The sequence below is a fragment of the Hemitrygon akajei genome, chromosome 26 (assembly GCF_048418815.1).
Source record: "Hemitrygon akajei chromosome 26, sHemAka1.3, whole genome shotgun sequence".
In the NCBI taxonomy this organism is placed as follows: Eukaryota; Metazoa; Chordata; class Chondrichthyes; order Myliobatiformes; family Dasyatidae; genus Hemitrygon; species Hemitrygon akajei.
The window spans coordinates 59410821-59554999 of record NC_133149.1 but is presented as its reverse complement, the minus strand read 5'-3'; the positions used below and the strand labels follow the sequence as shown (position 1 = coordinate 59554999).

Here is a 144179-nt window from a genome sequence, read left to right as displayed (position 1 = left end):
CAGGGGTCAGTGAAATAATTATCCTTGGTATCACAGAGCCACGGTACATTGTCGATGATCACTCTGGGTTCCTGTACAAGTATCGGGGAACGTTTCTCAGACACGACAGTACGCCGGTTGTTGTTAGAACCACAGCCGCAGTTTTCCCGGTGCAAAATTTTGTTTTCAGTTTCTGGCAGCAAATGGCGACAAACCGGTCAAAGGTGAAAGTGACGGTGAACCAGACAGAACAGTGTGTGGCTGAGTACATCAGTACAGCAATAACACTGCACACAGGGGTGATGCCCAGAAAACTCCACGGGAAGTAATATACTCTGATTCGATTCAAAATGACGCTGATGATAATGGCCAGCAGATCCGCCGCTGCCATGGCCACCAGGTAGCGAGTGGTGCAGGTAGAGAGGCCGCACTTTCCCCGGGACAGGATCACGATCGCCAGTAAATTTACTGGAGAGAGAGAGAACAGACAGTGGGCATTACTGAAAACATTTTCCAGGAATTAACATGGTATCGGGCTTTGGCGAAATACTCGGGAGTGCTAGAGTCTGTAAACGGCTGCTAATCTAACACCAGAAATGGGTCGCACTGTCTCTGACCTGTCTTCTTCAGTGTGGAGATAAGACGATGTGTGGGGAATCCTCGACGATAAAAGCGATCTGAATGAACAACACCGATCGGTGCTGATCCCCATTCCAGTCGCTGATGGGGCCGGTTTCACTGAATTAACTGTGACTGACCAGGACTCTGGAAAGTCAGCATCTGATGAGGCCGAGAAGGGATACAGAGAGGAGCAACACACACAAAACTGGAGGAACTCAACAGGTCAGGCAGCATCCATGGTATTGAATCATATTTCGTTTCCAGTCGAAGCCCTCCTTAGGACGAAGCGCTGCCCCGATTTATGACGGGTTTCAGAGGGAAAGAAGGAACCACTTAGTGACCTGTGGCTGAGTTGCTCCGTTAACGGATTAATTCTGCAGCGCAGTTTAATTCGATAACACACGGCAGCAGATCTGTGAACACTGGTTCAGGTGATTAGACCCGATAACTGACCAAAAGACAGTGGGTCCGACTGTGACAGACTCCACAGGGAGACGTGAAGCACAGGACTAGGGTTTCCCTCTGATCAATAACTTAGGAAAAGTGTACTTCAGAATGCAAACATCTCCCAGTCACAACTTCCCGGAGAGATCCCTGGCCCCAGCACTGGGACATCTCTGGACAAGGTGTCATTCAAGGCAAGAACAGCGTTCTATTCGATCCCGTGAGTGAGAGGAGAAACATAGACTTAGTTCCACTTGTTAATAAATATGAAAATTCAGAAAGTGAAATTGACAGGATCGATATCTCTGATGGATACTTGTGCAGTGATGATCAGGTTGTAAGCTTGTAACATTATCTTAAACGGGTTCACACCGGTTAACACACAGAAATACCGAACATGAAATGCTCTGCTCACTCACCAGGAACTCCAATGACGGCAATGAACATGTACAATATTTTCTCTACACTGATATCCCTATCGAACATTGCAGACATTTTCTCTGCCCAGTGATTTGTCTCTTTGTGCGACAGGCGATCTCTCGGAATGAAATGCTAAGGCAGCACAAGCCTGGGGTTTTTAAAGCCATTTAGCAATTCCACAGGGACAGATTTCAACAGATTGAAAAACAAAGGTTTTTAAATCGTTTACAAACCAATTACGTCAGACAGCTACAATCCCTGCGTTGACAGATTATGATTAAAATAATGAATAATATGTAGATCTTTTGCGGGGTTAGTTTGTTACAACAAAGGTGACTGAACCATCCGAGGTGACTTACCAATTAAATGTGCTTCCACTGTAAATATGTACTTCAAAGAAAGACGTTCTCTGACACAGAACATTGAAATATTGAAGTATCGGGGAACGTTTCTCAGATAAGATTGTACGCCGGTTGTTGTTAGAACCACAGCCGCAGTTTTCCCGGTGCAATATTTTGTTTTCAGTTTCTGCCAGCAAATGGCGACAAACCGGTCAAAGGTGAAAGTGACGGTGAACCAGACAGAACAGTCTGTGGCTGTGAACCTTAGTATATCGATAACACTGCACACAGGGGTGATGTCCAGAAAACTCCACGGGAAGTGATACGATCTATTTCGAATCAAAATGACCTCGGTGACAATGGTCAGTAGATCCGCCGCTGCCATGGCCACCAGGTAGCGAGTGGTGCAGGTAGAGAGGCCGCACTTTCCCCGGGACAGGATCACAGTTGCCACTAAATTCACTGGAGAAAGACAGAGGGAGAGAGAGAAAGGCAGAACAGATACTGGGCATTACTGAACCCATTCCTCAAAGGGATTGGGTTTCAGCTGAAGATCTGGAGCAGCACAGTCTAGGAACGGCTGCTAATCTAACATCAGACATGGGTCACAGTGTCTCTGACCTGCCTTAATCAGTGTGGAGATAAGACGATAAAATCGTTGGCGATAAAAGCGATCTGCATGAATAACAACGATCGGTGCTGATCCCGATTCCAGTCGCTGACGTGGCCGGTTTCACTGATTTAACCGTGACTGACCAGGCCCCTGGAAACTCAGCATCTGATGGGGCCGAGAAGGGATACAGAGGGGAACGACACACACAAAACTGAAGGGACTTCGCAGGTCCGGCAGCATCCGTGGTATAGAACAAACTTCGGTTTTCGGCCGAGACTTTTCCACAGGTCGAAGCAGTGCCCCAATTTACGACACGTCTCAGAGGCAAAGGAGGAACAACTAAGTAACCTGAGGCTGAGCGGCTCCGTTAATGGATTAATTCCACAGCGCAGTTCAATTAGATAACTCTCGTCAGGAGATCCGCGGACACTGGTTCAGGTGATCAGACCCAATTACTGACCGACAGGCGGTGAGATCCGACTGTGACAGACTCCACAGGGAGGCATGAAACACAGGACCAGGGTTTCTCTCTGGTCAATAACTCAGAAAACAGTGAACTTTACAATGTAAACCCCTCCCAGTCACAGCGTGCGGGAGAGCTGCCTGTCCCCACAGTGGGACAACTCCGGACAAGGTGTCATTGAAGGCAAGAACAAGGTTCGAGTCGATCCCGTGAGTTAGATGAGAGACAGGAGTTTAGCTCCGCTTGTCATTAAATATGAAAAGTCAGAGTGTTGAACTGACAGGATCAATATCTCTGACGGATATTTGTACAATGATCATCAAGTTAGAAGCTTGTCAAATGATCATGAACAGATTCACATGGTTAACGCACAGAAATACCAAACATGATTTGCTCTGCTCACTCACCGGGAACTCCAATGACGGCAATGAACACGTACAATATTTTCTCCACACTGATATACCTATCGAACAATGCAGGCATTTTCTCTGTCCAGTGACCTGTCCCCACTGTGCTACAGGCGATGTCTCGGAATGAAATCCGGAGGCAGCACATGCCTGCGGTATTTAATACCATTTAGCGACTCCACAGGGACACATTTCGACAGATTTAAAAATAACAGTTTTAAAATTATTTACAAAACAATTATGTCAGGCAGGTGCAATCCCCGTGGTGACAGATTGCGATTAAATAATTAACTAGTGCAATGTTTGGACTGTTCGTGTGAATTAGTTTGTCCCAACAAAGGTGACTCAACCTTCAGTGGTTTCTTATCATTTCAATGTACTTCCACTGTAAATATGTACTTCAATGGAGCCATCTGAGACACACAGAATATTGAAGTGAATTATGTCATTGTAGCTTGTCAAATTGTATTGAATCACCTACTGCTACCATTCTCCTCGAGAGTATAAACACTTGGATTAGTTTGTGTTTGGAGGACTCTAACGGGGGGGGGGGGGGGGTCGCCAAGGAAAGATCTGCTGGTGATGGTGAATAAACACTTTCATATCCAGAAAACCCGCCAACATCTTCACTGACTTAGTCACAGTCAGAACATTTCGGTGCTCGTCCAGGACCCACACTTAACCCTAATACATGGCCATAAAGTCTAGTAGGGGGATGAGTATGTTTCAATCATATCACCACGTATGTGTTAAAAAAACACAGCGGAGCGCTGGAGAGGCGGATAAGAAAGTGTGTAGCGTATTTCTGTGTCTCTGTGGATCGACCCATTGTCTCTGCCTGACCCTGCCTGGCTATACACGTATCCACAGACCTCAAGTTCAATTTATCCCCTCGATTCAGTCCCGTATCCTCTCTTTCCCAAAGTGTTGCATTGAACGTGGCCATGTTTAGGGTGGTTCAAGAGTCTCCGGCATTCCAAATAAAGTTTATGGGGCGGATTCCTACTTTAGTTTCTACAAGCGGTCCAGCAGCACCATCCAACCACGTGGTGAACACACATTCAACTTGGACTCCCCATAGGTAACTCTGGATACAAGTCGTGGCTTTTCATCATCACCATGGGCAATGCATTGTACGTAACACAGTTGTCCTTCCAGGAGCAATGGGCCATTGTTACATCCTGACAAATCCCAACCCACCAGGATTGTGGGCAATCAACGGCAAAATAAACTTTGTGTCCAGAATTGCATCATTTCTTTGGGGATCCAGTACTCATGACAGTGGGAACGTCAGTGTTTCAACCACGTGTTTGCTAACCCAGCCATTAGGCGGCGCTGTTGAGCTCGGTGGCAGCTCATCCTGATCAGCACCCCGTCTCCCTTCATTCTGCCACTGCAAACCTTGTTCTGTGATAGGGTTGTTTTAGAACCCTGTTTCCCCTTACCCTCCTCTGTACCTTTCTCCCTCAATCCCTTTTCCCTCGTTCACATCATCCCTCTGAGAGCGCATGCTTCAGCATGTGTGGGATTTGAATGGATCAATATTTTCACACACCCTTCTGCTCTCCTCAGTACTGTGCGACACCAAGTTCCTCGGCCAGTTCCTACTCTGTCACGGAGTCAATTTCTGCGTATCCAAAGTAGGACCCAAAACACTCGAGAAAACCGGCTACAACCTCGTCACAGATATAGAAGGTTCCTTCCTTTCCACTGTCTGCAGTTATGCAAAACCTCCACTGTCACCTCAATTAGTCCAGCAGCTTCTAATCGTGCCTTCTGTAAATCACCCCGTGTCCCCTGAGCGGGTGCCTGTTCCTCCGGCAGGGCTGAAGGGAAAGCTGAAGTTAGACAGAGAAGGGTTAACTTCCTTCCTCTGTTTCATATAAACCGTGAGTTATCCTGTCTGCTGAATGCACTGGGAAAGTTTCCGAGAATCATATCTCATTCACAGCTCCAGAACTCAATTGGGCCACGTCAAAGGGACAGAATACCGTGTCACACACGCCCCACACCCCCGGCTCTGGTGTGTCCTGCAGTCCCTCCATTACTACAGGCGCCATTGGGGCACTGAGTGTTGAAGGTTCCACCCACTCTCGGAAAACTCTACTGGGAGGGGGGCCACTTCCCCAGTAATCCTGGCTTTTATACTGTTAGTCCCGGAGTGCAGGGACAAAGGATGGCGGACGTGGCTGTTCCTCATGGAGATCGACTGTAGTGGGTTCCCGGCACGGCCAGCATAGAGGTTGCTGTCTGTGCTGGGCCTTGATGAAAAGAGCAAGAAGCACGCAGCTGGCAGGATGGGGGAGGAAGCAGAAAGTGCCCCTGACTGGGTATGGAGCTGGAGAGGGGTTGAGCTGGAGGTCAGGAACAGTTGGGCAGTGACTTGGCTCTCACTTCTGATCCACCAGCTGGACAGTGTAGTGGTTACGGTTGAAACACTCTGTGAAGGTTGGGCATTAACTGACCATATCTGCCCCTGGCCAAAGGCTACGATTACCTCATCAGGTGACTGAAGTGAGCGACCCGGTGTGTGATACAAGCGTCGCTTCATCACTCCAATCTACATCACCATCATCGTCAGTCCTCGCACATATCACTCCTCTCCGAGCTGAGACTTCACTTTGCAGATTTTCCATCTGTTTTAAACACTTGCGATCAGCGCAGCCTTTCCTCTCAGCTGCCGATTTCTTCATGACATTCACAACAGACGTAAATCAGTGGATCCCATTTTGTCAAAATTATCGATCGTTTCTTCTCTCAGTCCCTTTCATGGGGGTTCTTCCTTGTGAGGGTTAGTCTCAGGAGTTATCACACCTTTGAATTTGAAACACTTAACTTGTTAAACACCTCTTATCAGTTTAGAGGATGCATGTAATTCTTGTTGGCTGAAGTCCATCGGGCTGATGACTAACAGATTTCTATTGGATGTAGTCCAAAGGCTACACAACGTCTTGCCAAAGGTGACTTCTTTTGATCTCTTCAGCTCTGGTTCAGACACTCGGCAGAAATAACGAGATTCCTTCTGCAAACCTGCCACTGTACATAATACACACCTTATCTCAGAGTGACTTCAGGTTCAGAGATAACGAGATTACTTCTGCAAACCTGACAGTGTACATAATACACACCTTATCTCAGAGTGACTTCAGGTTCAGAGATAACGAGATTCCTTCTGCAAACCTGCCACTGTACATAATACACACCTTATCTCAGAGTGACTTCAGGTTCAGAGATAACGAGATTCCTTCTGCAAACCTGACACTGTACATAATACACACCTTATCTCAGAGTGACTTCAGGTTCAGAGATAACGAGATTACTTCTGCAGCCCTGCCACTGTACACAATAAACACCTTATCTCAGAGTGACTTCAGGTTCAGAGATAACGAGATTCCTTCTGCAGCCCTGCCACTGTACATAATACACACCTTATCTCAGAGTGACTTCAGGTTCAGAGATAACGAGATTCCTTCTGCAGCCCTGCCACTGTACACAATAAACACCTTATCTCAGAGTGGCTTCAGGTTCAGAGATAACGAGATTCCTTCTGCAGCCCTGCCACTGTACATAATACACACCTTATCTCAGAGTGACTTCAGGTTCAGAGATAACGAGATTCCTTCTGCAGACCTGCCACTGTACATAATACACACCTTATCTCAGAGTGGCTTCAGGTTCAGAGATAACGAGATTCCTTCTGCAGACCTGACAGTGTACATAATACACACCTTATCTCAGAGTGACTTCAGGTTCAGAGATAACGAGATTACTTCTGCAGACCTGACAGTGTACATAATACTCACCTTATCTCAGAGTGACTTCAGGTTCAGAGATAACGAGATTCCTTCTGCAGCCCTGCCACTGTACATAATACACACCTTATCTCAGAGTGACTTCAGGCTCAGAGATAACGAGATTACTTCTGCAAACCTGACAGTGTACATAACATGGGTCATGTGAGAGTGATATCAGGCTTAGAATGGGAATACCAGAAACTTCTTGTGTTCAGTTGATCTGATTAGATTATCCCATAGCAATCAGTTCATCAATCAGTTCAGAAAATGGGGGTTACAGAGCAGCTTCACAAAATAGCAGCCTCTATTCCTTCGACCTCATGGCAAAAACAGACAATTGATCTCTCTACTTCCACTGTCATTGACCCATTCACGTTTGATTTTTTTTTGCATATGTTAATTCGTTCCTGACCCACAGTGGTGTGTTTTAGTGCAGAGCGACAAGATTTTTTCCCCACAAGTTTTCTAAATTCAAAAGGCATATTGAAGGGCTGAGCGAAGATGGGAACGTTGCAGGAAAGTGACGCTGAGGTCAAAGATCAGCCATGTTCGGAGTGAGGAGCAGAACAGCGCAACGGGCCGAATGGCAGCGCCCGCTCCTGTTTCCTATTTTCCAAAGCACGAACTTACCTTTGCGCCTTGTTCTCCCTTGGCCTTCAGCCTGTCCGATTGCACCGGAGATCCATCAGCAGCGGCTGCGGGTCAGATCCGGGCTCCCAGCATCAGGAGACAGGTCTGGGAGGTAACTCCCGACAACAGGCCCCGATCCACGGGCGGGGAAAAGACCAGGCACCCTCCGTGCTGCTGAAACATCTCAGGGAATCTCTGTCATGGGAAGGATTCACCCGGCAGGTGTTGCAGCCTTTACCCGAAGTGTAGCTCCCAATCCCCGGCCTCTCCCCGGGTCCACTCGCTCTCAGCTCCAAACCTCGGACCGCTCCGAACATTCAGCATCCCGCACACTGGCACTCCTCAACCAATAGGAGAAAGATTCTCCCAGCGGTACCGCTGATTGGCTGTGAGTGTGTCTGAGGACGGGCTGCTAACGGGAGTTGGAGATGTCAGTCACAGTTTGTTCTCGGAATCGAAGAAATTTCCCGAAACTCAAACTTCAAAATAAATTTTATTATCAGAGTACAGGTAACTCACCACACACAACCCCGAGAAGCATTTTGCTGCGGACACAGAAAAGATCTACAGAACAGTAACTATAACTGGATCAGTGAAAGACCAGCCAGAGTGCGGACGACAGCAAACTGTGCAAATGCAAACATAAATAAATAGCAATAAACAACAGGAACATGAAATAACCGCAGCGGCTGCCAACGGATCTCCGGAGCTCTCACCGCTCAGACCAGGGCAGAACAAGGCACAAAGGTAAACTCGTGGTTTAGAAAATATGAAACAGGCTATTCGGCCCCTTGCGCCTGTTCTGCCCTTCACTCGGAACATAACACTATAAGACCATAAGTCATAGGCCCATCGAGTCTGCTCCGCCGTTCAATCATGGCTGATCCTTTTTTTTCCTCACTCGCAGTTCCTGGCCTTCTCCCCGTAACCTTTGATGTCATGTCCAGTCAATAACCTATCAATCTCTGCCTTAAATACACCCAACGAGGTAGCCTCCACAGCTGCATCTGGCAACGAATTCCACAAATTCACCACGCTTTATCTAAAGACATTTCTCCGATTCTCAGTTTTGAAAGGGCGCCCCCTTATCCTGAGGCTGTGCCCTCTTGTCCTAGACTCTCGCACCATGGGAGACATCCTTACCACATCTACTCTGTCTACCTGTTAATATTCAAAAGTTTTCTATCAGATTCCCCTCACCCTCTTGAATACAACCGCGTACAGACCCAGAGCCATCAAACGTCCCTTTCATACCTGGAATCATCCTTGTGAAATTCATCCGAGCCCTCTCCATGTCTGACCTTTGACCTCAACACCACTTTCCTGCAATGTCCCCATCAGCGCTGAGCCCCAGAATATGTCTATTGAATTTAGAAACCCGATGGAGGAAATTCCAAAGATTCGCTGCACTGGTGAGGAAATTTCTCCTCATCTCAGTCCATAAGAGAAGACATAAGGCAAAGAAGCTGAAGTCGGCCATTCGGCCCATCGAGTCTGCTCCGCCATTTTATCATGAACTGATCCAATCTCCCCTTTGGTCCCATTCCCCAGCCATCTCACCATAACCTTTGATGTCCTGGCTACTCAGATGCCCATCAATCTCTGCATTAAATACACCCAATGACTTGGCCTCCACTGCTGCCCGTGGCAACAAATTCCACAGATTCACCAACCTCTGGCTGCAAAGAAAAATTCCTTGCATCTCTGTTCTGAATGGGTGCCCTTCAATCCTCATGTCCTCTCGTACTAGACTCCCCCACCATGGGAAACAACTTTGCCACATCCACTCTGTCCATGCCTTTTAACATTCGAAATGATTCCGTGAGGTCCCCCCTCATTCTTCTAAGCTCCACGGAGTACAGTCCAAGAGCAGTCAAATGTTCCTCATATGTTAACCCTCTCATTCCCGGAATCATTCTAGTGAATCTTCTCTGAACCCTCTCCAATGTCAGAACATCCTCTCTTAAATAAGGAGCCCAAAACAACACAGTACTCCGAGTGAGGTCTTACCAGTGCCTTATAGAGCCTCAACATCACATCCCTGCTCATATACTCTGTTCCTCTAGAAATGAATGCCAACATTGCATTCGCCTTCTTCACCACCGACTCAACCTGGAGGTTAACCTTAAGAGTATCCTGCACGAGCACTCCCAAGTCCCATTGCATCTCAGAACTTTGAATTCTCTCTCCATTTAAATAATAGTCTGCCCGTTTATTTCTTCAACCAAAGTGCATGACTATATACTTTCTAACCATTGTAATTCATTTGCAACTTCTTTGACCATTCTCCCAATCTATCCAAGTCTCTCTGCAAACTCTCTGTTTCCTCAGTACTACCGTCCCCTCCACTTATCTTTGTATCATCAGCAAATTTAGCCACAAAGCCATCTATTCCATAATCCAAATCGTTGATATACAACGTAAAAAGAAGCAGCTCCAACACGGACCACTGTGGAACACCACAGCCAACCAGAATTGGATCCCTTTATTTCCACTCTCTGTTTCCTGCCAATCAGCCATTGCTCTATCCACATATGTAACTTTCCCGTAATTCCATGGGCTGGGCTCTTATCTTGTTAAGCAGCCTCATGTGTGGTACCTTGTCAAAGGCCTTCTGAAAATCCAAATACACAACATCCTCTTCATCTCCCTTGTCTAGCCTACTTGTAAATTCCTCAAAAGATTGCACTAGGTTTGTCAGGCAGGATTTTCCTTTAAGGAAACCATGCTGAGTTTGGCCTATCTTGTCATATGCCTCCAGGTACTCCGTAATCTCATCCTTGATAATCGACTCCCAACAACTTCCCAAACACTGATGTCAACCTAACAAGTCTATGATTTTCTTTTTGCTTCCTTGCCCCCTTTTAAAATACCAGAGTGGCATTTGCAATCTTCCACTCCTCCGGAACCATGCCAGAATCTATCGACTTTTGAACGATCATTGCTAATGCCTCTGCGATCTGCACAGCTACTTCCTTCAAAACACAAGGGTGCATTCCATCTGGTCTTGGAGATTTATCTACCTTTAGACTATTCAGCTTCCTGAGTACTTTCTCTGTCGTAATTGTGACTGTGCACACTTCTCTTCCCTGACACCCTTGAGTGTCCGGTATACTGCTGTTATCTTCCTCAGTGAGGACTGATGCAAATACTCGTTCAGTTCCACAGCCATCTCCTTATCTCCCATTACAATTTCTCCAGCATCATCTTCTATCAGTCCTGTATCTGCTCTCACCTGTCTTTTTATATACTTGAACAAGTCCTGCTGTTCCTGCCCCAATCCTGTCAATATCCTGTGAGATTGAGCTTGTCCCTTTTACTTCTCTAATTCTGAGACAGGCCCAATGCGATCAGTCTCAGTCAAACCACCTCCGATTTCACTCGTTTTCATACGATGATAAGTTGTGGGAGCATCTCAATGGACGTGATGTTGTTCCCGAGCCTGATGGTTGACGGGTAGTAACTGTTCCTGAACCTTGTGCGAGTCCTGAGGCTCTTGTACCTTCTACCTGATTGCAGCAGCGAGAAAAGAGCCTGGCCTGGGTGGTGAGCATCTCTGATGATGGACGCTGCTCTGCTCTGACAGCGTTTCATGTCGATGTGCTCAGTGGTTGGGAGGATCCACCCGGGATGTACCGGGCCGAAACCAATACCTTGTGTCTGTTCATCTACTGATCATCATGCCAAACCTTACCTGGGGAGAGGGAAATTGCTAATGCCTCCGCAATCTCCACAGCTACTTCCTTCAGAACACGAGGGTGCATTCCATCTGGTCCTGGAGATTTATCTACCCTTAGACTGAGGGAAATGGCAATCGAGATTTCGAGTTCAGACAGTCCAGCTGAAGGATCTCGACCTGAAAGTCGATTTTACATTTCTCTCCACAGATGTTGTCTGATCCGCTCAGTCCCTCGAGTTTCTTACTCGAGATTCCAGCATCTGCAGTCTCTTGTGCCTCTCTGTTCAGAACTTGTCCCTTTCAGTCCTGCCTCAGACTGAACCAGGCTCTTCTCTCCGGCTTCATTTCTGTTCTGCTTCTTCTTTAGCCTGTTACGTATCCCGTAACTGGATCACTGACCAGCAAAGATAGAGAGGTCCGTTGCAGTCTGATGGCACTATTTTGTAGAAGTTTTTATTTATAAAAGGGCACAAAAATAAGGTTAATACAAACATTCAGATAACATACGTCGTCAATACTCAATCTGAAGCACAGGTATAGTAATAATCAATGAGAAATAAGCTCTATCGTTGTCTAGGGGTAATGTATATATTGTCCGATGTAAATATAAAAGTCTCTCGAGGTCACTGCAGTTCCACCAGCTGCCGTCTTTTGGGTGTCGCGGTGGTGCACTTTGTTGGAGATAGAGAGATAGGTACAGAATGAAACAGTTACCCGGCGGGTTTTTCCAACCTTTATGAGTTCGATCCGTCGGAGTCTCGTTGGGGGGTGACCGTTCACTTGTGGCCTCTCCTGTAGCTAAAGCCGTTCTTTCGTGGTGAGGTCGCCAATCCCAGGCAAGGAAAAGACGCACACGAACCCCCCCACCGGCTGTCGCTATTAAACGCTGTCACAGGATTTCTAGTGTGTCTTCTGGTGCGTCTGGGGGGGCCGTCTTTACAACCCCTCTTTTATCTGAACTCACGGGGTCTCAGATGTCAATCAGGTTGGGATGATGCAATCTCTCTCCGTCTCTCCACCCACGTTGCCCTGAGGGTATACACGTAGTACAGTTCCCAATTCACAAAGGTGTCTCCACGAGACAATGACCACAGTCGCCAGCTTTTGCCTCGCCGTGAAACGAGGGACACCGCACGTATCTCTCTCTTCTCTTGCGATTCTCACAAAGGAGGGGGCTGGGATCATAACAAGCCCATCACGCCTACCGGGACACAGGCCGTCAACAGCAGCTCGTCAGAGTCCCCTGTCCAGGGCGAAGGTTACCGGCCCTGTGGCTTCTCCTTTCACCGCAGGACTTCAATCGTCTTCCAGGGGAAGGACCTTCCGATCTCAGGGATGAGGCCTTTGGAGGTTCATTTGACATTTCTGTGCACTGCCACTTTTCGGGATGAGGTTGCAAACCCCAGGCCCAACGCCGCTACTTTCGGAGCCGGGCTTAGGCAGTCCACGGCCGAGTTTTCATTTCTGTTCTGATCTGTTTAATGTGTTGCTGATCTCACCCTGCGATGGAAATTACCACTATTACTTCCCATTGAACACATCCAGCAGCAGAATGTTCATTCCCCGAGACTGTTCCGACATGCTTAATCTGTTTCTGATCCCTCCCTGATATAGATACAATCCCTTCCCTCAGACAGCAACATAATGTTCACTCTCTGAGACTGCAGCGCGCGTAGTGGACAATCGCGGTACTGCAGGGGATCAGCAGCTCCCCGAAAGTGAAAGCATTCTGAATCAGGAAGTGCTGGGAGTTAACATGGCTTCGAAAGGACAGGCCGATAGTTTTTGCGAGGAGGTGATCTGTCCCGTCTGCCTGTATTTCTTCATTGATCCGGTTATACTGGAGTGTGGACACAACTTCTGTCGCTCTTGTATCACACGGTGTTGGGAAAGGGAGCAGAGAAACTCCTGCCCGGAATGTAGAGCGGTGTTTGCTGACCGCACCCTCAGGGTGAATCGGGCCTTAGCAAATCTGACACAAAAAGTTCGGAATCTATGCCTGAACCCGAAAGGGAAGGAAAGTAAACTTCACTGCGAGGAACATGAGGAAGAACTGAAGCTGTTTTGTGAAACGGACAAGACACTGATCTGTCTGGTCTGTGCAGTGGCGGAGGAACACAAAGAGCACCGCTTCAAGCCGATTAAAGAAGCTGTTAAAATCTACAAGGTAAAACTAACCCGAATTTGATCTTCACTCTATGCTCCATTCTTCTGCCTGGGACCACAGGAGCCTTCACATCGAACACATCATTCCCCGCAACTTCCGCCATCTCCAACGGGATTCTAAAACCAAACACATTTCTCCCTCCGACAGCCCTGACCCACCCCTCCCCACAACTCTCCACGCTCTGTAAGGATCGTCCATTAGGTACTATAACTCCATTATCCACTCGCTCCTCCCCACTGATCTCCCTCCTGGCACTGACAACTGCAAGCGGGACAAGTGCTACACCTGACTCCTAACCTCCTCCCTCGTCACCATTCAGGGCCGCAAACAGCCCAGTTCCTCCCGTTTCTTCCATGGTCGATTGTCCTCTCGAATTAGATTCCTTCTTCTCCAGCCCTTTACCTCTTCCACCTGTCCCCTCTCAGCTTCTCACTTCATCACCCTCCCCCACGTTCCCCCTCACGTTGTCTCACCCGTCACCTGTCAGCTGGTTCTCGTCCCCAACCTTTTAATTCTGGCTTCTGTCCCATTCCTTCCCAGTCCTAATGAAGGGTCTCATCCCGAAACACCGACTGTTTATTTCCCCTGAATAAATGCTGCCTGACTCACTGAGTCCTCCGGTATTTTGTGTAATAATCGGGTTTGATCACCTGTTTCTTTTGATGCATCTTTGTTTCGATTTCCTTGACTCTCTGACTTCCAGGATCAGCTAAAATCTTCCTTAGACTCGCTCACAAAAAAGAAATCAGTCTTCCAGAAAAAGGAGCAGCAACAGAAAGAGAAGATTTCCGGAGTTCTGGTGAGGCTTCCTGAGCGGAATTTCTGATATTACTGTCGAGTTTTCCTCCCTTTAATGCAGAATAGCAGAGCATCGCAGCTCCAACGACCTGGGTTAGATCCTGACCTCTGCTGCTCTCTGTGTGGAGTTTGCATGCTTCCCCTGTGACCACGAGAGATTCCGACACATCTCAAGGACATGCCGGATGAATGGCTAATTACCATTAACCCTGTAAAGGTGGGGAGGGTGTGTGTGAATCAGATGGGAGTTTATGGGTCAATAAGTGAGAATAGGTTTCAGGAAAACGTGAGGGAATGCTGTTGACGGGAATGCTCTCAGAAGTAGAATGGACTCCAATAGACCGAACTGAACGACAAAAAGGAAACAGGGCAGAGCAATGCAGTATATTAATCTTCACCTTTCATTCAACAGGAACAGTCACACAGCCTTCAGTCCCACATCACATCCCAGTTTGCTGAACTGCGCCAGATTATCACTGAGAAAGAGCAGAGCTTACTCAGGGATCTCAGGGAAGAAGAGAAGAGGATTCTCAACCCAATGGAGAAAAATATTCTAGTTCTTCAAGAGAATATAAGGAGTATTCAGGAGGAAATCACTAAGTTAAAGGAACAGATGGATCAAAAAGATAGTGTGATATTTCTCAAGGTGAGGGATTATATTTCAATTTGTTTCTGTCAAAGGGCACTACATGAACAGTGGTATATTTGAAATAAACACAGCACAGCGGCCAATTCTAACAAATCAATTGTCGCTGCTGGTGACCTCACACAAGTTGTTATTCCTGCATGATTCGCCCTCCCATCACTCCAATAATGACATTTCAAAATGTCCAAGATACGCTTTCAGTCCTTCATTAGCAAAATACAATCTTGAAGCGATGAAATTTCAGGGTAATTCACTGTAAAGTAAGCTGCAACACAGCGGTCAACAACAGAATGACATCCGCCCATCCCCAGCTCAAAACAGCCCAGAACAAAGTATGAATACGTAACTTATTCCCTTCGCTTTTACCACGTCCCCACTCACCAGACTGGTTATCGTAATAAACAGGTAACACAGAATACAATGCAGACAGAAAACAGATGCATTGCTCCTACACACAGCATTTGCAAATGGCAGTAAACAGTTTCTCACCAGACAATTGATGCATCTATTCAGGGTTGTTGTTGTCCCAAAACTGGACTTGCACAACTTCTGTACATCCCAGGACAGAATGCAAATTTCTCTGAAATTATTTACTCTGATCATAACACAGAGCTGCTGACTGTGTCCTTAATTCTGCATTAAATATCCCCTAAAACTCTCATTAACACCCATTTCCAGTCACAGGCTGTGAGTGTGTCTGGTGCGGTGGGTGTGAGGCTCTCTTTGTCAATCAGTGAGAACAAAGAATTTGACCCACACATCAGACTTATCTTCTGTATCCGGTTTCTATCAGATTAGGGAAACTATTACTGTCTCTTTACTTTTACAGATAACATTCAAATGAACGTTCAATCGTTCAAAACATAACCAGGCCATTCGGCCCATTTTCTCCTCTCAATTTCCCCTCTGCACGATCCTCCTGCCACCTACTCACCACAACCAGCAACAGTGCCCCGAAATCTCTGGTCCCTCACGTGTTTATCCAGCCTCCCCATTACAGTCAGTCTCTGCTGTTCCATTTCAGGCACTCCTGTGGCAGCAAGTTCCACATCCTCTTCACTAAATTTCTTGTGGAATTTGTTAAAATCCATCTGGAATTACATCTCCCCACGAGTCTCCCCATAAATAGAGGTACTTCCTCCACCCGCACACAATCACATACATCACTGATCTTAAATTCCTCCATCCTATCACACTGACGTCATATCCAGATGATAATGCACAGCCTGTCCTGTCTTCCCTGTAAGTTTCATCCTCTCAGTAATGGTCTGACATTCAGAAACTTTCCCTGTCATTTACCCCGTGGTTCTGTATTGTCCGTGTGTGTGTGTGACTGCGGGAGTGGGAATTATCAACACCTGGTAATGATTTGGATGAAATTCAGGATGTGGATAGTAAGTCTAAGTCTAATCGGATTTGTGTTTTATTTATTTCAGGAGGAAGCTCGTCGGAACAGAAGGTAGGACAGGCTCTTTACTGAAACCCTGAATGGATTTGTAAAATAGTTCAGAATATCAATTTATAACCAGCAGTTTAATATTTACAGAATCAGTGACGATGTCCTGGAATTGTCAATGACAGATGAAACCCTACCGGTTGAAAAATTTGATCACCCCTATTTGTTGAACACAGTGCTGAGAGAAACGCTTGATGCTATTAATCGAGGTAAAACTTACAAAGATTCATTTCCCCTTGTTTATGAAGCTCAATTTAGTTCCAATTTGAAGCAAAGAGTGTCTGTAATACTGGGCTGAAGGGGAACTGAAGCTTATTCCACATCAACCGCACCGACTGGGAAGCATCACTGTCACATGGTTAGCTGGAGAGGTCAGACCCCTGGACACACCAGCACAGAGTCACAATACAACCAATACACGGGACTGGCAGATGAACCACTGTGTGTCAATCACAGGCAAATGCACTAACACACCAGGACATGAGGTTGGATCTACCAGAGGAACTGGGAATTTAATACTGATGATAATATTGTAGGGAATAAAAGCAGGTATCAGTGTGGTGACAGGGATTGTCAGGAAAATACACAAGTCCTTCATGTGCCCTGTGAGTGCAGACTCTGACTGACACAGGTCTTCCCCCTTCCGGATCAGCATCTCTCACTGTTGTTAGAGGCAGAAGAGGGGAGTGTTCGTGATCGGGGACTGAATCATCAGGGGAACAGACATGAGAATCTATTGATGTGAACGGGACACCCGAATGGTATGTTGCCTCCTGGGTGCCAGGGTCAGGGATGCCTCGAATCGTGTCCGCAGCATTTTAGAGAGGGAGGGAAAAGAGCCAGATATCTTGGTAAATTTGTGACAATGACATTGGAAGTAAAAGCAAAGAGGTCCTGAAAATAGAATTTGGAGAGCTTGGTAGAAAGTTCAGAAGCAGCACCCCCAGGGTTGTAATTTCTGGATTGCTGCCTGTGCCACGTGCTGGTGAGGGTAGAAACAGGATAATTTGACAGATAAACATGGCTGAGAAGATGGTGCTGGGGACAGGGATTCAGGTTCTTGGATCATTGGGATCTCATCTGGTGGAGGAACGACCTGCTCAAAAGGGATGGGTCGCACCTCGACCCGAGGGAGAACAATATTCTCACAGAGAGATTTGATAGAGCTGTTGGGGAGGGTCTGAACTAATTTGGTGGGGTGAGGGGTTGGAAGTGGAGTGAAGCGATAGAACTGATGGTAAAATGCAAAGATAGCGTGCAGTCAGACTGTCAGATAGGGCGGACAGATGAGAGGAGAAAATGGCAGCCAGCAGGGTGAGTATCAGTGCATTAGGGATGCAGAATTAAAAAGGGTAGCAGATACAGTACACAAAGTGTTATATCTCAATGCATGGAGTATGAGAAATAAGGTGGATGATCTTGTTGCACTATTACCGATTGTCAGGTATGATGTTGTGGCCATCACGGAAACGTGGCTGAAGGATGGTTGTAGTTGGGAGCTGAATGTTCACGGTTACACAATGTATCGGAGGAAGGAAGGAAGGCTGATGGGATGGTGTGGCTCTGCTGGTAAATCAGCAGCAAGATGTGACATAGGATTAGAAGATGTTGAATCCTTGTGGGTTGAGGTAAGGAACTGCAAAAGTAAAAATGACACAGACAACAGTCATATACAGGCCTCCCAACAGTGAACAGTGGATCTGAGGCCCACAGATTACAACTGGAAATAGAAAACGCTGATGAAAAGGACAATGTTATGATAATCATGGGAGATTTCAACATACAGGTCAATTGGGAAAATCAGGTTGGTAAAGGATCTCAAGAGAGTGAGTTTGTTGAATGCAATGTGATGGCTTTCTAGAGCAGTTTGTCGTTGAGCCTACTCGGGGAACAGCTCTACTGGATTGGGTGTTATGTATTGAACCAGAGGTGAGTAGTTAAATGAAACCTTAGGAAGCAGTGCTTACAACATGCTGAGTTCAACTTGAAATTTGATAAGGAGAAAGTAAAGTCTGACGTTGTAGTATTTCAGAGTAAAAGAAATTACAGCAGTCTGAGAGAAGAGTTGGCCAAAGCAAATTGGAAGGAGATGCTGGCAGGGATGAGAGCAGAGGAGAAATGGTGTCAGTTTCTGGGAAAATGAGGAAGGTGAGGATAGATTTATTCCAAAAATAAATAAATACTCAAATGGCAAAGTAGTAAAACCGTGGCTGACAAGGGAAGACAAGTTAATGTAAAGGCAAAAGAGAGGGCATACAACTAAGCAAAAATTAGTAGGAAGACAGAGGATTGGAAAGCTATTAAATATCTACAGAGAGGAACTAAAAGGATGATTGGGAGGGGAAAAATAAACAAGAAATTGATTTGAATTGAATTGACTTTATTACTTACATCCTTCATATACATGAGGAGTAAAAATCTTTATGTTATGTCTCCACCTAAATGTGCAATGCACAATTTATAGTAATTTATAATGAATAATATGTACAACAGGCTGGTTCATATAACATAGAAATATTGTTGTTTCCACATGAGTTAATCAGTCTGCTGGCCTGGTTGAAGAAGCTGTTCCGGAGCCTGTTGCTCCTGGCTTTTATGCTGCGGTACCATATCCCGGATGGTAGCAACTGGGACAGGTTGTGTTTGGGGTGACTCTGGTCTCCAATGATCCTTCAGGCCCTTTTTACACACCTGTCTTTGTAAAACAAGTTAGCAAACAATATCAAATTGTTTTTCAAGTATTGTAAAAAAAAAAACAGAGATGAGAGTGGGTATAGGACCGCTAGAAAATGAGGCCGGATATATAATAATGCGGGATAAAGAGATGGCAGATAAACCAAATATTTTGCACCAGTCTTCACTGTGGAAGACACTAGCACTGTGCCCGGTGTTGAAGAGTGCGAGGGAAGAGAAGTGAGTGCAGTTACTGATACAAGGGAGAAGGTGCTCAAAAAGCTGAAAGCCCTAAAGGTACATAAGTCACGTGGACCAGATGAACTGCACCCTAGTGTTCTGAAAGAGGTTTGATCTTTCAAAAATCATTGGACCCTGGCAGAGGACTGGAAAATGGCAAATGTCACTTAACTCTTTAAGTAAGGAGGAAGACAGCAGAAAGGAAATTATAGATAGTTAGCCTCACCTCTGTGGTTGGGAAGAAATTGGAGACAATTGTTAAGTATGAGGTTATGGAATACTTGGTGACCCTGGACAAGATAGGACAAGTCAGCCTGGCTTCGTTAAGGGAATATCCTGCCTGACAAACCTGTTGGGATTCTTTGAGGAGATTACAAGCAGGATAGATAAAGGGGATGCAGTGGATGTTGTATATTTGGAATTTAAGAGGCCTTTGACAAGGTGCCACACATGAAGGTGGTAACCAGGTTAAGAGGCCATGGTATTACAGAAAAGTTACTGGTATGGTTAGAACATTGGCTGATTGGTGGGAAACAGCGGATGAGAGTAAAGGGATCCTTTTCTGGTTGGCTGCCAGTGACTTGAGTTCCGCAGCGGTCAGTGTTAGGACACCATCATTTTATGCTGTATATCAAGATTCAGCTGATGGAATAGACAATAAGATACAGGAGCAGAAGTAGGCCATTCGGCCCATCGAGTCTGCTCCACCATTCAGTCATAGGCAGATCCAATTCTTCCAGTCATCCCCACTCCCCTGCTTTCACCCTATACCCTTTGATGCCCTGGCTAATCAAGAACCTATCTATCTCTGCCTTAAATATGACTTTGCCTTAACAGCCACTTGTGGCAACAAATTCCACAGATTTTCCACACACTGACTAAAGTAATTTCTCCACATCTCAGTTCTAAAAGGACGTCCTTTAATCCTGAATTCATACCCTCTTGTCCTAGAGTAGATGGCATTTTTCCAAGTTTGCATATGATACAGAATTGGTGGAGGGGCCGGTAGTGTTGAGGAAACAGTTAGGCTGCACAAGGAATTGGATGAGGAGAATGGGAAGGGAGGTGACAAATGATATACAATGTTGGACAATGCATGGCCATGCACTGTGGTCGTAGAAATAATATGCAGATTTTTTTTTCAGATGGGGAGAAAACCCAAAAAGCTGAGATGAAAATGGACTTAGCAGTCATTCTGCAGAACACCCTAAAGGTGAACTTGCAGGTAGAGTCAGTGGTGAGGAAGGCAAATCCAATGTTAGCATTCATTTCAAGGGGTTTAGAAAAGTATTCAATTCAAGAGCAAGGATGTGATGCTGAGGCTTGTGAAGCCCCACCTTGTGTATTGAACTTGGGCTCCTCGTCTAAGAAAAGGTGTGCTGGCATTGCAGAAGGTTCATTTCATAAGGATGATTCCAGGGATGAAAGGGTTATCATACGAAGAACGTTTGATAGCTCTGTGTCTGTACTCGCTGGTATTTAGAAAGATGAGGGGGGATCTCATTGAAACCTTTCAAATGTTGAAAGTCCTAGACAGAGTAGATTTGGAAAGGATGTTTCCCCTGGTGGTGGGGTTTAGGACAAGAGGGCACAGCCTCAAGATAGAGGGGCATCTATTTAAAACAGATGCGAAGAAATTTGACACACACACACACACACACACACACACACACACACACACACACACACACACACACACACACACACACACACACACACACACACACACACACACACACACGAGATACACTATCAGAGTGTGACACACGTCCACAGAAATAGGCACAAATTCCCATTTAGGATTGAAATCTGCTGTCCATACCCAGTCTATCTGTTCTGTGTCACTGAGCTGCCCTCTGACGTGACGTCACATCAACACTTCACAGACAGACTCCGGGGTGAGATTCCTCAGGATGATGATCTGGGAGGGTTTGATGGATGTTGAACCCACGGCCCACTTCATCAATCTGCAAGACTAAGATGTCTTCTTGAGCATGGCCCATTTGTGTGTGTTTGCCCCCCCCCATCCCTCTAACCATTTCCCATCTGTGTACCTGCCCAAATTTATTTTAAAATGTTTTATTTTTACCTTTTTCTACAGTGTTTGAGGGCAAATTCCATTTACCAACCTCCCTTTGTATGAGAATGTTACCCGATAGACCACTCAGAAAAATTTCCCGTCTCACTTTCAATCTGAGGCCTTTGGTTCTGTACTCACATTTCTTGGAAAAAGAAACTTTATTTAAGCTCCTTATGAATTATTTCCCTCGATAAGGGGTCATACCTGAACATCCTACACTACAGCTGAATAGCCCAAGCTTATCCACTCTCTGCTTTTAACCCAAGCCCCCAGTCCTGGTAACATCCTCCTGAAGCCTCCTGTCCAGCGTAATGACATCCTCCCCATATTCGGGAACCGGAAATGCAGACAATGCTCCAAGTGTGGTCTATCATCGACATCAAAGGCCTTGCTGAATTTCATGTGGACAGTGTGGAATAGGTTGATGAATACAGGACTGAAAGTGTTTTTTTAGATTGGGACAAGAAGGGTGGCGTGGGAGCTAAATTCTGAAGGAAGGCAGTTTTTTAAAAAACTTTGCGTACAAGAACGGCGAGACTGCGCAGGACAGCGTGGAGAGTTTAAAAAGATGACCACCCTATACAGCGGGCAGCGGAGTGTGTGGCAGCAGAGTGTAGGGCTTTGGCTCAATGGGCTTAGGCGGTAACGGGAAGAGGCGAGAGCGAGGCACCGACTCTTTTTCTCCCCTTAGCAAATCGGGCCGGACGGACGGGGGAACGGCAGGGCACATTAGCTAACGGTTTAAAAAGTTCGTGTGTTTGGTGAAGTAAGTGGGTGAGTAGACCTACCTTTCCTTGTTTCATTCCTGTAGAATTAGGTAGCATGTCTGCAGGGTTAGTGCTTTGTTCAGGGTGTCAGATGTGGGAATCCTGGGAGACCTCCAGCCTCCCTGATAGCCACATCTGCACCAGGTGAACCGAGATTCAGCTCCTCGGAGACCGTGTTAGAGATCTGGAGCTGCAGCTTGATGACCTACTGCTTATTAGAGAAAATGAAGAGGTGATAGACAGGAGCTACAGGGAGGTAGTCATCCCTAGGCTACAGGGGTCAGAAAACTGGGTGACTGTCAGGAGAGGGAAGGGAAATGCCCGGATAGTGGAGAGCACCCCTGTGGCTGCCCCCCTCAGCAACAAGTATATCGTTTCGGCTGCTGTGGAGGGGGATGACCTGACAGGGGACGGCCACGGTGACCGGGTCTCTGGCACTGAGCCTGGCGCTGTTGTGCAGGAGGGAAGGAGGGAGAAGAGGAATGCGGTAGTCATAGGGGATTCCATAGTCAGGGGAACAGACAGGAGATTCTGTGAGCCTGGTAGAGATACCCGCATGGTGTGCTGCCTCCCGGGTGCCAGGGTACGGGATGTCTCGAATCGGGTCCAGAATATCCTGAAGGGAGAGGGCGAGCAGCCAGCTGTCTTGGTACATGTTGGTACGAATGACATAGAGAGGAAAACGGAGGAGGTCCTGAAGAGAGATTTCCAGGAGTTAGGAATGAAGCTGAGAAGCAGGACCTCCAGGGTAGAAATCTCAGGATTGCTACCTGTGCCACGTGCTAGCGAGGGCAAGAATAGTAGGATCAGGCTGATGAATGCGTGGCTGAGAGAGTGGTGCAGGGGGCAGGGCTTCAGATTCTTGGATCATTGGGATCTCTTCAGGGGGAAGTATTACCTGTTCAAAAAGGACGGGTTACACCTGAACCATAGCGGGAATGTTTAATAGAGCTGTTAGGGAGGGTTTAAACTAATTTGGCAGGGGGATGATAAACTGGAATGATAGAGCGGAGGAGGAGGAAAACAGAAATAAATCTAAGATAGTGAGCAGTAAAGATGTCAGGAAGGACAGGCAGGTGATAGGGCAAATTTGCAGCCACTGGGATGAGTTGCAGTGCAATCAATGCAAAAAGTACCAAATACTGGACTTAAGGTGTTATACTTAAATACACACAGCATAAGGAACAAGGTGGATGATCTTGTCATACAGCTACAGATTGGCAGGTATAATTTTGTGGCCATCACTGAGACGTGGCTAAAGGATGCATGTCTCTGAGAGCTGAACGTCCAAGGATACACGGTGTATCGGAAGGATAGGCAGGTAGGCAGAGGGGGTGGCATGGAAATGATATTAAATCATTAGAAAGAGGTGACATAGGATCGGAAGTTGCAGAATCTTTCTGGGTTGAGCTAAGAAATTGCAGGGGTAAAAGGACCCTGATGGCAGATATCTACAGGCCTCCTAACAGCTGCAGTGAGGTGGACTACAAATTACAACAGGAAATAGAAAAGGTTTGCTAGAAGGGCAGTGTTATGATAATTGTGGGGGATTTTAACATGCGAGTGGATTGGGAAAATCAGGTCGCCACTGGATCTCAAGAGAGAGAATTTGTAGAATGTCTACGAGATGGCTTTTCAGAACAGCTTGTTGTTGAGCCCACTAGGGGATCAGAGGTACTGGATTGGATATTGTGTAATGACCCAGAGGTGACTAGAGAGATTGAGGTGAAGGAACCGTTAGGAGGCAGTGATCGTAACATGATTGAGTTCACTGTGAAATTTGAGAAAGAGAAGTCGAAATCCGATGTGTCGGTATTGCAGTGGAGTAAAGGAAATTACAGTGGCACGAGAGAGGAACTGGCCAAATTTGTCTGGAAAGGGACACTAGCGGGAGGACGGCAGAGCAGCAGTGGCTGGAGTTTATGCAAGAAGTGAGGAAGGTGCAAGACTGATATATTCCAAAAAAGACAAAATTTTCAAATGGAAAAACGATGCGACCGTGGCTAACAAGAGAAGTGAAAGCCAAAGTAAAAGCAAAGGAGAGGGCATTCAAGGAAACAAAAATTAGTGGGAAGACAGAGGATTGGGAATTTTTTAAAGCTTACAAAAGGAAACTAAGAAGGCCATTAAGAGGGAAAAGATGAACTATGAAAGGAAGCTAGCAAATAATATCAAAGAAGTTACTAAAAGCTTTTTCAAGTACATTAGGAGTGAAAAATGGGTGAGGTTGGATATAGGACAGATAGAAAATGATGCTGGAGAAATTGTAATGGGAGATAAGGAGATGGCTGAGGAACTGAATGAGTATTTGCATCTGTCCTCACCGAGGAAGATATCAGCAGTACACCGGACACTCAAGGGTGTCAGGGAAGAGAAGTGTGCGCAGTCACAATTACGACAGAGAAAGTACTCAGGAAGCTAAATAGTCTAAGGGTAGATAAATCTCCAGGACCAGATGGAATGCACCCTTGTGTTTTGAAGGAAGTAGCTGTGGAGACTGTGGAGGCATTAGCAATGATCTTTCAAAAGTCAATAGATTCTGGCATGGTTCCGGAGGAGTGGAAGATTGTAAATGCCACTCTGGTATTTAAGAAAGGGGCAAGGAAGCAAAAAGTAAATTATAGACCTGTTAGCTTGACATCGGTGGTTGGGAAGTTGTTGGAGTCAATTGTCAAGGATGAGGTTATGGAGTACCTGGAGCCATATGACGATAGGCCAAACTCAGCATGGTTCCCTTAAAGGAAAATCCTGCCTGACAAACCCATTGAAATTTTTTGAGGAAATTACAAGTAGGCTAGACAAGGGAGATGCAGTGGATGTTGTGTATTTGGATTTTCAGAAGGCCTTTGACAAGGTGCCGCACATGAGGCTGCTAAACAAGATAAGAGCCCATGGAATTACGGGAAAGTTACATATGTGGATAGAGGGTTGGCTGATTGGCAGGAAACAGAGAGTGGGAATAAAGGATCCTATTCTGGTTGGCTGCCGGTTACCAGTGGTGCTCCACAGGGGTCCGTGTTGGGGCCGCTTCTTTTTACGTTGTATATCAACGATTTGGATTATGGAATAGATGGCTTTGTGGCTAAGTTTGCTGATGATACAAAGATAAGTGGAGGGGATGGTAGTGCTGAGGAAACAGAGAGTTTGCAGAGAGACTTGGATAGATTAGGAGAATGGTCAAAGAAGTGGCAAATGAAATGCAATGTTGAAAAGTGTATGGTCATGCACGTTGGTAGAAGAAATAAACGGGCAGACTATTATTAAATGGAGAGAGAATTCAAAGTTCTGAGATGCAATGGGACTTGGGAGTGCTCGTGCAGGATACCCTTAAGGTTAACCACCAGGTTGAGTCGGTGGTGAAGAAGGCGAATGCAATGTTGGCATTCATTTCTAGAGGAATAGAGTATAGGAGCAGGGATGTGACGTTGAGGCTCTATAAGGCAAAGGTAAGACATGACTTGGAATACTGTGTGCAGTTTTGGGCTCCTTATTTAAGAAAGGATGTTCTGACATTGGAGAGGGTGCAGAGCAAATTCACTAGAATGATTCCCGGAATGAGAGGGTTAACATATGAGGAACATTTGACCGCTCTTGGATTGTACTCCTTGGAGTTTAGAAGAATGAGGGGGGACCTCAGAGAAACATTTCGAATGTTAAAAGGCATGGACAGAGTGGATGTGGCAAAGTTGTTTCCCATGATGGTGGAGTCTAGTACGAGAGAGCATGACTTAAGGATTGAAGGGCGCCCATTCAGAACGGAGATGAAAAAAAAAATTTTTAGCCAGAGGGTGGTGAATTTGTGAATTTCTTGCGGCAGTGGAAGCCAAGTCACTGGGTGTATTTAAGACAGAGATTGATAGGTATCTGAGTAGCCAGGGCATCAAAGGTCATGGTGAGAAGGTTGGGGAGTGGGAATAAATGGGAGAATGGATCAGCTCATGATTAAATGGCGGAGCAGATTCGAAGGGTCGAATGGCCGGCTTCTGCTGCTTTCACTTATGGTCTTATTTGAATGCACCAGTATACGTAATAAGGATCTTGTAGCACAGGTAAAGTTTGGCAGGTACAAACTTAGGCAGGTACGACTTTGGTCAAAGGAATAAAAGCATAGACAATTCTGTAAACAGGGCGAAATTCAAAAATCAGAGGTGCAAAGGGTTATGGGTGTCCTTGTGCAGGATTCCCTGAAGGTTAACTTGCAGTTTGTGTCAGTGGTAGGATTGGCAAACTCAATGTTTGCTTTCATTCCGAGAGGATTAGAATACAAGAGCAAGGATGTAGTGCTGAGGTTTTATAAGGCATTGGTCAGACCACACTTGGAGTATTGTGAGCAGTTTTGGGTCCCTTCTATTGGAAAACATGTACTGGCATTGGAGGGGGTCCAGAAGATTCACAAGAATAATTCTGGGAATGAAAGAGTTAACATATGAGGAGTGTTTGTTGGAGTTAACATATGAGGAGTCCTGTACTCACTGGAGTTTAGAAGAATGGCTGATTTATTATCCCCCTCAACCCTATTCTCCCGCCTCCTCCCCATAACTTTTGAGACTCTGACTAATCAAGAAGTTTACTTATTAACTTCTGCTTTAAAAATCAAACAGGAGAAAATCTGCAGATGCTGGTAATCCAAGCTACACAGGTCCTGATGAAGGGTCTCGCCAGATCTCTCTGACACCTGTCTGGAGAGAGTTGATGTGGGGAGGATGTGGGTGGGTCGAGAACGGTAAGCACAGCCTCCGACTATAGGGATGTCCATTTAGGACAGACATGAGGAGGAATTCCTTTATCCACAGGCAGCTGTGGAGGCCAAATAATTGAGTATATTTAAAGCAGAGTAACACACACAAATTGTTGGGGGAACAGCAGGCCGGGAAGTTTCTATGGAAAAGAGTAAACAGTCGACTGTTCAGACTGAAACACTTCATCAGGACCTGTGTTGCTTAAGGGTTCCTGCAAATTCATCCCCTGTCCTAATGAAGGGCTGCGGGGGATGGGGTTGTGGGAAAGGGGACAAAGTCATCCTCATCTGCCATCTTTGCCCCCTCTAGCTTCTCATTACGTCTACACACACAGTTCGCCCACAGGCTTTCCACCCCTCCCCCTCCTGGTTTAATCTGCCATTCATCTGTCCCCTACTGGTTCCCATTATCACCTCCTTTACTGTCTCAAACCATCACACTGCCCCACTTCACACTCACAAATGAATGTGAACATTGTATGACGGGCCTGTTCCTGTGCTGTGCTGCTCTATGTTCTCTGTTCCCGAGTCCGTCCCCCCCCCCCCCCCCGATCCCTGGGGCCCCGCTGCCCGAGTCTCTCCCCCGATCCCCGGGGCCGCGCTGCCCGAGTCTCCCCACCCGATCCCCGGGGCCGCGCTGCCCGAGTCTCCCCCCCCATCCCCGGGGCCCCGCTGCCCGAGTCTCCCCACTCGATCCCCGGGTCCCCGCTGCCCGAGTCTCCCCACCCGATCCCCGGGACCGCGCTGCCTGAGACTCCCCCCCCCCCCACACCCCGATCCCCGGAGCCCCGCTGCCCGAGTCTCCCCCCGATCCCGGGGCCGCGCTGTCCGAGTCTTCCCCCGATCCCCGGGACCGCGCTGCCTGAGACTCCCCCCCCACACCCCGATCCCCGGAGCCCCGCTGACCGAGTCTCCCCCCGATCCCGGGGCCGCGCTGTCCGAGTCTTCCCCCGATCCCCGGGACCGCGCTGCCTGAGACTCCCCCCCCCCACACCCCGATCCCCGGAGCCCCGCTGACCGAGTCTCCCCCCGATCTCCGGGGCTGCGCTGCCCGAGTCTCCCCCCGATCCCGGGGCCGCGCTGCCCGAGTCTCCCCCCTTTCCCCGGGTCCGCGCTGCCCGAGTCTCCCCCCGATCCCCGGGGACTCTCTAATTCTCTGCTTCTCTCCCCGATCCCCGGGGCCGCGCTGCCCGAGTTTCCCCCCGATTCCCGGGGACTCTCTAATTCTCTGCTTCTCTCCCCGATCCCCGGGGACTCTCTAATTCTCTGCTTCATCCCGCAGTCTCTGTCACCCTGGATGTGGAAACGGCGCATCCGGAGCTCGAGGTGTCTGAGGATCGGAAGAGTGTGAGACGGACCCGGACCGGGAGGAATCTCCCTGACAGCGGGAAGAGATTCACAGACTGGGAATGTGTGCTGGGATCGGAGGGATTCACTTCGGGGAGACATTACTGGGAGGTGGAGGTGACGGGAAAACGGGGCTGGTGTCTGGGAGTCGCCGCAGAGTCTGTGGAGAGGAAGGGACCGGTCGGTCTGAGTCCGGAGACCGGATTCTGGATCATCAGGCGGGTTGATGACGTGTTACATCGGGATTATGACGTTTTCGGTGATCTCCCCTTCCCCGGGGCCCGTCTCGCTGCCGGTCCCATCCCCGGGAGGGTGGGAGTTTATCTCAGTTACGAGTCCGGGACAGTTTCATTTTACAACGCGGAGACAAAGATCCATCTCCACACCTTCACTGGGAATAAATTCACGGGGAAACTTTATCCTTTCTTCGCGACCTGGGATGTAAACCAATGGCTGAGAATCTGCTCCGGTTCCGCTCCGGGTCTGTAAACGGGTCGGGTCCCGGGGACCGGCGTCAGGAGTAAAGTTCCTTGTTACGTACCCGTGACACGTGATAGTGGTACCCTTGTCACGTGACTGGAGTTGAAGTTATACTGGACTTGAGGTAATGGTCTTGTGATGGTGGAGTGACGTCATTTTCCCGCGAGTAGAGGTCATGTGACAGGTTTTTTTTACAGGATATAAAAGGAAGACCCGCCCTGTGGGGTGGGGCAGTTCGTGGCTGGATTTGCCAAGTTGACTTCATGCCACTGCGTGATTTAATGTGATGACGCAGTTTAGTTGAAAAATGAAGTTTTATCTATTGCCTGAAGTTTGAAATGTCATAGCCAGCAGTTTCTTTACTGTGGAGAGTGAAGATGAAAGTTCTGAAGTTAAAGATCGAGGAGAATCGATTTTCGACGGTGGATTGGTTTTGACCTTGTGTGATCCTCATTCGGAAGGATTTCATTGACTGTTCTCGGGTTAATCTCTGCTGGGATAGCAGGAGATTGAGGACAGAGTGTGGAAGAGGAGGTCAGTGCTTTTAAACAGTTACGTTTCATAAAATTCTACGTGGGAAGAGTTCGACGCCGGGGATCGAAGGACAACGACGTGGAAGAGAATTTTAAATCGCCTTAAAAAGTCTCTCCTTTTAAATGGACTGTGAGGATTTTGAACTTTCGGCATACCGCTTTAAAGAACTGTTTTTTTCAACATCGCTTTAAGAACTGTCTTTGCTGCATCGCTTTAAGAACTAGCTAGATTCTGACTGTATGCTGCACTTTAATGTAATGTAGTTATTGTAGTTTTACCTTTGCAAGTATTCACAATGTAAATGTGATATTTAGAACGGAACAAACACTGTACCAATCTTGTATTGTTTTTCAACAGTTTTCACCATGCGTTAATGTGAAGAGTGAACAGTAAATGGTTAATCTTACTGCGGTCTTATTTGCATTGATTCTGGTTTATCTCGACATTTACCTCGGCTTTACGCCACACCCGAGCGAGAACGTTACATACACACTTTCTGCAATATCTTCAGGTTAGACATTTTTTACAAAAATAATTATCTAAGTTCCCATATATGCAAGAATCTGATTTGTTGGATACTAATTTTGAATATGAATCCTTTAGTAAGAGGTTCCATTGGTAGAATTTATAATTTATTTTTAATACATTAATACAAAAAGATAACCTCCCACCTAAGGTTTATACATGATAGAAATATTCGTTGTTTCAGACGTGATAGAGGGGGAGGGATGAAAGGGGGAGGAGTGGCATTACTAGTCCGGGAAAATATCACAGCTGTGCATAGACAGGACAGAACAGAGGGCTTGTCTACAGAGGCCATATGGGTGGAGCTGAGGAACGGGAAAGGTGTGATCACACTAATAGGGGTGTATTATAGACCGCCCAAAAGTCAGAGAGAATTGGAGGAGCAAATCTGTATAAAGATAGTAGACCGCTGTAAGAAACAGAAAGTTGCAATAGTAGGGGATTTTAACTTTCCACATATTGACTGGGACTCCCAAACTGTAATAGGGCTAGATGGCTTGGAATTACTGAAATGTTTTCAGGAAAGTTTTCTAAATCAATATATAGAGGTACCTACGAGAGAGGATGCAATACTCGATCTCCTATTAGGAAACCAGACAGGTCAGGTGACAGAAGTATGTGTAGGCGAACATTTTGGGTCCAGTGACCATAATGTCATCAGTTTCAAGTTAATTATGGATAAGGATAGGTCTGGTCCTCGAGTTGAGGTTCTAAATAGCAGAAGGGCTAATTTTGTGGAAATGAAAAAAGATCTAGGAAGAGTGGACAGGGATAAGTTTTTTTTTTCCTGACAAGGATGTGTTCAGGAAGTGGAAGGCCTCCAAATGTGAAATTTTGAGGGTGCAGAGTTTGCATTTTCCTGCCAGGATTAAAGATAAAGTTAACAGGCACAGGGAACCTTGGTTTTCAAGGGATATTGGCGATCTGGTTAAGAAAAAGAGAGAAGTGTATAGCAGGTATAGGCAACAAAGAACAAATGAGTTACTTAAAGAGTATCGAAAACGTAAGAAAATACTAAAGAAGGAAATCAGGAAGGAAAAAAAGACATGAGGTGGCTTTGGCAGATAATGTGAAAGAAAACCCGAAGGGTTTCTAAAAGTATATTAAGAGTAAATGGATAGTAAGGGACAAAATTGGTCCCCGAGAAGATCAGAGTGGTCGTCTATGTGTGGAGCCTCACGAGATGGGGGAGATCTTAAACAGTTTTTTTGCATCATTATTTACTCAGGAAACTGGCATTGTGTATATGGAAGGAAGGGAAACAAGCAGTAGTGTCATGGAACATTTGTAGACTAAAGAGGAGGAGGTGCTTGCTGCCTTACAGCGCATAAAGGTAGATAAATCCCCCGGGCCTGACTTGATATTTCCTCGGACCTTGAGAGAGACTAGAGTAGAAATTGCAGGGGCCCTGACAGAAATATTTAAAATGTCCTCAGCCACGGGTGCAGTGCCGGAGGATTGGAGAGTAGCTCTTGTTTTTCCATTCTTTAAAAAAGGCTCCAATAGTAAACAAGGTAATTAAAGCCCAGTGAGCCTGACATCAGTAGTATGTAAATTATTGTAAGATGTTCAGAGAGATCAGGTTTACAAGTATTTGGACAGCCAAGGGCTGATTAAGGATAGTCAGTACGGCTTTGTGCATGGTAGATTGTGTTTAATGAAACTTGAAGAATTTTTCAAGGAGTTTACCAACAAAGTAGGTGAAGGAAAGGCTGTGGATTTTGTCTACATGAACTTTAGTAAGGCCTTTGACAAGGTCCCACATGGGAGGTTAGTTCATAAAGTTCAGACATGAGGTATCCATGGAGAGGTTAGAGAGATTGAAAGAGTGCAGAGATTTACTAGGATGTTGCCAGGTCTTCAGGAGTTGAGTTACAGGGAAAGATTGAACAGGTTAGGACTTTATTCCTTGGAGCATAGAAGAATGAGGGGGGATTTGATAGAGGTTTACAAAATTATGAGGGGTATAGACAGTGAATGCGAGTAGGTTTGTTCCACTTAGATTAGGAAAGATAAATCCGAGAGGACATGGCTTTAGGGTGAAAGGGGAAAGGTTTAGGGGGAACATAAGGAGGAATTTCTTCACTCAGTGAGTGGTGAGAGTGCGGAATGAGCTGCCATCTGACGTGGTAAATGCGGGCTCATTCTTAAGTTTTAAGAATAAATTGGACAGATACATGGATAGGAGAGGTCTGGAGGGTTACGGAATGGGTGCAGATCAATGGGACGAGCGGAATAAAGTTTCCGCACAGACTAAAAGCGCCAAATGGCCTGTTTTCTGTGCTGTAGTGTTCTATGGTTCTATGGAGGGAAATAAACACGACATGAGAATTGTCGATCGATTAATTTTAACTCGTTCACCGCATCCGTCAACCGAACAGAAACACCGAGGATTCAGCAGCAGCCGCGGGCGGCGGGTCCTGAGCTCCCCCGGGTCCTAAAGTCCATCCGTAATGAGACAGGTTAAATGGGACAAGTGCGGGCGGTGCTGACCGGAAAAGACCGTGAAGATTGTTCATTAAGTTCATCTGCCATTTCTTTGTCCCCCATTACTACTTCACCAGCATCATTTTTCAGTGGTCTAGTATCAACTCTCATCTCCATTTCACTCTTCATGTAACTGAAAACTAAACCTTTTGTATCCTGATTTATATTATTGGCCAGTTTGACCTCATATTTCGTCTTCACCATTCTTATGGCTTTTTTCGTTGCCTTTTTTTGGATTTTAAGAGCATCCCAATAATCCAACATCCCACTCACCTTTGCTACCCTATATGTCATTTCCTTAGGTTTAACACAATTATTACATGCCTTTTCCAGCTCAAACTGTGAATTGATTTAAAGTCAGTCCCATAATTTCATAGTTTTTATCTGAAAACTATCTACCCTCGCTAAGATTGTACTGAAGACTGCATTTGATTTTTCTTCAGCCTTGTACGCTTCACATTGAAATAGTATGTGTTTCGACAGTTTTATAATGAGAAAATGTACACGACACAGAATGAAGTTTTCCAATTAGTTACAAGGCATTATTAAGCATAGTGTGGGCATTTCTAAGTTGAGTCAATATCATTCCTTCCCTTGTTTTACGCCCTTCTTCTATAAACCCAACAGGTTTATGTATTCTGTAAAGGTGTCTGTCCTTATGTCCATTATCCTACGTCTTGCCATAAGCCCCTAATTCTTAACACTACCAACCCTTTAGCTTCTAATTTGCTAAGTGGAAGGTCTATATCCACAGCTTAACATTTAACAGCTTTTGGTGCTAAACAGTCAACATCATCATTTCCCTCAACAGCGTGATGTTCAGGGCCCATAATGTGCAGATATATAAATCAAACTTTATATATGAAATACCGTTTGACAAGTTTCCAACAGTCAATCTGACCCACTGCCAGAATGACCTGTTTAAGACTCATCAAAACCGAAATGTATTCTGAGCAAATTATATGGACCAATTTCCTACACCCACTGTAAGCCTATACTGTTGGGAAGGAATTCTGCTTCCTATGCTGATAAATGGCTATAAGCCATTTCTTTATCATTACCTGCAATTCAGGCACACAAAAACAGCCACACCAACATCCCAGTTAACTTATCTTTTGATTCATCTGTAAAAATGGTTACTGTATGATAATAAATTTCATTAATATACCGATGAACCAACAGACTCTCAGGTAGAACCGAATCCAATCGTGTAACCTAAAATCAACTGAAGTCATTGGAAAAAACAAGGTGGGGTTACGGAGAAAGCTACAGTTGGACATATTGTATCATCAAATACACCCATATTCCCAGCGTGATAAGAACCCAGCCACCCAAAACAAAAAACACACTTCTTGTAATGTCCCCAACCGTCCTCTATCACACCTTTAACAGGATGATCTTTCCTTGCCCCGCAAATTAATCCAGTATGTTGACATCAACTTGAACCTCTGTTACTTTGAGGGCAATTGTCCCATTGCAATCAGTAAAGCCAAAACAGGAGACAACATTACTGCACTAGAAAACAATCTTAAAGTCTGTAATTGTATCACATACATTTTTAATTTGAAGATGAAGCTGATCCATAAGCCACACAGACATAATCAAGAACAGATCCAATTAAACAAATATAATTGGTCAACAAAGATTTTCAAGTTGCACCCAAGAATACCCACATAGATATCTGAGGAGATTTAAAGCTCCTTTACATTTATCAATTATGTTACTGATAGGTGCTTCCACGTCAGCTTATTATCCATCCACAGACTGAGAAATCTTACCACTGACACTTCCTCAAGATATTAATCATATAATTTAAAATCAAGTGCAAGCCTATTAATGTTGTTTGTAAACCACGTAATGTGTTTTAACGACTGAAAGCTTAATATCCTCATCAATCTGTCTACTGTTTGACCTATTAATTGTAAATTGCAATAAATACCTCTAATCTATAAAGGTACGTCATCTGTATATTGTGATGTACCCAGGGTATCCCACTTTCCCATCTCAGAGAAAATATCATTAATCATAATATTAAATAATGAAGGGCTACAAATACTGCCCTGTGGGATCCCATTCTCTATCTCATGGAAACGCAAACATAACATGCCGACCGATACTTGGACAGTCCATCCAAAAAAAACTGTGAAAAATTATACAATGTCCCCCTCACTCCTAATTTAATCAAAAGTCCTTTCTTCCACAACATTTCCCTTTTCAGTATCAAGAAATACTGCTATTACAACATCTTTATTTAATTGTGCTTTCCGAATATCATCTTCCAAAACTAAAACTGAATCTAATGACATTTCACCCTTCCAAAATCCACTCTAATAAAACACTTTATCGTCACTCTTTCCAAAATATAACTCAAGCGCTTGATTACCATACATTCCATAAGTTTACATAAATGAGACATTCACGATATAGGCCCTTAAATAGAAGGATCAAATGGGGATCTGCCAGGTTTCAGAATAGGCACTACTATTTCCATTTTCCATGAGGAAAGTAGATGCATAATTCAAACATTTAATATTTTCACAAAAGAGAATTATATAGAATTACAATTTCAAATATCACTCTTTCCTGGGGACACCAGACCTGCATTATTAATAAGACTTCTTAAATTCATACAAAGAAATCTCTCCATCAGTGATACTATCATTGCTACAGCTGAATTCCAGCACATCAGGGTATTCACTGAAAAAACATATCCTTACATTGTTTAACTTCTTCACTTTATTTATCCTGATTCTGAATCTCAGCAAATGACCCAGCCAGTAACACAACTTTCCCTGTTTCAGTAACATTCATTTTGCCCTCATTAATCATCACTGGAATATTATGATCCCCACAAATCCCCCCATTTTCTAAATCATATCCCAAACAATTCCAAGTTTGATATCCCTTCCAATATTATCTCCAAATAAACTCCAGTAAATAACTTCCTTCCTCACAACGGACTTTGCCCTTTTATTGTTAATTATGTAACTCGGAGACTGATGCACCATCACATAAAAACTCACATTTCTCCCAATTTGCTTCCTGTCCCGTTATAAATCCAAATCCAAACTCATAAAGACAGGAAGGCTGACTGACGTTCACATAAACTAATCACCCTCTGAGTTTTCATTTGAGCGACAGGTACTGCAGCCAATGACAGCAGGGGTCAGTGTTAAGTCTGCGCTACGATAGGCTGGAGGCAATCGGCCCATGATCAGCCCCTCCTCTTCCGCTCCATCGCCATGGCGGAGATCAGCGATTCGCTTCTGTCGGTGTCGCCGGCCTCGGCGCCCACAAGGACGGGTGTGATTCCCCTTCGCGCCTCGGTGGGTCTGTTTCGGTGACGTCTGTGGTGGCTGACGAAACATGCTTTCACAGGGAGCAAGCGAGGAATATGACTACAACTCCCAGAAGGCCCCACTGATGACGTTGTGGTGTTGTTTAGGGGTAAGGTATAAAAGCAAAATGGAGGAAAATGTAATGCATTACGTTTTCTGTACTGTGTCGTGCCTTCAATAAAAAATTAAATTATAAGAGAGATTCCAGCGAGAAATAGATAGAACATAGAACAATACAGCACAGTACAGGCCCTTCGGCCCACAATGTTGTGCCGACCCTTAAACTCTGCCTCCCTAAGCTTAAATTCCTCCATATACCTCTCTAACAGTCTCTTAAACTTCACTAGTGTATCTGCCTCCACCACTGACTCGGGCAGTGCATTCCACGCACCAACCACTCTCTTGAGTATAAAATCTTCCTCTAATATCCCCCTTGAACTTCCCTCCCCTTACCTTAAAACCATGTCCTCTTGTTTTGAGCAGTGGTGCCCTGGGGAAGAGGCGCTGGCTGTCCACTCTATCTATTCCCCTTAATATCAACTATACCGCTATAATTTCTCCTCTCATCCTCCTTCTCTCCAGAGAGTAAAGCCCCAGCTCCCTTAATCTCTGATCATAATCCATACTCTCTAAACCAGGCAGCATTCTGGTAAATCTCCTCTGTACCCGTTCCAATGCTTCCACATCCTTCCTATAGTGAGGTGACCAGAACTGGACAGAGTACTCCTTGTGTGGCCCAACCAGAGTTTTATAAAGCTGCATCATTACATCGCGACTCTTAAACTCTATCCCTCGACTTATGAAAGCTAACACCCCATAAGCTTTCTTAACTACTCTGCCTACCTGTGAGGTAACTTTCAGGTATCTGTGGACATGTAGCTCCAGATCCCTCTGCTCCTCCACGCTTCTAAGTATCCTGCCATTTACTTTGTACTCTGCCTTGGAGTTTGTCCTTCCAAAGTATACCACCTCACACTTCTCCAGGTTGAACTCTATCTGCCACTTCTCAGCCCACTCCTGCATCCTTTCAATGTCTCTCTGCAATCTTTGACAATCCTCTACACTATCCACCAACCTTTGTGTCTTCTGCAAACTTGCCAACCCATCCTTATAACCCCACATCCAGGTCGTTAATAAAAATCACGAAAAGTAGGTGTCCCAGAATTAATCCTTGTGGAACACCACTAGTCACAACCCTCCAATCCTAATGTAATCCCTCCACCACAACTCTGCTTTCAGCTGCAAGCCAATTCTGAATCCACCTGGTCAAACATCCCCGGATCCCATGCCTTCTGACTTTCTGAATAAGCCTACCGTGTGGAACCTTATCAAATGCATTACTAAAGTACATGTAGATCACATCCACTGCACAACCCTCATCTGTATACCTGATCACCTCTTAAAAGAACTCCATTAGGCTTGTTAGACACGATCTGCCCTTCAGAAAGCCATGCTGACTGTCCCTGATCAGACCATGATTCTCTAAATGCCAATAGATCCTATCTTTGTGAATCTTTTCCAACAGCTTTCCCACCACAGATGTAAGGTTCAATGGTCTATAATTATCCAGACTATCCCTACTAACCTTTTTGAACAAGGGGACAACATTCGCCTCTCTCCAATCCTCCGCCACCATTCTCGCGGACAATGAGGGCATAATGATCCTAGCCAGAGGCTCAGCAATCTATTTCCTCGCCTCGGATGCAGAACTGGGAAGTGGCAGATGGAGTTCAATACAGATGAAGAGGTTAATTTCTGCAGGTCAAATTTGAACACAGAATATAATATTAATGGTAAGACTCTTGGCAGTGTGGAGGGTCAGAGAGATCTTGTGGTCCATGTCCATACGACATTCAAAGCTGCTGTGGAGGTTGGCAGTGTTGTTAGGAAGGCGTCTGGTGTGATGGCCTTCATCAACCGTGGGATTGAGTTCAAGAGCTGTGAGGTGATGTTGAAGCTATATTTCTCCTAACCTGTACATAAGTAATTGTACCCCAACACGCAGGGCTGTGGGCTTAGTTGGACCCCACTTGGGAGTCCTGTGTTCAGTTCTGGTGCCTTCACTACAGGAAGGATATGGATACTATAGAGAGTGTAGAGTAGATTTACAAGGATGTTGCTCTTGGATTGGAAAGCATGCCTTATGAGAATAGATTGAGTGAACTTGGCCTTTCCTTCTTGGACCGACAGAGGATGAGAGGTGACCTGACAGAGGTGTATAAGATGAAGAGAGGCTTTGACCATGTGGATAGCCAGAGGCATTTTCCCAGGCTTGAAGTGACTAACACGAGGGGACGTAGTTTTAAGCTGCTTGGAAGTCGGTACCGAGGGAATGTCAGGGGTAAGTTTCTTACACAGAGAGTCGTGGGGGCATGGAATGCACTGCCTGCAGCGATGGTGGAGGTGGATACAATAGGATATTTTAAGAGACTCTTAGATAGGTTCATGGAGCTTAGAAACATAGAGGGATATACCATCAGGAAATCCTAGGCAGTCTCTAGAGTAGGTTACATGGTCGGTAAAATATTGTGGGCTGAAGGGCCTGTAATGTGCTGTAGATTTCTGTGTTCTGTGTCAAAGACAGGCAGAGGGATTAGTTTAAATGGACAGGAGGACAGCATGGAAAGGTTGGGCCGAAGGGCCTGTGTTAGTGCTGTAAGGGAGGGGTTCTGTCCCACCCATCGATTCTATTCCCCTCAACAGATGCTGCCTAACTTGACAACATTCTTGAAAAGTTACATTCAGTTCCGCTTAGCATTCTGTACAAAGGATGTTTTGTGCTGGAAGAGTGCAGAGGAGATTCATCATGATTGACAGGGCTTGTGTTCATAAGTCCATAAGGCATAGGAACAGAATTAGGCCATTCAGCCCATTGAGTCAGCCACCTTTCCATCATGGCTGATCCCAGATCGCACTCAATTCCAGATATCTGACCTCCCGCCAAATCCTTTGATGCCCTGACCGATCAGGAAACGATCAACTTCCGCCATTGAATATACCCACACACTCGGCCTCCACCGCAGTCTGTGGCAGAGCATTCCACAGATTCAATACACCTTGGCTAATAAAAAAAGTAAGCTGCTTACCTCTGTTTGAAAAGGTGGTCCCTCAACTTTGTGGCTGTGCCCCACCACAGGAAATACCTTCTCCACATCCACCTTATCCAGTCCTTTCAACATTCGGTAGGTTTCAATGAGATGCCCCGCATTTTTCTGAGTTCCAGTGAGCACAGGGTCCAAGCTGCCAAGTGATCCTCATATTTTAATGCCTTCATTCCCGAAATCATCTTTCTGAACCTCCTCTGGACTCTCTCCAATGACAACACATCCTGTTGGAGATATGGGGCCTAACGCTGTTGACAATACTCCAAGTGCGGCCTGACTAGTGTCTTATAAAGCCTCAGCATTATCTCGTTGCTGTTGTATTCATGGGGCGAGATTGGACTGTGTTGATCTACAGGGGGATCTTGGAATCCGAGTTCATAACTCCCAGATAGTGGTTCCATTGACAGGCAGTTATGCTGCAGTTGTATAAATCTCTAGTTTAACCACATCTGGAGAATTGCATTCGAATACAGGAATAATGCGGTTTTGGATGGTGAGTGGAAGAGGCTTAACAGGATGCTGCCTGGATAAAGTGAGACCGGACAATCTCGGGGAATTTTCTCCGGAGTGGCAGAGGCTGAGGGAGGTCTGACAGACGTTTACAGGAATGTGAGAGACACAGACAGAGTGGACAGCCGGGATTTTTTCTCTAAGGAGGAAATGTCCAATGCCAGTGAGCATGTACTTCAGGAGAAAGGGGGAACACATCCTCATTGGACCGTTTTGCACTATTGAAGTATTTTGTAATTTAGTGTAATTTCCTATCTTTTCTCTGCATAGCTGCTGTTGGAAAAAAACAATTAGAAAAGACAATGATGTTAGAAACTTGACTCAGAATGTTTAAAGAAAATTTCCGTTTCAAGTTTTGTTTTTCATTCCCATAGTGGTGGGTGTCTGGAGTGAATATCGGGTGGTGGTGGAGGCAGATGTGATAGAGGCTATTAGATACCACGTGAATGTGAGGAGAATTGAGGGATGTGTCTCTTGTGTAGGAAGATGGGATTGGTTTAGTAAGGCATGAAGTGACCAGTTCAATTGGTTCAGAACAACACAGTGAGCAGAAGGGCCTGTTCAAGGACAAGTACAGCAAGCAGAGCAGGTAAACTGGATAAAGTGATCCCACTCAGAGAACAGACTGTGACGTCAGTGGATATATGCCGGCATCACAGTTCTCTCACCAAAGATACTTCACTGCTGGATAAAATGAAGTTTGTGATGTTTATAACCGATGTGGTGAATTGTACTGCTCAGACATCTCATCCTACTGAGGAAATTAAAATTATTGTGAAAGCTGCAGAAAGGTATCTTGGTGTAACTGGTGTTATGTGGGAAGCTTTAAATGAAGTTTTGTTGGGTGGGGTATCCGTACCCAGTCTACTTGTGAACATACATAATAGTATTAAAATATATCAATGAAATGCAAGAAATCTGATTTATAATGGTCAAGATTTTAAGAAGTTTATTTCTGATTTGTCAGACTCTTCCGATGTTATATCTGTTCAGGAAACCTGCACATTTTAAGTTTTTATTCCTGTGCAGGAATATATTGTCGTTTGGCTTGACAGGTTAGTTGGTAGGGGGGTGATGTTGCCAGTTCTATAAGGAAAGGGGCAGGGTATAGAGTTGAAAATGGGAATAAAATGTATGACACACTTGTAGAAATTCATGATTCAACAGGTATGTATGTAGCTTCTTGTGTGAAAATATTAACTTTTTGAATCGTATTTGGAGGTTTGGCCATCCACTTTCCTCATGGAAAATGGTTGTTGTAATAGTGTCCATTCTAAAACCTTCAGTTCCCCGTCTGATCCTCCTTGTTATAGGCCAATATCATGAACGTCTCATTTATGAAAACTTGTGGAATGTGTGGTAATCGAGAGGTTGCATTATATTTTTGATAAAAGGAGTTGATTTCACGTTTTATCAGATGGGAATTCGGGAAACTTTTGAATCAGTTTTGGGCTTGGAAGATCATATTAGGAAACACAGTTAAATAAAGATCAACACGTACAAACAAGCTGGAGGAACTCAGCAGGTCAGGCAGCGTCCGTGGAAACGAGCAGTCAACGTTTCGGGCCGAGGCCCTTCATCAGGACTAAAGAAAGAGGGGGCAGGGGCCCTACAAAGAAGGTGGGTCAGGGTGGGAAGGAGAAGGCTGGTAGGTGCCAGGTGAAAAACCAATTAGAGGAAAGATCCAGGGGTGGGGGAGGCGAAGCACGGAGGGGATAGGCAGGAGAGGTGAAGAAGGAATGTAAGGGAAAAGCACTATGGGTAGCAGAAGAAGGCAGAATCATGAGAGAGGTGATAGGCAGCTGGAAGAGGAGGCAGAGAGAAAGTGGGATGGGGGAAGGGAGAGGGAGGTAATTACCGGAAGTTGGAGAATTCGGTTCATGCCAAGGCGCTGGAGGCTACCCGTACGGTAGATGAGGTGTTGCTCCTCCAACCTGGGTTTAGCCTCATCATGGAGGTAGAGGAGGCCATGTATGGACATATCCGAATGGGATTGTGAAGCAGAGTTGAAGTGGGTGGCAACCGGGAGATCCTGTCTGTTGTGGCGGACGGAGTGTAGGTGCTCGACGAAGCGGTCCCCCAATCTGCGTCGGGTCTCGCCGATGTAGAGGAGGCCGCACCGGGAGCACCGGATGCAATAGATGCCCCAACAGACTCACAAGTGAAGTGTTGCCTCACCTGGAAGGACTGTCTGGGGCCCTGAATGGTGGTAAGAGAGGAGGTGTAGGGACAGGTGTAGCACTTACACTTGCAGGGATAAGTACCCGGTGGGAGATCTGTGGGGAGGGACGTGTGGACCAGGCAGTCGCGAAGGGAACGATCCCTGCGAAAAGCAGAGAGAGGTAGAGAGGGAAAGATGTGCTTAGTGGTGGGGTCCTGTGAAGGTTGCGGAGGATAATATGCTGGATCCGGAGGCTGGTGGGGTGGTAGGTGAGGACGAGGGGAACACGGTCCCTGTTGTGGTGACGGGAGGATGGGGTGAGGGCCGGAATGCATCCGGTGCTCCCGGTGTGGCCATCCACACCGCAATGCCATTAGCCCAGGAGTCAGTGTAGATGTGGATTGGTCCGGTGGTGTTTTGGAGGGGGAGGGCTACTGCTGCCAGCTCGGCAAGTTGACTGGAACCCCCCCCCCCTCCCTCTCTGTGGTAATTTTTGCCCGTGACGGGATGAAGTGCTGCCGCTGTCCACAATGGTTTCCCCCTTTCCAGCGGCTGGAGCCGTCTGTGAACCAGGCGTGCAGTTTGTCGTCGGGATGGAGGGAATCGAAGGGTTGACCCCAACACGCTGAGGAGGGTTGTACCTTGGGGATGTCCGGGACAGGGTTCTGGGACTGGGGGAAAGCCATGACTTGTTCATGGGGGCGGCTGACCCCTTCAGGACCGGGTTCAGCCCGCTCCGCAATGTAGCTTCCACTGGACAATGGAGGACGGCCCTCTTTGTGGGAGGAATCAGGGGACTTGACGCATCGCATTATGGGGAGGTGGGGGCGGAGGACGACAGGGTCGGTGCCTGTTTGGTGTTCTGTGTCGATGAACGCCAGGTAACAGGCTAGTAGCTGGCGCTCGAAGGGGCTGTAGCGCGCTATGCGGCGGGATTGCCTGGGAGGATGGTGTGCTGGGCACCTGTATCGACAAGTGCCATCCACCTCTGCGTGTTTCCCTTTCCCCAGTGTACTACGACAGGTATATGTGGCCTCAGGTCCCCCGGGCGGGAGAGGGCGAGAGAGCAAATGCGCCGGGGGCCCTGGCCTTCATCCTATGGGGGGGGGGGGGGGAGAAGGTCTGCCACCCCTGTGGTGAGGCGCCTTGGTGGCTGAGGTGGGGCATTTCCTGTCTCAGGAAATCTCCGAGTTCTGTACTCAGGCAATTTCAGGTAAGGGGGGTCCCCTGTAATGCAGAGAACGAAGTGAGATTGGGGAGAAGAAAGATGGGGGAGAGGGGAGAGGGAAGAAGGGGGAGTGGGGCCTGGGAGACAGATTAGGGAGATAGGGGAATAGAAGAGAGAAGGGAGTGTGGGGTCCGGGAGAGAAACGGAGAGAGGGTATGTGAGGCAGAGAAGGGAGAGTGTGGTGTGAGACAGAAGAGATGGGGTAGTAAAAGAGAGAAGGGAGTGTTGGGGGAAGAGAGAGAGCGAGAGAGAGAGCGAGAGAGAAGAGAGAGAGAGAGAGAGAGAGAGAGAGAGAGAGAGAGAGAGAGAGAGAGAGAGAGAGAGAGAGAGAGAGAGAGAGAGAGAGAGAGAGAGAGAAGGGAGAGTGGGGATTGAAAGAGGGAGAAGACAGAGTGGGGAGATGAAGAGAGATAAAGAAGAATAGGGAATAGGTGAAGAGTAAGGACCAGTGTGGTGTGGAAGAGGGATTCCGGAGAAAGGGGAGTACAACAGTGTCACTCCACTCTTCAGGAAGCAAGAGAGGCAGAGGGAAGGAAACTGAAGGCCAGCTGGTCTGACCTCAGTGTTTGGGAAGATGTTGGATTCGATTATTAAGGATGATGTCTCAGGGTTCTTTGGGCAAATGATAAAAAGGGCCGGAGTCAGCATAGTTTCCTGAGAAATCTGTTGAAATTCATTGAAGAAATAACAAGCGGGATAGACAAAGGACAATCGGTTGATGTTGTGTACTTTGAATTTCAGGCCTTTGAAAAGGTGGCAGACATGAGGCTGTTTAACAAGCTACGAGCCCATGATATTACAGAAAGAGTCCAGCACAGATAAAGCAGTGACTGATTGACAGGAGGCAGAACGTGTGAATAAATGGAGCGTTTTCTGTCTGGCTGCAGATGTCCAATGGAATTCCACAGGGGTCTGTGATGGGACTGATTATTCTCTAGATAGATAGATAGATAGATAGATAGATACTTTATTCATCCCCATGAGGAAATTCAACTTTTTTTCCAATGTCCCATACACTTGTTGTAACAAAACTAATTACATACAATACTTAACTCAGTAAAAAATATGATATGCATCTAAATCACTATCTCAAAAAGCATTAATAATAGCTTATAAAAAGTTCTTAAGTCCTGGCGGTAGAATTGTAAAGCCTAATGGCATTGGGGACTATTGACCTCTTCATCCTGTCTGAGGAGCATTGCATCGATAGTAACCTGTCGCTGAAACTGCTTCTCTGTCTCTGGATGGTGCTATGTAGAGGATGTTCAGAGTTATCCATAATTGACCGTAGCCTACTCAGCGCCCTTCGCTCAGCTACCGATGTTAAACTCTCGAGTACTTTGCCCACGACAGAGCCCGCCTTCCTTACCAGCTTATTAAGACGTGAGGCGTCCCTCTTCTTAATGCTTCCTCCCCAACACGCCACCACAAAGAAGAGGGCGCTCTCCACAACTGACCTATAGAACATCTTCAGCATCTCACTACAGACATTGAATGACGCCAACCTTCTTAGGAAGTACAGTCGACTCTGTGCCTTCCTGCACAAGGCATCTGTGTTGGCAGTCCAGTCTAGCTTCTCGTCTAACTGTACTCCCAGATACTTGTAGGTCTTAACCTGCTCCACACATTCTCCATTAATGATCACTGGCTCCATATGAGGCCTAGATCTCCTAAAGTCCACCACCATCTCCTTGGTCTTGGTGATATTGAGACGCAGGTAGTTTGAGTTGCACCATATCACAAAGTCCTGTATCAGTTTCCTATACTCCTCCTCCTGTCCATTCCTGACACACCCCACTATGGCCGTGTCATCAGCGAACTTCTGCACATGGCAGGACTCCGAGTTATATTGGAAGTCTGATGTGTACAGGGTGAACAGGACCGGAGAGAGTACGGTTCCCTGCGGCGCCCCTGTGCTGCTGACCACCATGTCAGACCTACAGTCTCCCAACCGCACATACTGAGGTCTATCTGTCAAGTAGTCCACTATCCAATCCACCATGTGAGAGTCTACTCTGCTATATGGCGATGACTTGGATGATGTATTTGATGGCTTTGCTGCAAAATCTGCAGAGGACATGAACAGAGATGGAGGGAAAGGTAGTTCTGAGGACGTAGAGAGGCCACAGAAGGAGCTGGACAGATTAGGATTGGAAACGGCAGATGGAATACAGAGCATTCATTTCATGAGGACTAAAAGGTAAAAGCAAGGACGAAATGCTGGAACATTAAAAAGCTCTGGTGGGGCCTCACTTGTAGTATTTTGAGCAGGTTTGAGCTCCTTGTCTTAGAAAGGATGTGCTGAATCTCCAGGGGGTTCAGAGGAGGTGCACGGAAATGGTTCCAGTATTGAATAGGTTGTCATATCACCATTGATGTCTCTGGGCCAGAATTCAGAAAAATAAGGGGTGAACTCGTTGAAGGAGGAGCCTTGATAGAGTGGATGTGGGCAGGATTTTTCCTGTGTTTGGTGGGTCTAAGACCGGATGAGCCATAACAGAGGGCATCCTGTTAGAACGGAAATGAGGAGGAATTTCTTTAGCCAGAGTGGAGAATCTATGGGATTCTTTGCCACAGGCAACGGTGGAGGCCGAGTCTCTCTGTACATTTACTACAGAAGGTCATATATTACTGATTGTTCAGGGTGTGAAAGGACACGGGGAGAAGACAGGAGATTGGGTCTGGGATGAAACTGGATCAACCAGGATGATATGGTGATATGTTAAAGCAGAGTCAATGGGCCGAATGTCCTAATCTGCTCCTGCACCTCATGGTCTAATGGACTATTTGCCTTTTGAACACTTCTGTCTCTTTGGGATGTGTATATCCTGCGCTTTCTGAATTGCTTCCCGAAATTCCACCCAGTCTTGGTTATCACCAACCGGGTTTTCCCAATCTATTTGTGAACTGAAATCCCACATGACTATTGTAACGTTGACCTGCTGACTTGCATTTTCTATCTCCCGTTGTAGTTTGTAGACTACATCCTTACTACTGTTTGGGGGTCTGCACATACCTTCCACCAGGGTTTTCTTTGCACTTGCAGTTCCTTAGCTCTACCCACAACGACTCAGCACCTTCCGACCCTATGCCAGCTCTTTCTGGTGGTTTGATTTTATTATGTTTACCAACAGGGCCACGCTTTCAGTGATGCCCACAACCTCATGTATGCCAGTCTGTAGCTTTTCCTCCACGTCAGTCTGTACAATGCGCACATTCAAATGTAATACCTTCAGTCCTGTGTTCAGCCTTTTAGATTCTGTGCGTCTTTTCCATTGCAACTCATCCTGTCGACTGCCAGGTTGCCCTATCAGCAGCCTCTCATTGTCAGCAGTCTCACAACATACTGTCTCTGTCTACAAACCATCTACCTCATCCTCGGCGGTAGCACATCGGTTCCCAAACCCCTTACCTAACTCCTAAAATTTCTTTTCAGGGCCTGCTGACATTTTCTACCTGTCATTAGTGCCAATATTTACCAACAAGTCTGGTTGCTTGCCCTCCCCCTTTAGAATGCCAGGGACCTGATCGGAGTCATCCCTGTCCCTGGCACCTGGACACATCTCACCATCCGGGTGACTCTATCGCCACCACAGAACCGCTGGTCGTTGGTTGACAACAGGAGGAACTCTAACCCTGTTACGGCGGAGGGAGGATCGGGTGAGAGTTAATGTTCTGGAAATGGAGGGGTTGCCTCATGGATCAGAGGGAATGAAAGGTTGGAGAGGCTTCAGTTGTTTCCTCTTTAGCGATGGGGGCTGAGGGGAGACCAGAGGTAGACTGAGGCTGAGTAGAGATCTGAGAGAAGAGAACCGACATCGTTTGTTCACCAGGTGAATATCTCAATTACCAGAGGACGTGATTTCAAGGTGAGTGTGGAACAGTTCAAAGATGATGTTTACCTTTGCCCCGGTACTCTACTCTGCTCCACAGTCCTCTCTGTCTCCCTTTCTCCCTCTCTCTCTCTCCCCCTTAACTCTCTTATCTCTCCGTCTCTCTCTCTCTCACTCTCTCTCTATACATATACAATTCCTCAATTTCCCTATCTCATCTTTTCCTCATCCGTGCTCTTTTGCACCCTCCCACTTCCTCCAAACATTCTTCCCTACACAGTCACTAACCTACATCTTTCCCTTATTGTCTCTTACTCCGTTTATGCCTAACCTTTCGCTTGCCTCTCGTTTTCTCCCCAATACCCCCTTTCCTGCAGCTTGCTGTCTCCACCACCCACCCGTCCAGACCAGCACCTCTCCCCCACCCCGCACTGTGATGACGGTTTTACACACTCAGTGGATTACAGATGTTGTATAATTTCTCGTCAGTTGGAAAGATTCAATGTTCTCTCAGAAGATAAAGGCTTGTGGTTTCTGGGAGAGGCCTGTTTGTTTCCGTTTAGTGTGCTGCAGAATAGGCGGCGGAGGAGTCTGGAGAAGAGGGGAGAGGGAGGGTAAGTGAGGACGTAAGAGGGGGAAGAAGAGGGGTAGAGAGAAGGGGAAGAGAGAGAGGGAGAGAGAGACAGAGAGAAAGAGAGAGAGAGTGACAGGCGGGGGGGGGGAAGAGAAGAGGAGAGGAGAGGAGAGGTGAGCGTAAATTGGGACATTTGCTTTCAATGAATCAAGGTACAGTGATAACTTTTGATTCGCATCCCGTCTATAAAGATCAATTCATCACCTCAGGACTGGGAGGTGTGAAATGTGAGGAGACAATTAATTAACTTAACGAATCATACAGACCAATTAATCACAACACTGCATTAGGGAGATTGTGAAGTTAGTGGTCCATCTCTCAGGAAGTCAGAATGTTCGACGTGTGTGGGGTCTTTGATAATGTGGACTGTTTTATTGAGGCAGAGAGATGTGTAAACAGTGTCCACAGTTTCCATGATGTACTGAACTTGTTCACAGCTCCCTGCAGTGTTTCCGGTGGTGGCCAGTGCTGTTGCCGTGACAACAGACAATCCTGACAATCCTGTGTTTCCGCACAGGATGTGTTCTGTAAAAATAGATGATGGTCGCCCAGGAGGCGCCGATTTTCTTCAGCCTCTGGAAGAAGCAGAGAGGCCGCTGAGCTTTCTTGGCGATAGTGTCCTTGTGGCTGGACAAGGACAGGCTGTTAGTGGTGTTCACTCTCAGAAGATTGGAGCTCTCAACCCCCTTATCCTCTGCCGTTGATGTAAACAGGAATGTCTGCATCGCCCCGGCTGACTTCCTGTTGTCAGTAACCAGCTCTATTGTGTTGGTGAAATGGAGGGGGTGGGGAGGAGGGAGACTAAGGGATGATGAGATGTGGGGAGAAGTAATTGTGTAGAAGGAGGAGAGATAGAACGGGTAAAGAGCTCGGGGGAAGTTGAGAAGCAGGAGATACTGGGAAGATGGAGAAACAAGACTAAATGGAACCAGACAGGAGAGGAATTTCACTCTCACCCTCTCCCTCTCCCTCCCCCTCTCTCACTCCACCCCCTCTCTCCCTCACTCTCCCTTGCTCTGTCTCCCTCTCACACTCTCTCCATCACTCTCTCTGCCTCTCTCTCACTCTCTCTCTTTCTCTCTCTCTGTCTGTCTGTCTCTCACTCTCTCACACACTCTCTCTCTCCCCCTCTCTCTCACTCTCTCTTTCTCTGTCTGTCTCTCCCTGTCTCTCTCTGCCCCTCTCTCGCTCACTCTCTCTCCCCCCACCCTCTCTCTGTCTCTCTCCCTCTCTTTATCTCTGTCTCTGTCTCCCTCTCTCTCTCTGCCTGTCTCTGTCTCTTTCCCTCTCTCCATCTCTCCCTCTGTCTGTCTCTCTCACTCTCCGTTTCTCTCTCTCCATCTCTCCCTCTCTCCCTATCTCTCTCTCTCTCACACACACACACACACTCTATTCCTCTCTCTCCCTCTCTCTCTATTTCTGTTTCTCTCCCACTGTTCCTCTCTCACTCTCTCCCCACCCTCTCTCTCTCTCTCTCTGTCTCTCTCTTGCTGTCTCTCTCCTTCCCTCTCCCTCGCTCCCCACCCTCTCTCTCTCTCTGTCCCTCTCTCTCTCCCTCTCTCCTCTCTCTCTCTTCCACTCTCACTCTCTCTCTCCTCCACTGTTCCTATCTCTCTGCCTCTCCCCTCCTCTCCCATTCTGTCTCTCACTCTCTCCCCATGCTCTCTTTCTCTGTCTCTGTCCCTCTCTGTCTCTATCCCTCTCTCTGTCTCCCTCTCTTTCTCCCTGTCCCTGTCTCTCTCTCTCACTCTGTTCCTCTCATTCCCTCTCTCTCTGAATCTCTCTTTCTGTCTCTTTCCCTCTCTCTCTTTCTCTCACTCTCTCTCTTCTTCTCTGTCCCTCTCTCTCAATTCTCTCTGTCTCCCTCTCCCTCTCTCTCAATCTCTCACTCCCTCTCCCTCTGTCTTCCTGTCTCTCCCTTTCTCTCACTCTCTCCCCACCCTCTCTCTCTGTCTCCCTCTCTTTCTCTCTGCCTCTGTCTCTCTCTTTCTGTCTCTCTGACTCTGACTCTCTCCCTCTCACTATCTCTCCCTCTCCCTCTCTCCCACTCTCTCCCCACCCTCTGTCTCTCTCTCTTCCTCTCTCACTCTCTCTCTCCCCCACTGTTCCTATCTCTCTGTCTCTCCCCTCCTCTCTCATTCTGTCTCTCACTCTCTCCCCACGCTCTCTCTCTGTCTTTATCCCTCTCTCTGTCTCCCTCTCTTTCTCCCTGTCCCTGTCTCTCTCTCTCACTCTGTTCCTCTCACTCCCTCTCTTTCTGTCTCTCTCCCTCTCTTTCTCTCACTCTCTCTTCTTCTCTGTCCCTCTCTCTCAATTCTCTCTGTCTCCCTCTCCCTCTCTCTCAATCTTACACTCCCTCTCCCTCTGTCTCCCTCTCTCTCACTTTCTCCCCACCCTCTCTCTCTGTCTCCCTCTCTTTCTCTCTGCCTCTGTCTCTCTTTCTGTCTCTCTGACTCTCTCCCTCTCACTCTATCTCTCCCTCTCCCTCTCTCTCTCACTCTCTCCCCACCCTCTGTCTCTCTCCCTCTCTGTCTGTCTCTCTCACTCCCTGTTCCTCTCTCTCTCACACACTCTCTGTCCCTCTCTCTCTCTCCCTCTCCCTCTCTCCTTCTCTCTCCCCCTCTCTCTCTCTGTCTCTCTCTCCCACTTTTCCTCTCTCTCTGCTTCTTTCCCCCCTCTCTCTGTCTCTCTTTCTGTCTCCCTTTCCCTCTCTCCCCCTCGCTGTCTCTCCCTCTCTCTCCCTCTCCCTTTCACTCTCTCCCCACCCTCTCTCTCTCTGCGTGTCTCTCTGTCTCTCTCCTTCTCTCTGTGTGTATCTCGCTCTCCCTCTCTCTCTGTCTCTCTCTAACTCTCTCTCTGTATCTCTCCCTCTCTCTGCCTGTCTCTCTGTCTCTCTCACTCTCTCTCTTGCTCTCCCTCTCTCTGTCTCTCTCACTCCCTGTTCTTCTCTCTCACTCTGTTTGTCTCTCTCCCCCTCTCTCTGTCTCTCTCTCTCCCACTGTTCCTCTCTCACTGCCTCTCTCCCCCCTCTCTCTCTGTCTCTCTTTCTGTCTCTCACTCTCTCCCCACGCTCTCTCTGTCTCTCACCCTCTCTCTGACTCCCTCTCTTTCTCTGTCTCTGTCTCTGTCTCTCTCTCACTCTCTCCCCACCCTCTCTCTGCCTGTACTCTGTCTATCTTGCTGTCCCTCTCTCTCTGTCTCTCTCCCTCACTCTCCATCTCTCCCTCTCTCCCTATCTCTGTCTCTCTCTTTCTGTCTCTGTCTCCCTCTCTCTATCTCTCCCTCTCCCTCTCTCTCTCTCCCCACTCTCTCTCTCTCCCTCTGTCTGTCTCTCTCACTCTCTGTTCATCTCTCCCCCTCTCTCTATATCTCTCCCTCTCCCTCTCTCTCTCTCTCTCACTCTCTCCCCACCCTCTCTCTCTGTCTCTCTCCAACTCTCTCTGTTCCTCTCTCTCTGCCTGTCTCTGTCTCTCTGTGTCTCTCTCCCTCTCTCCCTCTCTCTCTTCCACTTTTCCTCTCTCTGCCTCTCTCCCCCTCTCTCTGTCTCGTTCTTTCTGTGCCTCTCACTCTCTTTCTGTCACTCTCCCTTTCTCTCTCTCTCCCCTGTCTCTCCGTCTCTTTCCCTCTCCCTTGCGCTCTCTCCCCACCCTCTCTCTCTCTGCGTGTCTCTGTCTCTCTCCTTCTCTCTGTGTGTATCTCGCTCTCACTGTCTCTCTCTCCCTCTCTCTCTGTTCCTCTCTTCTGCCTGTCTCTCTGTCTCTCTCACTCCCTGTTCCTCACTCTCACTCTCTGTTCCTCTCTCTCTGTCTCTCTCCCTCTCTGTCTCTCCCTCTCTCTTCCTCTCTCCCTCCTACTTTTCCTCTCTCTCTGCCTCTCTCCCCTCTCTGTCTCACTCTTTCTGTCTCTCTCTTTCTCTCTCTCCCCCTCTCTGTCTCGCTCTCCCTCTCCCTCTCACTCTCTGCCTGTCTCTGTCTCTCCTCTCTCTCTCTGTATCTCTGTCTCTCTCCCTCTCTCTCCCTCTCTCTCTGTTCCTCTCTCTCTCTGCTTGTCTCTCACACTCCCTCTCTCTCTTGCTCTCCCTCTCTCTCTGTCTCTCTCACTCTGTTCCACTCTCTCTCTCTGTCTCTCCCTCTCTCTCTCTCGCTCTCTCTATCTCTCTCCTTCTCTCTCTTCCTCTCTCTCTGTCTCTCTCTCCCACTGTTCCTCTCTCGCTGCCTCTCTCTCCCCTCTCTCTGTCTCTCTTTCTGTCTCTCACTCTCTCCGCATGCGCTCTCTCTGCCCCTCTCCCTCTCTCTGTCTCTGTCTCTCTCTCTCGCTCTCTCTCACTCTCTCCCCACCCTCTCTCTCTGCGTGTCTCTCCTCTCTCTCTGTATCTTGCTCTCCCTCTCTCTCTGCTTGTCTGTCTCTCACACTCTCTCTCTCTTGCTCTCCCTCTCTCTCTGTCTCTCTCACTCCCTGTTCCTCTCTCTTTCTCACTCTCTGTTCCTCTCTCTCTCTCACTCTCTGTTCCTCTCTCTCTGTCTCTCTCCCTCTCTCTCTGTCTCTCCCTCTCTCTCTCTCCCTCGCTCCGTCTCTCTCTCCCTCTCTCTCTGTCTCTCTCCCTCTCTCTGTCTTTCCCTCTCTCTCGCTCTCTCTACCTCTCTCCTTCTCTCTCTTCCTCTCTCTCTGTCTCTCTCTCCCACTGTTCCTCTCTCACTGCCTCTCTCCCTCTCTGTCTGGCTCTCTTTCTGTCTCTCACCCTCTCTGTCTCTCTCTCGCTCTCTCTAACTCCCCGCCCTCTCTCTGCGTGTCTCTCCTTCTCTCTCTCTGTATCTTGCTCTCCCTCTCTCTGTCTCTCTCCCTCTCTCCCCACCCTCTCTCTCTCTGTCCCTCTCTCTCCCTCTCTCCTTCTGTCTCTCTTCCTCGCACTCTCTCTCCCCCCCACTGTTCCTCTCTCTCTGCCTCTCCCCTCCTCTCTCATTGTCTCTCACTCTCTCCCCACACTCTCTCTCTCTGTCTCTGTCCCTCTCTGTCTCCCTCTCTTTCTCCCTGTCCCTGTCTCTCTCTCTCACTCTGTTCCTCTCTCTCCCTCTCTCTTTCTCTCACTCTCTCTCAATTCTCTCTGTCTCCCTCTCCCTCTCTCTCAATCTCTCACTCCCTCTCCCTCTGTCTTCCTGTCTCTCCCTCTCTCTCTGTCTCCCTCTCTCACTCTCTCCCCACCCTCTCTCTCTGTCCCTCTCTGTCTCCCTCTCTTTCTCTCTGCCTCTGTCTCTCTCTTTCTGTCTCTCTGACTCTCTCCCTCTCACTATCTCTCCCTCTCCCTCTCTCTCACTCTCACCCCACCCTCTGTCTCTGTCTCTCTCCCTCTCTCTGTCTGTCTCTCTCACTCTCTGTTCCTCTCTCCCCATCTCCCTCTGTCTCTCTCTATCTCTCTGACTCTCTCCCTCTCACTCTCTCCCCACCCACAGTCTCTCTTGCCCTCCGTCTCTCTCTGTCTCTCTCACTCTCTGTCCCTCTCTCTCCCTGTCTCCCTCTCTCACTCTCTCCCCACGCTCTCTCTCTCTCTGTCTCTGTCCCTCTCTGTCTCTATCCCTCTCTCTGTCTCCCTCTTTTTCTCCTTGTCCCTCTCTCTCTCTCTCTCTCTCTCTCTCTCTCTCTCACTGTTCTTCTCACTCCCTCTCTCTCTGAATCTCTCTTTCTGTCTCTCTCCCTCTCTCTCTTTCTCTCACTCTCTCTCTGTCCCTCTCTCTCAATACTCTCACTCCCTCTCCCTCTGTCTTCCTGTCTCTCCCTCTCTCTCTGTCTCCCCTCTCTCCCCACCCTCTCTCTGTCTCCCTCTCTTTCTCTCTGCCTCTGTCTCTCTCTTTCTGTCTCTCTGACTCTCTGACTCTCTCCCTCTCACTATCTCTCCCTCTCCCTCTCTCTCACTCTCTCCCCACCCTCTGTCTCTGTCTCTCTCCCTCTCTCTGTCTGTCTCTCTCACTCTCTGTTCCTCTCTCCCCATCTCTCTCTGTCTCTCTCCCTCTCTCTCTCCCTCTCCCTCTCTCTCTCACTCTCTCCCCACCCACTCTCTCTCTTGCCCTCCCTCTCTCTCTCACTCCCTGTTCCTCTCTCTCTCTCACTCTCTGCCCCTCTCTCTCTCTGTCTCTCTCACTCTCTCTCCCTCTCCACCCTCTCTGTCTCTCTCCCCCCTCTCTCTCTCCCACTTTTCCTCTCTCTCTGCCTCTTTCCCCCTCTGTCTCTCTCCCTCTCCCTCCCCTTCTCTCTCTCTCTCTCTCTCTCTCTCTCTCTCTCTCTCTCTCCTCTCTCTCTCTCTCTCTCTCTCTCTCTCTCTCTCTCTCTCTCTCTCTCTCTCTCTCTCTCTCTCTCTCTCTCCCACTTTTCCTCTCTCTCTGCCTTTCCCCCTCTCTCTGGCTCTCTCTTTCTGTCTCCCTTTCCCTCTCTCCCACCCTCTCTCTCTCCCTCTCCCTTTTATTCTCCCCACCCTCTCTCTCTGGGTGTCTCTCTGTCTCTCTCCTTCTCTCTGTGTGTGTATCTCGGTCTCCCTCTCTTCTGTCTCTCTCCCTCTCTCTGCCTGTCTCTCTGTCTCTCTCACTCTCTCTCTCTCTTGCTCTCCCTCTCTCTGTCTCTCCCTGTTCTTCTCTCTCTCTCACTCTGTTTGTCTCGCTCCCTTTCTCTCTGCCGCTCCCCCCTCTCTCCCTCTCTCCTTCTCTTCCTCTCTCTCTGTCTCTCTCTCTCCCATTGTTCCTCTCTCACTGCCTCTCTCCCCCTCTCTCTCTGTCTCTTTCTGTCTCTCACTCTCTCCCCACACTCTCTCTGTCTCTCACCCTCTCTCTGACTCACTCTCTTTCTCTGACTCAGTCTCTGTCTCTCTCTCACTCTCTCCCCACCCTCTCTCTCTGCCTGTCTCTCCTCTCTGTCTATTTTGCTGTCCCTCTCTCTCTGTCTCTCTCCCTCTCTCTTCCTCTCTCCCTCCTACTTTTCCTCTCTCTCTGCCTCTCTCCCCCTCTCTCTGTCTCACTCTTTTTGTATCTCCCTTTCTCTCTCTCCCCCTCTCTGTCTCACTCTCCCTCTCCCTCTCTGCCTGTTTCTGTCTCTCCTCTCTCTCTGTATCTCGCTCTCCCTCTCTCTCTGTCTCTCTCACTCACTGTTCCTCTCTCTCTCTCTCTCTCTCTCTCTGTTCCGCTCTCTCTGTGTCTCTCCCTCTCTCTCTCTCGCTCTCTCTACCTCTCTCCTTCTCTCTCTTCCTCTCTCTCTGTCTCTCTCTCCCACTGTTCCTCTCTTGCTGCCTCTCTCCCCCTCTCTCTGTCTCTCTGTCTCTCACTCTCTCCGCATGAGCTCTTCTGCCTCTCTCCCTCTCTGTCTCCCTCTCTTTCTCTGTCTCTGTCTCTCTCTCACTCTCTCCCCACCCTCTCTCTGCGTGTCTCTCCTTCTCACTGTATCTTGCTCTCCCTCTCTCTCTGCCTGTCTGTCTCTCACACTCTCTCTCTTGCTCTCCCTCTCTCTCTGTCTCTCTCACTCCCTGTTCCTCTCTCTCTTTCACTCTGTTCCTCTCTCTCTCTCTCACTCTCTGTTCCTCTCTCTCTGTCTCTCTTCCTCTCTCTGTCTCTCTCTCTCCCACTGTTCCTCTCTCGCTGCCTCTCTCCCCCTCTCTGGCTCTCTTTCTGTCTCTCACTCTCTCCCCACGCGCTCTTTCTGTCTCTCACCCTCTCTGTCTCTCTCCCGCTCTCTCTAACTATCCACCCTCTCTCTCTCTTGCGTGTCTCTCCTTCTCTCTCTCTGTATCTTGCTCTCCCTCTCTCTCTCTCTCTGTCTATCTCTCTCACTCTGTTGCTCTCTCTCCCTCTCTCCCCACCCTCTGTCTCTCCCCTCTCTCTCTCTCTCACTCCCTGTTCCTCTCTCTCTGTCTCTTCCTCTCTCTCTCCATCTCTCCTTCTCTCTCTTCCTCTCTCTCTGTTTCTCTCCAACTTTTCCTCTCTCTGCCTCTCTCCCCCTCTGTCTCTGTCTTTCTGTCTCTCTCATTCTCTTTCTGTCTCTCTCCCTTTCTCGCTCCCCCTCTCTGTCTCTCCCTCCCTCTCACTCCCTCCCCACCCTCTCTGTCTCTCTCCTTCTCTCTCCCTCTGTATCTCGCTCTCCCTCACTCTGTCTCTCTCTCCCACTTTTCCTCTCTGCCTCTCTCCCCCCCTCTCTCTGGCTCTCTCTCTCTCACTCTTCTCTCTCTCTCTCCCCCTCTCTGTCTCTCCCTCTCTCTCTGTCTCTCTCTCCCTCTCCCTCTCACTCTCTCCCCACCCTCTCTCTCTCTGTATCTTGGTCTCCCTCTCTCTCTCTGTCTCTCTCTCTCACTCTGTTGCTCTCTCTCCCTCTCTCCCCACCCTCTGTCTCTCCCCTCTCTCTCTCTCACTCCCTGTTCCTCTCTTTCTGTCTCTTCCTCTCTCTCTCCATCTCTCCTTCTCTCTCTTCCTCTCTCTCTCTGTCTCTCTCCCACGTTTCCTCTCTCTGCCTCTCTCCCCCTCTGTCTCTGTCTTTCTGTCTCTCTCATTCTCTTTCTGTCTCTCTCCCTTTCTCGCTCCCCCCTCTCTGTCTCTCCCTCCCTCTCACTCCCTCCCCACCCTCTCTGTCTCTGCCTGTCTCTCTCCCTCTGTATCTCGCTCTCTCTCTGTCTTTCTCTCCCACTTTTCCTCTCTGCCTCTCTCCCCCCCTCTCTCTGGCTCTCTCACTCACTCTTTCTCTCTCTCTCCCCCTCTCTCTCTCTGTCTGTCTCTCCCTCTCCCTCTCACTCTCTCCCCACCCTCTCTCTCTCTGCCTGTCTCTCTCCTTCTCTCTCTGTATCTCGCTCTCCCTCTGTCTCTCCCTCTCTCTCTCTGTCTCTCTCCCTCTCTCTGCCTGTCTCTCTGTCTCTCTCACTCTCTCTCTCTCTTGCTCTCCCTCTCTCTGTCTCTCCCTGTTCTCTCTCTCTCACTCTTTGTCTCTCTCCCTTTCTCTCTGCCGCTCCCCCCTCTCTCCCTCTCTCCTTCTCTTCCTCTCTCTCTGTCTCTCTCTCTCCCATTGTTCCTCTCTCACTGCCTCTCTCCCCCCTCTCTCTCTGTCTCTTTCTGTCTCTCACTCTCTCCCCACACTCTCTCTGTCTCTCACCCTCTCTCTGACTCACTCTCTTTCTCTGACTCAGTCTCTGTCTCTCTCTCACTCTCTCCCCACCCTCTCTCTCTGCCTGTCTCTCCTCTCTGTCTATTTTGCTGTCCCTCTCTCTCTGTCTCTCTCCCTCTCTCTTCCTCTCTCCCTCCTACTTTTCCTCTCTCTCTGCCTCTCTCCCCCTCTCTCTGTCTCACTCTTTTTGTATCTCCCTTTCTCTCTCTCCCCCTCTCTGTCTCACTCTCCCTCTCCCTCTCTGCCTGTTTCTGTCTCTCCTCTCTCTCTGTATCTCGCTCTCCCTCTCTCTCTGTCTCTCTCACTCACTGTTCCTCTCTCTCTCTCTCTCTCTCTCTCTCTGTTCCGCTCTCTCTGTGTCTCTCCCTCTCTCTCTCTCGCTCTCTCTACCTCTCTCCTTCTCTCTCTTCCTCTCTCTGTCTCTCTCTCCCACTGTTCCTCTCTCGCTGCCTCTCTCCCCCTCTCTCTGTCTCTCTGTCTCTCACTCTCTCCGCATGAGCTCTTCTGCCTCTCTCCCTCTCTGTCTCCCTCTCTTTCTCTGTCTCTCTCTCTCACTCTCTCCCCACCCTCTCTCTGCGTGTCTCTCCTTCTCACTGTATCTTGCTCTCCCTCTCTCTCTGCCTGTCTGTCTCTCACACTCTCTCTCTTGCTCTCCCTCTCTCTCTGTCTCTCTCACTCCCTGTTCCTCTCTCTCTTTCACTCTGTTCCTCTCTCTCTCTCTCACTCTCTGTTCCTCTCTCTCTGTCTCTCTTCCTCTCTCTGTCTCTCTCTCTCCCACTGTTCCTCTCTCGCTGCCTCTCTCCCCCTCTCTGGCTCTCTTTCTGTCTCTCACTCTCTCCCCACGCGCTCTTTCTGTCTCTCACCCTCTCTGTCTCTCTCCCGCTCTCTCTAACTATCCACCCTCTCTCTCTCTGCGTGTCTCTCCTTCTCTCTCTCTGTATCTTGCTCTCCCTCTCTCTCTCTCTCTGTCTATCTCTCTCACTCTGTTGCTCTCTCTCCCTCTCTCCCCACCCTCTGTCTCTCCCCTCTCTCTCTCTCTCACTCCCTGTTCCTCTCTCTCTGTCTCTTCCTCTCTCTCTCCATCTCTCCTTCTCTCTCTTCCTCTCTCTCTGTTTCTCTCCAACTTTTCCTCTCTCTGCCTCTCTCCCCCTCTGTCTCTGTCTTTCTGTCTCTCTCATTCTCTTTCTGTCTCTCTCCCTTTCTCGCTCCCCCTCTCTGTCTCTCCCTCCCTCTCACTCCCTCCCCACCCTCTCTGTCTCTCTCCTTCTCTCTCCCTCTGTATCTCGCTCTCCCTCACTCTGTCTCTCTCTCCCACTTTTCCTCTCTGCCTCTCTCCCCCCCTCTCTCTGGCTCTCTCTCTCTCACTCTTTCTCTCTCTCTCCCCCTCTCTGTCTCTCCCTCTCTCTCTGTCTCTCTCTCCCTCTCCCTCTCACTCTCTCCCCACCCTCTCTCTCTCTGTATCTTGGTCTCCCTCTCTCTCTCTGTCTCTCTCTCTCACTCTGTTGCTCTCTCTCCCTCTCTCCCCACCCTCTGTCTCTCCCCTCTCTCTCTCTCACTCCCTGTTCCTCTCTTTCTGTCTCTTCCTCTCTCTCTCCATCTCTCCTTCTCTCTCTTCCTCTCTCTCTCTGTCTCTCTCCCACGTTTCCTCTCTCTGCCTCTCTCCCCCTCTGTCTCTGTCTTTCTGTCTCTCTCATTCTCTTTCTGTCTCTCTCCCTTTCTCGCTCCCCCTCTCTGTCTCTCCCTCCCTCTCACTCCCTCCCCACCCTCTCTGTCTCTGCCTGTCTCTCTCCCTCTGTATCTCGCTCTCCCTCTCTCTGTCTTTCTCTCCCACTTTTCCTCTCTGCCTCTCTCCCCCCCTCTCTCTGGCTCTCTCACTCACTCTTTCTCTCTCTCTCCCCCTCTCTCTCTCCCCCTCTCTCTCTCTGTCTGTCTCTCCCTCTCCCTCTCACTCTCTCCCCACCCTCTCTCTCTCTGCCTGTCTCTCTCCTTCTCTCTCTGTATCTCGCTCTCCCTCTGTCTCTCCCTCTCTCTCTCTGTCTCTCTCCCTCTCTCTGCCTGTCTCTCTGTCTCTCTCACTCTCTCTCTCTCTTGCTCTCCCTCTCTCTGTCTCTCCCTGTTCTTCTCTCTCTCTCACTCTGTTTGTCTCTCTCCCTTTCTCTCTGCCGCTCCCCCCTCTCTCCCTCTCTCCTTCTCTTCCTCTCTCTCTGTCTCTCTCTCTCCCATTGTTCCTCTCTCACTGCCTCTCTCCCCCCCTCTCTCTCTGTCTCTTTCTGTCTCTCACTCTCTCCCCACACTCTCTCTGTCTCTCACCCTCTCTCTGACTCACTCTCTTTCTCTGACTCAGTCTCTGTCTCTCTCTCACTCTCTCCCCACCCTCTCTCTCTGCCTGTCTCTCCTCTCTGTCTATTTTGCTGTCCCTCTCTCTCTGTCTCTCTCCCTCTCTCTTCCTCTCTCCCTCCTACTTTTCCTCTCTCTCTGCCTCTCTCCCCCTCTCTCTGTCTCACTCTTTTTGTATCTCCCTTTCTCTCTCTCCCCCTCTCTGTCTCACTCTCCCTCTCCCTCTCTGCCTGTTTCTGTCTCTCCTCTCTCTCTGTATCTCGCTCTCCCTCTCTCTCTGTCTCTCTCACTCACTGTTCCTCTCTCTCTCTCTCTCTCTCTCTCTCTGTTCCGCTCTCTCTGTGTCTCTCCCTCTCTCTCTCTCGCTCTCTCTACCTCTCTCCTTCTCTCTCTTCCTCTCTCTCTGTCTCTCTCTCCCACTGTTCCTCTCTTGCTGCCTCTCTCCCCCTCTCTCTGTCTCTCTGTCTCTCACTCTCTCCGCATGAGCTCTTCTGCCTCTCTCCCTCTCTGTCTCCCTCTCTTTCTCTGTCTCTGTCTCTCTCTCACTCTCTCCCCACCCTCTCTCTGCGTGTCTCTCCTTCTCACTGTATCTTGCTCTCCCTCTCTCTCTGCCTGTCTGTCTCTCACACTCTCTCTCTTGCTCTCCCTCTCTCTCTGTCTCTCTCACTCCCTGTTCCTCTCTCTCTTTCACTCTGTTCCTCTCTCTCTCTCTCACTCTCTGTTCCTCTCTCTCTGTCTCTCTTCCTCTCTCTGTCTCTCTCTCTCCCACTGTTCCTCTCTCGCTGCCTCTCTCCCCCTCTCTGGCTCTCTTTCTGTCTCTCACTCTCTCCCCACGCGCTCTTTCTGTCTCTCACCCTCTCTGTCTCTCTCCCGCTCTCTCTAACTATCCACCCTCTCTCTCTCTGCGTGTCTCTCCTTCTCTCTCTCTGTATCTTGCTCTCCCTCTCTCTCTCTGTCTATCTCTCTCACTCTGTTGCTCTCTCTCCCTCTCTCCCCACCCTCTGTCTCTCCCCTCTCTCTCTCTCTCACTCCCTGTTCCTCTCTCTCTGTCTCTTCCTCTCTCTCTCCATCTCTCCTTCTCTCTCTTCCTCTCTCTCTGTTTCTCTCCAACTTTTCCTCTCTCTGCCTCTCTCCCCCTCTGTCTCTGTCTTTCTGTCTCTCTCATTCTCTTTCTGTCTCTCTCCCTTTCTCGCTCCCCCTCTCTGTCTCTCCCTCCCTCTCACTCCCTCCCCACCCTCTCTGTCTCTCTCCTTCTCTCTCCCTCTGTATCTCGCTCTCCCTCACTCTGTCTCTCTCTCCCACTTTTCCTCTCTGCCTCTCTCCCCCCCTCTCTCTGGCTCTCTCTCTCTCACTCTTTCTCTCTCTCTCCCCCTCTCTGTCTCTCCCTCTCTCTCTGTCTCTCTCTCCCTCTCCCTCTCACTCTCTCCCCACCCTCTCTCTCTCTGTATCTTGGTCTCCCTCTCTCTCTCTGTCTCTCTCTCTCACTCTGTTGCTCTCTCTCCCTCTCTCCCCACCCTCTGTCTCTCCCCTCTCTCTCTCTCACTCCCTGTTCCTCTCTTTCTGTCTCTTCCTCTCTCTCTCCATCTCTCCTTCTCTCTCTTCCTCTCTCTCTCTGTCTCTCTCCCACGTTTCCTCTCTCTGCCTCTCTCCCCCTCTGTCTCTGTCTTTCTGTCTCTCTCATTCTCTTTCTGTCTCTCTCCCTTTCTCGCTCCCCCTCTCTGTCTCTCCCTCCCTCTCACTCCCTCCCCACCCTCTCTGTCTCTGCCTGTCTCTCTCCCTCTGTATCTCGCTCTCCCTCTCTCTGTCTTTCTCTCCCACTTTTCCTCTCTGCCTCTCTCCCCCCCTCTCTCTGGCTCTCTCACTCACTCTTTCTCTCTCTCTCCCCCTCTCTCTCTCTGTCTGTCTCTCCCTCTCCCTCTCACTCTCTCCCCACCCTCTCTCTCTCTGCCTGTCTCTCTCCTTCTCTCTCTGTATCTCGCTCTCCCTCTGTCTCTCCCTCTCTCTCTCTGTCTCTCTCCCTCTCTCTGTTCCTCTCTCTCTCTGCCTGTCTCTCTGACTCTCTCTCTTGCTTTCCCTCTCTCTCTGTCTCTCACTCCCTGTTCCTCTCTCTCTCACACTCTCTGTTCCTCTCTCTCTCTCACTCACTCTCACACTCTGTTCTTCTCTCTCACTCACTCTCTGTTCCTCTCACTGTCTCTCTCCCTCGCTGTCTCTCCCTCTCTCTGTCTCTCTCTGCCTCTGTTCCTCTCTCTCTCTTTCTGTCTCTCACTCTCTCCCCACGCTCTCTCTCTGTCTCTCACCCTCTCTGTCTCCCTCTCTCTCTATCTCTCCCTCCCTCTCTCTCACACACTGTTCCTCTCCCTCTCTCTCTGCTTCTCTCACTCCCACTGTTCCTCTCTCACTCTCTCCCCACCCTCTCTCTCTGTCTCTCTCTTGCTGTCTCTCTCCCTCTCTCCCTCCCTCTCCCCACCCTCTCTCTCTCTCTGCACCTCTCCCTCTCTCTCCAACACCCTTTCTCTCTCTCTCTCCCTCTCTCTGTCTCCGTCTCTCTCTCACTCTCTGTTCCTCTCACTCCCTCTCCCTCAATCTCTCTTTCTGTCTCTGTCTCTCCCCCCCCTCTCTCTCTCTCCCTCTCTCTGTCTCTGTCGCTGTCTCTCTCTCACTCTCTGTTCCTCTCTCTCCCTCACTCTCTCTGTCTCTCTCCCTCTCTGCCTCTCCCTCTCTTTCTCTCACTCTCCCCCACCCTCTCTGTCTGTCTGTCTCTCTCTGTCTCTCCCTCCCCCTCTCTCTCTCCGTCTCTTGCTCTCCCTCTCTCTGTGTGTCTCTCTCTCCATCTCTCCCTCTCTTTGCCTATCTCATTCTCTGTTCCTCTCTCTCCCTCCCCTCAACTTTCTTATCTCTCCGTCTCTCTCTCTCACTCTCTCTCTATAGATATACAACTCTTCAATTTCTCTATCTCCTCTTTTCCTCATCCGTTCTCTTTTGCACCCTCCCACTCTTTCCTCCAAACATTCTTCCCTACACAGTCACTAACCTGCATCTTTCCCTTATTGTCTCTTACTCCGTTTATGCCTAACCTTTCGCTTGCCTCTCGTTTTCTCCCCAATTCCCCCTTTCCTGTAGCTTGCTGTCTCCGCCACCCACCCGTCCAGACCAGCACCCCTCCCCCACCCCGCACTGCGATGACGGTTTTACACACTCAGTGGATTACAGATGCTGTATAATTTCTCGTCGGTTGGAAAGATTCAATGTTCTCTCAGAAGATAAAGGCTTGTGCTTTCCGGGAGAGGCCTGTTTGTTTCCGTTTAGTGTGCTACAGAATAGGCGGCGGAGGAGTGTGGAGAAGGGGGGAGAGAGGGGGTAAGTGAGGACGTAAGAGAGGGGGAAGAAGAGAGGAAAGGAGAGGGGTAGAGAGAAGGGAAAGAGAGAGAGGGAGAGAGAGAGAGTGAAAGGCAGAGAGAATCGGGGGCGGGGGACAGAGGAGAGATGAGCGTAAATTGGGACATTTGCTTTCAATGAATCAAGGTACAATGATAACTTTTGATTCGCATCCCGTCCATAAAGATCAATTCATCACCTCGAGACTGGGAGTGCGGGGTCGCGAAATGTGAGGAGACAATCAATTAAATGAACGAATCATACAGTCCAATTAATCACAACACTGCATTAGGGAGATTGTGAAGTTAGTGGTCCATCTCTCAGGAAGTCAGAATGTTCGACATGTGTGGGGTCTTTGATAATGTGGACTGTTTTATTGAGTCAGAGAGATGTGTAAACAGTGTCCACAGTTTCCATGATGTACTGAACTTGTTCACAGCTCTCTGCAGTGTTTCCGGTGGTGGCCAGTGCTGTTCCCGGGACAACACGACTAGTTTCCGCACAGGATGTGTTCTGTAAAAATAGATGATGGTCGTACAGGAGGCGCCGATTTTCTTCAGCCTCTGGAAGAAGCAGAGAGGCCGCTGAGCTTTCTTGGCGATAGTGTCCTTGTGGCTGGACAAGGACAGGCTGTTAGTGGTGTTCACTCTCAGGAGATTGGAGCTCTCAACCCCCTTATCCTCTGCCGTTGATGTAAACAGGAATGTCTGCATCGCACCGGCTGACTTCCTGTTGTCAGTAACCAGCTCTATTGCGTTGGTGAAATGGAGGGGGTGGGGAGTGTTGATACCAGGTCACAAAGCTCTCAGCTCCGACCCGACACGCGGGTGGAGAAGGGTTACAGGAGTAAATTCCAACCGTGTGCAAACAGCACTGGCTCTGTGAACACGGGTGGAACTTTCCAGACTCTCCGAATCTCGTCCTTCTCTCTCACTTTTCTCACTCTCACCTTTCTCTCTCTAGTCTCTCTCCGCTTCTCCTCTCTCATCCCAAACTCTACTATCCCTCCCCCTCACTCTCCTCCATTACTCCCCACTCCCTCCGCCTTACACCACTCTCACATTGACCCCTCACCCTCTGCTTACTCCCTACCTTCCTGAATCCTGCATCACTCATGTGAAACATATTCCTCCCGCGCCCTCCTCATCCAGCCGAAAGGCTTTATCTGCTGTTGCTTCTGCAGGACACGGATTTACTCAACTTCCGGTGACTCTGATTCACTGTCAAACCCTCAGCGGAGAGGGAGAGAGAGGGCGAGGGTAAGTATCAGGCCATTGGGAAGAGGGAGAAACAGTTGAGGGAATTGGGAAGGCGGCGAGGGAGGAGGGAGACTAAGGGATGACGAGATGTGGGGAGAAGTAAGTGTGTAGGAGGAGGAGAGATAGAACGGGTAAAGAGCTCGGGGGAAGTTGAGAAGCAGGAGATACTGGGAAGATGGAGAAACAAGACTAAATGGAACCAGACAGGAGAGGAAGTTCACTCTCACCCTCTCCATCTCCCTCTCCCTATACGTCTCCCTCTCTCACTCCCCCTCCTCTCTCTCTCTCCCTCTCCCCTTCCTCTCTCTCTCACTCTCTTTCTGTCTCCCTCTCTCTCTCTCTCTGTCTCTCCCCCACTCTCTCACTCACTTTCTCTCGTCTGTCTGTCTCTCTCTCACTCTCTCCACACCCTCTCTCTCTCCCCCTCTGTCTCCCTCTCCCTCTGTCTCTCTTCCCCCCCTCTCACTCACTCTGTTTCCCTTTCTGTCTCCCTCTCTCTGTCTGTCTCTCCCTGTTCCCCTCTCTCTCTCCCTCTCTCGCTGTCTCTCCCTCTCTCCCTTTCTGTCTCCCTCTCTCTGTGTCTCTCCCTCTCTCGCTGTCTCTCCCTCTCTCCCCCTCTCCCTTACTGTCTCCCTCTCTCTGTCTGTCTCTCCCTGTTCCTCTCTCTCTCTCCCTCTCTCGCTGTCTCTCCCTCACTCCCCCTCTCTCTTTCTGTCTCTCCCTCTCTCTCTCTCTGTCTTTCTCCCTCTCTCTGTCTTTCTCTGTCTCCCTCTCTTGTCTGTCTGTCTGTCTGTCTGTCTGTCTGTCTCTCTCTCTCTCTCTCTGTCAGTGTACTATAAATGCACGGATGGAGGGACGGATATGCAGTCTGGGAGAAAGGCGGAGCTGGGTTCACTGAACGAAGCCAATGCCGATACAATCAATTGCTGACCCGATCAGTTTCACTCCTCCCTCTCCATCTGCGTCTAACTCATTTCCCTCTCTCTGTGGCCAAAGGACAGATGTGATAGTGGCGAAGAGAGAAACAGAGTGAGGGAGAGAGATGTTAAGAGACAAAGGGTAGAATATAGGGGTGGGGGGGAGAATGGGAGAGTGCGGGTAAGTAGGTTGAAGAGGGTGAGAGTGGGATGAACGAGTGGGTGCAGTGATAGAGGGTGAAGAGAGGCACCGAGGGAAGGAGGAAGGAAGGTGGAGGGTAAGAACGTGAGCAAAGATAGAGGCTGGGGAGGCAGAGAGGGAGAACAATTTTACGTGAAATTTGGGCAAACAAGAGAAGGAGAGCGGGAACAGGGGTGGGATAGAGAGGGAGGGAAGGAGAGAGGGGGAAAGGAAGGAGTGGACCAGCGTGGAGGCGGGAGAGATGGAGAGGGCTGGAATGGAGGAGAGTGTGGGAGTGATTGCGAGAGTAATACAGGGGAGAGGTTTGTGTGAGAGAGAGTGATAAAGGGGGAGAGAGAGAGACTGCAATGAACAGTCGGGGTGAGAGAAGGACAGAGGGAGTGAGAGCGCGTGGGAGAGATGGGTAAGAATGGAGGAAGGGAGAGAGGTGCAGGAAATGGGAAAAGAAAGGGGCAGAGAGGAGGAGGTGTAACGGAGAACAACACGCACAAAATGCTGGAGGAACTCAGCAGGTCAGGCGACCTCTATGGAAAATAATAAAGAGTGGACATGTCGGACTGAGATCAGCAAGATGAGAGGATTCGATCAGTGGGGAGTGGGAACGTCCCGAGGATGCTGCGGGATTGTTTGTTGGATTACAGTAAGTGAGAAGTACAATACATAATGAAAAACACAATCCCAAGTCTAAAACAAAGAGTGAAGGAATTGATGAAGGAACAAGTGATACGAACAATCTACTAAACAAGTGTAAACAGAGCACAGAATCATTGATCTTAGAGAGGGGGTATAGTGGGGGAGACTGGAGAGGGGTGGAGAAAGGGGAAGAGGGAAGGGGAGAGGGAGGGAAGAGAGGGATGAGAGTGAAAGAAAGAGAACGTGGGGAGAGAGGGTTCAAGAGTAGGAGAATGGGGTATATTGGAGAGGAAAGAGTGAAGCAGAGATTTGGGAGAGAGTGGGAAGTGTGGGGAGAGAGTGTGGGAGGGGAGGAGAGTGTGTGTGAGAGAGAGAGAGGAGAGAGTTGAGAAAGTTGAGAGAGAAGAGAATGGTAAGGAGTGAGAGGTTTGTAGGCAAGAGAGTGGGGAGGGCGGAGGGACAGAAATGGATGGGTATGGAGTGGGAGGTGCCTCACCTCATCTTGCCCTGATGATGGATGCTGCTTTTCCTTTTGCTAAGGCAGAGGTTGATAGACTTTAGATCGGTCAGGGCATGAAAGGATACGCGGCGAAGGCAGGAAAATGGGGCTGGGAGGAAAAATGGATTTACCATGATGAAGTGGCGGAGCAGTTTTGATGGGCCAAATGGCCTAATTCTGCTTCTGTCTCTCATGGTCTTATGGTCCAAGAGCAGCCTCTCATTCAATGAGAGCAAGAGCAATGAACTGGTTCTGGACTTTGGAGGAGGAAACAGGAACCCATGAGGCAATCCTCATCGGGGCTCAAAGGTGGAGACGTTCAGCAACTTTAAATTCCACAGTGTTAACGTTTCAGAGGATCTGTCCCGAGCCCGGGATACAAGTGCAATTGCAAGAAAGCAGGAACTGTCTGTCCTTGCTTAGAAACTTGCGTGGATTCAGAATGACATCTAAAACCCTGACAAACTTCGACAGATGTGTGGTGGGGAGCATGTTCAGTGGTTGCATCATGGCCTGGTATGGAAACACCAAAGCCCTTGAAAGGAAAATCCGACTAGAAATACTGGATATGGCCCAGTACATCAGGGGTAAAACTCTCCTCACAACTGAGCACATCTCTGCGGAGTGCTGTCGCAGGAAATCAGCATCCATCATCAAGGACCCCCACCACACAGGCCATGCTCTCTTCTCAATGCTGCCATCAGGAAGAAGGTGCATGAGCCTCAGGAGCCTCAACCCCAGGTTCAGGAACAGTTATTGCACTCAACCAACAGGTCCTTCTTTCTTTTTACAATATTTTTATTCAAAAGAAAAGAAAAGATTTACAGAGTGCAACACATAGATACATCTCAACATAACTTGTGTACATTCATATATTGTAATAAAATTAATCAAAATGTTATAGCATAACACATAAAGTTATATCACTCTGTAATCAAAAATTTAAAGATAGGTCATACATCGTAAAAGAATTTTTTTATATATAAAAAAAGTCAGCCCCCTACCAACTACCAAAGAAAAAAGCTGATGGATGACAATGGATAATTAGAAAAAAAACATATTCACTTAAGAAGAGAAGATAAAAATATACATAAAAGTCTGTGCACTGTTAAACTTTATAAATTGGAAAAGTAATTTAGGAAAGGTCCCAAAATCATAAAAAGATTGTTTCGAATTTAAGACTGAGCAGCGGATCTTTTCTAAATTTAAATAAGACATAATATCACGAAGCCATTGAAGATGTGTAGGAGGGGTTGACTCCTTCCATTTAAGCAAGATTGCTCTTCTTGCTAAAAGAGAGGTAAAAACTAAAACCTGTAGGTTAGGAGTATTTAAAGTTATATCTTCATTTGCAATAATACCAAGCAAGGCAGTAAGGGAATCTGGGTCAAATTGGACCCTAAAAAGTTGAGAGAAGGTATGAAATACTTCCCGCCAAAACTTTTCAATTGTAGGGCAAAACCAAAACATATGAATTAAAGAGGCATCAGCAGAGTTGCATTTATTACAAAGTGGAGAAACATTCGGGTAAAAACTGGAGAGCTTCTGTTCAGAAATGTAAGCTCTATGAACCACTTTAAATTGTAGAAGAGAATGACGAGCACAGAAAGATGATTTATTAACCCGCTTAAGAATTTTATTCCATCTATCATCAGAAATCTGACAATTTAGGTCATCCTCCCAAACTTTTTTTATTTTATCTAAAAAGTCTTGTCTAGAATCAATCAACAAGTTATAGAACCATTAACAAAAGGTTTTAAATTTAAAAGATCGTCCAGTAAATTTTTATCAGGACCTATAGGAAAAGTAGCTAATTGGAAACGTAGAAAATCTCTAATTTGAAGGTATCTGTAAAAATGTGATTTTGGGAGTGCAAATTTATTTGACAATTGGTCAAATGATGCAAGAGATCCTGAGATAAACAAGTCCCAAAAACAGTTAATACCTAGTTCATCCCAATCCTTAAAGACTTTGTCAGTCATGGAAGGGATTAAAAAAAATAATTAAGGAGAATGGGAGATGATAATGAAAAATTTGCTAAACCAAAAAATTTTCTAAATTGAGACCAGATCCCTAAACTTTGCTATTCCCACAACCAATGGACACAATCAACAGCTCTTCATCTCATGTTCTTGATGTTTCTTTCTGGGTTATTTATTAGTTTTATTTCTTTTGTATTTGAATTTTGTTGTCTTTTGCACATGGTTGTTTTGTTTGTCCTGTTGGGGGCGATCTTTCATTCATCTTATAATGGTTCTTGAGTTTACTGAATTTACAACATAATCAAATCCCAGGATTATACATGGTGATGTGCCTATACTTTGATAATAAATTTACTCTGCACATTTTAAATTGTACATTTCAATTTGTAAATAACTCTGAAACACAAGAGCGGGTTGTGAGCTCAGTCTGCTGGGTAAATTATTTTGTTCTGATCTGAATGGTCGGCCCAACACTGTGTCCCATCTTTCGAGGCACACCAATTACTGGAAATATTCCTGAATTGAACTGGAAAACCTCAAATACTCTGTCTCTCTGCTCAAGCGTGCGAACACATGTAGACACACACACACACACACACGTTTCAAAACGTCGACAATCGTACCAGCGCCCAAAAATACCAGGGTGACCTGCCTCAACGACTATCGCCCAGTGACGCTCACTACTGTGATGAAGTGCTTTGAGTGGTTGGTAATGGCTAGAATCAACTCCTGTCTATGTGCATGGACCCACTGCAATTTGCCCATCGCTACAATCTGTCAACAATTCTCTCTGGCTCACACTCGGCCTTTGATCACCAGGATAAAAGCAATACACAAGTCAGGCTGCTGATTACAGCTCAGCATTCAACACAATCAGACCCTCAATTGTAATCAACAAGCTCCAAAACCTGGGCCTCTCTACCTCCTTCTGCAACTGGATCCTCACCAGACCACAGTCTGTGTGGATCAGAAATAACATCTCCTCCTTGCTGACAATCAACACTGGCACACCTCAACGATGTGTGCTCAGCCCACTGCTCTACTCTCTCTACACCCACGTCTGTGTGTCTAGGCTCATCTATAAACTTGCCGTTGACACAACTATTGTTGGTGGAATTTCAGATGGTGACGAGGAGGAGTACAGGAGTGAGATAGATCAGCAAGTTGAGTGGTGTCACAGCAACAACCTTGCACTCAACATCATGAAGACAAAGGAATTGATTGTGGATTCAGGAAGGGGAAGTCGAGGGAACCCACACCAGTCCTCATCGTGGGATCAGAACTGAAAAGGGTGAGCAGTTTCCATTTCCTGCCTGTCAACATCTCTGAGGAACTATCCTGGGCCCAACATATAGATGCAGTTACAATGAAGGCACAACATCGGCTATATTTCATTCGGAGATTGAGGGGTATCGGTCTGTTACTAAAGACACTTGCAGATTTCCACAGATGTACTGTGGAGAGCATTCTAACTGGTTCCTTCACTGCCTGGTGTGGAGAGGCCACTGCACAGGATCGGAAAATGCTGCAGAAAGTTGTAAACTCAGCCAGCTCCTTCATGGGCACTGGACTCCACAGCATCCAGGACACAGTCAAAAGATGATGCCACAAAAAGGTGGCATCCATCATTAAGGACCCCCATCACCCAGGACATGCCTTCTTCTCATTGCTACCATCAAGGAGGATGTACAGGGGCCTGGAGACACATTCACCGGTTCAGGAACAGCTTCTTCCCCTCCATCAGATTTCTGAATGGACAAAGAACCCAGGAACACCCGCTCAGTATTTTCCCTCACGTTTTGCACGACATTTCAAATTTAATTTTATAAATACTTGGTGTAATTTATAGTTTTTATTACTATGTACTGCAGACACTAAGGAACAAATTTCACCACATATGCCGGTGATATTAAACCTGATTCTGATACACAAACACACACAGCTGGGCTCCGACATACAACACTCCCACATTCCTCCCTTTGTGACACCCTGCTTGCTCCGTGGCTCCCGGTATGAAGCTCAAACTGTTGCAACACCTGCCCTTTAAATTCATGGCTGAGGCTGTGTTGTGTCTGTTCACTGTTTGAGTACGATATTAAATGAAGAGCATTGAATGGGAAGGAAGGTTTGAATAGAAGAATAAAGATCTCCTCTGAAGGTATATGGGGTCCTGGTGAGAGCGTACATGGAACACTGTGCACAGGTCTGGTCTCCCTCCCGGAGTCAGCCTGTGGGATGAAGGGAATGAAGAGATTTCCCAGATTGATTTAGGAGGTGAGGTAGTGTCCTCGGAGAGATTATACTGACCGGGCCTGTCTCAAAATTAGAGAAATAAAAGGCCGTCTGACTGAGACAGACACAGTCTCACAGGGTATTGACAGGGTAGAGGCAGGAATGATGTTTCCTTTGGCTGTGGTGAGGAATGGGGGTCACAGAATCCGAGGTCACCTCAGCAGGACTGAGATGAGGAGAAATTTCCTCACCCAGAGGGCAGCGAATCTTTGGAATTTTCTCCACAAGGTTTCTAAATTCGAAGGACAAATTTTGGGGCTCTGCGATGCTGGGAACGTTGCGCGAAAGTGGTGCTGAAGTCAAAGATCAGGCATGTTCTGAGTAAAAGGCAGAACAGACACAAAGGGCCGAATGGCCTGCTCGTGTTTCCTTTTTCTAAAGTCCGAGTTTACCTTTGCGCCTGGTTCTCCCTTGACCTTCAGCCTGTCCTTTTGCACAGGGGAGCGCTCACAGCACCGGAAATCCATCGGCAGCCGCTGTGGGCCAGCTCCCATATCCCAGCAGCAGGAGACAGGACTGGGAGGAAACTCCGGACAATAGGCCCCGATCCACGGCGGGGAAAGACCGGGCACCCTCTGTGTGGCTGAAACATCTCACGGAATCTCCGCCCGAATCTTCACTTCCGCCATCGTAAGGATTCAAAACTCCGGCCGCTGTTGCAGCCTTTACCCGGGGAGCTGCTCCCAATCTCGGGCCTCTCACCGGGTTCACTCGTTCCCGGTTCCAAACTTCGGTCCGCTCAGCGTCCCGCCCACTGGCACCCCTCAGCCAATGGAGGCAAGAGACACCCAGGGATGTTCTCTGATTGGCTGTGAGTGTGTCCGAGGACGGGCTGCTACTGGGAGCTGGAGATGTCAGTCACTGTTTGTTCTCAGAATCAAAGCAAGTTCCCCGAGGCTCAAAGTTCAAAGTAAATTTTATTTAGTTTTTTATTTTTTTTGTTTTTATTAAGCACAAACAAAAACAGAAACACTAAGCATATGCTAACAAAGCCAGAGAATCTCACAAAAGCAGCAACAAATATATAACTATTAACTTTAAATATACAAATAAACAAGGAAATCCACTCTAAATACTGTTGGACAGAAGGAACTGTATCTAAGAGGAGTCACAAAACAGGAACATTTACAGAGATAACCCAAAACGTTGACAGATTTGTACAGTCTTTACAGCTTTCTGTTTATGGGAAGTTATCAGAGTATAAACGTATAGTTTGAAGTCTGACGTAAAAATCTAAATGAAGGTTTCTTATTGCTGTGATTGCATTTATGGATATAAAATTTGCTGCAAATTAACAAAAGATTTATAATAAAGAAATGATCCCTATGAGATTTGGTGTTATTAGTAAAACCAAATAAAACATTTTGAAAACAAAACGTTAAATCCACGTTAATATATTGATCTATAAATTAACAAACAACAACCCAAAATGTTTTAACATATTCACAATCCCAAAATAGATGAAATAAATCCTCTGGATATAAACCGCAAAAAGAACAGTTAGTTTCAATATCAGAATTAACCCTTGTCAAATAAACATTGGTTGGATAATATCTATGTATAATTTTAAATAAGCCCCAGATACTCCTCCACCTCAGATTCCCCAAGCGACTATTCCAAAAACTAACAGAGTACATATAAGTCGCCACATACAACTCCTACAAACATACAGCGCAAAGCTACAGAACGGTAACTATATCTGGATCACTGAAAGATCAGCCAGAGTGCAGAAGACAACAAACTTCGCCAATGCAAATAAACAACGAGAACATGAAATAACCGCAGCGGCTGCCGATAGATGTCCGGTGCTCTCAGCGCTCCCTGTTCAATCTGACAGGACAAGAAACAGTGAGGCGCAAAGGTAAACTCGTGTTTCAGAAAATCAGAAATAGAGAAGGCGTGGCCATTCGGCCCCTTGCGCCTCTTCTGCCCTTCACTCAGAACATGCTTGACTTTTGACCACAGCACCACTTTCCTGCAACTTCCCATCACCGCTGAGCCCCAGGATATGTCTATTCAATTTAGAAACCTTGTGGAGATAATTGCAATGATTCACTGCACTCTGGGTGAGGAAATGTCTCCTCATCTCAGTCCTGCTGAGTTGTCCTCGGATTTTGAGTCTGTGAGCGTTGGTTCCACACCTTATGGGAAACATCATTCCAGCCCTTCCGCTGTAAATATCCTGTAAGATTGTATTTCTCTAATTCTGAGACAGGAATGTGATCTGTCTCAGTCAAACCACCACTTATTTCACTCATTTTGAGACAGTCCCAGTACGATGATTTGTTGTGTGAGCTTCTCTATGGACAGCAAGTGAGTGCAGTTATCCTGCGTTGTTCCACAGACTGATGGCTGAGGGGTAGTAACTGTTCCTGACCACGGTGGGATGAGTCCTGAGGCTCTTGTACCTTCTACCTGATTGCAGCAGTGAGAAAAGAGACTGCCTGTGTGGTGAGACTGATCACAGCCGCCTGTATCACCGTCCCCTCTGGCCTGACCTATCCGGGACCAAAGGGATTGTGGAGAGTAAATGAGGTACTCTGTCGAGTATCACTGTGATCCGTCCCCTCTGGCCTGCCCTATCCAAGACCAAAGGGATTGTGGAGAGTAAATGTGGTACTCTGTCGAGCATCACTGTGATCCGTCCCCTCTGGCCTGCCCTATCCGGGATCAAAGGGATTGTGGAGAGTAAATGTGGTACTCTGTCGAGTATCACTGTGATCCGCCCCGTCTGGCCTGCCCTATCTGGGACCAAAGGGATTGTGGAGAGTAAATGTGGTACTCTGTCGAGTATTACTGTGATCAGTCCCGTCTGGCCTGCCCTATCTGGGACCAAGGGATTGTTGAGAGTAAATGTGGTACTCAGTCGAGTATCGCAGTGATCCGTCCCCTCTGGCCTGCCCTATCTGGGACCAAAGGGATTGTGGAGAGTAAATGTGGTACTCTGTCGAGTATCGCAGTGATCCGTCCCCTCTGGCCTGCCCTATCCGAGACCAAAGGGATTGTGGAGAGTAAATGTGGTACTCTGTCGAGTATCACTGTGATCCGTCCCCTCTGGCCTGCCCTATCCGGGACCAAAGGGATTGTGGAGAGTAAATGTGGTGCTCTGTCGAGTATTATTGTGATCCGGGCTCTCTTCCTGCCTCTTATTATTCTTGACTGTGATTGTAGTGCGACAATCTCGGCCCAATGTCCCCTCTTTCTACAAACCCCGTTTCTGTCCTTAGCCAAGTGTCCTCTTCATCAGCACCGTCCGCACGATCCTGCCACCCGTTCTGGGTTCTTCGTCGGGACCCGAACTCCATCTCCTCACTACCGGTTCTCTGTGCACACTCTCGCTTTCCCCCAGTCCCTTTAAAGCAGGGGTGTCAAACTCATTTTAGGTCACGGGCCGGATTGAGCAAAATGCAGCTTCATGCGGGCCGGATCAGTCGGACGCGTGCGAACGCAGCTTTCGTTGCCTCCGTTTTTTCAGCCTGCTCTCATGTGTCTCAGTCTCTGCTATAACTACAAAGTGTTTCACTTTACAAATTCCGTTTCTTATGAAGAAGACTGCCGACCAAGACTGCCGAATAAACACTAAAAACCCTGAAAACCTGGTACCTGAATAAACTCATCATTAGCCATATCATATGCCATAGGCGCTTCGATTACTGGGGCCAGCTTTAATAGTAATTAGATATTATCTCGCGGGCCAAAGATAATTTCACCGCGGGCCGGATTTGGCCCGCGGGCCTTGAGTTTGACAGATATGCTTTGAAGAGCCAATTGCGCTCCCTATTCATCACAATTTATGTCACTTGGAGCCAGGTCTGACACAGCAAATTCACATTAGTTAACTTAAAGGAGTGGGCAGGCTTGGGTCTGAGACAGTTTAGAAAAGTCTGCACTACCAGCTGGACATACTGATCTGTCCAGGGTTTTGCCGGCATTGGACTCTCACGTATCCTTAAAACGAGCTATAAAGTACGCAAGGGATTCTCCTTTTTCCTACAGTTATCGGGTAAATTCACCAAAATCCGCATGCAGTCGGGCTGTCATTCAAATGGGTTCCCTTACCTCAGTGACCCACCGTGCCATGGCTTGTATTACATCAGCCCCTCTGGTGGCTCCCGGTCACCTTCGGGCGTCTGCCTGGGAAAGGGGAACCCACTCTCTGTCCCTGTCTGAGAGGTTCCATATATAACCCTGAGGAGTGGCACAAGTCCCCGGGCAGGGTCTGGAAAGGGGAACCCACTCCCTGTCGCAGTCCGAGAGGTTCCATATATAACCCTGAGGAGTGGCACAAGTTCCCGGGCAGGGTCTGGAAAGGGGAACCCACTCCCTGTCCCTGCCAGAGAGGTTCCATATATAACCCTGAGGAGTGGCACAAGTCCCCGGGCAGGGTCTGGAAAGGGGAACCCACTCCCTGTCCCTGTCCAAGAGGTTCCGTATATAACCCTGAGGAGTGGCACAAGTCCCCGGGCAGGGTCTGGAAAGGGGAACCCACACCCTGTCCCTGCTCGAGAGGTTCCATATATAACCCTGAGGAGTGGCACAAGTCCCCGGGCAGGGTCTGGAAAGGGGAACCCACTCCCTGTCCCTGCCCGAGAGGTTCCATATATAACCCTGAGGAGAGGCACGCCCCCGGGCAGGGTCTGGAAAGGGGAACCCACTCCCTGTCCCTGTCCGAGAGGTTCCATATATAACCCTGAGGAGTGGCACAAGTCCCCGGGCAGGGTCTGGAAAGGGGAACCCACTCCCTGTCCCTGTCCGAGTGGTTCCATATATAACCCTGAGGAGTGGCACAAGTCCCCGGGCAGGGTCTGGAAAGGGGAACCCACTCCCTGTCCCTGTCCGAGTGGTTCCATATATAACCCTGAGGAGTGGCACAAGTCCCAGGGCAGGGTCTGGAAAGGGGAACCCACTCCCTGTCCCTGCCCGAGAGGTTCCATATATAACCCTGAGGCGTGGCACGTCCCCGGGCAGGGCCTGGAAAGTGGAACCCACTCCCTGCCCCTGTCCGAGAGGTTCCATATATACCCCTGAGGAGTGGCACGTCCCCGGGCAGGGCCTGGAAAGTGGAACCCACTCCCTGTCCCCGCCCGAGAGGTTCCATATATAACCCTGAGGAGTGGCACGTCCCCGGGCAGGGCCTGGAAAGTGGAACCCACTCCCTGCCCCTGTCCGAGAGGTTCCATATATACCCCTGAGGAGTGGCACGTCCCCGGGCAGGGCCTGGAAAGTGGAACCCACTCCCTGTCCCCGCCCGAGAGGTTCCATATATAACCCTGAGGAGTGGCACAAGTCCCCGGGCAGGGTCCCACTCCCTGTCCCTGCCCGAGAGGTTCCATATATAACCCTGAGGAGTGGCACAAGTCCCCGGGCAGGGTCTGGAAAGGGGAACCCACTCCCTGTCCCTGGTCGAGAGGTTCCATATATAACCCTGAGGAGTGGCACAAGCCCCCGGGCAGGGTCTGGAAAGGGGAACCCACTCCCTTTTTCAATGAATTCAGGTAAAGCCCCTGGTCCGGATGGTTATACTGCTGAATTTTTTAAATCCTTTTCTTCTATACTCCCTCTTTGGCTTTGTAAAATTTTTAAAGATGCGTTAACTGTAGGTAAATAATCACAATCTTTTTATGATGCCTCCATTTCTCCAATTCTTAAAAAAGATAAAGACCCCACTGAATGTGCATCCTATCGGCCAATATCCTTGCTGAATACGGATTCTAAGATTTTTACCAAAATTTTGGCCACTAGATTAGAAAATGTATTACCTCAAATTATCTCTGAATATCAGACCAGATATATTAAAAATTCATCTTTTAACATTAGAAAATTTATTAATATAATTCATATTTCTTCATCTAAAATAACAGAATGTCATTTCCTTAGATGCTGAAAAAGCGTTCAATAGAGTTGAATGGCTATATTTATTTAATACATTGTAGAATTTTAATTTTAGCTTGAAATTTATATCATGGATTAAATTAATGTATTATCATCCTTTGCCTTCCGTTCTTACCAATAATCAAAGATCTTTTTTTCAGTTGTCCCGTGGTACGAGGTAAGGCTGCCCTTTAAGTCCTCTATTATTTGACATTGCTTTGGAACCTTTAGCCGTTGCCATTCGTGAATCACCTAATATTTTTGGTATTACCCGTGGGTAAGGGACTTATGTTATCATTATATGCTGATGATTTGTTACTATACATATCTGACCCTGAGAGATCTATTCCTGCTATTTCATTCTTGCTTGCTCAGTTTAGTAGCTTCTCTGGCTACAAACTAATTTTAATAAGAGTGAATTATTTTCATTAAATATGCAAGTTCCAATTTATAAACAAATACCATTTAAAGTTGTCACAGATCATTTTACTTATTTGGGTATTAAAGTTACCAAGAAACATAAGGGTTAATTTAAAGTTAATTTTTTACCTTTAATTGAACAAATCAAGCAACTTGTTACCAGGCATTGGTATCTCTGTCATTGGTTGGTCGAATTAATACGATCAAGATGATAGTGTTACCCAAATTTTTATATTTATTCCAAGCATTACCAATTTTTACTCCTAAATCTTTTTTTGATATTATTGACTCCAAAATGTCCTCGTATGTGTGGCAGAGTAAAAATCCGAGATTAAGTAAAAAATATTTACAGAAGCCTAAGAAGGAAGGTGGTTTTGCTTTGCCAAACCTGAGATTTTACTATTGGGCAGTTAATATTCAATATTTATATATTTTGGACACAAGAATCGGTCATAGTACCTTGCCCACAATGGGTAAATTTGGAGTGTAAATCTGTACAAGACTTCTCATAGTTTTTTATTTTAGGATCTTCGCTTCCTTTTGCTTTATCTAAACCGAATAAACAAATAACTAATCCTACAGTTAAACATACATTAAGAATATGGTTTCAATTTCGTAAATTCTTTGGCTTGAATAATCAAGCCCTATTATATCTACCTTCTTTTTCCAGCCCTCTTTTATGGACCAGGCCTTTGTGTTATGGAAAACAAAAGGTATAACATGTTTTCGTGATCTATTTTTAGATAACAGTTTTATGTCCTTTGAACAGCTATCCAGCCTAAAACTCATTTTTTTTAGATACTTGCAAGTTAGAAATTTCTTGAATGTTAGTATTTTCTGAAATTATGTCCAATGGACATTACAGAAAAAAATTCTATCTCTGAATCCTTGCCAGAAGGGTTAAGTAGCTATCATTTATCATATGATCATGAAAATCCAGCCAGGAGTATCAGAAATAATTAAGAAGGAATGGGAAAAAGAACTTCACTGTCTTATACCCACAGAGCAGTGGGAGAAAATTTTACAATTAGTCAATTCTTCTTCTATTTGTGCTAAACATGCCTAATACAATTTAAGGTTGTTTATAGGGCTCACATGTCCAAGGATAAACTCGCTCGATTTTATTCTTACGTTAATCCAACCAGTGACAGATGTCATTCTGAAGTCGCTTCATTGACCCACATGTTCTGGTCTTGCCCCCGTTTTCAAAATTATTGGAAAGATATTTTTGGTATTATTTCAACAGTTCTGAATATCAAATTGCAAACGCATCCTATTACTGCAATTTTCCGTTTACCAAAGGTGGATAATAGTTGTTTATCCCCCACCCTCAGCCTGGCGGATGATTGCATTTGTTACATAATGGCTAGAAGATCTATCCTATTGAATTGGAAAGAAATTAATCCTCCAACTATATTTCAGTGGTTTTCTCGAGTTTAGAAAAAATTACAAGTGTTGTCTTTGACCCTTCAGTTAAATTTGAAGAAACTTGGAGACCATTTATTCAACATTTTCATATGAGCTAAACTGACTTTTCCTAAACCTTACTTTTATTGTCCTTAATTATTTGGATGGAGGTGCGGAGTTACTGACGCTACTGTGTCTGATTGATATAATGCAATGGCCCATGTCGATTAGGATTTTTTTCATTTTTTGGGGGGGGGGGTTCTTATTTTCGCCATTTTTTGTAACCACTATGAGTTTGGGAGGTTATTATCATCTATTTGTATTTATACCTTAACCTATTAATTATGTACTCTCAAGCTCTTTGTATTCATGTTTCATTTATGTTTGTTTAAAATCAATAAAAATATTTAAAAAGGACTACTCTGAGGAAAGGGTGGAATAGGCGCAACGGGCCGAGTGGCCAGGCCTGCTCCTGTTACTTATTTTCTAAAGTCCGAGTTTACCTTTGCGCCTGGTTCTCCCTTGGTTTTCAGCCGTTCGGATTGCACAGGGGAGCGGTGAGAGCTCCGGAGATCCATCGGCAGCCGCTGCGGGCCAGCTCCCGTATCCCAGCAGCAGGAGACAGGACTGGGAGGAAACTCCGGACAACAGGCCCCGATCCACGGCGGGGAAAGACCGGGCTCCCCCTGTGTGTCTGAAACATCTCACGGAATCTCCGCCCGTCTCTTCACCTCCGCCATCGGAAGGATTCAAAACACCGGCCGCTGTTGCAGCCTTTACCCGGGGAGCTGCTCCCAATCTCGGGTCTCTCACCGGGTCCACTCGTTCCCGATTCCAAACTTCGGTCCGCCCAGCGTCCCGCCCACTGACACCCCTCAGCCAATGGAGGCAAGAGTCTCACAGTGGTGTTCTCCGATTGGCTGTGAGTGTGTCCGAGGGCGGGCTGCTGCCGGGAGCCGGAGATGTCAGTCACTGTTTGTTCTCAGAATCAAAGCAAGTTCCCCGAGGCTCAAAGTTCAAAGTAAATTTTATTATTATTTTTAAATTTTTTAAATTTTTATTAAACACAAACAAAAACAGAAACACTAAACATAAGCTAACAAAGACAGGGAATCACAGGAAAGCAGCAACAAATATATAACTATTAACTATAAATATACAAATAAACAAGGAAATCCACTCTAAATACTGTTGGACAGAAGGAACTGTATCTAAGAGGAGTCACAAAACAGGAACATTTACAGAGATAACCCAAAACTTTGACAGATTTGTACAGTCTTTACAGCTTTCTGATTATGGGAAGCTTTCAGAGTATAAACGTAGAGTTTGAAGTCTGATGTAAAAAATATAAATGAAGGTTTCTTATTGCTGTGATTGCATTTATGGATATAAAATTTGCTGTAAATCAACAAAATATGTATGGTAAGGAAATGATCCCTATGAGATTTGGTATTATTAGTAAAACCAAATAAGACAATTTCAAAACAAAAAATTAAATCCATGTTAATATATTGATCTATAAATTGACAAACATCAACCCAAAATGTTTTAACATATTAACAATCCCAAAACAGATGAAATAAATCCTCTGGATATAAACCGCAAAAAGAACAGTTAGTTTCAATATCAGAATTAACCCTTGTCAAATAAACATTGGTTGGATAATATCTATGTATAATTTTAAATAAGCCCCAGATACTCCTCCACCTCAGATTCCCCAAGCGACTATTCCAAAAACTAACAGAGTACATATAAGTCGCCACATACAACTCCTACAAACATACAGCGCAAAGCTACAGAACGGTAACTATATCTGGATCACTGAAAGATCAGCCAGAGTGCAGAAGACAACAAACTTCGCCAATGCAAATAAACAACGAGAACATGAAATAACCGCAGCGGCTGCCGATAGATGTCCGGTGCTCTCAGCGCTCCCTGTTCAATCTGACAGGCCAAGAAACAGTGAGGCGCAAAGGTAAACTCGTGTTTCAGAAAATCAGAAATAGAGGTGTGGCCATTCGGCCCCTTCCGTCTCTTCTGCCCTTCACTCAGAACATGCTTGACTTTTGACCTCAGCACCACTTTCCTGCAACTTTCCATCACCGCTGAGCCCCAGGATATGTCTATTAAATTTAGAAACCTTGTGGAGATAATTGAAATAATTCACTGCACTCTGGGTGAGGAAATTTCTCCTCATCTCAGTCCTGCTGAGTTGTCCTCCGATTTTGAGTCTGTGAGCGCTGGTTCCACACCTTATGGGAAACATCATTCCAGCCCTTCCGCTGTAAATATCCTGTGTGATTGTATTTCTCTAATTCTGAGACAGGAATGTGATCTGTCTCAGTCAAACCACCTCTTATTTCACTCATTTTGAGACAGTCCCAGTACGATGATTTGTTGTGGCAGCATCTCTATGGACAGCAAGTGAGTGCAGTTATCCTGCGTTGTTCCACAGACTGATGGCTGAGGGGTAGTAACTGTTCCTGACCACGGTGGGATGAGTCCTGAGGCTCTTGTACCTTCTACCTGATTGCAGCAGTGAGAAAAGAGACTGCCTGTGTGGTGAGACTGATCACAGCCGCCTGTATCACCGTCCCCTCTGGCCTGACCTATCCGGGACCAAAGGGATTGTGGAGAGTAAATGAGGTACTCTGTCGAGTATCACTGTGATCCGTCCCCTCTGGCCTGCCCTATCCAAGACCAAAGGGATTGTGGAGAGTAAATGTGGTACTCTGTCGAGCATCACTGTGATCCGTCCCCTCTGGCCTGCCCTATCCGGGATCAAAGGGATTGTGGAGAGTAAATGTGGTACTCTGTCGAGTATCACTGTGATCCGCCCCGTCTGGCCTGCCCTATCTGGGACCAAAGGGATTGTGGAGAGTAAATGTGGTACTCTGTCGAGTATTACTGTGATCAGTCCCGTCTGGCCTGCCCTATCTGGGACCAAGGGATTGTTGAGAGTAAATGTGGTACTCTGTCGAGTATCGCAGTGATCCGTCCCCTCTGGCCTGCCCTATCTGGGACCAAAGGGATTGTGGAGAGTAAATGTGGTACTCTGTCGAGTATCGCAGTGATCCGTCCCCTCTGGCCTGCCCTATCCGGGACCAAAGGGATTGTGGAGAGTAAATGTGGTACTCTGTCGAGTATCACTGTGATCCGTCCCCTCTGGCCTGCCCTATCCGGGACCAAAGGGATTGTGGAGAGTAAATGTGGTGCTCTGTCGAGTATTATTGTGATCCGGGCTCTCTTCCTGCCTCTTATTATTCTTGACTGTGATTGTAGTGCGACAATCTCGGCCCAATGTCCCCTCTTTCTACAAACCCCGTTTCTGTCCTTAGCCAAGTGTCCTCTTCATCAGCACCGTCCGCACGATCCTGCCACCCGTTCTGGGTTCTTCGTCGGGACCCGAACTCCATCTCCTCACTACCGGTTCTCTGTGCACACTCTCGCTTTCCCCCAGTCCCTTTAAAGCAGGGGTGTCAAACTCATTTTAGGTCACGGGCCGGATTGAGCAAAATGCAGCTTCATGCGGGCCGGATCAGTCGGACGCGTGCGAACGCAGCTTTCGTTGCCTCCGTTTTTTCAGCCTGCTCTCATGTGTCTCAGTCTCTGCTATAACTACAAAGTGTTTCACTTTACAAATTCCGTTTCTTATGAAGAAGACTGCCGAGCAAGACTGCCGAAGAAACACTAAAAACCCTGAAAACCTGGTACCTGAATAAACTCATCATTAGCCATATCATACGCCATAGGCGCTTCGATTACTGGGGCCAGCTTTAATAGTAATTAGATATTATCTCGCGGGCCAAAGATAATAGCACCGCGGGTCTTGAGTTTGACATATATGCTTTAAAGAGTCAATTGCGCTCCCTATTCATCACAATTTATGTCACCTGGGGCCAGGTCTGACACAGCGAATTGAGATTAGTTAACTTAAAGGAGTGGGCAGGCTTGGGTCCGAGACAGTTTAGAAAAGTCTGCACTGCCAGCTGGACATACTGATCTGTCCAGTGGTTTGCCGGCATTGGACTCTCACGTATCCTTAAAACGAGCTATAAAGTACGCAAGGGATTCTCCTTTTTTCTGTAGTTATCGGGTAAATTCACCAAAATTCGCATGCAGTCGGGCTGTCATTCAAATGGGTTCCCTTACCTCAGTGACCCACCGTGCCATGGCTTGTATTACATCAGCCCCTCTGGTGGCTCCCGGTCACCTTCAGGCGTCTGCCTGGGAAAGGGGAACCCACTCCCTGTCCCTGTCCGAGAGGTTCCATATATAACCCTGAGGAGTGGCACAAGTCCCCGGGCAGGGTCTGGAAAGGGGAACCCACTCCCTGTCCCTGCCCGAGAGGTTCCATATATAACCCTGAGGAGTGGCACAAGTCCACGGGCAGGGTCTGGAAAGTTGAACCCACCCCCTGTCCCTGTCTGAGAGGTTCCATATATAACCCTGAGGAGTGGCACAAGTCCCCAGGCAGGGTCTCGAAAGGGGAACCCACTCCCTGTCCCTGTCCGAGAGGTTCCATATATAACCCTGAGGAGTGGCACAGTCCCCGGGCAGGGTCTGGAAAGGGGAACCCACTCCCTGTCCCTGTCCAAGAGGTTCCATATATAACCCTGAGGAGTGGCACAAGTCCCCAGGCAGGATCTGGAAAGGGGAACCCACTCCCTATCCCTGTCTGAGAGGTTCCATATATAACCCCGAGGAGTTGCACAAGTCCCCAGGCAGGGTCTGGAATGGGGAACCCACTCCCTTTTTCAATGAATTCAGGTAAAGCCCCAGGTCTGGATGGTTATACTGCTGAATTTTTTAAATTTTTTAAATCCCGCTTTCGCTTTTTAACATTTTTAAAGATGCGTTAAAAGTAGGTAAATAACCACAATCTTTTTATGATGACTCCATTTCTCCAATTCTTAAAAAAGATAAAGACCCCACTGAATGTGCATCCTATTGGCCAATATCCTTGCTGAATACGGATTCTAAGATTTTTACCGAAATTTTGGCCACTAGATTAGAAAATGTGAACCTCAAATTATCTCTGAAGATCAGACCGGATTTATTAAAAACTGTTATTCATCTTTTAACATTTGAAAATTTATTAATATAATTTATACTTCTTCATCTAAAATACCAGAATGTCATTTCCTTAGATGCTGAAAAAGCGTTCGATAGAGTTGAATGGCCATATTTATTTAATACGTTGCAGAATTTTAATTTTAGCTTGAAATTTATATCATGGATTAAATTAATGTATTATAATCCTTTGGCTTCGGTTCTTACCAATAATCAAAGATCTCCTTTTTTTCAGTTGTCCCGTGGTACGAGGCAAGGCTGCCCTTTAAGTCCTCTATTATTTGACATTGCTTTGGAACCTTTAGCCGTTGCCATTCGTGAATCACCTAATATTTTTGGTATTACCCGTGGGTTAGGGACTTATAAGTTATCATTATATGCTGATGATTTGTTACTATACATATCTGACCCTGAGAGATCTATTCCTGCTATTTCATCCTTGCTTGCTCAGTTTAGTAGCTTTTCTGGCTACAAACTGAATTTTAATAAGAGTGAATTATTTCCATTAAATATCCAAGTTCCAATTTATAAACACTTACCATTTAAAGTTGTCACAGATCATTTTACTTATTTGGGTATTAAAATTACCAAGAAACATAAGGGTTTATTTAAAGTTAATTTTTTACCTTTAATTGAACAAATCAAGCAACTTGTTACCAGGGGGTCCCCATTATCTCTGTCATTGGTTGGTCGAATTAATACTATCAAGATGATAGTATTACCCAAATTTTTTTATTTATTCCAAGCATTAAAAATTTTTATTCCTAAATCTTCTTTTGATATTATTGACTCCAAAATATCCTTATATGTGTGGCAGAGTAAAAATCCGAGATTAAGTAAAAAATATTTACAGAAGCCTAAGAAGGAAGGTGGTTTTGCTTTGCCAAACCTGAGATTTTACTATTGGGCAGTTAATATTCAATATTTATATATTTTGGACACAAGAATCGGTCATAGTACCTTGCCCACAATGGGTAAATTTGGAGTGTAAATCTGTACAAGACTTCTCATTAGTAATTAGTTTTGCTACAATAAGTGTATGGGACATTGGAAAAATTGTTGAATTTCCGCATGGGGATGAATAAAGTATCTATCTATCTATCATTGTTTTCTATTTTAGGATCTTCGCTTCCTTTTGCTTTATCTAAACCGAATAAACAAATAACTAATCCTATAGTTAAACATACATTAAGAATATGGTTTCAGTTTCGTAAATTCTTTGGCTTGAATAATCAAGCCCTATTATATCTAACTTCTTTTTCCAGCCCTCTTTTATGGACCAGGCCTTTGTGTTATGGAAAACAAAAGGTATAACATGTTTTCGTGATCTATTTTTAGATAACAGTTTTATGTCCTTTGAACAGCTATCCAGCCTAAAACTCATTTTTTTTAGATACTTGCAAGTTAGAAATTTCTTGAATGTTAGTATTTTCTGAAATTATGTCCAATGGACATTACAGAAAAAAATTCTATCTCTGAATCCTTGCTGGAAGGGTTAAGTAGCTATCATTTATCATATGATCATGAAAATCCAGCCAGGAGTATCAGAAATAATTAAGAAGGAATGGGAAAAAGAACTTCACTGTCTTATACCCACAGAGCAGTGGGAGAAAATTTTACAATTAGTCAATTCTTCTTCTATTTGTGCTAAACATGCTTAATACAATTTAAGGTTGTTCATAGGGCTCACATGTCAAAGGATAAACTCGCTCGATTTTATTCTTATGTTAATCCAACCAGTGACAGATGTCATTCTGAAGTTGCTTCATTGACCCACATGTTCCGGTCTTGCCCCTGTTTGCAAAATTATTGGAAAGATGTTTTTGGTATTATTTCAACAGTTCTGAATATCAAATTGCAACCACATCCTATTACTGCAATTTTCGGTTTACCAATGGTGGATAAAAGTCGTTTATCCCCCCTCAGCCCAGCGGATGATTGCATTTGTTACATTAATGGCTAGAAGATCTATCCTATTGAACTGGAAAGAAATTAATCCTCCAACTATATTTCAGTGGTTTTCTCAAACTATTTCTTGTTCGAGTTTAGAAAAAATTACAAGTGTTGCCTTTAACCCTTCAGTTAAATATGAAGAAACTTGGAGACCATTTATTCAACATTTTCATATAAGCTAAACTGACTTTCCCTAAACCTTACTTTTATTGTCCTTAATTATTTGGATGGAGGTGCGGAGTTATTGACGCTACTGTGTATAATTGATATAATGCAATGGCCCATGTCGGTTAGGATTTTTTAAATTTTTTTGGGGGGAGGATTTCTTATTTTCTCCACTTTTTATAACCACTATGAGTTTTGGAGGTTATTATCATCTATTTGTATTTATACCTTCACCTATTAATTATGTACTCTCAAGCTCTTTGTATTCATGTTTCATTTTTGTGTTTGTTTAAAATCAATAAAAAGATTTAAAAAGGAGTATTCTGAGGAAAGGGTGGAATAGGCGCAACGGGCCGAGCGGCCAGGCATGCTCATGTTACTTATTTTCTAAAGCACGAGTTTACCTTTGCGCCTTGTTCTCCCTTGGTTTTCAGCCGTTCGGATTGCACAGGGGAGCGGTGAGAGCTCCGGAGATCCATCGGCAGCCGCTGCGGGGCAGCTCCCGTCTCCCAGCAGGAAGGGACGGGTCTGGGAGACAATTCCAGACAACAGGCCCCGATCCTCGGCGGGGAAAGTCCGGGCGCCCTCCGTGTAGCTGAAACATCTCACGGAATCTCCGCCAGTCTCTTCAGCTCTGCCTTCGAAAGGATTCACGACCCGCCGGTGGTGCAGCCGAAACCCGAGACGCAGCTCCCGGTCTCCGACCTCACTGGATCTCGGTTGCAAACTGCGGCTGGGCCGGGCGCTCAGCGTCCCGCCCACTGACTCCCCTCAGCCAATGAGAGCATCCTTCTCCCAACGGTGATCGCTGACTGGCTGTGAGTGTGTCTGAGGACGGGCTGCTGCTGGGAGCTGGAGATGTCAGTCACAGTTTGTTCTCAGAATTAAAGCAAGTTTCCCGAAACTCAAATTTCAAAATAAATTTTATTTTCAGAGTCCAGATAAGTCACCACATACAACCCCGAGAAGCATTTTCCTGCGGACATACTTAGAAAAAGTATAGAATAGTAACCACAACAGAAGCAGGCAGTGAAAGATCAGCCAGAGTGCTGATCTGTGCAAATGCAAATACAAAAATAATGATAAAGAACAAGAACATAAAATAACCGCAGCGGCTGCCGATGGATCTCCGGAGCTCTCACCGCTCCCCTGTGCAATCCGACAGGCTGAAGGCCAAGGGAGAACAAGGCGCAAAGGTAACCTCGTGATTTAGAAAATAAGAAACAGGAACAGACGTTGCCATTCGGCCCGTTGCGCTGTTCTGTCCCTCACTCAGAACATGGCTGACCTTTGCCCTCAGCACCACTTTCCTGCAACGTTCCCAACATCGCCGAGCCCCTAAATATGTCGGTTTAATTTAGAAAACCTGTGGAGAAAACTCCAAATATTCACTGCACTGTGGGTGGGGAAATTTCTCCTCATCTCAGTCCTGCTGAGGTGACCTCGGATTTTGAGTCTGTGATCCCCGGTTCCACTGCCCAGCCAGGAGAAACATCATTCCTGCCCCTACCCTGTAAATACCCTGTGAGACTGTGTCTGTCTCAATCAGGAAGCTTCTCCATGTGAACCTTGTGTTCATGAAATTGATGACAGTTCTTTCAGACCAGCTGCTTTGTCCACAAGAACACCAGACAGTGGTCAGCACGGAATGTCCTGCAGTGACTGCAGGAGAAGGACTGGCTGGACACAGTGGAGTGGTTCCCTGAGCAGACAGTCCAGACCATCTGGCAGAATGCCTCCTCACCAGATCTCCCCAACAGGCACCAAGACCTCACCTGTCTGGCGGCGAGAGGGCCCCTCCCAGTCTGATCCTTGCTGCATGCCCGGAGATCACTCCCACAGCGCGCTGCCCCGAGATTACTGCAGTGGAGACGAGAGGGCCCCTCCCAGTCTGATCCTTGCTGCATGCCCGGAGATCACTCCCACAGCGCGCTGCCCCGAGATTACTGCAGTGGAGACGAGAGGGCCCCTCCCAGTCTGATCCTTGCTGCATGCCCGGAGATCACTCCCACAGTGCGCAGTGGAGACGAGACGGTCACTCACCTCTTTGCGGACTGTGGGCTGGCGAAGATCTGTGGAGAAAGATGCAAGGGCCTGTGCCACAGCAGCTGCGTGACAGAAGGCTCACTGATCCTCGGGCTGTTCCCAGGACGCGCAGGAAAACGGACAGCGAGTGCTGCTGGAAGATCATCAACTCGGGGAAAGACGCTCGAAACTTGTTGGCCTGCCATCACATCGAGATGTCCGGAGAGCAGGGGTTCCCAACCTGGGTACCACGGTTACTGGTATTGGTCCTTGGCATAAAAATGTTTGGGAACCCCAGTCGTACAGGAATGCTGCCGACTGGCTCATTCCAGACTACAGGGACACCATTGGAACTACAGGGATCCTCTACACTGGACAGGGAGTGGCCGGGTTAGCTGAGGAAGCCTCACAGTTATTGTAGTAGTGAACCACCCCAGGGAGGCACATGGCTTCTCCTTTCAGCGCAGGACTTCAATCATCTTCCAGGGGAAGGTCCTTCCGACCGCAGGGATGAGGCCTTTGGAGATTCAGCTGACGTTTTTGTCGCACCAGGTTTTTAAGAGATGGGGTTGCTGGCCATATGGCCAACCCTCCTCCGCTCGTAGCCGGGCATAGACAGTCCATGGCCGCGTTTTCTTATCTGCTGCCTGTTTAATGTGTTTTTGATCCCACACTAAACATAGAAGTGGTCAGAATTTCCACTGAACACATCCAGTAAAACCATGTTGATTCCCTGAGCAAACACGAGGAAATCTGCTGATGCTGGAAATTCAAACAACACACACAAAATGCTGGTGGAACACAGCAGGCCAGGCAGCATCTATAGGGAGAAGCGCTGTCGATGTTTCGGGCCGAGACCCTTCGTCAGAACTAACTGAAAGGAGAGATAGTAAGAGGTTTGAAACTAGGAGGGGGAGGGGAAAATGTGAAATGATAGGAGAAGACCGGAGCTGGAAAGGTGATTGGGAAAAGGGATACAGAGCTGGAGAAGGGAAAGGATCATGGGACAGGTGGCCCAGGGAGAAAGAAAGGGGGAGGGGATAACCAGAGGGAGATGGAGAACAGGCAGTGATGGGGAGAGAGAGAGATAAAAAAACAAACAACTAAATATGTCAGGGATGGGGTAAGAAGGGGAAGAGGGGCATTAACGGAAGTGAGAGAAGTCAATGTTCATGCCATCAGGTTGGAGGCTACCCAGGTGTTGTTCCTCCAACCTGACAGCTTCATCTTGACATTAGAGGAGTCCATGGATAGACATATCAGAATGGGTATGGGACGTGGAATTAAAATGTGTGGCCACTGGGAGATCCTGCTTTCTCTGGCGAAACGGTCTCCCAGTCTGCGTCGGGTCTCACCAATATATAAAAGGCCTCATCGGGAGCACCGGATGCAGTATACCACACCAGCTGTCCTGATGAAGGGGCTCGGCCCGAAACGTCGACAGTGCTTCTCCCTACAGATGCTGCCTGGCCTGCTGTGTTCCACCAGCATTGTGTGTGTGTTGTTTGATTCCCCGAGTCTGCAACGCGCGTAGTGGACAATCGCGGTACTGCAGGGGATCAGCAGCTCCCGGAAAGTGAAATCATTCTGAATCAGGAAGTGCTGGGAGTTAACATGGCTTCGAAAGGACCGGCCGAGAGTTTGAGCGATGAGGTAATTTGTCCCGTCTGCCTGGATTTCTTCACCGATCCGGTTATACTGGAGTGCGGACACAACTTCTGTCGCTCTTGTATCACACGGTGTTGGGAAAGGGAGGAGAGAAACTCCTGCCCGGAATGTAGAGAGGTATTTGCTGACCGCACCCTCAGGGTGAATCGGGCCTTAGCAAATCTGGCTGAAGAAGCTCAAAATATAAATCTGAATCCGAAGGGGAAGGAAAGTAAACGTCACTGCGAGGAACATGAGGAAGAACTGAAGCTGTTTTGTGAAACGGACAAGACACTGATCTGTGTGATCTGTGCAGTGGCGGAGGAACACAGAGAGCACCGCTTCAAGCCGATTAAAGAAGCTGTTAATCTCTACAAGATAAAACTAACGTTAATTAAATACTTAACACATTTCTTTTATCCAACATATCATCACACGAGCCTCTATAACTAACACATGATTCTCTGCAACTTCCACCTTCTCCAACGGGATTCTAGCATCTCTCCGTCCCACAGCCCACCTCCTCACCCCGCAAGTCTCCGCTCTCGATACGGATCGCTCCCCGTACTTTATCGCCCTGATCCACTCGCTCCTCCCCACTGATCTCCCTCCTGGCACTGACAACTGCAAGCGGGACAAGTGCTACACCTGACTCCTAACCTCCTCCCTCGTCACCATTCACGGCCGCAAACAGCCCAGTTCCTCCCGTTTCTTCCATGGTCGATTGTCCTCTCGAATTAGATTCCTTCTTCTCCAGCCCTTTACTTCTTCCACCTGCCCCTCTCAGCTTCTCACTTCATCACCCTCCCCCACGTTCCCCCTCACGTTGTCTCACCCGTCACCTGTCAGCTGGTTCTCATCCCCAACCTTTTTTATTCTGGCTTCTGTCCCATTCCTTCCCAGTCCTAATGAAGGGTCTCATCCCGAAACACCGACTGTTTATTTCCCCTGAATAGATGCTGCCTGACTCACTGAGTTCCTCCGGTATTTTGTGTGATAATCGGGTTTGATCACCTGTTTCTTTTGATGCATCTTTGTTTCTATTTCCTTCACTCTCTGACTTCCAGGATCAGCTAAAATCTTCCTTAGACTCTCTCACAAAAAAGAAATCAGACTTCCAGGAAAAGGAGCAACAACTGAAAGAGAAGATTTCCGGAGTTCAGGTGAGGCTTCCTGAGCGGAATTTCAGATATTACTGTCGAATTTTGCTCCATTTAATGCAGAATAGCCGAGTATCGCAGCTCCAGTGACCTGGGTTCGATCCTGACCTCTGCTGCTGTCTGTGTGGAGTTTGCATGCTCCCCCTGTGACCACGAGAGATTCCGACACATATCAAGGACATGCCGGATGAATAGCTAATTACCGTTAACCGTGAAAAGGTGGGGAGGGTGTGCGTGAATCAGATGGGAGTTTATGGGTCAATAAGTGAGAATAGGTTTCAGGAAAACGTGAGGGAATGGTGTTGGCGGGAATGCTCTCAGAAGTAGCATGGACTCTAACAGACCGAACTTAACGACAAAAGGAAACAGAGCACAGCAATGCAGTATATTAATCTTCACCTTTCATTCGATAGGAACAGTCACACAGCCTTCAGTCCCACATCACATCCCAGTTTGCTGAACTGCGCCAGATTATCACTGAGAAAGAGCAGAGCTTACTCAGGGATCTCAGGGAAGAAGAGAAGAGGATTCTCAACCCACTGGAGAAAAATCTTCTCGCTTTTCAAGAGAATATAAGGATTATTCAGGAGGAAATCACTAAGTTAAAGGAACAGATGGATCAAAAAGACAGTGTGATGTTTCTCAAGGTGAGGGATTATATTTCAAATTGTTTCTGTCAAAGGACACTAAATGAACAGTCGTATATTCGAAATAAACACAGCACAGTGGCCAATTCTAACAAATCAATTGCCGCTGCTGACGACCTCACACAAGTTGTTATATTTGCATGATGCGCCCTCCCATCACTCCAATAATGACATTTCAAAATGTCCAAGATACGCTTTCAGTCCTTCATTAGCAAAATACAATCTTGAAGCGATGAAACTTCAGGGTAATTCATTGTAAAGTAAGCTGCAACACAGCGGTCAAGAACAGAATGACATCCGCCCGACCCCAGCTCAAAACTGCCCAGAACAAAGTACAGATACGTAACTTTTTCCCTTCGCTTTTACCATGTCCCCACTCACGTGACGCGTTACCATAATAAACACATAGCACAGAATACAATGCAGACGGAAAACAGATGCGTTGCTCCGACACACAGCATTTTAAAATGACAGTAAACTGTTTCTCACCAGACAATTGATGCATCTATTCAGGGTTGTTGTTGTCCCATAATAATAAGATTATTAAGGGATTGGACACGCTGGAGGCAGGAAGCATGTTCCCGCTGATGGGTGAGTCCAGAACTAGAGGCCACAGTTTAAGAATAAGGGGTAGGCCATTCAGGACAGTGATGCGGAAAAGCTTTTTCACCCAGAGAGTGGTAAATATGTGGAATGCTCTGCCCCAGAAGGCAGTGGAGGCCAAGTCTCTGGATGCTATCAAGAGAGAGTTAGATAGAGCTCTTATAGATAGCGGGGTCAAAGGATATGGGGAGAGGGCAGGTACGGGGTACTGATTGTGTATGATCAGCCATGATCACAGTGAATGGCAGTGCTGGCTAGAAGGGCCGAATGGCCTACTCCTGCACCTATTGTTTATTGTCCCAAAACTGGGCTTCCACAACTTCTGTACATCCCAGGACAGAATGCAAATCTCTCTGAAATTATTTACTCTGATCATAACACAGAGCTGCTGACTGTTTCCTTAATTACCGCATTAAATATCCTCTAAAACTCCCATTAACACCCAGTTCCAGTCACAGGCTGTGAGTGGGTGTGAGGGTCTCTCTGTCAATCAGTGAGAACAAAGAATGTGACCCACACATCAGACTTATCTTCCATGTCCGGTTTCCATCAGATTACGGAAATTTTCACTGCCTCTTTATTTTTTGGATATATTTCGCATGGGATTATATCCCATTCTCTATCATAAACAGGCCATTAGGTCCATCTTCTATCAGTTTCCCTGCTTCACAATCCTCCACCCACCTACTCACCACAGCCAGCAACAGTGCCCCGAAATCTCTGGTCCCTCACGTGTTTATCCAGCCTCCCCATTACATTCAATCTCTGCTGTTCCATTTCAACCACACCTGTGGCACTGAGTTCCACATCCTCCTCACTAAATTTCTTGTGGAATTTGTTAAAATCCATCTGGAATTACATCTTCCCACAAGTCTCCCCATAAATAGAGGTACTTCCTCCACCCGCACAAAATCACATACATCATTGATCTTAAATTCCTACATCCTATCACACTGACGTCATATCCAGATGAAAATGCACAGCCTGTCCTGTCTTCCCTGTAAGTTTCATCCTCTCAGTAATGGTCTGACATTCAGAAACTTTCCCTGTCATTTACCCCGTGGTTCTGTATTGTCCGTGTGTGTGAGTGATTGCGGGAGTGGGAATTTTCAACACCTTGTAATGATTTGGATGAAATTCAGGATGTGGACGGTAAGTCCAAGTGTAATCAGATTTGTGTTTTATTTATTTCAGGAGGAAGCTCGTCGGAACAGAAGGTAGGACAGGCTCTTTACTAAAACCCTGAATGGATTTGTAAAATAGTTCAGAATATCAATTTATAACCAGCAATTTAATACTTACAGGATTAATGACGATGTCCAGGAATTGGCAGTGACAGATGAGACCCTACCAGTTGAAAAATTCGATCACCTCTATTTGTTGAACACAGTGCTGAGAGAAACGCTTGATGCTATTAATCGAGGTAAAATTTACAAAGATTCATTTCTCCTTGTTTATGAAGCTCAATTTAGTTCCAATTTGATGCAAAGATTGTGTGTAATACTGGGCTGAAGGGGAACTGAAGTTTATTCGACATCAACCCCACCGACTGGGAGGCATTGCTGTCACATGGTTAGCTGGAGATGTCAGACACCTCAACACGCCAGCACAGTGTCACAATACAACCAATACACGGACTGGCAGATGAACCACTGTGTTCCAATCCCAGGCAAATACACTAACACACCAGGACATGAGTTTGGATCTACCAAAGGAACTGGGAATTTAATACTGACGATGATATTGTAGGGAATAAAAGCAGGTATCAGTGTGGTGACTGGGATTGTCTGGAAAATACACACGTCCTCTGTTCCCTGTGAGTGCAGACTCTGACTGACACAGGTCTTCCCCCTTCCGGATCAGCATCTCTCACTGTTGTTAGAGGCAGAAGAGGGGAGTGGTCGTGATCAGGGACTGAATCGTCAGGGGAACAGACAGGAGAATCTCTTGATGTGAACGGGACACCCGAATGGTATGTTGCCTCCTGGGTGCCAGGGTCAGGGATGCCTCGAATCGTGTCTGCAGCATTTTAGAGAGGGAGGGAAAAGAGCCAGACATCTTGGTAAATTTTGGGACAATGACATTGGAAGTAAAAGCAAAGAGGTCCTGAAAAGAATCTGGCTAGCTTGGTAGAAAGCTCAGAAGCAGTACCCCCAGGGTTGTAATTTCTGGATTGCTGCCTGTGCCACGTGCTGGTGAGGGTAGAAACAGGATAATTTGACAGATAAACATGGCTGAGAAGATGGTGCTGGGGACAGGGATTCAGGTTCTTGGATCATTGGGATCTCATCTGGTGGAGGAATGACCTGCTCAAAAGGGATGGGTCGCACCTCGACCCGAGCGAGAACAATATTCTCACAGAGAGGTTTGATAGAGCTGTTGGGGAGGGTCTGAACTAATTTGGTGGGGGGGGGGGGGTTGGAACTGGAGAGAAGGGATAGGACTGATGGTTAAAATGCAAAGATAGCGTGCAGTCAGACTGTCAGATAGGGCGGACAGATGAGAGGAGAAAATTGCAGCCAGCATGGTGAGTATCAGTGCATTAGGGATGCAGAATTAAAAAGGGTAGCAGATACAGTACACAAAGTGTTATATCTCAATGCATGGAGTATGGGAAATAAGGTGGATGATCTTGTTGCACTATTACCGATTGTCAGGTATGATGTTGTGGCCATCACGGAATCGTGGCTGAAGGATGGTTGTAGTTGGGAGCTGAATGTCCAAGGTTACACAATGTATCGGAGGAAGGAAGGAAGGCTGATGGGGTGGTGTGGCTCTGCTGGTAAATCAGCAGCTAGATGTGACATAGGATTGGAAGATGTTGAATCCTTGTGGGTTGAGGTAAGGAACTGCAAAAGTAAAAATGACACCGACACCAGTCATATACAGGCCTCCCAACAGTCAGTGGGATGAGGCCCACAGATTACAACTGGAAATAGAAAAGGCTGATGAAAAGGACAATGTTATGATAATCATGGGAGATTTCAACATGCAGGGCAATTGGGAAAATCAGGTTGGTAAAGGATTTCAAGAAAGTTTGTTGAATGCAATGTGATGGTTTTCTGGAGCAGTTTGTCGTTGAGCCTACTCGGGGAACAGCTCTACTGGATTGGGTGTTATGTATTGAACCAGAGGTGAGTAGTTAAAAGAAACCTTAGGAGGCAGTGCTCACAACATGACTGAGTTCAACTTGAAATCTGATAAGGAGAAAGTAAAGTCTGATATTGTATTATTTCAGAGAAGTGAAAGAAATTACAGAGGTCTGAGAGAGGAGTTGGCCAAAGCAAATTGGAAGGAGATGCTGGCAGGGATGAGAGCAGAGCAGAAATGGTGTCAGTTTCTGGGAAAATGATAAAGGTGAAGGATAGATGTATACCAAAAATAGATAAATACTCAAATGGCAAAATAGTAAAACCGTGGCTGACAAGGGAAGACAAGTTAATGTAAAGGCAAAAGAGAGGGTATACAACAAAACAAAAATTAGTAGGAAGACAGAGGATTGGGAAGCTTTTAAATATCTATAGAGAGGAACTAAAAGGATGATTGGGTGGGAAAAAATAAACAAGAAATCGATTTGAATTGAATTGACTTTATTACTTACATCCTTCATATACATGAGGATTAAAAATCTTTACATTACATCTCCATCTAAATGTGCAATGTGCAATTTATAGTAATTTATGATGAATTATATGTATAACATGCTGGTCAATATAACATAGAAATACAGTTGTGTTAGCATGAGTTAAGTCTGATGGCCTGGTTGAAGAAGCTGTCCCGGAGCCTGTTGCTCCTGGCTTTTAATCTGTGGTACCATATCCCGGATGGTAGCAACTGGTACAGTTTGTGGTTGGGGTGACTCTGGTCTCCAATGAACCTTCAGGCCCTTTTTACACACCTGTCTTTGTAAAACAAGTTAGCAAACAATATCAAATTGTTTTTCAAGTATTGTAAAAAAAAAACAGAGATGAGACTGGATATAGGACCGCTGGAAAATGAGGCTGGATATATAATAACACAGAATAAAGAGATGGCAGATGAACCAAATATTTTGCACCAGTCTTCACCGTGGAAGACACCGTTGAAGAGTGCGAGGGAAGAGAAGTGAGTGCAGTTACTGTTACAAGGGAGAAGGTGCTCAAAAAGCTGAAAGACCTAAAGGTACATAAGTCACGCGGACCAGATGAACTGCACCCTAGTGTTCTGAAAGAGATCGCAGTAGAAATTATAGAGGCATTTGAAATGATCTTTCAAAAATCACTGGACCCTGGCATGGTGCCAGAGGACTGGAAAATGGCAAATGTCACTTAACTCTTTAAGTAAGGAGGAAGACAGCAGAAAGGAAATTATTGACCAGTTAACAATCACACCTGTGGTTGGGAAGAAATTGGAGTAAGTTGTTAAGTATGAGGTTATGGAATACTTGGTGACACTGGACAAGACAGGACAAGTCAGCATGGCTTTGTTAAGGGAATATCCTGCCTGACAAACCTGTTGGGATTGTTTGAGGAGATTACAAGTAGGATAGATAAAGGGGATGCAGGGATGTTGTAAATTTGGAATCTCGGAAGGCCTTTGACAAGGTGCCACACATGAAGGTGGTAACCAGGTTAAGAGGCCATGGAATTACTGGAAATTTACATATGTGGATAGAGCGTTGGCTGATTGACAGGAAACAGAGAGTGGGAATAAAGGGATCCCATTCTGGTTGTCTGCCGGTTACCAGTGGTGTTCCACAGGGGTCCGTGTTGGGGCCGCTTTTTACGTTGTACATCAACGATTTGGATTATGGAATTGATGGCTTTGTGGCTAAGTTTGCTGATTATACAAAGATAGGTGGAGGGGACGGTAGTGCTGAGGAAACAGAGAGTCTGCAGAGAGACTTGGATAGATTGGGAGAATGGTCAAAGAAGTGGCAAATGAAATACCATGTTGAAAAGTGTATGGTCATGCACGTTGGTAGAAGAAATAAACGGGCAGACTATTATTTAGATGGAGAGAGAATTCAAAGTTCTGAGGTGCAATGGGACTTGGGAGTGCTTGTGCAGGATACCCTTAAGGTTAACCTCCAGGTTGAGTCGGTGGTGAAGAAGGCGAATGCAATGTTGGCATTCATTTCTAGAGGAATAGAGTATAAGAGCAGGGAAGTGAGGTTGAGGCTCTATAAGGAACTGGTAAGACCTCACTTGGAATACTGTGTGCAGTTTTGGGCTCCTTATTTAAGTAATGATGTTCTGACATTGGAGAGGGTTCAGAGAAGATTCACTAGAATGATTCCGGGAATGAGAGGGTTAACATGTGAGGAACATTTGACCGCTCTTGGACTGTACTCCTTGGTGTTTAGAAGAATGAGGGGGTACCTCACATAAACATTTGAATGTTAAAAGGCATGGACAGAGTGGATGTGGCAAAGTTGTTTCCCATGATGGGGGAGTCTAGTATAAGAGAGCATGACTTAAGGATTGACGGGCGCCCATTCAGAAGGGAGATGCGAAGAAATTTTTTTAGACAGAGGGTGGTGAATCTGTGAATTTCTTGCGGCAGTGGAGGCCAAGTCATTGGGTGTATTTAAGACAGAGATTGATAGGTATGTGAATAGCCAGGGCATCAAAGGTCATGGTGAGAAGGTGGGGGAGTGGGAATAAATGGGAGAATGGATCAGCTCATGATTAAATGGCGGAGCAGATTTGAACGACCGAATGGCCGGCTTCTACTGCTTTGTCTTATGGTCTTATTTGAATGAACCAGTATACGTAATAAGGATCTTGTAGCACAGGTAGAGTTTGGCAAGTACAAACGTAGGCAGGTACGCCTTTGGTCGAAGGAATAAAGACATAGACAATTCTGTAAACAGGGCAAAATTCAAAAATCAGAGTTGCAAAGGGACATGGATGTCCTTGTGCAGGATTCCCTGAAGGTTAACTTGCAGTTTGTGTCAGTGGTAAGATTGGCAAACTCAATGTTTGCTTCCATTTATAACCATATAACAATCACAGCACGGAAACAGGCCATTCCGGCCCTCCTAGTCCGTGCCGAACTCTTAATCTCACCTAGTCCCACCTACCCGCACTCAGCCCATAACCCACCACTCCTTTCCTGTCCATTTACCTATCCAATTTTACCTTAAGTGACACAACTGAACTGGCCTCTACTACTTCTACAGGAAGCTCATTCCACACAGCTATCACTCTCTGAGTAAAGAAATACACCCTCGTGTTTCCCTTAAACTTTTGCCCCCTAACTCTCAAATCATGTCCTCTCGTTTGAATCTCCCCTACTCTCAATGGAAACAGCCTATTCACGTCAACTCTATCTATCCCTCTCAAAATTTTAAATACCTTGATCAAATCCCCCCTCAACCTTCTACGCTCCAATGAATAGAGACCTAACTTGTTCAACCTTTCTCTGTAACTTAAGTGCTGAAACCTAGGTAACATCCTCGTAAATCGTCTCTGCACTCTCTCTAATTTATTGATATCTTTCCTATAATTCGGTGACCAGAACTGTACACAATATTCCAAATTTGGTCTTACCAATGCCTTGTACAATTTTAACATTACATCCCAACTCCTGTACTCAATGCTCTGATTTATAAAGGCCAGCGTTCCAAAAGCCTTCTTCACCACCCTATCTACATGAGACTCCACCTTCAGGGAACTATGCACTGTTATTCCTAGATCTCTCTGTTCCACTGCATTCCTCAATGCCCTACCATATACCTTGTATGTTCTATTTGGATTATTCCTGCCAAAATGTAGAACCTCACACTTCTCAGCATTAAACTCCATCTGCCACCATTCAGCCCATTCTTCTAACCGGCATAAATCTCCCTGCAAGCTTTGAAAACCCACCTCATTATCCACAACACCTCCTACCTTAGTATCATCGGCATACTTTCTAATCCAATTTACCACCCCATCATCCAGATCATTTATGTATATTACAAACAACATTGGGCCCAAAACAGATCCCTGAGGCACCCCGCTAGTCACCGGCCTCCATCCCGATAAACAATTATCCACCACTACTCTCTGACATCTCCCATGTAGCCACTGTTGAATCCATTTTATTACTCCAGCATTAATACCTAACGACTGAACCTTCTTAACTAACCTTCCATGTGGAACTTTGTCAAAGGCCTTGCTGAAGTCCATATAGACTACATCCACGGCCTTACCCTCGTCAACATTCCTCGTAACTTCTTCAAAAAATTCAATAAGGTTTTTCAAACATGACCTTCCATGCACAAATCCATGCTGGCTACTCCTAATCAGATCCATTCTATCCAGATAATTATAAATACTATCTCTAAGAATACTTTCCATTAATTTACCCACCACTGATGTCAAACTAACAGGTCTATAATTGCCAGGCTTACTTCTAGAACCCTTTTTAAACAATGGAACCCAATGAGCAATACGCCAATCCTCCGGCACAATCCCCGTTTCTAATGACATCTGAAAGATCTCCGTCAGAGCTCCTGCTATCTCTACACAAACTTCCCTCAAGGTCCTGGGGAATATCCTGTCAGGACCTGCAGATTTATCCACTTTTAAATTTCTTAAAAGCGCCAGTAATTCCACCTCTTTAATTGTCATAGGTTCCATAACTTCCTTACTTGTTTCCCACACCTTACACCATTCAATATCCTTCTCCTTAGTGAATACCGAAGAGAAGAAATCGTTCAAAATCTCTGCCATCTCCCTCGGCTCCACACATAGCTGACCACCCTGATTCTCTAAGGGACCAATTTTATCCCTCACTATCCTCTTGCTTTTAATATAACTGTAGAAACCTTTCGGATTTACTTCCACCTTATTTGCCAAACCAAACTCGTATCTTCTTTTAGCTTTTCTAATCTCTTTCTTAAGATTCCTTTTACATTCTTTATATTCCTCGAGCAATTCCTTTACTCCATGTTGCCTATATCTATTGTAGACATCCCTCTTTTTCCGAACCAAGTTTCTAATATCCCTTGAAAACCATGGCGCTTTCAAACCTTTAACCTTTCCTTTCAACCTAACAGGAACATAAAGATTCTGTACCATTATAATTTCACCCTTAAATGACCTCCATTTTTCTATTACATCCTTCCGAAAAAACAACTTGTCCCAATCCACTCTCTCTAAATCCCTGCGCATCTCTTCAAAGTTAGCCTTTCTCCAATCAAAAATCAAAAAAGGTTAAAAACTCTAGGTCCAGTCCTGTCCTTCTCCATAATTATATTGAAGCTAATGCTATTTTGATCACTGGACCCGAAGTGCTCCCCAACACATACATCTGTCAGCTGACCTATCGCATTCCCTAACAGGAGATCCAACACTGTCCCATCTCTAGTTGGTACTTCTATATATTGTTGCAAAAAACTATCCTGCACACATTTCACAAACTCTAAACCATCCAGCCCTTTTACAGAATGAGCTTCCCAATCTATGTGTGGAAAATTAAATTCTCCCAAAATCACCACCTTGTGTTTACTACAAATATCTGCTGTCCCCTTACACATTTGCTCTTACAACTCACGCTCCCCATTAGGTGGCCTATAATACATTCCTATCAGTGTTACTACACCTTTCCCATTCCTCAATTCCACCCAAATAGCCTCCCTAGAGGAGCTCTCTAATCTATCCTTCCAAAGCACCGCCATAAGATTTTCTCGGACAAGCAATGCAACACCTCCTCCTCTGGCCCCTCCTACTCTATCACACCTGAAGCAACTAAATCCAGGAATATTTAGTTGCCAATCACACCCTTCCTGCAACCATGTTTCACTAATAGCTACAACATCATAATTCCAGGTATCAATCCACGCTTTAAGCTCATCCACCTTTCTTACAATGCTCCTAGCATTAAAATAGATACATTTAAGATACTCTCCACCTCCTCCTCTCTTTTCATCCCTAACAATGCATTCAAATTTATTATCCTTTTCTTTCTTCTCCCCTACATCTTCGGGCTGAGCGCATCCCTTCTCCATCACCTGCCTTTCCTCCCTCACACACTGTCTACTTACTTGCTCTACTGGTGAACTAACCTCCTCTCCCATAGTTTCCTCAAATTGATTTCCGTTCCCCCATCTTACTAGTTTAAAGTCTGCCCTGTAGCCCTAGCAAACCTCCCCGCTAGGATATTGGTCCCCCCAGGATTCAAGTGTAACCCGTCCTTCATGAACAGGTCACGCCTGCCCCAGAAGAGGTCCCAATGATCCAGAAACTTGAATTTCGAGAGGATTAGAGTACAAGAGCAAGGATGTAATGCTGAGGTTTTATAAGGCATTGGTCAGACCACACTTGGAGTATTGTGAGCAGTTTTGGATCCCTTCTATCGGAAAACATGTACTGGCATTGGAGGGGGTCCAGAAGATTCACAAGAATAATTCCGGGAATGAAAGAGTTAACATATGAGGAGTGTTTGATGGCTCTGGGCCTGTACTCACCGGAGTTTAGAAGAATGGCTGATTTATTATCCCTTTGAACCCTATTCTCCCGCTTCCTCCCCATAACTTTTGAGAATCTGACTAATCAAGATGTTTACTTATTAACTTCTGCTTTAAAAATCAAACAGGAGAAAATCTGCAGATGCTGGTAATCCAAGCTACACAGGTCCTGATGAAGGGTCTCACCAGATCTCGCTGACACCTGTCTGGAGAGAGTTGATGTTGGGAGGATGTGGGTGGGTCGAGAACGGTAAGCACAGCCTCCGACTATAGGGATGTCCATTTAGGACAGAGATGAGGAGGAATTCCTTTATCCACAGGATAGTGAATTTGCCACAGGCAACTGTGGAGGCCAAATAATTGAGTATATTTAAAGCGGAGTATCAAACACAAATTGTTTGTGGGGGGGGGGGACGTCACGTGATGACGTGGGATCGAGACGCGGATATCCAGCTCTCCCGTAAAAAAAACTAATAAATTAATGTTTAAGTGAAGAAAAGTTAGTAAATATTTCCTAAAAACTACGTCTAAACTACTCAGGATTTTCCTTAGATATGCCTCCTAAATAGACAAAGAAGAAAACTATTACTTTGAAGATAGTACAAGGAGCCGGCCACCATGAAGAAGCCTCGGACTCAAGTGCATCTCAATCCGGCGACACAGAACAGAAAACGCCCGCAGCATCAATCGTCTCCAAGAAGGAACAACAGGAACTACGCGTGCGCGCCGGAAAGGGCATGTGCAAACATTAGCACATTGAACTACAAATCCCAGCTACGATTGGAAGCGGAAGTGACAATGAAGCCGTGGTGGATTCGGATTCTCTGGAACATACAGATGAAGATGAACATGTAAAAGAAGAACAACAGGAAGAGATTGGAGGTGGGAGATATTCTGGACACATAAGAGTTCCTTCTTTGGTGCAAATAATGCATGAATTAAAAGAAATTAAAATATTAAAAATAATACAAGAAGATATTAAAAATATGAAGGCTATGTTTGATAAAATGGTGAAAAAAACAGGAGAAAATGGACAAGAAAGTTAAAAACCTGGAAGAAATAACGGGAGACACTATTGAGAATGTGAAGAAAATGGAGGATAATACTCTTGCCTGGACATCAGAAAGAAAACGACTGTTGGAAAAAATAGACGTGCTTGAAAATTTTAGTAGAGGAAATAATATTAAAATTGTTGGTCTTAAAAGAAGGGATAGAAGGAGAGGATCCAATAAAATGTTTTGAAAAATGGATCCCGGAAAATTTGGAAATGGAAGAGGGAACCCAGTTGATTGAAATCGAAAGGGTCCACAGAGCTTTAAGATCAAAACCCACGACCAATCTTGATAAAATGCTTAAGATATCAAGATAAAGAAAAGATCTTGAAGGCAGCTGCCCAATATGCCAGAAAGAAAAATGAGCCATTGATGATAGAAGGGAAAGCAGTTCTTTTCTATCCTGATATAAGTTATGACCTTTTGAAGAGAAAGAAGAAATTTAAGCCAGCGAAAAATGTTTTATGGGAAAAGGGTTATAAATTTCTATTGCGCCACCCAGCAACACTGATAATTTTTTTGGATGACGGAAAAAGAAGATTTTTACAGATCATCGGGGTGCAGAGGAGTTTGCACAAGAACTCCCAAATATTCGCTAGTCACAGTAAAGATTTAAAAGTGAAACAGATTAAAGATGAAGACAGGGACACTGAAGTGAGTTGATGGACATTAAGGACAGAAGAATATTTAAATATACTTTTAATTATATGATACAGGTTAAAATTTGAGAAATATTAATCGAGAGTAGTGATATTTTTTCTTATATATACTTTTTTCATGTTACGGGGGAGCTGGGGGAACTTCGGATCGATCGCTATGGGATTCACGTGTGTAATCATGGCGTTTGCCATGACCCGCACAACGGAGGGGGGTAATGTTGTGTTTTTTTTTATTCACAAAATTACCAGGGGTTTTATTTTTCTTTTATCTTTCTTTCTTTGCCTGGATGATCGGAGGGGAGACACATAGCAACATGGAGAATTTTAAAATAATTCCCCAAGGTACTATGAGAGTTGAAATATTATGTATGATTATAGGCCGGAGTAACCACATTAAAAATAATGACTAATTTCCTGATTTTTTAAAGTCTTAATGCTAATGGGCTTAATGGACTGATGAAAAGAAAAAGAATTTTAACATACATTAAGAAAATGAAAATAGATATAGCTTTTATACAAGAAGCACATTTAACAGAGATAGAACATCAGAAATTAAAGAGAGATTGGGTCGGAAATGTTATAGCAGCTTCATTTACTTCAAAAGCGAGGGGAGTTGCAATTTTGGTCAACAAAACTTTACCAATTAAAATACAAAATGTACTAATTGATTCTGCGGGAAGATATGTAATTATACATTGTCAAATCTTTTCAGAACTATGGACTCTTATGAATATTTATGCACCAAATGAAAACGATGTAAAATTTATACAGGAGGCTTTTTTGAATTTGGCTGACACACATGATAAAATATTAATAGGCGGAGAATTTAACTTTTGTCCAGACCCAGTTTTAGATAGGTCAGCAAAGGTTGTTACAAAACCAAAAGTAGCAAAATTAACTTTATTATTGATGAAAGATTTAAATTTGATTGATAACTGGAGAAGAATTAACCCAAAAGAAAGAGATTATTCATTTTATTCAAATAGACATAAAACTTATTCAAGGATAGTTTTTTTCTTAATATCAGCGAATATTCAAGACAGAGTGAAAAATATGGAATATAAAGCAAGAATATTGTCAGATCATTCCCTCTTGATAATGACAATGATAATGATGGATAAGGAGGAATCGATTTACAGATGGAGATTTAATTCAATATTATTAAAACGTCAAGATTTTTGTGATTTTATGAAAAAAACAGATTCAAGTTTTTTAGATACAAACTCACATTCAGTTAATGATAAATTTATATTATGGGAAGCGATGAAGGCATATTTGAGAGGCCAGATAATAAGTTATACTTCTAAAATTAAGAAGGAATATATGGTAGAAATAGATCAATTGGAAAAAGAGATTACAAAATTAGAAAAAGAATCTCAAAGATATATGACAGAAGAAAAACAAAGACAACTTGTTAATAAGAAACTACAATATAATACACTTCAGACATACCGAACAGAAAAAAGCAATTATGAGAACTAAACAGAGATATTATGAACTAGGTGAAAGATCACACAAGATTCTTGCTTGGCAGTTAAAAACAGACCAGGCTTCCAAAACGATAAATGCAATTAGAACGAGTGTAAATAAAATTATTTATAAACCTTTATAAACTTTTAAATTTTTTTATTCTGAATTGTATCAATCAGAATCACAGAATGATATTGTTGAGATAGAAAGGTTTTTATCACAAATAACTCTCCCAAAATTGAATTTGGAAGAACAGAAGGGATTAGATGTGCCTTTTACATTAAAAGAGGTCGAAGAAGCTCTAGGATCACTTCAGAGTAATAAATCTCCAGGAGAAGATGGTTTTCCGCCTGAATTTTGCAAAAGGTTTAAAGATTTATTAATTCCTCCTTTTATGGAGCTAATACACCAAGCGGAAAGAACACATAAACTTCCAGAATCTTTTTCGACAGCTATTTTAATTGTAGTGCCAAAAAAAGACAGAGATCTTTTAAAACCAACATCATATAGACCTATTTCTTTGTTGAACACGGATTATAAAATAATAGATAGATAGATAGATAGATACTTTATTCATCCCCATGGGGAAATTCAACTTTTTTCCAATGTCCCATACACTTGTTGTAGCAAAACTAATTACATACAATACTTAACTCAGTAAAAAATATGATATGCATCTAAATCACTATCTCAAAAAGCATTAATAATAGCTTTTAAAAAGTTCTTAAGTACTGGCGGTAGAATTGTAAAGCCTAATGGCATTGGGGAGTATTGACCTCTTCATCCTGTCTAAGGAGCATTGCATCGATAGTAACCTGTCGCTGAAACTGCTTCTCTGTCTCTGGATGGTGCTATGTAGAGGATGTTCAGAGTTATCCATAATTGACCGTAGCCTACTCAGCGCCCTTCGCTCAGCTACCGATGTTAAACTCTCCAGTACTTTGCCCACGACAGAGCCCGACTTCCTTACCAGCTTATTAAGACGAGAGGCGTCCCTCTTCTTAATGCTTCCTCCCCAACACACCACCACAAAGAAGGGCAAAGATTTTATCTAACAGATTATGTAAATACTTACCAAAATTAATACACATGGACCAAACAGGATTTATTAAAAATAGACAATCGGCAGACAATGTAACTCGGTTACTTAGCATAATTCATTTGGCACAAAAGAGGGAAGAAATGAGTGTAGCAGTTTCTTTGGATGCAGAAAAAGCATTTGATAGATTGGAATGGGATTTTTTATCTAAGGTATTGGAAAAATATGGATTAGGAGTATCTTTTATAAAATGGATTAAAACCTTCAATACTAACCCCAAAGCTAAAGTGGTGACAAATGGCCAAATTTCAACATAATTTCAGTTAACAAGGTCAACTAGACAAGGTTGTCCATTATCACCTGCTTTACTAGTGTTGGCGATAGAACCATTAGCTGAATTAATTAGAACTGACTCAAATATTATGGGTTTCAGAGTTAATCTGGAGGAATATAAGATTAGCTTATTTGCTGATGATGTTCTGATTTATCTAACTAACCCATTACTTCTAGATTGGAAGAATTTGGGAAAATATCAGGATACAAATTAAATTGGAATAAAAGTGAATTTCTACCACTTACGAAAGGAGATTATAGTCAATGTAGATTAATAACTCTATTTAGATGGCCAATAAATGGTATAAAGTATTTTGGTATAAGAGTTGATAATGATATAAAGAATTTATATAAATTAAATTATTTGCCATTATTGAAAAAAATTCAAGAGGATCTTGATAAATGTTACCAATAACATTAGTAGGTAGAGTCAATGCTGTAAAAATGAATATATTCCCTAGATTACAATATTTATTCCAAACATTACCAATACAATTATCACAGAAATTTTTTCAAGAGTTAAATAAATGTGTGAGGAAATTCCTTTGGAAAGGTAAGATGTCAAGAATATCGTTGGAAAAATTGACATGGAAATTTGACCTAGGAGGGTTACAATTACCAAATTTTAAGAATTATTACAAAGCAAATCAACTTAGATTTATTGCATCTTTTCTTGATGAAGATAAACCAGCATGGATTAGAATAGAATTAGACAAAATAGGAGAAAATATACCAGAAGATTTTATATATAAATGGGAATCTAAATGGATACGGGAAAAGAAAGAATCTCCTATACTAAAACATTTGATTGATTTATGGAATAAGATAAATGTTGATGATGAGATAAAGAAATCTTTATTAGCAAAGAAACCTTTAATTCAAAATAAACTTATCTCTTTTACAATGGATAATCATCTTTTATATAACTGGTTTCACAAAGGGATTAGATATATAGGAGACTGTTTTGAAGGAGGTATATTAATGTCATTTGACCAATTAAAGAATAATTATAAAATATCAAATAACACCCTTTTCTGTTATTTCCAATTAAGGACTTATTTAAGAGGTAAACTGGGTCAAACAATGTTATTGCTGAAACCTAATGAAATAGTAACTTTATTTCATAAAGGAAAAATTTAAGAACATATTTCTGGTATGTATAATTTGATTCAAAAACAGGCAATTAAACAAGGAATTCATAAGTCAAGACAAAAATGGGAAACTGATTTGAATATTAAAATTGATGAAACAAGTTGGTCAAGATTATGTCTTGACAGTATGACAAATACAATAAATGTTCGACTAAGATTAGTACAATATAACTTTTTACATCAAATATATATTACACCACAAAAAATAAATAGATTAAACTCAAATTTATCTGATCAATGTTTTCGATGTAATCAAGAAATTGGTAATTTTTTACACTCTGCTTGGTCTTGTTCTAAAGTTCAACATTTTTGGACAAATTTAAGAGTTTTACTGGAACAAATTATTGGGATACAACTTCCACACAATCCATTATTTTTTTTTACTAGGCGATATTGAAGGGATAAAAATTCATAAAAATTGCATTTGTAGTAGCCAAAAAGGCTATTGCAGTTACTTGGAAATCGGATTCATACTTAACTATAGATCGTCGGAAGAATGGAATTTATTGCTGCATTCCACTTGGAAAAATTCCTTATAATTTAAGAGATAAATATGAAATATTTCTGAAAATTTGGCGCCCTTATTTACAAAAAAATAGGAATAAATATATAGGTGCTCCGAAGATAAAATTATTGGTTATCTGGGGAAAGAAATAAATATACATATTAAAGCTATTATGAACTCCATGGAGCATGTGGGGATCTTCCGATATCCAGGCATTCTTTCTTTCTTTCTTTATTTTTTCTTTTTTTTCTATCGCGATGTTGTGGGGAGGGGGAAGGGTTTTTTTCTTTCTGTAACCTATTTGAAAATTAAAGTAACACACACAAATTGTTGGGGGAACAGCAGGCCGGGAAGTTTCTATGGAAAAGAGTAAACAGTCCACGGTTCAGACTGAAACACTGCATCAGGACCTGTGTTGCTTCAGGGTCCCTGCAAGTTCATCCCCTGTACTAATGAGGGGCTGCGGGGGACGGGGTTATGGGAAAGGGGACAAAGTATTCCTCATCTGCCATCTTTGCCCCCTCCAGCTTCTCATTACGTCTACACACACAGTTCACCCACGGGCTTTCCACCCCTCCCCCTCCTGGTTCAATCTGCCATTCATCTCTCTCCTACTGGTTCCCATTATCACCTCCTTTACTGTCTCAAACCATCACACTCACAAATGAATGTGAACATTGTATGACGGGCCTGTTCCTGTGCTGTACTGCTCTATATTCTCTGTTCCAGTTTCGGAGAATGAGAGGAGATCTCATGGAAACACAAAATTCTTTCAGGGGTCAACAGGCAGGAGTGAGGGAGGATGTTTCCCCTGTCTCAGGAGTCAAGGGCCAGGGGTCTCTCTGCTCTCCGTCCAGCGGAAAACCCCCCGATCCCCGGGGCCGCGCTCCCCGAGTCCCCCCCCCCCCACCCCGATCCCCGGGGCCGCGCTGCCCGAGTCTCCCCCCACCCCGATCCCCGGGGCCGCGCTGCCCGAGTCTCCCCCCACCCCGATCCCCGGGGCTGCGCTCCCCGAGTCCCCCCCCCCCACCCCGATCCCCGGGGCCGCGCTGCCCGAGTCTCCCCCCACCCCGATCCCCGGGGCCGCGCTGCCCGAGTCTCCCCCCACCCCGATCCCCGGGGCTGCGGTGCCCGAGTCTCCCCCCACCCCGATCCCCGGGGCCGCGGTGCCCGAGTCTCCCCCCCACCCCGATCCCCGGGGCCGCGCTGCCCGAGTCTCCCCCGATCCCCGGGGCCACGGCCGCCCGTCTCCCCCCGATCCCCGGGGCCGCCCTAACCGAGTCTTCCCCCCACCCCGATCCCCGGGGCTGCGGTGCCCGAGTCACCCCCCACCCCAATCCCCGGGGCCGCCCTGCCCGAGTCTCCCCCCACCCCGATCCCCGGGGCCGCGCCGCCCGAGTCTCCACCCCCCCCCCCCCCCGATCCCAGGGGCCGCGCTGTCCGAGTCTCCCCCCGATCCCCGGGGACTCTCTAATTCTCTGCTTCTCCCCCCAGTCTCTGTCACCCTGGATGTGGAAACGGCGAATCCGCGGCTCGAGGTGTCTGACGATCGGAAGAGTGTGAGATGGACTTGGACCCAGAGGAATGTCCTTTACACCCGGAAGATATTCACAAACTGGTCTTGTGTGCTGGGATCGGAGGGATTCACATCGGGGAGACATTACTGGGAGGTGGAGGTGACAGGGAATCGGAGCTGGTGTCTGGGAGTCGTCGCAGAGTCTGGGGAGAGGAAGGGACGGGTCAATCTGAGTCCGGAGACCGGATTCTGGGTCATCAGGCGGGTTGATGACGTGTTATATCGGGATTATGACGTGTACCGTGATCTCCCCTCCCCCGAGTCCCGTCTCCCTGCCGGTCCCATCCCCGGGAGGGTGGGAGTTTATCTCAGTTACGAGTCCGGGACAGTTTCATTTTACAACGCGGAGACCAAGTCCCATCTCCACACCTTCACTGGGAATAAATTCACAGAGAAACTTTATCCTTTCTTCCGGACTGGGAATGTCAACCAGTGGCTGAGAATCTGCTCCGGATCCGCTCCGGGTCTGTAAACGGGTCGGGTCCCGGGACCGGCGTCAGGAGTAAAGTCCCTGTAAATATAAATGTGCGGAGAGTGCAGCTAAATACGTGGCTAAGGAGATAGTGCAGGAGGGAGGGTCTCATGTATCTGGATAATTGGGCTTTGTTCCCGGGAAGGTGGGGCCTGTTCCGACGGGATGATTTGCCCCTGAACTGGAGGGGGACTAACATCCTTGCTGGTAGATTTGCCAGTGCTGCTCCGGGGGGGGGGGGGGGGGGGGGGAGGTTGGTAAAAAAGATTTGCAGAGTGTTAGAGCAGATAGTCAGGTGGAGGAGGACAAAGGTCATGCGAGGACTGCATGTATAGACAGAAATCAAAGGTTTGTACATTAGGTTGTAAATTAATTTTCAGAGCTTTAGAAATTATAGAAACTAAAGATTTTGATGAAGAACATGACCAGAACATATGTGAAAAAGTGGCTACTTCAGTTTTACACCTATCGCAATAATTGTCTATGTTAGGAAATATTTTGGATAGTCTCTCCTTTGTTAAATAGTAACAGTGAACAATTTTAAATTGAATTAAACACTGATTGGCACATATTAAAGAAGAATTGACCATCTTCATTAACAAAGGTCATATTAATTTCTCTCTCCCAAACTTTTTATTCTTTAGTGATTAAGGGGATCTGTGTTTTTTGCAGATTTATTTATTTTTATTATCATTTATTTTCTGATTAGCAAATATTCTCTCATACACACTTACTGCAACATCTTCAGGTTAGACTTTTTTACAAAAATAATTATCTAAGTTTCCATTTTTGCAAGAATCTGATTTGTTGGATACTATTTTGAATATGAATCCTTTAGTAAGAGAATTTGTAATTCTCATTGGTAGAACTTATAATTTATTTTTAATACATTAATACAAAAAGATAACCTCCCACCTGAGGTTTATACATGATAGAAATATTCGTTGTTTCAGACGTGATAGAGGGGGAGGGATGAAAGGGGGAGGAGTGGCATTATTAGTCAGGGAAAATATCACAGCTGTGCGTAGACAGGACAGCCCGGAGGGCTTGTCTACAAAGGCCATATGAGTGGAGCTGAGGAACGGGAAAGGTGTGACCACACTAATAGGGGTGTATTATAGACCGCTCAATAGTCAGAGAGAATTGGAGGAGCAAATCTGTATAAAGTTAGTAGACCGATGTAAGAAACAGGAAGTTGTAATAGTAGGGGATTTTAACTTTCCACATATTGACTGGGACTCCCAAACTGTAATAGGGCGAGATGGCTTGGAGTTTGTGAAATGTTTTCAGGAAAGATTTCTAAATCAATATATAGAGGTAACTACGAGAGAGGATGCAATACTTGATCTCCTATTAGGAAACCAGACAGGTCAGGTGACAGAAGTATGTGTAGGCGAACATTTTGGATCAAGTGACCATAATGTGATCAGTTTCAAGTTAATTATGGATAAGGATAGGTCTGGTCCTTGAGTTGAGGTTGTAAATAGCAGAAGGGTTAATTTTGTGGAAATGAAAAAAGATCTAGGAAGAGTGGATTGGGGTAAGTTTTTTTTTCCTGACAAGGATGTGTTCAGTAAGTGGAAGGCCTCCAAATGTGAAATTTTGAGGGTGCAGAGTTTGCATTTTCCTGCCAGGATTAAAGACAAAGTTAGCAGGCATAGGGAACCTTGGTTTTCAACCGATATTGGCGATCTGGTTAAGAAAAAGAGAGAAGTGTATAGCAGGTAGAGGCAACAAAGAGCAAATGAGTTACTTAAAGAGTATAGAAAGCGTAAGAAAATACTAAAGAAGGAAATCAGGAAGAAAAAAACAGACATGAGGTGGCTTTGGCAGATAATGTGAAGGAAAACCTGAAGGGTTTCTACAAGTATATTAAGAGTAAAAGGATAGTAAGGGACAAAATTGGTCCCCGAGAAGATCAGAGTGGTCGTCTGTGTGTGGAGCCTTACGAGATGGGGGAGATCTTAAAACAGTTTTTTTGCATCAGTATTTACTCAGGAAACTGGCATAGTGTATGTGGAAGGAAGGGAAACAAGCAGTAGTGTCATGGAACATTTGTAGATTAAAGAGGAGGAGGTGCTTGCTGCCTTACAGCGCATAAAGGTAGATAAATCCCCCGGGCCTGACTTGATATTTCATCGGACCTTGAGAGAGACTGGAGTAGAAATTGCAGGGGCCCTGACAGAAATATTTAAAATATCCTCAGCCACGGGTGCAGTGCCGGAGGATTGGAGGGTAGCTCTTGTTATTCCATTGTTTAAAAAAGGCTCCAATAGTAAACCAGGTAATTACAGGCCAGTGAGCCTGACATCAGTAGTATGTAAATTATTGTAAGATGTTCAGAGAGATCGGATTTACAAGTATTTGGACAGCCAAGGGCTGATTAAGGATAGTCAGTATGACTTTGTGCATGGTAGATCGTGTTTAATGAATGTTGTAGAGTTTTTCGAGGAGGTGATCAAGAAAGTAGATGAAGGAAAGGCTCTGGATGTTGTCTACATGAACGTTAGTAAGGTCTTTGACAAGGTCCCACATGGGAGGTTAGTTCAGAAGGTTCAGACATGAGGTATCCATGGAGAGGTTGGAGAGATTGAAAGAGTGCAGAGATTTACTAGGATGTTGCCAGGTCTTCAGGAGTTGAGTTACAGGGAAAGATTGAACAGGTTAGGACTTTATTCCTTGAAGCGTAGAAGAATGAGGGGAGATTTGATAGAGGTTTACAAAATTATGTGGGGTATAGACAGTAAATGCGAGTAGGTTCTTTCCATTTAGATGAGCAGAAAATAGTTGATGAATATCAAGAAACATTAAATATTCTCAGTTATCCCTGTGAGTATTCTGGGGTGTTACATGAAAATATTTGTTAACCAATTTCATTGATCTTGATTATGGTTGTGGTTTATAGATCAGCTTCATCTTCAACTTTATTATGTTTGGGTGTGATACAAGCACAGGCTTTGAGATTGTGTTGTGGTGCAGTCAGGTCGTCCCCTGTTTCGGCTTTACTGGTTGAAATTGTGGAGTTTCAATTTAATGTTAACATACTGGTTTAATATAAGGGGAAAGAAATGATTAATCTGTTCAAGGTGTGTTGGAGGACTGTTGGGAACTTCACAAGAAGAGTGTTTTTAGTTTTGGGTGCCTGGGTTTTTATCACACTGGGAATATGTGTTGGTTTGCTATATATTAAGGAAGTTATTGACCTAGCTTAACCATTTTTACAGAAGGATGAAAATATAATTGAACTGGGAATGTTGGTGTTGCTGTGTTATGCGTGAATGATAGGTAATGATAAAGAAACGACCTACCATCCATTTATCAGGAACTGGTCACCATCATTTCGTGCTTACAGTGGGTGCAGGGAATCTGTCCATGTAAAGTTGTCATTTGTTCAGATTCCCTTCGGTTTTCAAAAGTCTTAAAAGAGGTAATTCTCACAGCAAGTCAGATTTACTCATCAAACATTATTTCATATACAGAGGATTGGACTCGGGGTTTGAGGGACTACAGAAGGACTTAGACAGCTTCGGAGACTGAGCAATGAAGTGGCAGATGGAACACACTGTCGGGAAATGTACGCTCATGCTCTTTGGTCTCAGAAATAAAAGGGTTAGTTATTTTCTAAATGGAGAAAAATGCAGAAACTGAGATGCAAAGGGAAGTGGGATTCCGTGTGCAGGGTGAATTTGCAGGAGTGGGGAAAGCAAATGTGATCTCACTATTCATTAGAAGAGGATGAGAATATAAAGACACAGATGTAATGCTGAGTCTTTATAAAGCATTGGTGAGGCCTCACCTGGAGTACTGAAGCAGTGTTGGGCCCTTATCCTGGAAAGATGTGCTGAAACTGGAAAGGGTTCTATGGTTCATGAAAATGATTCCAGGATTAAACGGCTTGTAATGTGAAGAGCGTCTGATGGCTCTGGGCCAGTTTTCACTGGAATTCAGAAGACTGACGGGTAACCTAATTGAATGTTGAAAGACCCTGACAGAGTGGATGTGGAGATGATGTTTTCTCTGGTGGGCGGGTCTAAGACCAGAGAATGTAGCCTCGGAATAGAGGGTTCTCCTTTTGGAACCGAAATGAGGAGGAATTTCTGTGGCAGAGAGGACTGAATCTGTGGAAATTGTTGCCCCAGGCTGCTACCGAGGCCAAGTCATTATGTATATTTAAGACAGAGGTTGATAAGACCCTTGATCAGTCAGGGCATGAAGGGATACGGGGCGGTGTGGAGGGGGTGAGGCAGGAGACTGCGAAAGAGGGGTAAAATGGATCAGCCATGATGAAATGACGGAGCAGGCGTGATCGGCAAAATGGTCCTACGGTGTCTAATACAAGAATGACGAACTCCTCTGAAGTTATCCGGGGTCCTGGTGAGATAGTACACAGGTCTGCTCCCCTCTCAGAGTCAGTCTGTGGGATAAAAGGAATGAAGAGGTTTCCCAGATTGATTCTGGGGTTGTGCTGGTGTCCTCAGAGAGATTACACTGACTGGGCCTGTCTCAAAATGAGAGAAATAAGAGGTGGTCAGACTGAGACAGACACCGTCTCACAGGGTACTGACAGGGTCGGGGCAGGAATGATGTTTCCCCTGACTGGGGTGTGGGACCGGGGGTCACAGACTCAAAATCCGAGGCCAGCTCATCAGGATGAGGGGAGTTTTTCTCAACCACAGTGTGGCGAAACTTTGGAATTTTCTCCACTAGGTTTAGGAATTTAAAGAAAAATTTCGGGGCCCAGCGATTATGGGAACGTTGCAGGAAAGTGGAGCTGATGTCAAAGATCGGGCGTAATCGCAGGAAAGGACTGAACAAGCGTAAAGGACCGAATGGCCACGCCTACTCCTGTTTCTTATCTTCTAAAGCACGGGTTTACCTTTGCGCTTTGTTCTCCTTTGTCCGTCAGCCGTTCGGATTGCTCCGGAGATCCATCGGCAGCCGCTGCGGGGCAGCTCCCGTCTGGGAGACAGCTCCAGACAGTAGGCCCTGATCCACGGCGGGGAAAGGGCGTGTGCCCTCCGTGTAGCTGAAACATCTCATAGTCTCTTCACCTCTGCTATCGGAAGGATTCAAACCCCCGGCCGGTGTTGCAGCCTTTACTCGAGATACAACTCGCGATCTGCCGCCTCTCCACGGATCCATGTTCGGCCCGCTCCGAGAGCTCAGCGTCCCGCCCACCTACACTCACCCGCCAATGAGAACATGCGTCTCCCAGCGACCCGCCCACCTACACTCCTTCGCCAATGCGAACATGTTGCTCCGAGCTCAGCTCCCGCCCACCTACACTCCTCCGCCAATGAGAACATGCTGCTCCCAGCGCTCAGCCTCCCGCCCACCTACACTCATCCACCAATGAGAACTTGTGTCTTCCAGTGCTCAGCGTCCCGCCCATCTACACTCCTCCGCCAATGAAAACATGCTGCTCTCAGCGGTGTTCACTGATTGGCTGATTGTGTTGATGACGCTGTCGAGAGCCGGAGATGTCAGTCTCCATTTGTTCCCAGAATCAGGGGAGACTCCCTGAAACTCAAAGTGCAAAGTAAATGTTATTATCAAAGCACATCCTACAACCCCGAGATTCATTTACCTGCGGAATACTCAGAAAATCCATAGAATGGTGACATCAGTGAAATATCAACCAGAAGACAACAAACTGTGCAAATGCAAATATAAATAAATTCCGATAAATAACGGGAGATGAAATAACAAGATGTAAATTCGCTAAAGTGCGATCATTGGTTGTGGGAGCATCTCAATGGATGGACAAGGCAGTGTAATTATCCTCTGTTGTTCACGATCCTGATCATTGGGGAAGGGATCTGTCCCTGGGGAAGGCAGCCGCTGTCCCTGAACCTGGTGGTGCGAGTCCTGAGGTTCTTGTACCGTCCATGTGATGGCAGCAGAGAGACAAGATCTTGGACATCGATGGGTTCACCACCGTCAGTCAGCTGGAGTGGGTGGGTCAGAGTAATTGGGAAGTCTCCCGGATTAGCCATGTAACATCACGAGCTCTTTGTGGCGCTGTGGAACATGGCCACTGATCTGGGCAGGAATCTTTCTGCATGGCCTGAACACTGCACGGCACTTCCAATGAAAGGAAATTCCATCAGTGCCGCACCGACTGCGATCTGCGTGGGAGTGTTTCAGATACTGTGCAACCGCGCACACGCGCAGCACAGCGGCAACAGGGAGTAACACCAATGAGAGATTGACATTGTGCTACGTCACAGGCTGACGTTTATGGTCAGTCCAGAGGCCACAAATCCCACAGTTTCGCGACTCTCTTGGTAAAGAATTTCCTCCTCATCTCCACTCTAAAAGGACGTCGCTCTATTCTGAGCCTCTGGGTCCCCACAGGAAACATCCTCTCCACATCGATTCCATCGAGACATTTCAACACCTGATGGGTTTTCAATGAGGTCCGCCTCATTCTTCTGAATTCCAGTGAGAGAGGCCCAGAATCATCGAATGCTTCTCATATGACAGGACTTTCATCCCCGGAATCATTTTTGTGAGCAACACACACAAAATGCCGGAGGAACTCAGCAGGCCAGGCAGCATCTATGGAGAAAAAGAACAGTCGACCTTTCGGGTCGAAACCCTTCGGCAGGACTGGAGATTTAAAAAAATCTCAGATTAGATCCAAAAGGTCGGAGGAGCGGGGAGTGAAACAGCGTGATTGGTGAAATCGGGAGGGGGGATGAGGTGGGAAGTTGATTGGTGAAGGCATTGAGAGAAAAATCGGGAGTGGAACACCAGAGGGAGGCAAGGAGGTAACATGAGAGTGGAAAAAGGGAATGGGAAATGGTGAATGAGGGACATCACCGGAACTTTGAGAAATCGCCGTTCATGCCACCAGGTTGCAGTCTGTCCAAACGGGATATAAGGCGTTGGTTCTCCAGTGTAAGTGTGGCGTGATTATGACAGTGGAGGAGACCATGGATTGACATATCAGAATGGGAATGGAAAGTGGAAATCAGGTCATATTTTACTCGCTTAGCTATTCATAGTAACAGAATTTTTGAGCGGGGTGCCCAAACTTTTGCATGCCGCTGTAGGTCGGGAGAGACTGAACCGTGGGGGATTGGGGATAAGACAGAGTCGGGGTATGCTATGTGTTCATTGGGGAGGAACAAGCTGGAACAATGGGTCTACCTGGACACGGGGTTTAGGATTTTGCGGAGGAGGCAGAAACAGGAGCTTCGGGGTCCGGGAAGTATTGTCAAGTCAAGCCAAGTCACTTTTATTGTCATTTCAATCATAACTGCTGTGTACAGTACATAGTAAAAATGAGACGACGTTTTTCAGGACCATGGTGTTACTGTGTCATGTCACAAAGACTGGACTGAACTATGTAAAAAAAACAAGACAGATAGAAAAAAGAAACTACTACACTAGACTACAGACCTACCCAGGACTGTATAAAGTGCACAAAAACAGTGCAGGCATTACAATAAATAATAAACAGGACAGTAGGGCAAGGTGTCAGTCCAGGCTCTGGCTATTGAGGAGTCTGATAGCTGGGGGAAGAAACAGTTACATAGTCTGGTCGTGAGAGCCCGAAAGCTTTGGTGCCTTTTCCCAGACGGCAGGAGGGAGAAGAGTTTGCATGAGGGGTGGGTGGGGCCCTTCATAATGCTGTTTCCTTTGCGGATGCAGCGTGTAGTCTGAATGTCTGTAATGGCGGGAAGAGAGACCCCGATGATCTTCTCAGCTGACCTCACTATCCGTTGCAGGGTCTTGCGATCCGAGATGGTGCAATTTCCGAACTAGGCAGTGATGCAACTGCTCAGGATGCTCTCAATACAACCCCTGTAGAATGTGATGAAAATGGGGGGGAGGGGTAGGAGATGGACTTTCCTCAGCATCCGCAGAAAGTAGAGACGCTGCTGGGCTTTCTTTGCTATGGAGCTGGTGTTGAGGGATCCGGTGAGATTCTCCGTCAGGTGAACACCAAGAAATTTGGTGCTCTTAACGATCTCTACCGAGGAGCCGTCGATGTTCAGCGGGGAGTGATCGCTCTGTGCCCTCCTGAAGTCAACAACCATCTCTTTTGTTTTTGTTCACATTCAGAGACAAGTTGTTGGCTCTGCACCAGTCCGTTAGCTGCTGCACTTCCTCTCTGTAAGCTGACTTGTCGTTCTTGCTGATGAGACCCACCAAGGTTGTGTCATCGGCGAACTTGATGATGTGGTTCGAGCTGTGTGTTGCAGCACAGTCGTGGGTCAGCAGAGTGAACAGCAGTGGACTGAACACGCAACCCTGGGGAGCCCCCGTGCTCAGTGTGATGATGTTGGAGATGCTGTTCCCGATGCGGACTGACTGAGGTCTCCCAGTCAGGAAGTCTAGGATCCAGTTGCAGAGGGAGGTGTTCAGGCCCAGTAGGCTCAGCTACTGTATGAGGTTGGTGGTGGTGCTGGGAGATCCCCAGAGTCAAAAAGGTTGGTGATGGTGTGGGAGACGATGTCCTGGTGATCCTTACTGGGGTCCTGTTCGAGGGGTCAGTAAGAGGAGGTGTCTGAGAGTCGGCGATAGGCCTCAGCAAGGTAGGGGTCAGTCCGACAGACAACTACAGCACCTCCCCTATCTGCTGGTTTGATGGTGAGGTTAGGATCAGTGCGGTGGGAGTGGAGAGTCCAACGTTCGGAAGGGGTGAGGCTGGAATTGGAGAGAGGACGTTGAAATCTAGACGGTTAATGTCCCGTCAACAGACTTAGTGGGGTCCTGTTCAAATTCCTGTGGCTCATTTGAGCCCCTTCCGAGGTCAGCACATCTTTTCTTAGATATGGGGCCGGAAACTGCTCACAATACTCCAAGTGAGGCGTCTTTTTAAAGTCTCACCAATGCATCCTTGCTTTTCCTCTCGAAGTGAATGCCAACATCACAGAGAACTTCCTCAACATCGACTCAACCTGCAAATTGTCCTTCAGGGAATCCTACACGAGGATTCAGAAGGCCCTTTAATTTTTAATGTTTTTAAATATTTTTTCCAGTTACAAAACAGTCTGCCCTTTTATTTCTTCTACCAAAGTACACGACCATGCCGTCCCCGAAATTCAGTCCTTCATCCATTGATGTCTTCTGTAAATCTTTCTACAGGAAAGAAACAGCAATTTGTGTCCGGGAATTCTCAAACACAACACACCTCTGTCCGGATATTTAAGGATTGACCAGATATTTCCATTGAAACACCGATATATCAGTTGTTGATCCTTGGGGATGAAGTAGTGTCTCATCTCAGCCGAAAAAGTGACTGAAATATTTTCGATGTCACTCAGTGAAATCCACTGGAACCGGGCGCTGAGAACACAAGTAACAGAAGTAAGGCTGTTTACAAGAAGGGGATGAGCCGTCTCCATCTTCTAAGGAAGCCGAGATCCTTGAATGTGTCAGGCAGGATGCTGGAGATGTTTTACCAGTCTGTTGTAGCGACTGCAGTTTTCTTTTCCGCTTTACGTTGGGGGAGCAGCATCGATGCAAAATAAACTCATCAGAAAGGTTGGAACCGTCCTTGGCCACAACCGGGGCTCTTTGGAGTGAGTGGTGGAGAGGAGTGGTGTCACTAAACAAATGGACACCCATTAGGGGCAATCGGGCACATCCTCACCATGAGCGACTGCACAGGCAGCGGAGCACCCTTTCGAACAGACTCACTCAGCACCGCTGTCACAAGGACCGTTACAGAAGCTCTTTCCTATCAGATGTAATAACCACATACAACAGTCCATCTGCTAACCGGCCACCCACAGCTCCAATCTCTTCATTAAATTTGCCGACAGCACCACATTGATTGGCCCAATCTCAAACAATAATGAGGTGGCCTGCAAGGAAGAAGTCATCTCTCTGACACAATGGTGTCGAGAAAACAACCTCTCCTTCAATGTCGGAAAATCAAGGGAGCTGGTTGTGGATTACAGGAATGGAGACGGGCTCACCCTTATTGACAACAATGGATCTGGGGTTGAGAGGGTAAACAGCTTTACGTTCCTCGGGATCCTCATCACTGAGGACCTCACGTGGTCTGTACACACAAGCTGTGCGGTGAAAAAGGCACAACAGCACCCCTTTCACCTCAGACGGTTGAGGAAGTTTGGTATGGGCCCCCAAATCCAAAGATCTTTCTACAGGAGTATAATTGAGAGCAACCAGCTGCATCACTGCCTGGTATGGGAACTTTACCTCCCTTAATCGAAGGATTCTGCAGAGACTGTTGCGGACAGCCCAGCGCAGTTGTGAACTTCCCATGATTCAGGAAATTTTCAGAGACAGGTGTGTAAAAAGGGTCCGCAGGATCATGGGGCACCGGAGTCACGGTAATCACAATGTATTCCAGCTTCTACCATCGGGGCAACACCACCGCAACATAAAAGCCAGGACCAACAGGCTCCGGGACAGCTTCTTCCACCAGGAATCAGACTGCTTAACTCACGCTGATTTGAGTGCATTTCTATGTTACCTTGACTGTTCTGTTTATTATAAATTACTATGAAATACTACGATTGCACATTGCACATTTAGACGGAGGCATAACGTAAACAGTTTTACTCCACATGTATGTGAAGGATGTAAAAAATAAAGTCAATTCAATACATCTTTCTGCGACAGATCATAGTTCAATAGTCTCTGCAATATTGTTTCATACATTATTATTGCACATTGGTACAGTAATACTGTGTATGTTATTACTCTCTATTTTTAGTAAAGGCTTCACACTGCTAAGTGCGATTTTAAATATTGCTGCTGTAACGAAAGAATTTCCCACTCGGGATCAATAAAGTATTTATTATTATTATTATTATTATTATTATTATTATTATTATTATTATTATTATTCTCCAGCCCTATATCTCTTTCAGCGACTTCACCGCTCTTGACTTTACGCCTCCCCCTTTCCCGTTTTCACCTATCACCTCATGCCGCCCCACAATCTGACTCCCTCCCTTCCTTTCCAGTCCTGAAGAAGGGTGTCGGTCTGAAACGCCGACTGTTCACTCCTCTCCATAGTCGCCGCCTGCCCCCCTGAGTTCCTCCAGCATTTTGTCTGTGTTGCTTTGGGTTCCGTATCTGCAGATTCTCGCCTGATAAATCATTGCGCATGCGCGGTCGGCGCCACCAACCCGAGTATCGCGCATGCGCTGAGTAGCCCGGAGGCCGAAAACGACCGGACAAAGGTAAGAGCGGGTTCCGGGCGGGTTCTAATTCACCGGCGTCTGAAACGCGACCGAAGGACAATTACTGTGATTTCCAGCAACACTGGTGCTGCACCCCACGGCGGTCCTGGTCCTCCCCCCTCTCTCTCAGCCCCACGATCCGTACCCGGCCCCAGAGCATGCTTACCGGCGCATGCGCATTCTTGGGCCTTTCGATGCGGCCAGGGAGGTTTCTCTCTCCCTCTCCCTCTCCATCTCCCCCTCTCCCTCTCCCTCTCTCTCCCCCTCCCCCCTCTCTCCCCCTCCCCCTCTCTCTCCCCCTCCCACTTCCCCTCCCCCTCTCTCCCCCTCCCTCTCTTGTTTTACAGCGGTTGGAACCCAGCTTAAAGGTGCATTACCGTCACTTTCTGCTCCGGAGTATGCGATGGACTCACATTCTAAATCCCTTCATCCAATCGGACACATACACATAACCTAACCTACACTTTATCCTCCCCATCCTAGTACCCTAATTCTGTCTATCCATCATATCCTATAAAAAACCCCTGTACCCCTTAAGAAAGCTAAAAATACCCTGACCTGTGTTCTCTCACCCATGCCCAGCAACCCTTTTAATGTGAATTCCTGCACCCCCAGTTCCCTTAGATTAATTCTCATCATCTCTCTCTGTATCCCATACTTCCTGCAACTCAGAACTACATGCTCTACTGACTCCTCTTCCTGACATTCCTCACACGGTCCTGTCTGGCGTTTCCCTATCAATTTCAGTGTTTGGTTTAGTGCACAGTGCCCCAGCCTTAACCTAGTCCACACAATTTCCTCTATTCTGTATCTACTTCCTACCCTAGTACCTGCAACACTTTTTTGTATTTGATATAAATGCCTCCCTTTCCCCTTCCTGTCCCATCTTTCTTGCCACATTTGGTTATTTTTTTTCCCAGATTACACACTTAACCTCTGCTTTACTAATACTAATGTGCATTTCTATATTTTCTTTCTTTATTGCCCTCTTTGCCAACTCATCCACCCTTTCATTGCCCTTCACCCCTACATGAGCTGGAACCCATAGAAATTTAACCTGACCTCCCTGATTTGCAACTCTTGTGACTGACTGAAGGACTTCATGAAGTACATCTTGCCAGCTGTTTGAGTGAGAAGACCTTAAACTTGCTAGTACTGAAGTTGAATCTGAGCATATCAACGCTTTGACTAGTTTAGTTTTCTCCACCCAATGCAACACAACCAACACTGCCATCATCTCCACTGTACACACCGCTAACTTATCAGATGTTCTTCTGCTGATTGCAATTGCTTTTGCTGGTATTGCCACCCCAAACCCTGTCACTCCTGTCTCAGGTTCCTTAGCACCATCTGTATAGACCTGAGTATAATCACTATACATTTCCATCACATAACAGTTAAATGCACTTACCAAATCAGTTTTATACTTTCCTTTCCTTTTTACCTCTAACAAATGCCGGTCTACGTCAGGCCATACCAGCTTCCATGTAGCTACAACCAGATAAACTACTGAAGGACTTATCCTTAGATCAAACACTCCACATGATCTAGCAATATCATTCCCTACCCGACTAATGTTTTCCCTCTGAAACCTCCCATTTTCCCAGGACTCCTGCAACACTCCTTTAGCAGGGTGGGAATCATTGTGTCCCTGCAAATTAACGCAGTAGTTTGCCATCAATTGCATCCTTCTTAATTCCAAAGGCATTGTTCCCATTTCTACCTGCAGGGCTGATACTGGTGATGTTTTAAAAGCCCCACTGCACACTCTCAACACCTGAGCCTGAATCACATCCAGTTTCCTTATAAGAGACCTAGCTGCTGATCCATATGCTACACTTCTATAATCCAACACAGATCTTACTAAAGCCACATACATTCTCTTTAATGCTGAACAACTTGCTCCCCATTCCCTACCAGTCAAACATCTCATCACGTTTATTACTTTTTTACATTTCTCCGCAACTTTCCTGATATGGTCTGCCCATGTTAATCGTGAATCAAATATAACTCCCAGAAATTTAAATGATCCAACCCTTTCTAAATCAATCCCATACATCCTTAACTTCTTCCCTACTTCAATTCTTTTCCTAGTGAAAAATACAGTTTGAGTTTTTTCCACTGAAAATCTACATCCCCAATCATAACCCCACTCTACCACTTCATCAATTGCTCCTTGTAGTTTCCTGATTATATGCTCCGTGTTCCTGCCTCTTTTCCACAAGGCCCCATCATCCGCAAACAGTGACCTACCTATATCCACTGGTACCTTTGTGAAGACATCATTGATCATAATGATGAAAAGTAAGGGGCTAATCACACTACCCTGAGGTGTGCCATTTCCCACTATGTACTGTTTTGATAATTCTGATCCAATCTGAACTTGAATTTGTCTACCAAACAAAAAATCTTTAATCCAATTAAAAACTCTCCCCCCAACCCCCATCTTGTGCAGTTTAATTAATAATCCTTCCTTCCACATCATATCATAGGCTTTTTCAATTTTCATAGGCTACTGCTTCTTTATTTGCCTGGGCCTTTCTTATTTCAGTCTCTAACCTTATCACTGAGTCCATGGAATTCCTTCCGTTCCGAAAACCACTCTGATAACTTGCCAGCATTCCTCTCTTCTCAAGATCATATGATAACCTTTCAGTTATCATCCTTTCCATTACCTTACATATATTTGATGTTAGTGCTATTGGCCTGTAGCTAGTGGGTTTTGACGGATCCTTGCCAGGTTTCCTTATTGGAATTACTACTGCTTCTTTCTATGCACTTGGTAATCTTCCCTCCTCCCACACTCTGTTGTAAAAATGCAGTAACTTCAAGAGCGCTCCTTCTCCTAGATTTTTTAGCATAAAGTAGCATATTAGATCTTTCCCTGGTCTCGATCTCTTTATTGCTCTCACCATTTCTGCCAAAGTAAATGGATCATCAATTATATCTTCCCTCCTGTTTAACACACCTGGGTATTGACTCATTGTTCTTTCCCTTCTCCTTCTCCCTTCTTCAGACAAATTTTCTGAACTATGTATCTTTACAAATGAGTTGGCCATGATCTCAGCCTTATCCCTGCTGGAGACTGCTGTTTCCTCCTCAGACATCATTACTGGATACTCCCAATCGCTTCTATCTCCCCCCATCCTCTTAATCATTCCCCATACCTCTCCCACAGGTGTTGTTCTTCCTATTTTGTTGCAAAAACTCCTCGAACTTGCCCTTTTAGCTTGACGTAGAGTTCTTCTCACCACTGCCTGTGCCTTCTTATATTGAATCAAATGCTGCATATTATGGGTTCTTTTAACTAGCCTGAGTGCTCTATTTCTGGTTTTTACAGCCTGACATCATTCCTCTGACCACCGTGGCACTAGTTTTCTATTCATCCTATTTTTACTCCTGGGTATAGATCCTTCTACTGCCTTAATAATTGCTGAAGTCACCTGACTGTTTAATTCATCTATATCTCCAGAAATGTCAATCTTTGTCAATGCTTCTTCACTTAACTTCTGGAACTTACCCCAATCTGCTTTTCCAAACACCCTCTTTGGGACTCCCCCACCTGGTCTTATTTCAACTCTTTCACCCACTGAACATAAAACTGGGTAGTGATCACTGCCTACTGTTGAAGCTGTCCAAACTCCCCAGTTACTGATGCCAGCCAAGACATTAGACACTAACATAATCTCTAATACCGACTCAGTTCCTGTTGTTATGTTTATCCTTGTTCCTCTACCATCACTCATACATACCAAATCCCTTTCTTCCATCAAATCTTCAATTACCGTTCCATTTGAATCTGTAATCGGATGCCCCCATATTGTGCTGTGAGCTTTGAAATCTGAACACCACACTACTTTGTGTCTATTTTGTCCTTGTATCCTTAGTAGGCTGTCCAAATCCAACCTTTTACATGGATTGTAGTAGTTAATTATAACCACTCCCTCCCCTCTCTCCCATATTTCCACCACTATGTATTCCTGATCGACTCCTTTTTCCAGTACTCTATACGGTGTACTTTGCTTGATTAACATAGCACAACCTCCTCCTCCCCCTAGATTTCTATCTTTCCTTATCATTGTATTCCCATGTACCACAAAGTCTAAAACTGGTTTCAACCAAGTTTCCTGAATACACACTACATCCGGTTTTACAACCATTTCCTTAATAAATTCCTTAAATTCCTGGCCATTGGCCAGTAAACTCCTTGCATTCCATTGCAAAAGAATCACCATAATGAGTACTAACTAACCTATGACACTTCCTGGCTTGACTGATTAGTGAGGTTCTCCCTCACTTCTTCCCATGTCAGTCCTGCTAACCCTAAATGGTTTACTGCTGCTTTGATCACCAGCTGAATTTTGTCACTTTTTGACTTTACCTCTGCCGTACTAATAATGACTCCTGCAATGAATGTTACTACAGCTTTATTTTCCACATAAATCCTGTCATTTACTCTTCGCTGCATCTCTTGCATCCCTATTGCTCTCTGGTCATTAGGAGCATTACTCTGTTCTCTTGACATTCTTACAGCTTCTGCATAACAGATCTTTCTTTTCACTCTTATTTCTTGAATTTTATTCTCCCGTCTCATAACTTCACACTCACTATACGCCACATTGTGAACTCCTCCACAATTACAGCATTTTGGATTTTGGTTGCACTCCTGTTCCGCACTTTCCATATTCATGATCATCTCCACATCTAGCACATCTCCTCTGCCTTTTACAGTTTTTAGCTATGTGTCCAAACCTTTGACAATTATAGCACCTCAATGGCTTTGGCACATATACCCTTACTGGGTAAGTCATGAAACCCAGGAACACTTTCCTTGGCATTCTTTCTTCTTCAAATTCAATCAATACTATTTCACTTTCTTTTTTCATTCCCTCCTTTATTGTTTTCAGTCTCAGAACATTAATTGCTTTCCCCCCTTTGATATTCCTCTTCAGCTCCTCCATGTTTATACTCATTGGTACACCCGTGATCACTCCTTTACAACCACCATTTCATGCTCCCACCTTCCCTGTATATTCCACCTTGCATTTTTCTATCTCTTTTAGCTTGAGTGCTTTCTCAAGTTGTTCCTCGTTCGTGCATCTTACTAATAGATTGCCATCATTAAGGACTTTTGCAAATACTATTTCCCCTATCTTATTTGCCAGTTTTTGTTAGCACAAACGGGTTAATTATCTTCATGTGTCCTTGCACCTTCTCATTAAACCTAATTATGACAACACCTCCTCTCTGAACTTCTTCATCTTCCTCACTTTCAGAACTCTCTCCATTGTCATTTCTTATTCTTTTATTCCCTTTGACTCGGTTTTCATCCATCCCCTCACTATCTCCTTATTCCCTTTATTTCTCCCTTCACAATAATCCATTTCTCCACAGCTACCTACCTCTGATCCCAAATCCATATCCCGCTCCTTCTCCACTCTCTTTCCCTCAGCCCCTCCTCTCACCTTGTCAGCGATTACCAGACCCAGGCAATCCCCTCCCAGCAATTCCCTCTCCTTCCTGACTCTCTTTCCCTCAACAAGTTCCAAATCACATTCACACATGCACCACCACCTTCCAAACTCTCAGCCCAGCCCACGACCAGCCCAACAACAGAGGTTTCTCTTCGTGTGGGTTTCTGGGTAAAGAGGCAGCCATGGGCGGTATTGCCGGTGTTGTTCCGTACAGTCAAAGGAAGTGCGAGCGGATGTATCTCCTAAACATTGCCGAGCTCCACTATGTAAATCCGAGGATTATGAATCCGAATGAAAATATAATTCCCAGTTAAGCTCGGTTGAAAAGTTTACCTTCCAGTCAGTGAAAATAGATAGATGGATAGATAGATAGATACTTTATTCATCCCCATGGGGAAATTCAACCTTTTTTTCCAATGTCCCATACACTTGTTGTAGCAAAACTAATTACATACAATACTTAACTCAGTAAAAATATGATATGCATCTAAATCACTATCTCAAAAAGCATTAATAATAGCTTTTAAAAAAAAGAGTTCTTAAGTCCTGGCGGTTAAATTGTAAAGCCTAATGGCATTGGGGAGTATTGACCTCTTCATCCTGTCTGAGGAGCATTGCATCGATAGTAACCTGTCGCTGAAACTGCTTCTCTGTCTCTGGATGGTGCTATGTAGAGGATGTTCAGGGTTTTCCATAATTGACCGTAGCCTACTCAGCGCCCTTCGCTCAGCTACCGATGTTAAACTCTTCAGTACTTTGCCCACAACAGAGCCCGCCTTCCTTACCAGCTTATTAAGACATGAGGCGTCCCTCTTCTTAATGCTTCCTCCCCAACACGCCACCACAAAGAAGAGGGCACTCTCCACAACTGACCTATAGAACATCTTCAGCATCTCACTACAGACATTGAATGACGCCAACCTTCTAAGGAAGTACAGTCGACTCTGTGCCTTCCTGCACAAGGCATCTGTGTTGGCAGTCCAGTCAAGCTTCTCGTCTAACTGTACTCCCAGATACTTGTAGGTCTTAACCTGCTCCACACGTTCTCCATTAATGATCACTGGCTCCATATGGGGCCTAGATCTCCTAAAGTCCACCACCATCTCCTTGGTCTTGGTGATATTGAGACGCAGGTAGTTTGAGTTGCACCATATGACAAAGTCCTGTATCAGTTTCCTATACTCCTCCTCTTGTCCATTCCTGACGCACCCCACTATGGCCGTGTCATCAGCGAACTTCTGCACATGGCAGGACCCCGAGTTATATTGGAAGTCTGATGTGTACAGGGTGAACAGGACCGGAGAGAGTACGGTTCCCTGCGGCACTCCTGTGCTGCTGACCACCGTGTCAGACCTACAGTCTCCCAACCGCACATACTGAGGTCTATCTGTCAAGTAGTCCACTATCCAATCCACCATGTGAGAGTCTACTCCCATCTCTGTTAGTTTGTGCTTAAGATCTTGAGCTGGTTGGTGTTAAAGGCACTAGAGAAGTCAAGGAATGTAATCCTCACAGCACAACTGACCCCATCTAGGTGAGAGAGTAATTTGTGCAGCAAATACGTGATAGCATCCTCCACTCCCACCTTCTCCTTATACGCAAACTGAAGAGGATCCCGGGCGTGCCTGGTTTGCGGCCTCAGATTCTGTATTATCAGCCGCTCCATGGTCTTCATCACGTGCGACGTCAAGGCAACAGGTCTGAAGTCATTCAACTCCTTTGGTTGTGGTTTCTTCGGTACCGGGACAATACAGGATGTTTTCCACTGTCTGGGTACTCTTCTCTGCTCCAGGCTCATGTTGAAGATGCGCTGTAGTGGTTCTCCCAGCTCAGTCGCACAGGCCCTCAGTAATCGTGGGGAAATTAGTGCTGCATGGAAATAAAACCTTCCATCAGATTTAGTTCTCTCTGGGTTAATAACGATATGAAACACTTTTGCCTCGATGACAAGTGACTTCTGGCTTTCAGGTCACAAAGGTGCCGCACTCCAATGAGAATACCCACTGCCCTCCACTTTATATTCATTGGCATTGCCATCGATGGGTTCATCACTGTCAATCAGCAGATGGGGGGGGGTGCGATCCAAGTAATTGGTAAATCTCCAGGATCGTACATGCAGTAACAAGTGATCTTTGTAGTATTGTGGAACATAACCAGAACTTGAAATAATACCAAAGGACAGAGACAGATTGAGCCAGGTCACAGGTTGATTGAAGTCAGAAACAGCCCATTCTCATAAAGACAGGGATATAGTCAGATAATTTGATGGTCAGTCAGAATGTCTGATCCATGCCTTGTTAGAAGATGAGTGCATATGGAAACATAGAAATCTACAATATAATACAGGCCCTTCGGCCCACAGTGTTGTGCCGTCCATATAATCTATTCTAGAAACTGCCTCGTATTTCCCAACTGCATTGCACTCTGTGTATTCTAAGCTCCATGAAATTATTTGAGTCTCTCAAAAGACTGTATGGTATCTGCCTGTACTGTCATCGCTGGCTGTGTATTCCATACACCTGCTACTCTCTGTGTGAGAAACCTACCTCTGACATCCCCATGGACCCTTCTTCCAAGCACCTTAACACAATGCCCCTTTTGTTTGCCAATTCAGCCCCAGGAAAAAGCCTCTGGCTGTCCACACGATCAATGCCTCTCATCATCTTATACACATCTATCAGATCACCTCTCATCCTCCGTCACTCTAAAGTTCACTCAACCTATTCTCATAAGGCATGTTCTCCAATCCATGCAACATCCTTGTAAATCTCCTCTGCACTCTTTCTATAGTATCCACAACCTTCCTGTAATGAGGTAATAGAATACTCTAAGTGGGGTATAAATCAGGTCTTATATAGCTGCAACATTACCTCACCACTCTTGAACTCAGTTCCATGGTTGATGAAGGCCTTCTTAACAACAATGTCAATCAGCGCTGCAGCTTTAAGTGTAAAATTGACATGGACCGCAAGATCTAGCTGATCCTCCACACTGCCAAGAGTCCTAACATAATATTACATTCTGTCTTCAAATCTGATGTACTGAAATAAACCACAGCACACTTATCTGGGTTGAACTCCATCTGCCAGTACTGCATCCTATCGATGTCCTGCTGTAACCTCTGGAGAACTGTCCAGACTGCTCACAACACCCTCAGCTTTTGTGTCATCAGCAAACTTACTGACCCACCCTTCTACTTCCTCATCAAGATCATTTATAAAGATCACAAAGAGAAGGAGTGTCAGAACACATCCCTGTGGAACACCACTGGTCACCGTCCTCCATGCAGAATATGAACCATCTACAGCCACCTTTTGGCTTCTGTGGGCAAGCCAATCCTGGATCCACAAAGCAAGGTCTACTTGGATCCTTGCGTCATTACTTTCTGAATGAGCCTTGCATGAGGAATCTTATCAAAAGTCTCACTGAAAGCCATGCACACTACATCCAATGCTCTACCTTCATCAGTGTGTTTTGTTACATCCTCAAAGAAATCAATCGGGTTCGTAAGGCATGATCTGCCCTAGACAGAGTCACGCTGACTATCCCACATCAGATGATGCTTCTCCAAATGCTCAGAAATGCTGCCTCTCAGGAGCTTCTCCAACAGCGTGCCCTCCTCTGAAGTAAGAACCACTGGTCTGTAATTTCCTGGCTTATCTGGCTTACCTGAAAAGGGAACAATGTCTCCTCATCCTCTGGTACTTTACCCCTCCCTACTGATGGTGCAAAGATCATTACCAGACGTCCAGCATTTTCCTCCCTCACTTCCCACAGTAGCCTGGGGTATATCTCAAGATGAGTACCCCCAACTTGAGTTGAAATTGGTAAAATTGTGATGCCAGAGCTCTCATTCAGAGGAGAACATATCGAAGCGTGTAAAATTATGAAAGGAATAGATAAGATAGAGGTAGGAAAGTTGTTTCCACTGGTGGATGAGGCTAGAACTAGAGGATGTCGCCTCAAGATTTGGGTGAAATTGGGATGGAGATGAGGAGGAACTGTTTTTCCCAGAGGGTGGTGAATCTGTGGATTTCTCTGCTCAATGAAGGAGTGGAGACTACCTCAGTGAATATATTTAAGACCAGGTTGGATAGATTTTGGCATAGTACGGGAATTAAGGGTTATGGGGGAAAGGCAGGTAGGTGGAGATGTCCATCGCCAGATCAGCCATGTTCTTATTAAATGGCAGAGCAGGCTCGACGAGCCAAGTGGCCGACTCCGGCTCCTATTTCTTATGTTCTTATGTTCTCACCACAGATTATAATCTCTCCTGAAATACTGTCCTTCACCCATTGATGTATTTTGCAAATATTTTTACAGGTTTGAAATGACAGCACACTTGTGCACGGGAATCTCAAACACAACAACACATCAGTTTTGCTGACTCTGGATATTTAAGGAGTGACCAAATATTTTCTTTGCATCACCAACACATCTGTTGTCAATCCATGGAGATGAAGCATTATCTCATACCATCTGGTAATGTGTTCTGTCTCTGAAATCAAATTTTCTGTTGTAACTCAGTGAAATCCACTGGAACCGGGGTGCTGTGAACACACCAACATTTGTTCACTGGAGATCAGTTCTTCAACTGCATTCAAAACTTCAAAACTACAAGGGATTCAAAACTTCTGACTTTCTGAATTGCCAGAGAATTGATCGTAGTCAGGTATCATTCTCCTTCTCTCAGTGTGGGAAGGGATTCACTCACAGCCTACCCACAGACACGCCAGTGAGTTCACCGTGGAGAGATATCATTCTCCTTCTCTCAGTGTGGGAAGGGATTCACTCACAGCCTACCCACAGACACACCAGTGAGTTCACCGTGGGGAGTGGCCATTCACCTGCTCTGTGTGAGGGAGGGGAACTACTCAGTCATCCAGCCTGAAGATACATCAGCAAGTTCACACCAGAGTGAGATGCTCCACCTATTCTGCAAGTGGGAAGCAATTCGTTCCATTGTCGATGCTGAAGATATATCCTAAAGTTCACCAGTGAGAGGACATTGACCTGCTTGGATGGTGGGAAGACATTCACACGCTCAAACAGACCACAGTGACACCAATGAGTTCACACCGGGGAGAAGCCATTCACCTGCTCCGAATAGGGGAACGGGTTCACTCAATCATCTCAACTGAATGAACAGCAGCGAGTTCACACTGAGAAGAGGCCGTTCACCTGCTCAGACTGTGGGAAGAGATTCACTCACTCGTCCACACTACATAGACACCAGCGAGTTCACACTGAGAAGAGGCCATTCACCTGCTCGGACTGTGGGAAGAGATTCACTCACTCATCCAACCTACATAGACACCAGCGAGTTCACACTGGGGTGATGCCATTCACAAGCTCAGACTGTGAGAAGGGATTCACCCAGTCATCTCAACTGAAGTCACATCAGCGAGTCCACACTGGGGAGAAGCTGTTCACTTGCTCTGAATGTGGGAAAGGATTCGCTCGGTCATCTGTACTGAAGGTACATCAGCGAGTTCACACTGGGGGGAGGCCGTTCACCTGCTCAGACTGTGGGAAGGGATTTGCTCACTCGTCCAACCTGCACAGACACCGGCGAATTCACACTGGGGAGAAGCCGTTCACTTGCTCTGAATGTGGGAAGGTATTTGCTCAGTCATCTGAACTGAAGTCCCATCAGCGAGTTCATACTGGGGAGAAGCCGTTCACCTGCTCTGAATGTGGGAAAGGATTTGTTCGGTCATTTGAACTGAAGTTACATCAGCGAGTTCACACTGGGGAGAGGCCGTGCACCTGCTCTGAGTGTGGGAAGGGATTCACTCACTTGTCCAACCTACACAGACACCAGCGAGTCCACACTGGGGAGAAGCCGTTCACTTGCTCTGAATGTGGGAAAGGATTTGCTCGGTCATCTCAACTGAAGTCACATCAGCGAGTTCATACTGGGGAGAAGCCATTCACCTGCTCTGAATGTGGGAAAGGATTTGTTCGGTCATCTGAACTGAAGGTACATCAGCGAGTTCACACTGGGGAGAGGCCGTTCACCTGCTCTGAGTGTGGGAAAGGATTTGTTCGGTCATCTGAACTGAAGTCCCATCAGCGAGTTCATACTGGGGAGAAGCCGTTCACCTGCTCTGAATGTGGGAAAGGATTTGTTCGGTCATCTGAACTGAAGGTACATCAGCGAGTTCACACTGGGGAGAGGCCGTTCACCTGCTCTGACTGTGGGAAGGGATTCACTCACTCGTCCAACCTACACAGCCACCAGCGAGTTCACACTGGGGAGAAGCCGTTCACATGCTCTGAATGTGGGAAACCATTCGCCCAGTCAGCTCAACTGAAGGAGCATCAGCGAATCCACACTGGAGAGAAGCCGTTCACATGCTCTGAATGTGGGAAAGGATTCACCCAGTCAGCTCAACTGAAGTTACATCAGAGAGTCCACACCGGGGAGAAGCCGTTCACTTGCTCAGAATGTGGGAAAGGATTCATTCGTTCATCTCAACTCCTGAGACACCAGCAAATTCACACTGGGGAGAAACCATTCACTTGCTCAGAATGTGGGAAAGGATTCATTCGTTCATCTCAACTCCTGAGACACCAGCAAATTCACACTGGGGAGAAACCATTCATCTGCTCAGAATGTGGGAAGGGATTCACTCACTCGTCCAACCTACACAGCCACCAGCGAGTTCACACTGGGGAGAAGCCGTTCACATGCTCTGAATGTGGGAAACGATTCGCCCAGTCAGCTCAACTGAAGGTACATCAGCGAATCCACACTGGAGAGAAGCCGTTCACATGCTCTGAATGTGGGAAAGGATTCACCCAGTCAGCTCAACTGAAGTTACATCAGAGAGTCCACACCGGGGAGAAGCCGTTCACATGCTCTGAATGTGGGAAGGGATTTGCTCAGTCAGCTCAACTGAAGTTACATCAGAGAGTCCACACCGGGGAGAAGCCATTCACTTGCTCAGAATGTGGGAAAGGATTCATTCGTTCATCTCAACTCCTGAGACACCAGCAAATTCACACTGGGGAGAAACCATTCATCTGCTCAGAATGTGGGAAGGGATTCACTGATTCAGTTCATCTGAAAGAACATCAGTTTGTTCACACTGTGGAGAGGCCGTTCACCTGCTCAGACTGTGGGAAAGGATTCACTCGGCGTTTTAGTCTATTATCGCACCAGTTAGATCACAGTGAGGAGAAACCATTCACATGCTCTGAATGTGGGAAGGGATTCGCTCAGTCATCTCAACTGAAGTTACATCAGCGAGTCCAGACTGGGGAGAGGCCATTCATCTGCTCTGAATGTGGGAAAGGATTCAGTCATTCTTCTCAGCTCTTGAGACACCAGCGAATTCACACTGGGGAGAAGCCATTCATCTGCCCAGAATGTGGGAAGGGATTCATTGATTCAGCTCAGCTGAAAGAACATCAGCTTGTTCACACTGGAGAGAAATCATTCTGAGGAAATGCGGATATATAAAAAATCATTTTGAACCCAAGTAACCTCTAGCTAAAAGAATAATTGGGACTGAACAGGAATTTTTGAACAAAAGTAAACTCTGTCTTCAGCAGTCAAGAAAGTAAATGGCTTATACTGGTTTCCATTTAATTGTCAGAGGGACATTGAGAATTTGATAATATATATTGTACCCATGTTTGAGTAAGGACTCATCGATAAGGACAGCAATGACCATCTGTCTGGAATGAAGTCAGGACCTTGCAAAGGGAATAGCTGATAAGGACTGGACTGTATATCCATCTATATTCAAGCCTTGAGTTAGTGCACTCTGTTATCTAAGACCTTAAGTTTTGCACTAACAGACTTGGTTCTAATAGCAGCTTGCAACAGTGACGTATGGGACTTACTATGTATAAATATACTGCTGTAACCTGACTGAGAGAGTCCACTTGTCAGATGGTTGGCAGCACTGACATGCCTTCCCTTTGATAACTGGGTCTCAAACTCTTGCAAGAGAATCCAATTAACTGTGGTGCCGAGAGGCACTGGTCTCCCGAGTTTTATTCAGATTCGACTTTAACATTGGGCGTCACGAACAGGATCCCAATACAGAGAGTGCGAAGCAGACAGACTGAGTAAGCGGCCGGACCACTCCGGGGACTGCGGAGACCGACCGGGCGCCCAACGGGTATTTCACCTTTTGTCGCTCTCCGTCAGTTCCTTTGGAGGCACGGTTCCTCGCCGAGGGCTGCTTGCATACCTTGACGGGATCGGGAAAGTATCTGTCGGAAGACTTGTAGAAAGTAGGCAAATTTTATTAATTGAGCAGGAGGCGGTACCGGGTTAATTTCACTAACTGGGCAGGAGACAGACGTGCTGGGTAAATTTATCAATTCAGCAGGCGGTGCCTGCTGGGTAAATTTATCTGATTGTTAATTGAGCAGGAGGCTTTGTGCTGGTTAAATTACTTAGAGGGCATGGAGTCGAGTGATACGAGTGGGGCGAGAGCAGCCCTACACAAAGCGTGTGAGAGTTTTCCAGACAAGGAAAAAGATTTGTGAATGTTGACCGCAGCGCTGAATAAAAAGATTGGAGGGAAAAATGTGGCCACTGAGCGGGAGCCTGCGATATCACCTCTTGAGAACAAGCAGTAAATTTGATATCGAAGAAGAAGTGGAAATTGTTGAAAAGGCAATGGAAGGATAAGGCAGATGCAAAGTGGAACAGTACATGATGAGCAAGTTGGAGGGGTGATGCGTGTGACAAAGGGAGAGAGGTACGTACTGTAGAAGGTTGAGAGACGCTAAAGGCGGAGTGTGAATGGGCGTCGAAAGCGAGAGCAGGAAAAACAACGTCAGCAAACCAAGGCCGGCCTAGACAGGAGAGAAGGGCAGGAACGTCAGTCTAAAGTTCGAACTGACAGGGAAACAAGGGATCCCGAACCCATGTCTGGGATACCGACCCTGTTTGAGGACGGTGACCGTGATGAGGAGTGGGCACCCACCGTACCCCCGCCCCCCCCACCTTACCAGGGGCCGAGTGCACCCAGTGTTCCCGAACCCCAATCCTCCCAGTACTCAGATACGGTGACTGCTCGGGTAAAGCAGCGGCAGCGGGGAAGGGGAGGCTCTCTATATCCTCAGATTCAGAAAGGGAATACAGAGGATTATTCCGAGACAGGGAGGGGAGAATCCACTGAAACCCCAGAGTTAATGGCTCCACAGAGACAATTGCCCACCCGAGTGCTGCCTAATCCATGAGCAGCGGAGGAGGGACAGCTCTCAGTAATTCCTGTGTATGCACCCTGGAAGCCTCAAAAGATGACTGGAGAGATTAAAGGAAAAGAGGGCAGTACATTACTGGCCGAAGTTCCAGGTTTCCTTCGGTGACAGACAGGATTGGTGCTTCCCCATACCACCATTAGGGTTTGTCCTGGGTTCAAGCTAAAGAGCGTGGGTTTCTTGCCTACACACTGACGAAACAAGCCTTTAGCACCAAGGGAGACTGGCAAGACTTGGCCAACTCCGATGCTGGAAGGAGTCAGAGGTGAAGACGGGACATCTTGTAAGACATGTAAGACATCTTAATATTGACCGAACCCAAGACGTTGTACCACATCTCCGGATAATTTCGGTCCATGAAGTCGGCCGCACCAAATTCACCCCACTGTTTGGATCACCGTGAACGAAGGACAGACTCTCCCACCCCTTCCGCATTACCCCCTCAAGCCCAAGGCAACGTTTTATGAGGATGGAAGGTCTCTGCTAATCCAGCGAGAGGACGATGTTCTGGCTATGTGATAATGACGGACAGTGACGTCAGACTCTTTCGAAACAGCTGTTTCCGCCCAGAAGGCTGAGCTGCTCACTCTGACTCGTGCCTGTATCCTAGCAACAGCTTTAAATGAGAATTTTTACACAGACTCCCGTTATGCACGGACTACGGAGCTTTGAGGGATTCCTGACTTGTTTTGGCTACCCCATTTTAACCTACCTTTGCAAACAACTTACTCAGCACTCTACAGCTACCTCGAGTTCTGGCTATTATGAAATGTGCAGCCCATACTGGGGAATCTGTTGAGATATCCCACACGTTTAGACACCTCGGGAACCCAGCAAGCTCCTATTAGACAAAATCTAAGGACGGGCGTGCCAGACATGGGGGAGATACGTACGTTTCAGGAGGACGCCCCTGAAGGAGAGCGCGAACTATGGTCCCACATGGTTTGCCACCTTGAACATCGGACCAATTTATGGGTGACCTCTGCAGGTCAGGTCTGTGTTCCCTCTGTGTTCTTACCTATTTTGATAGATTATGTACATAATTGTACACGCCTGGGCAAGGAGGGAATGGTTGAATGGTTAATACATTATTACAATCTTGCTGGCACCCTGATTTCCAGAAAGCAGCTGCAAAGCGTGCACACGCCCAGCTAATCCACAGCCACTTCCAGGACAGCGGCGACACGAGGCGCATGTGGAAGGGCATCCAGGACATCACCAATTACAGGACAACATCACCTGCAGGCCAGCTAGCAGATGTTCTCACTGACATCTTCAACATCTCCCTGAGCAGCGCCACCGTTCCAACGTGCTTCAAGGCCGCCACCATCGTCCCCGTGCCGAAGAAGTCTTCAGTGTCCTGCCTGAATGACTACCGTCCCGTTGCACTCACATCCATCATCATGAAGTGTTTCGAGAGGCTCGTCATGAGGCAAATCAAGACCCTGCTGCCCCCCTCACTGGACCCCCTGCAGTTTGCGTGCCGTCCCAACCGCTCAACAGATGCTGCCATTGCTACCTCCCTCCACCTGGCCCTAACCCACCTGGACAGAAAAGACACATGCGTTCAGATGCTGTTCATAGACATCAGTTCAGCATTCAACACAATCATCCCTCAGAAACTGATTGGAAAGCTGAGCCTACTGGGCCTGACCACCTCCCTCTGCAACTGGATCCTAGACTTCCTGACTGGGAGACCTCAGTCAGTCCGGATCGGGAACAGCATCTCCAACACCATCACACTGAGCACGGGGGTCCCCCAGGGTTGCGTGCTCATTCCATTGCTGTTCACTCTGCTGACCCACGACTGTGCTGCAACACACAGCTCGAACCATTTCATCAAGTTCGCCGATGACACCATCGTGGTGGGTCTCATCAGCAAGAACAACGAGTCAGCTTACAGAGAGGAGGTGCAGCAGCTAACGGACTGGTGCAGAGCCAACAACCTGTCTCTTAATGTGAACAAAAACAAAAGAGATGCTTGTTGACTTCAGGAGGGCACAGAGCGACCACTCTCCGCTGAACATCGACGGCTCCTCGGTAGAGATCGTAAAGAGCACCAAATTTCTTGGTGTTCACCTGACGGAGAATCTCACCGGATCCCTCAACACCGGCTCCATAGCAAAGAGGCCCGGCAACGTCTCTACTTTCTGCGAAGGCTGAGTAAAGTCCGTCTCCCACCCCCATCCTCATCACATTCTACAGGGGTTGTATTGAGAGCATCCTGAGCAGCTGCATCACTGCCTGGTTCGGAAATTGCACCATCTCGGATCGCAAGACCCTGCAGCGGATAGTGAGATCAGCTGAGAGGATCATCGGCTCTCTCTTCCCGCAATCACCGATATTTACACTACACGCTGCATCCGCAAAGGAAACAACATTATGAAGGACCCCTCATACAATCTCTCCTCCCTCCTGCCGTCTGGGAAAAGGCTCCGAAGCATTCGGGCTCTCACGACCTGACGATGTAGCAGTTTCTTTCTCCAAGCCATCAGGCTCCACAATACCCGAAGCCTGGACTGACACCTTGCCCTATTGTCCTGTTTATTATTTATTGTAATGCCTGCACTGTTTTTGTGCTCTTTATGCAGTCCTGTGTAGGTCTGTAGTCTAGTGTAGCTTTCCCTGTGTTGTTTTTTACATAGTTCAGTCTAGTTTTTGTACTGTGTGATGTAACACCATGGTCCTGAAAAACGTTGCTCATTTTAACTATGCACTGTACTAGCAGTTATGGTCGAAATGACAATAAAAGTGACTTGACTTGTCTTGAAGAGCGAGCCAAAGCATGTTTAATTTGTAAAAGGATGAATGTTGGAAAACAAGTGCCTTGTGTTTCCGGATCTACCCCCTTGTCTGGCAGGCCTTTTTTCTTGTTTACAGCTTGGTTTTATAGAATTTCCTAGAGTACATTGTTATCAGTATTGCTTAGTGACAGTAGATTGATTTAACAGATGAATTGACGCTGTTCCTACAACTAATAATACCACTATGACTGTTGTGAAAATATTTCTAAAATAAGTAATTCCTCGCTGTGGACTTCCAGAAATGATAAACTCGGTCAATGGGCCACATTTTGTAGCCAAAATAAATGAGGAAGTCTGTAAAGAACTTGCTATAAAACAGCAGTTCCACTGCACCTGCCTTCCGAAAGCAGCCGGCATAGTGGAACCAGCCAATAGTACCGTCAATGACCAGCTGGCCAAACTTACACCAGAAACTGGACTGACCTGGTTGAAGGTTTTACCCTTAGCCCGAGGTTGCCGACATCATGCCCCACAATGTGACGTCATTGATCTATGTTCCCACCTTTGTCTGTTGAAGTTTTACTGATAAAGCTAGAATTTGTCTGTAAGTAAAACCCGTGGTTTAATGTACACTCTTATCTAATTAATTAAGTTTTGCTGTAACTGATTTGGTGGGAATATCCATGGAACCGACTGTTTTTTGTTCCGCCAGTTCTATAAATTGTCATGTTTCTGAGTGTTAGACAGAAAGCTCGTTGCGAGCTGCCGGGGAGAGAGAGAGAGAGAGATACTCAGTCTTCCTGATGATCGGCTCCGAGTCCTTTCTCGCCGGCTGAATTCGAACAAATAAACGGGTGAAAGATTAAATTAAGACTTGTTTGTGGTGTAGTTATTTGTTCTGGTAAATTTCAGTTTACACTCACATCCAAGACTTCCATCCGGACCATCGGGACAAGCCTGGAGGATCGCCTGGAGGCTCCCGCTGAAGGGGCGGGAGGGGGTGGGGGGTTCGGTACTATCATGGACCCGTCTGGCAATTCCCCATCTTGCTATTACCTCCTTAATTGGGCATTAATCCCCTCCTCTGATTGCCAATCATTCTCAGTTCCACTAATTACAGAACACATGGTTCTCATTAGCGAAAACAGGGTAAAACTCGGGCGTCACGGCCACGCTTTGCCAGTTCGTTGGTCGACTCTAGTGTGAGTAAACCTTGTTTCCTGATTCCTCAGGACTGTCAGTTCTAAGCTCCGCATCATTTCCTGGATACTCTACGTAAACACTGTCTCCGTGTAAAGACTCTGCTGGATACCGGTTCCCCGTTCGCCACGGTGCTAACGCCTCACAACTCTGCCTCCGCGCCTCTGTCCTGCGCTAGGGTTCATCCTCAGCCTCGTCCTTGCAACCATAGCAGGGAGATGAAATAAACAACAACACTAAAATAAACACAATAACAACGTTACCCAAGGAGCTGATTATTGGTTTCAGGAGGAAGAAACCAGAGGTTCAGACAGCAGACTACATCGGAGGTGAAGAAAGTCAGGAACTTTCTGTGCATCTGGTTTTCGGTGCGGTGAATTTGGTAGAATCAAGAGCTTCGATGAGATCAATCACTTCTCCTACCCCCGAGAACACAACGTTATTTAGCGATGCTTGATTGTACAGAGAAGCACTGCTTCACTCACCAACTTAATTTCTGATAAGAACTCCACGGAGTTAGACTACTAAACATGTCCATTTACAGGTGTTATGAGTGCTGAACAGACCTGATGGAAATGGGGTGCAGAGTTAACCTTTTGAGAACTATGAACTATTGCTATTGCTATGCTGCTATTGAGAGAGAGATGAAGCACAGAGGCAGGAACATCTGCTACAGATAAGAGAGAGACACAGTTGATTTATGTATTATGGCTTCTTCCTGGATTGTTTTCCTTTCGCTACAAGGGCGTTACTTTGCTCGTTAACGTTCCTAAGGAGACAGCAGGTGTGGCCTGATTTGATGGACATGGTCATTTTGAGTTGACGGATGGCTGATACCCCGTCAATGGGGATAAAAGACAGGTGTGGGGAGACACCCTCAGACACACCAGTGGACACTGACCGAGTGTTGTGCACCCACAGGAAGGTGGGGGCTTCGAGGACCGAATCAGGAGATCGGTCAACAAAGCTCACAGTGTGACGGCAGGGCCGGTGGGGACGTGTGTGTGTCCACTCATGTCCATTCATAACCGAATGACCACAACGGTACAACGAAATCAGAACACAACAGAAGGTTTGCTGGCTGCAGCTGGTCAATCTCTCTCGCTCTCTCTCTCTCTCTCTCTCTCTCTCTCTCCAACGATTGCAGCAAAACCATAACTACCTCTGCACACATGGACTGAACTGAACTTTATATTCTTCTATAACAATTCATTTACTCCTAGACATTGATAGAGCTTGTTTATTATTGTTGATTATTATTCCTACACTTCTATGTTTATTATTGCTAACCTGTTTTATATGTATATTTGCATTTTTGATACTGTATTGTATAGTTTACTAATAAACACCTTTAGTTTTTTGGTACCACCAGACTCCAACGGATCCTTCTATTTCTGCTGCTCTGTAAACCCAGTTACGGGGTACCTAACACACGTCAAATGAGAGTTTCGTTTACCAGGCACTTTAAACCAGTTTTCAAAAAGAGCCGCGTGCTTCCTAAGCGAAACAACATTACAAATATTACTTTCACCAATAGAATCAAACCAATTGGGAATAAAGCTGTAGTGATAGCCATTAAATGTTCTTTATTTGATAAGCCATTCAATCCTGGAACCATTTTAGTAACCGCCTTTGAACCCTCTCCAGTTTCAGCACATCCTTCCAAAGATAAGCGGCTCTTATCTTAGAATTACCATGGTTCTAGATTGGGTGTAAGCACCAAACCTCAGTGGAAGACAAACCTGCTTGCATTTACACGCCGCAGCTGCATAACACCCAATTGAAGTCAGCTGCTAAGCATGTCCATTTATGGGTCAGACGATAGTATCGTTATTAAACTTCCGTTTATGTAAGGGACAACGCTTTTCCAGAACGGAAAGGCATTCTAAAAGCACCAATGCAATGGATGTTACAATCATTCTAGCTCACTTTAACCGTCACGGGCTTTCCATGTTCTCGACATATTGCTCAGGTTCTCAACGAGAAAGTCCACTCGTGTGCTAGAAACCGCTAATCTGTGAATTGTAATGGACCTGTAGCAATGGAAGAAAAATCACACCAGCATCACGTGGGTGGTTGGAATTTTTCAATGCAGTCTCTGCTCACGTGAAGATCTCATTAGCGAGTCTTCATTCGTTGGCACATCTGCCCAAGTTAATTGAGTTAATTTTGCTGAACGAACCGGTAATGTCAGGTTATTAACGTTCTCTCACCAGGCTACATGAAAATATGGTTAACTTCCCGGAAATCTGAATGATATCACCATTTATTTGAACTCCCAACAAACTTTACAATCGGACATGCGTTTTATCTACAGACCCGACCACTTAATCTGAGCAGATGTTTGAGTCCATACGTCAATTGCTCCCTGAATTTCCTCTGTGTCAGAGTGTAGATACACGTGTTGGTGCAGGTGGAGAGAAACTGCAACATCAACCCAAACTGTTGCAGGATATATGTCGGGGTGTTCAAATATCTGTCAGTGTAAGAATAATTCTGAACTTGCCAGTTCATAGTATATACAATATAGGGGATCCACAACAATATGAAATTGGCTGACAGAGTGAACAATAAAATTATTGACTTTCTCCGGTTCTCCACCTCTGGATCATTCTTTTTCTCTCTGCTGTTCCTGAGCCCCCGGCGAACTCTGTTTGCCGCGATAATATGACTGACTGTTAAAGCATTAAAAAGTAGAATCAAATCGATCGGCAATAAAGGTGTAGTGATAGTGTTAAACAACTGGTATGCTTTCCATGTTGGTAAAGTTCGGTATTCCACTCTCGCAATGCATCGCCAGGGTATGTTGTCAATGATAATGTCAGGTTCTACCGCAAAGTAGAATGGAACACTTTTCGCACAACATCCTAAACACACAATGGCTATCACAATAGTCGCCGTCCTCTCGGTGCAGTATCGTTCCCGCAGCTTTTGACTGCAGATTGCAATACAGCGATCGAACGTGAAAGCCACCGTGAGCCAAACAGAACAGTCCATGGTTGCGAGCCTCAGGACAAGAGTCATGGCGCAAACCGGTGTAATGAGCAAAGTAAGGGAATACATATAAATATTATTTATATCACCGAGTACAACAGCAATAATAACACACATTAAATCAGCTGCTGCCATTGCCAACAGGTAACGGGAGATGCATTTAGAGAGTCCGCAGTTTCCCAGAGACAGGATCACAATCGCCACTAAATTAACTGCAAGAAACCAAAGACGAGTTAGGTTCATGCGCAAAATCCCTGAAATTTTTACTTGATATAGGTGCAAATAAATGTGTTGTATCGGATTGAGTGAGCCTCAGACATCTGATCGTATGCGGGATCAGGCGGCCCTCGATTCCGAGAGTGGAAATATTGTTCGCACAGGCTCCATCACTGTCCTACGATTGGATGATAACGACGCAACCGAGTAACAGTTGAACCGCAGCTTTGCAGTTGACAGTAGGTTTTCCAATCGCCTGCTTATCGACCCCCTGATCTAGACAGACCCATGATTATAGCTGAGAATGTTGAAGGTTTTATATATTGCGGCCATAAAATGCGCTCGTGGAAGCTGCTTCTTCGGAGATAACATTTTGGAGAGGAGCGACGGCAGAGCTAAATTGATTCTTTGATTTACAGGTGGCAAATAATGTTGAATTTGTACATTGGGACCGAGACGCAATAGAAAAAAATGGCATTCTCACGTTGTGAGATGGATGTAAGAAATACAATATATCATATTTTATCTAAATTAAAACCCGCCTAAGGAAGAAGGACGCAGAAAAACAGGTATATGGAGGAATTTAAGGTGGAGGCGGGTTATATCGGAGGCAGCGTTTAAGGGCCGGCACAACATTGTTGGCCGAAGAACCTGTCTGTGCTGTGCTGTTCAATGTTCTATGTTCTAAAACGGAGAAGTTTTGCACGTTATTGTGGCAATTTCAAAGACAAATAAACAGAAAAAATATACATATCAGAGATTTTTTAAAAAAAACCCGCGACGCCGAAAAGCCAGGGTCTCGCAGAGAGAGCTGTAACGATGATTAAGATTTTGTTTTGATGTTAGTAATCGTGGGAGTCTCAATGTTGATGCAGAATCAGATTCAAAACAATACCTGATGGGGATACTGGAAGTTGGAGTAAGGTAAAATGCTAGAACTGTAGCAATATTAACACTCAATCACTTGTTAATATTGACCAAATGATCGGATACCAGAATAGAGTAACACTTCGAGAGAAAAATGAAAGAATAAATTAAAATACATATTTAAACCCAAATACGTTTCAAACACTCATCAGATGAGGCACCACGCACATACAGCAGTAACCAAATCCAGTTACTTACCAGGGATACCAGTCGCTGCCAGTACAGGATAGTAAATACTCGCGATGTAGTAAATTGCTGGATATCCCATTTTCTGTTTGAATTGGTGATCAGTTGAAAATAGTCCAACTGCCGATATCTACTGTTGTTTGCTTTGCAAGTTCTTATGGAGGAGAGGAACGGGCACTCTGACAATTAATCATACCACGTGGTCAGTAACATCAGTGACAGTCCACTGAACAAACACTTCAGAATTGTTTTCATTTGTATTAATTTCGTCATCGTGCAATTAAAATCGCTTCCTCGGTGGAATCACAAAATAACAACTATGTTTAATTTTGTTTATTCACACCTTCAAACGAGAACGTTGTACATTCTTTCTCCATGACACATAATTGGTGCGTATCACATAAAATAATCCTTAGTCTCAATACTTTTACAACGTGCACTATCACTCTCAAATAATTATCAGTAGTAAGAATAGGCGAAATGAATTAAGATTCTGAGATTAAGGGAGGACAGTTAATTTGATTTTTGAATTCAATAATCTTTTCCTGGAAGGGGAGTGCTCACAACTGCTTTCAGATCGGTTTGGTGCAAAAGCAGTGGTCGGTCTGGATGATAAACAACTTGGTAAACGATTACATTAGTTATGTATCTCGAAGGTCATCACGCCTAAACACGGGAAGTGGGGGGTGAGGAGACGAACTGGAAATATAAGGATGTAGTTAAAGGAAAAGAGAGAATAAGAAAAGTTACGAAGGACAACAGAATTAAAGGGGCAGAAAGCTCAGGAAGGGATCAGAGAGTATGGCCAAGTGGAGTAGGGGTCGGTGTGAGAAGTGAGGGGAGTAATGGATAAACAGTAATATATATGAATGTACGAAGTGTGAGAAATAAAGTGGATGAGCTTGAGGCTCGGTTGAAAATTGGCAAGTAGGAATAACAGAGACATGGCTGCAAGAGGACCAGGGCTGGGAAATGAATATTCAAGGGTATATGTCCTATCGAAAGGACAGACAGGTGGGCAGAGGGGGTGGGGTGACTCTGCTGGTGAGGAATGAAATTCAGTCCCTTGCGAGGGGTGACAGAGAATCAGGAGATGTAGAGTCAGTATGGATAGAACTGAGAAATTGTAAGGGCAAAAGGACCCTAATGGCAGTTATCTACAGGCCCCCAAATAATAACCTGTACATAGGGTGCAAGTTGAATCAAGAGCTAAAAGTAGCATGTCGCAAAGGTAATACTACGGTTCTAATGTCAACTATGGAGCCTTGAGGGAGGAGCTGGCCAAAGTTAACTGGAAGGATACCCTAGCAGGGATGACAATGGAACAACAATGGCAGCTATTTCTGGGAATAATACGGAAGGTGCAGGATCAGTTCATTCCAAAGAGGAAGAAAGATTCTAAGGGGAGTAAGGGGCGAACGTGGCTGACAAGGGATGTCAAGGACAGTAGAAAATTAAAAGAGAATAAGTATAACATAGCAAAGATGAGTGGGAAGCCAGAAAATTGGGAAACTTTTAAAGAGCAACAGACGATAACCAAAAAGGCAATGCAGGTAGCAAAGATGAGGTACGAAGGTAAGCTAGCCAAGAATATAAAGAGGATAGTAAAAGCTTCT

General features: G+C 46.0%; 2 protein-coding genes across 2 annotated transcripts; both read left to right on the top strand.

Moving 5' to 3' along the window:
* Positions 1 to 42137: 42137 nt before the first annotated feature.
* Positions 42138 to 108487, top strand: LOC140716725 (nuclear factor 7, ovary-like). Its single transcript, XM_073029536.1, has 5 exons — positions 42138 to 42323; positions 89894 to 90127; positions 91925 to 91947; positions 92035 to 92153; positions 107870 to 108487. The coding sequence occupies exons 1-5, from the start codon at positions 42138 to 42140 to the stop codon at positions 108421 to 108423; spliced, it is 1116 nt and encodes a 371-aa protein (XP_072885637.1). The 3' UTR covers positions 108424 to 108487.
* A 21438-nt stretch (positions 108488 to 129925) lies between these two features.
* LOC140716724 (uncharacterized) lies at positions 129926 to 132518 on the top strand. Its single transcript, XM_073029535.1, has one exon. It carries the CDS (start codon positions 130407 to 130409, stop codon positions 132516 to 132518), a length of 2112 nt encoding a protein of 703 aa, XP_072885636.1. The 5' UTR covers positions 129926 to 130406.
* Positions 132519 to 144179: the final 11661 nt, after the last annotated feature.

Bases quoted from the DNA above. Each gene is read 5' to 3' on its own strand.
- LOC140716725 (XM_073029536.1), top strand. From the start codon at position 42,138: ATGGGGGCGGCTGACCCCTTCAGGACCGGGTTCAGCCCGCTCCGCAAT. The intron at 42,324-89,893 runs GTAACAGGCTAG...TTCATTCGATAG, and splicing joins TCTGTGTCGATGAACGCCAG to GAACAGTCACACAGCCTTCA. The intron at 91,948-92,034 runs GTAGGACAGGCT...TAATACTTACAG, and splicing joins GAAGCTCGTCGGAACAGAAG to GATTAATGACGATGTCCAGG.
- LOC140716724 (XM_073029535.1), top strand. From the start codon at position 130,407: ATGCCATTCACAAGCTCAGACTGTGAGAAGGGATTCACCCAGTCATCT.